We start from the raw sequence: 144,179 nt of genomic DNA, 5'->3' as shown, positions 1-144,179 counted from the left end.
AAGCGGTGTTTACAGCGCCATCAAGCGGGCGTACTGGGTAGTTTACGACGCCGCCACTACGCTTTTTCTGGCACTACAGGCAAAGCTAGACCTTTGCTTCTCTAAAATCCTCCCTGTTCTGTGTTTTTGCCCGCATTTAAACCTGGCTTGTTTTTGTTCTGGGAGAAAATATTCGTTCCCTGAAACAGTGCTCGCTCGACAAATGGGGTCACGTAAGACACCGTTGCTTGCGTCAATCGGCCAGTGTCGTCTGAGACAACCCCAAGCCCCGTAGTGCTGTGCAGCGAAACCAAGCATGCTGTGCGCAGTACGAACAGCAGAACGCATCAGTACTTCTATGTTTACATGTGCTTTCGTAACTTCCACTATTTGTCCCATCATTCTTATTGCTTTGTAAAGAATGTGCCCTAAATTTAAGCGCAAATCGCTCGTTCGTCTAGTTTGTAAGTTCTACCTAATTTGCGTCTGCTTCTGCCAGCCTCCGCCAATCGCAGAGCTTAGCTCATGTGACGACATAGGTTCTATTGCGGGAAATGAGCTGGTGGGTCGCATGACCATTCCCGTTTTTCCTAATTATGTAGCTTATTTGAGCGAAGTTTACGTTAAAAGTGGTGTCAGTATGATTCTAACGAGACAATCTTTTGAATGAACCAAACTTCTATTTTTTCTTCATGGCTCCTTTAAGTGCCTCGAGAAATTTTTTGTGGTACTCGCGGGGGCGACGGAAAGTTGTCTTCACCTCCCAGACAAAGTCTGTGACCTTATCCGACACTTTGTTCAACACCGGTCTTTTTCTATACGCATCAATGGTGCAAGCTTCGGCTCGTTCACACCAGTACACGGCGTACCACAAGGCTCTGTTCTGTCTCCACTACTTTTTAACATTGTCTTGTTACCGCTAGCTTGGCACCTTTCCACTATCCAAGACTTGTATTTCCTCATGCACGCGGATGACATTACTGTATGGTCAGTTCATCCAGACCTGTCCCGACAAGCAGGGTGCCAGAAATGGTGCGATTATGCGGGCCTTACCCTTTCTCAAGAGAAGACTGCTGCGCTTCCCGTCGCGAACGCTTGGGGCCGTCGCTCCCTTGCGTTATCTCCGATCGCACTGCAGCTGAATGGGTCCGCCATTCCCATTGTTGGACACCTTCGGGTTCTGGGATTGGAGATATCGGCTTCAGGTTCAGCGGCTCAGTGGCTCCGATCTGCTCGACAGAAAGCCGGATAAATGCTCCACCTTGTTCGCAGCATTTCCCAGAAGTCTGGCGGGGCCTGCGGTACGATTGCCCGTCTCCTAGTGCGCTCCGTTTTACAAACAAGGCTTGTGTACCAGGCACAGTTCCAGCACATGACGCGAGGGGACTGGGACCGGCTGGAGCCTAACAGGGTCGCCATGCGCACTATTACTGAACTCCCTCGCCTAATACCAATTCCACAGCTCCAAGCAGGAGCTCAGCTAAACACGTTTGATGACCTCATTCATCAGCGCCGTTCTGCACGCCTGCTGAAACGTGGACTGGTTCCAGAGGCAGCAGCTCTCGCCGCGTACATGGGCCAGCCGCCAAATACGATGCCAGCGTTTTCCGCCGCAGGCCGCCCTGGCTGTTCCATAAGGTGACGGACAACAAGACTCAGACAAGGGTACACGTCCGTACCGCGGGCCTTCACCAGCCTCCAGATTCCGTCCTTCATGTCCCTGACTGGGCGCCTGAGACGCAACCGCTAGTTGTCCAGACTTTTGTGGACGCCGGGGCATACGACTGTTTCGTCCCCACGGCCTTGACATGTCCCTCCTACCCTGCCCTAAATCAAAGCTGCACCTACGAATGACTCCGTGCACCCCCAAGCCTGCTCGCAGAACTTACTGCCATTAGGGATGGCCGGCAAGCGCTTGCATCGACTTTGACTACTGGGGACAAGCTGGAACTTTACACGGAATCAACGGCAGCAATTCGGGATTTGCGTCGCGTTGCGCGTTGCACAAGCCTCGCCGCACGCATTCACCAGATCATGGACATTTATCCATGCCCTGTCCACGTTTCGTAGATTCGCCGGGACATGCTTCCTGCCCACACAGCGGCGGATCGCGCCTGTCACAGGGACCTCCCACGGCCACTACCACTTCTTCCTGTATCTACGATAGAAGAACTGCTGGTGGAAAAGGAAACCCTGCGTCGCGCCACGCGTGCTTTACTTCCACCGCGTGGAACTAACCTACCCAGTGGGCTCGCTCGTTGGGAGGAGGTCGTGTCGCAGAGGATTCGGGTTGGGGTGGCGTTATCCCCAGCAGTTATACACGCTTGGCCTTCCCGCTATCACGCGCCGTTTGCGGACACTTACCCCTTCTGTGTGCTTCCTGCGTCAGAAGCTTAAGTTTAACATTTTCTCTGGACTTGCCCAGGCCTTCGAGACGCCCGAACGCAACACCTCCGAGGCACAGGGCTCCATCCTGGCAGACCCCCAGATCTAAACCGCTGGATATGGGGGGCCCAGCACCGGTCTCTTCTTGAATTTTTGCCCACTACGGGTGCAGTGTTGTACATCTGAAAATATTATCTTATGCCTTAGGGCAATCTTTCGCAAAAAAAAAAATATTAATCGGTCAGACAGCGTGTTCTCTGTTAGCACGCTTTGGTGTCTGGGGGCAAGAGATTGTAACGCGAACTCTGATTTCTGCTCACGCTGCCATGGCACGCAGATGTATGCCCGGTGCGAGCAGTGTGTAAATTGTTTATAAGCAATCTTCGGAGGTGCAGCGCCCAAAAAAAGATAAAAAATTTCCTGCTTTGTCCTCCTCCTTCCTCATTCAACGCGGGCACATGCACGAAATTTGGCGTTTAAATTTCGCCCCATGTTGTATAGGTGGCCAGCCAAGCAACCAACCTACATAGTCATAGGCCAGCTAAGCATACGGGAATTTTTATCTGATTTTCCCCATGGGAAGTTATCGGTGCTAAAACTCTACACCATGCACAACTAGAAACACAACGCTTACCCTGCAGAACATTACGGGAAGCGCCATTCAATATGTCACGGTGGTGGTGAAAAACGTTCTTTACTGAGCTCAAGGGGTAGGGAGAAAAATATCTCGCGCCCCTCCGGCTAACGACGAAGATGGTTGAACGCAAAGCTTTCTCGTGATGGGTTCTTTGGTTGGCCAATCCCACACTGCGAGTGTGGGCTACTCTGGAGGTACGCACCTCCAGAGCGAGCATTCCGTTGACCTAACAATTGGGTTTGCGGTGTACGGCGAGAATCGGTACCTGCTGCTTGGCGTTCGCATCGACCATGTCGAAATGGAGCAATCGGGTTGACGACGGCTTCATAACGCGAGGGATCCAGGTTCGATTCCGGCAAAGCGTTTTTTTCTTTCACTTCCCCCCCGATGATTCATCATCATCGTCAGAGAAAGATGGCGGCTTTCCTGGCGGGCGTATTGACGTACAACGGCATCAGTGAGGACACTAAAGCTTCGCTTTGAAACCCTATTATATAGGAGAGAGAGAGAGAGCATTTTAATGAGCTCGAAAGTGAGAGTGGAGCCCTAGTCCGGCGATCCATGAATTGCCCTAGCCGTTCTGGCCTGTGTCACCAGGAGAGTCTGGTCCTCCAGTTGACTGCTGGTCAACAGTGTCTCCCGCAGCTGGTCAAAACAGCTCAGGAAAGGAACGAGTGGAGAGGGGTGGGAGGGCTGGGTTGTGAGCGCCAGACGCGCACCTTACCACACCTTCCTCGCATCAGTGCTGCAGTTTATTTAGTTTGGTTTTCTGTCTCCTCCGACACAAACACACGCGAGGGATTGGCCAAGAATATGGGATTTCAGCGCTGTGAGATACACTCGTACAAACCATTAGAGGCTAATGTAATAATCAAACAACTGAACAAGAACACAACGGCGAATGGCAAAAAACTAATGAATGAGAAAGAAAGAAATAATATTACCGTGCCAACACTGCAGGACCAGTGAACGCTGATACGAGATACGATAGAACGTGGCTACCTGGACTAAGGAGGCCAAACAGCTGCTCTTAATCTGAAACTGATAAACGCGTTTATTCCCCCGCCTTCAATGCTAAACAGACTAGATATGTAACGACGATAAGAGCAGCTAATAGAACTGACGCATGGTTTCCTTAAAAATGGGCGCCTGTACAAACACGTTTATGTGGAAATAGTCCAGGATGATGACTCCGAAACAAGGGATGGGCAGGGATTGATGAACTAAAGCGAGGACGGCGAACCGAAATTGAAGGGTATCGTTGTGTTGAGGACGAAAAAACGCAGCAACATAAGAAAACATGTTCTGTTTCATTCTGTTTCATATTCGCAGCATCAAGCGTGAAGACCCAAGGGACCAGTGCATCTCAAAGTTTTTTTTTTGTCATTTTGATTATGAAGGTTTAACGCGCCGACGCTACACAGGCGATGAGGCGCGCCATAGCGGAAGGCTCCGGATTAATTTTGACCACCTGGGGATCTTTACACCTCAACGTTCCGTTTCATATTCTCACATCGAATACTTTAGAACTGGTGGGCTTCACAGAAATGAGAATTCCAAGCACAGGAGTTGGCGTAATGTGGTTGGTTGGTTCCTTGCTTCCATGATGCATGTCCTCCCAGGGGATTGGCCGAGAGGCTACACAGACGACACAAACACTTCGCACGGCATCGCAAATATGTACCTCATTTCTTTCTGCTTGTTCTCTACCCTATGAGAGACAACACGCATGCACATAAATGCTTACACGTTAACATTTGGACACAGCCCCTTCGCGTAGAGCTTTCGTAAGAGGGTACAAATTAACAATTTATATGTCATGTATGTTTTGAGTAAACAAAAACATGATAATTAGGTCTATACAGAAAAATTTTAATTAAACAAAATGAAAAATTTAAGACAGTAGCTAAACAAGCTGCCTTCAATTCCGTTCTTATGCGAGTACAGACGAGCCGCCAGAATTAACTGTAGCATAACGTAAACGACATCATAAAAAACGCCTCGCACATGAAGCACCTTCAATTGTGGTTTTGTATTTAGTGTGGCGTCCCAGCACCGATTTCAAAGCTGAGATACTCGGCAGTCAATGCATTTCTAAAGTTTACTGAGCCCCTGCTGGCCAGGCCGCAAGCAGTATTTAATCTGCTCGCGATGACATTTTTTGGATCGCACATGTCTCGTTTGCATCGACCACAGGCTATTTTTGGCTAATTTGTTACTCTTTTCTTTGAACCTGTGTTTTCTTTCATTCCCTGTTATGCAAGTTCGACAATATCCCCCCCCCCCCTCAAAAAAAAAACAAAAAAAAATATCATCCCTGCGAAAACGCTTTCTAAGATCAATACTGCGTCAAAAGTGCGTCAAAACGTTCGCTGACAGCGCGTCGAATCGATCTTCTAACCTCCAAAGACCCAAATCGCAAACGAAGAACGAACCCATGCAACAATGTTTTCGCGCTCTAAGTAAACGCATCTACGAACCATCTAAATGTATAGCGATGTGTAGCTTATGGGATAAAGGTATACAATTATATTTTTTCTCCGTGATCTGTGCGTTTACTGTCTTAACTAGAACCTCTCCTTTTTCGCGATTTTCAAGTAGCTGCTTTGACACAATGGAAGCCCGGATTCACGCACGCGCCTCGTGTCCAGAGATCTTATCAGAACTTTTCGGCCGACCAACCAGTCTATGGGGAAATATAGCTTTCGCTTTTAAAGCTAAGTTCCTCCCGCCTAAGATTACCAACAGCGTTCTCCAGTTCACCAGGCTGAATACTCATCCCACGTTGTTACTGCAACCGGTGCATCCCGAAATAATGAGAAAGTAGGGGTGGATATCTTTCAACTAGTATTTATTTGTTCTTTTTCGTTGCAAATACCGGACTGCATTACTATTTTCTATGCGGAATTTCTCGCTCTCCAAACCGCCGTCCTAAAACTGAACTTAGCCCAGCGATTGCTGATGCTTCTTACGGCCTCTCTCTCTCTCTCCGTGTGTAGGGCTCTTTTCTCCGGAACGTCTCCTGTGCTGAAAACTTTATGTTCTCGTGCCCCAGTCGACTGCGTGATATTCTCCTCGTCTGGTTGTCTGCACATTGTGATGTACCCCTCTTAAAGAATCTGCAGACAATCAGCGGGAATGACATTGGCCTTACCTGTCATTGAGACCCTTCCCTATTTTCCTTGTGTGTCGCTGGCCCGCTTTCGCTAATACCTGGTTGCCTAAGATACCTTAGATCACGTGGTAAATATGCCCCCTTGACATTGAACGTTCCACCCCATTTAACTACACAAAATTTTTTTTTTTGCCAGACTCGTTTACATGAAGTTTTTTTAATAAGTACCTACATCGAGCACGTCTGTAGTCGTCTCCTGAATACCACGTATGTCAAGAAATTGAATCGAATAAATATTTCTTCTTTTTGGCCACTGGTTTTCTAACAAGCAAAGTGGACTGCTAGAGACTTCCCTCAGACGTTTAATACCACTACTTACTTACACTACTTACACAGCTGTGCTACTGCCGTGTAAATGTGAGCCACGCCATCCACTTATTTATTTCGAAGACAGATCATGTGCCGTTCTAGACCTATTCCGGTCAGGTTTTAAGTGCAATGCACTTCTTAAGCGACCCTGAACCTGCGTCCACCGGCGATGTGCGCGCACGTGGAGATGGGCGTGCGCAGCCTGGCCGCTAACATGGCACATACCCACGTGGGGGATTGGCCAGGAATCTCCTCGTCTTCCTTGGCAACGGGGGGAGATGGGCGCGCGCTGCCTGGCCGCTGACATGGCACATACCCACGTGGGGGATTGGCCAAGAATCGGGCGTGAGAAGGGCTAATGCACCTGCTTAAAGGAGTACTGACACGAAATTTCAAAGCTGAGATCCGCTCTAGCAATCAAGTACAACGACAACACAAATAGGTGTCTGTGAATAAATGCATCTTTCTTTCTTTGTAGTTGTGTGTGTGTGTGTGATCTCTCTTTCGCGAACATTACCGAACCGCGCAAATTCAACTCGTGCATTCGCACTTTCACATTCTTCCCCTCGGGGAAATGCGGGGAATTTTTATCTCTCTCTCTCTCTCTCTCTCTCTCTCTCTCTCTCTCTCTCTCTCTCTCTCTCTCTCTCTCTCTCTCTCTCTCTCTCTCTCTCTCTCTCTCTCTCTCTCTCTCTCTCTCTCTCTCTCTCTCTCTCTATCTATCTCTCTCTCTCTCTCTCTCTCTCTCTCTCTCTCTCTCTCTCTCTCTCTCTCTCTCTCTGTTCCCACCTCCTTTGTAATTTACCCATTCAGTGTTTACCACACGTTGCGTTTTCCCGTTTTGGGGCTGCACTTGGATTTTCATATCCAATGATCCCAATACTTCTTAGCCAATCTTCCTGACTGGGTATGGGCCCTTTTTGTGTGTACCCGACAAGAACAACAACAACAACAATACAGATGTTTAACCCTGTCTTTCTCCCCCAGCATCACTATCATCACCACCGTGTTGTCGGCAAAGCGCCAGCATGGCTAACAACAAAACAATCAACTACTTTCCTACAAAACGTTCTTACGGATGTCACCCGAGAAGAGCTTTTCAATAATAAGTAGTCATCCAGTAACAAAACAGCCGCCGTATAGGAGCGCCGGTTAAAGGCAAAGAGAAAGGTGAAGTGAGCGTGTGGAGCAGGTGCTGGTCGCGTGCTGCCCGTGGCGCTTCGCTGGCAGGCGCAGAAGCCACGCGGCACGGGCTGGTGCGCACGCTCTCGGAACGCTCGAAGCCACCGGCCGACCTCTGGTTCCGATCGTCCCGCCTGGGTAAGACTCCTCGCAGACGTCCGCTCGTGAGTCGTAGGTGGGCGTCGCCTCGTCTCTGTGCGCGTAGGCGGCGTTCGTGCCTGCACCCGGAGGACGCTTCCCACGGTCGAGAAATCGATGTAGGCCTTCTCGACCTCGGTCAACGAGCATAGGGCACTTCTTTCAACATTGGAAATCCTGCCCCTTTCCAATTCGCAGGTATTACTCGAAGTATTGCGTCTTACGAGCATCGGCAACATCGCCCAAGCCCATTCGGGCATGTCATCGTGAATTTCTTAATTGCGCTCGCCGCATCGCTGCCCGCCATTGTGGCATTGCGAAATATTACACCTTGTAATCTTTATCCCACGTCGCAGGGGCTGCGGCGTGTGTTCCCGCCGAAATCAGTTCGCCCCTTCGAAGTGATCCAGCCGGGCAGCGCGAGCCATGCTGCGTACCTGCGCTCTCGTGCTGGCCGTAGCGGTCGTTGCGGCCAGTGCTAAAGGTGGCTTCCTTCAGGACCTCAAGCGGGTGGACGCACTTGGGGTCGACGACAAGGCAAAGCAAGGAAAGGAAGGTGAGCCATTTCGTGAAATAAATTTTAAAACGAATTCTCCTCTTTGGCGTCAACACGGAGGCGTTTTGCAAGAAATACTTCTGCGTGACACTCGGGCACAGAGTGCACTCGGCTGCCGTGTCCCATACCGCATTTTTTGCCCCACTCCAACGACGTTACCCGAGTCCGCGTCACCACGTAACACCTGAATGACGAACGGCTGGCGAATGGAGCAAATCCTTCGATGTACGAGGCACAAAATAAAAACTAATTGCAATGAGCGCAGTGGCATTAAGCCATAGAAAGACTTTTTCCAATGCCGCAATGGCCCAGCCCTGATAGCGTTCGTGCGTCAGGTCCGTTCGAGTAAGGTCACGACTCCAATTTGCTTCGTTCGTCGTTCAGGTGGAAGGAAACAGCAGAAAATTTTGTTATGCGGTATCTTTCTCGTTCATAGCCTAGGCAGTTTAAGTATCCAAAGTTTTTCTTTTTTCTCTTTGGTCTTATAGCCTCCAGCCATAAGGAAGTCAGAACTCTTTCAAACTTGCGCTGTCCGATAATCCCTTCGCAATTCTCATACTACCCGCTGCTCAAGCCTTTTAAGACTAACAGCCTGCTTTCGCAGTTTCGTATCTGAACAGCGTACAAGTTCGAGTTAGTGCGTCTTCACTTGAGACTGCCTTCAGTCTTCGTTTTTCTGGCATTCTTGCTCACAGCCCTTGTGTGTGTGTGCGCGCGTGTGTATTGAAGGTTTCGCCTAGGCTCACAGGCTGTCTGGACAACCGGCCTGCTGTCGCGTTCGGCTACCCAGGTTTATTTACCCAGTATGCGCGTATGATAACCTTGCATACGGCTGCAGCTAAGTCAGCTACATTCTGACGTCAGCGTAAGCATGTGTCGTTTCTGCACAGAAGCGACAGCTGTCAAATAAATCAGCCGCACCCCATGCGCCCAGTGTGTTTATACTGCGCGTTCGTATCAAGGTGAATTTAAATCCGTGGTATTTCTATATGTACTCAACGAGGAAACCCGCCTGTGAGTCTGTAACGCTTGATGTGTCAGTGTCGCCGCTCACGAAGGTGCTATTAATAAATGGTCCCAAGGGGCCTTCGTGTTTTCACACAAAGACCGCTTGTATTGCCCTATAAAATGTATTCCTGCCAGTGCATTAGTGTGCCGCGGCGAAGCCAACTTTAACGGGCTTATAGCGCGTTTTAGGGCAGATGGGGGTCTTATGGAGGTCATTTTTAAAATCCCTGGGGCCTTCTTATGCATACAAGACCGCCTTTATTGCCCCTGGATAATTGTTTCGAGCAATTCAATTTTGTATAGTAAAAGCCGAATTTAAGAGGGCTTGTTGTAAAGCGTTTTTAGGGATACACGACTTCTGTAGGTATTTATAGGCCCTAGGGCCTTTCCCAAAATATGTGCTTCGATAAATTTCCTTTTTCGTGTGCCCGTGCTTACAGGTGTAAAATTCAAACACTGATCAGAAGTTCAACTCCCACTTTCTTTAAAGTCTGGCGTTGGTTTTTTTCTCTCGAAACGTTCATCCTTCCTCGACCGCTTTTCAAAAAATAGATAATTCCGCGCTATGGCTTTAACGGCGAGCATAGACTGGTGAACGAGAGCACTTTGGGCAGTTTGCTTGATAAAATGAAAGCATTGCTGGGCCAGCGGCACTCCGATCACACGTACTGTCCCATATCAGCGCATCAGTATCCACTCATCATTGCGGACATTAGTTACCCGTTTCGAGATATGCGTGGGTTGGGTACACAACCACTTGAGCAATAAACGATTGATTGATTGATTGATTGATTGATTGATTGATTGATTGATTGATTGATTGATTGATTGATTGATTGATTGATTGATTGATTGATTGATTGATTGATTGATTGATTGATTGATTGATTGATTGATTGATTGATTGATTGATTGATTGATTGATTTTAGGGTTTAACGCGCCGACGCAGCGCATGCGATGAGGCGCGCCGTAGTAGAGGGCTCCAGATAATTTTTGGCCACCTGGGGATCTTTAACGTGCGCCGAAATATCGTACACACGGGCGTTTTTGCTCTTCGCCTCCATCAGAAAAGCGGCCGCCGCGGTCGGGAACCCAACCCGCATCCTCGAGCTCAGCAGCACAACGCCTTCGCCACTGAGCCACCATGGGCGGGTGTTGAACCAGAAACGAAACGCATATTCAATTTTTATTAAGAACCGAGCGGCTGCACGTTCGTAAACGTGTAGAGGCCCCGGAACAGTTTTCACGGAGGCTCAGTGGCCGTGGTGCTGTGCTACTAAGCGCAAGCAACGTCACGGTTTCGTTTCCCGAACGTCCACGTCGCTGTTTCTCTAACAGCAACCAAAACCGTCGAATGTGCGAGGTTTCGACGAACGTCGAAAATCCCGATGTGGTCTAATTAATTCAATAGCCCTTGAGGGCGCTAAGGTAATAGCGTGATTTCTGTTCACATGACAGGCAAGGCGGGCCATAGTGGAAAATACGAACCTTAGTATGCGGCCGGTCGTTTCGTTCAATGACACTTTGCTATGCTCGCGTAGCTTCTATTCGCTAAGAAATTATGTAATACGTTGGGTTTGTATATATTGAAATGCCCGTACGGGACGAAACTCCGCAGGTGTCTGCCGTGTCGCCGGCCAAGCACGCGCATCTTGCCAGCAGTTTCCAAGGCGGCAGACTGAATCAGCCGCGTCGGGTTGAAAATAGCGTTCAGTGAAGTCTTGGAGCGGGAATGAGACAGGCGGCCAAGCACCATAGCTTGGCACGTTAAACATTGAATGAAATCAATTCGCACCCCTAAGGTGGCGTATTATAACGTCGCGTCTAAGCGCACTGGACTTCCACAGAGCCGCTACTCAAAGTAGTAGTATTTTATACGAACTTTATTAATATCCAGATGGTGGTGAGATAGGAGACAAGTGAGAGTTCAAACTTTTATTGTTACACTTTTATTGCTTTTATCGATGCTCAATGGTCTCGCCAATCTGAAACAGCACTTCAAATACTTCAGCGCGCGATAGATTATTACATTGAACGGCCTGAAAATCGTTTGTTTCATCCCGAACGGCGCATATGACAGACTCCCTGCCTGACCTCACCGCTTTGTGCGGACGTCACCGGCGCCCGCTTGAGAGGGTGTTGCGCCCGCTCGCCGCTCGTGGGGCCGCGCGCGTGAAGTGACGTCACGAGTTTTTGACGAGCGCTGCCGCGTCACTTCTTTTTCCACTCCTGGAGTGATGTCACGCTGATGTCCATTTGCTGAGTGCCGCTCCGCGCGCTGCTCCGTCGGCGCGATAAATGAGATCCAAATTGAACTATGTTCTTCGCGTCGCAGGCCGCTCATATTTCAGCCAGGGTATTCTGTTGAGTGAAGGAAGCGAACTATGCAATAATATTAACGCCGAAAATTGGTGTCAGTCCTCCTTTAAGCCCTTGGGTCTCGGTAGCGTCCTTCGCCATCTGGACAGCACGGAGCTGGATGTCCTGGTCCATCGCCATTGCTCCTAGCCATTTTAGGTGCGGAGTACCTTAGGACCACACAGTGTCCGTCCGCGTCCGTCCGCGTCCGTGCGCATAGCATTTACAATCGCAAAAAAAAAAAAAAACACACAGGCAGCAGTAGGATTCGAGCCTGTGTCTGGTAGACCAGGCAGAGCTAGTGTCAGTCGTCTAACCCATTGGGCTACGACCATGAGTTATCACCCGAGAGTCCAACGGCTTACTCCCTCGCCTGTAACGGTGTGGAGTACCTTAGGACCTCCCAATGTCCGTCCGCGTCCATCCGTGCGCACACCACCATCAAGCGAAATTCAAGCGAAATTCGATTTGAGCCGTGAGTTGCAGTTTCATTCAGGGAATAAGGTGCAACTTCACGGCTCAAATCGAATGGGGCGCAAATGGGGCGCAAATCGGATACCATAAAATGCGATCCATATAAATACCATAAAATTCGATCTTCGTGCAACATTTCAGCGCAAACGAGAGTTGTTTTTACAAAATTTATATTCGAATTTGCTCAAAATCGTGCACATTAAAAGCGTGGTGTCGCCACACACGCGTCGTGTATAGAAACGATTGGTGTAAAGGCCGTCCTCGCGGGCGTGGAACCCTGACATCATCTATTAACGCAATGCGAACGATGCATAACCACAGGGGGAAAATCTGATATGCTTTTTTTCACAAGTATTTTTAATTGGTTACAGTGCGGCATTCACCAGTTCCTCTACTACAATCAGTACTACTATAACCGCGGCGCTGTTTGCCCTCTGTTGGCATTGCGTTAGTAAACAATAATAATCAACTGCTATAACCGAAGAGTTCCTAAAATATGACGCTCCATGAATTTACCTTCAGTACAAGGGTACACATTTGTAAATTTTGCCCGCTGCCAGCACCTGAATGGAGAAAAAGGAAGCTCGATTCGCCGCTCTCAGTCACTACCGTCCGCGTCACCTTTGCTTAAAACGACGCGCAGCTGCATAACGTAACACTACGCCTTACGGACTTGAATTAAAATGTACGTTATATGCACTGCGTAAATCTGTTTTTTGTTGTTGTTGTTTTTTGTTAGCCGCAGGTGACCACGCAGATAAACTGGGCTCCAATGACTGCGACAAAAACAAGTTTCGAGAAGGCATCGCAAACTGCGAAAATGGACTGAAGCCCTTAGAAAAATACCTTTCTGAAAAGAAGAATGACGACTCTTGCAAGTAAGCATCCTGTCTTTTGTGTTCATGCATCGTTGAAGAGATTTCGTCACTTACGTGTTACGGTTATTTGAGAAGGCCTAGAAACTGCTGGAGGCTTAAAACAAATAGTTGCAAGAAAGAATTCATATGAGCTTGGTTAGAATTTTATACCAAGACTATTTGTGAGCTAAGCCGATGGTCTTTGTGTGAGCATTTACTAAACCAACAATCAAGCCATCCGTTCTTGAAAAGTGGAAGGAGACGGTCTAGGGGGGGCAGGGGGGGGGGGGGGGCACTTTCAGTATTGGCCCATTGCTCAATTAGGTCCACTGAATTCTGTGTTCCTCCTCTCCATATAAAAAGGAAGAAAATAATATGGGTAACAATAACCCCTCCATCAAAGCTATGGCAGGTTTAAAGACAATAATATAAAACATAGGTGCTAAGAGTTTCTGAAAAAAAAAAAAAGCCTATTCGCAGGTGAAAAAAAAATATTATACTTCCGACATCTTCTGGCAGTAGGCGCATTGGAGCCGGCGTCGGGGATATGAATAAATAGACGACTTTATTGGCAGAAGGCTGGCACAGTGGCCTAGTGGGATGACAGGGACGTAAAAAATGGGACAAATTACGTCCAGCGGACGATGTAGACCTCGCGTGAAAAATCCCTGAAGGAATACAGGGTTAACAACGGTGTGCAGTGTTGGAATTATAGAATGTTCGTAAGATGAGACTTCACCGCAAGCATTCACCAAAAAACAGCAGTTTCAACCTGTAACAAAAAAAAAAACACGATTTGGTATGTCAGTTCACGAGACTACTTAAGACAGACGTCTTAAAAGTACACTATGTACACACTAAAAAGTTGGAAGCACCGATGAGCCACCCCAAAGTAAATTACCCCGACGGAGCACGAATCCAACTTCATTCAAATCCAACCTCACAATGTCTCATGTTACACACACACGCACAAAGAAAACGGGCACAGAAAGTGGTTGAAAAGTCCGTGAATTAGCGTGAACAAGGAATATCCAGGGAGAAGAGTACGTTTCAATGCTTACATTTGGCTTACACAAATTTAGCTTCGTTTCCGCACCCAGCGTGCTGTATTTGGCGCTCGATCCTACTAAACGACTCCCTCGTGCCATGAAACTCCACCATCATCACCAGGATCAGGAACTTCCATGTCTAGAATGTTGCAGGAGATCAGACGATATGCATTCTCCGGGAGCCTCCTAATTGTTTCGCGAGAAAAAAAATGGCTGCGTATCTGCTACTTTCATTGCAAATTGGACGAAAGACGATAGTTGACTGTCCCCCCTCCCAAGTAAATGCCTCCCTTCTCTTTCCACTCACCTCATGCTATTCCTCTCCCGTCTCTTTCCTCCCAAGATAACACGCTAGAGGTTTGCTCAAGTCCGTTTAAATTTACCTCGTTCCACTGCTCCAAATCGGGTGCCTCGATGCCAGCGCTGCCGTACGTACGCTGCCAGACGCGCGTGAATGGAGGCACGCTACTTCAACGTTATAGAACCACGTTGCCCTTCTTCAAGTGCGTTTCAAGCGGAACGTGGGACGTATCTAGTGGAACCTTTCGTTTCTGTTGGCGTTTGATTTCTTAAATGCCGCGAGGAGCTATAGTAGCAAGGGCAACAGCAGGTGACGGTTTTCTGTAGTTGATGTAGTATTTCATTTGCTATTGCAAAAACCAAGCATCCATAATTTTCTTAACAAAGGAACACTGCAAATATCACTTATGTATTGATTTTCTGCCGTATATTTGCGTAATGTCCTGTTCTTGTTCAACAATGTTGACAAGTATGAACATTGACACCGGTCTTGGACGTCTAGATTCGGCTGTGGGTATATAAGACTATTGCGCAGCTTCTGTCTCACTTTAGCCGGGTGGCTGAATCAAGTCACAGACACAGACAGACACATATACAGACACACCAAAATTTCCGCGTTTAAGTAGCCCAAGAAAGACTATCGTCTTTTAAAAAATGAAGGAAGCTCGCACAAACGCGTAAGACTTGAAGGTAGTGAAGCTGTACGCAACCTCACGACCATCACGAAGGTGTAAGTCCAGCAGTGCCGCCAATTAGCTGCTTCTTCACTCCCACAACGACCTTTACTCCATTGTTGCTATAAGTGTGAGCTTTTTTGTTTTTTTTATAATCATTGGACATTCCCTTGGAGGGGTGTTGCTATAACATGTCTTTCTCGTTCCGAACAAACGTTGCCACGATTACGGTGAACGCTGAAACCCTACAATCATGTTTTTTGCCAATCTTGGCCAATCTTCCTGAGTGGGTATGCGTGGCTTGACGAACGTGCGCACGTGACGCTGGGCGGTCGTCGCTAAACACGCACACACGAGCGCTAGGCATTTTCCTGGTTTTTTAAACTGCCTGGCGGTCGCAGCGAAGCCGGCGTTCACGTGCGCGCGCATTTTTTTGGTATTTTTAACTTCGGACTCGAAAAAACGAGGATTTGGTAAACAGCTTCGGTGTTAATAACATGGCGTACTTTCCAGGTTACTGAAAATATACTTATCCTGCATTGAGGACTTTCAACTCTTCCTGTCTTGCGAGAACGATCCCCAATCACACAAGGAAACAGCGAAAGCAGCCGACATCATCGTTAAAAACAAGCTCAACTGCACAGAATGTAGGTCAATGAGTTTCCACTGCAGTAGGAGCGCGAACTGAAGTAATGTGTTACTTTTCCAGTAAAATTTTTGACGGCAAACCTGACAACCAAGGTTCCCGCTGCTGCGCCCGTAAACGCAGCTGCTGTCACCAAAGGCACGCAACCAGGAAGTAAAGGTTGGTATCTTCGCGCGCTGCACGACGGCCTTGGAGTGCCAGATTGAGGGCGCTACAAACGAAATCGCAGCAACAGTGCGCTAATCGGGGGCCGGAAAGCTATAGGGTATTGCCCGGTTATTTTGCGCAGCCCCCTTGGTGAGCAAAAAGTGCAGCGAGCGAAAACTGATGCGCCGCATGGTTGATTGCCTCAAGACCATGAAGGGAAACCTGGAGCCCTTGCTGGAGAACAAGAAAACAAACCAGAAGCTAATTTGCGCGTAAGCTCATTACTGCTCACTCTCCGTGATCGCATTCGGGAGCAAGTCTTAAGCTGCTACGTGTCCTCTTAATTAAAGGCAAACGGAAAACTTCAAGTCGTGCGTAAACATTGCCCTCGCCCATACGGACTGCAACTCGGATGAGGAGGTGTTGGACCAGACCACGCACTTCATCGTACACGTGCTCTACGAGCATCGCTGGTCTTGCAAAAACATTCAGAGTGAGCTAAGTTCGCATTAGCACCGGCCCCCAGTGAGCAGATGCCTGAGACTGCCTCCTCCTCTTGCAGCGAGCGACAAGAAGTGCGAAGAACGCTCTCTCGTGCTCAAGCTCAACCAGTGCGTCCGCCTGCTCAACAAGACGGTCGAACCCGTCCTGGAGGACAAGGAAAACAACAAACTGAACATCTGCAGGTAAGAGCACCCACTTCCGTATGGAGTGCCACCGCCGCACCCTCTCGCTTTCCTTTCAGGGCTAGTGACACGTTCCTGCTTTGCGTCAACGAGGCTGTCTCGGAAACTGCCTGCCGCGAAGATTCGGAGGTCATGTTCCACGTGTCTCACTTTGCGGACAAGATTCTGCGCCACCACAAGTGGTCGTGCGATCAGAATTCTGCTGCGGCTCCTTCTCCTCGACCGAGGCTCGAGAGTGAGTTTTTTACCAGTTTCCCTTGCGCCGCCTGTGCGGGGATTGCCATGCGCACGGTAATGCATAATGCGTTGCGATGCGTGGCTGTTACAGACCTCCGTCAAAGAATGGACAGCGGTAGTGGACAAGGAAACATGTCTGGTAAGAATTTATCGAATGAATCGAACAAACTCTTTGAATAGAAGTAAGCACGCCTCTTTGAATTGCAGCAATCCGCGCCGTGGCTCCAAATGGACCGATGGACCTCGCTCCAACCGACGGCAGGTGCAACTTCGAAGTGGTCCGATCGGCTGTGGATACGTGCCAGCAATCTGCATACGATCAAATCAAAAGGAAGGGCATTTCTCAGCCGAAGCACCTCTGCGTGTAAGTACACGGCAACTCATTATGCGAGCTTAAAAGTTCGTAGACTACGAAGCGGCCCCCAAGGATGGACACCCAGCCCTGTGAGGAACAAAGTTTACTTGCGTCCGTTCGCCTGAGTACCGGCTAGCACACTGACTGCCCGGTATCACTACCCCCATCGCCGTTATGCCCAGCTCATGTCCCGCGCATCGTCTACGCTTCGTCTTCGTCCGGTGTGCGGTGGGGTAATTAGCCGCTGTGTAGGGGCGTCGGGGGTTGAATAGGGCCACGGCGCCATTCGGTTGCTACAGTGGTCAAATCGCACTACTTTGCAGGGTCGACGGTTCAATTCCAGGACGCTGTGTAGCTTGCGTGTAAGAGATTTCCATAAACGTTACAGTGCACAGGTAGTATAATTTAATGCCGGACCTCAGTGCCCACGCGTTGCTTCTGCGCGCAAACCGCAATTCGGAGGAGCAAACCCGTTTCAAGCTAAGGTTTCATTTGTTCACTAGTGTGAGCAAAACCAGCACTCTAACGTAACCAGCTATTCACTCAAATGCATACCCTAGTATCCCGGCCAAACGAAGGCATCCAAGCGTTATTTTTGCCGACAAGCTGTGTTCGAGATCTTATTGCTGAAATGCTAGCTACTGCAGGAACGGAAGAAGTGCGCGCAAAATGCTGCTCCTGAAAACGAGTAGTAGTAGTCTGTGTCGTACTTTGGGCTACTTTTCGAGGTAAAGCTAGTGCTAACTTAAAATTTATCTTTTTGACCACACAGACTTCATCGCGAAAAGCGAAAACGCCCGTGTGGTGATTTCGGCTCACGTTAAAGATCCCTAGGTGGTCAAAACTAGTCCACAGCCCTCCACTACGGTGCGCCTCATCGCCTGTGTAGCGTCGGCGCGTTAAACCCACAAAATCAGGCTTCAGCGCGCGTTTTTTTTTTTTATCACTTCGAAGCTACCTTTCGAAATAAACAGCTCGTTATCTAAAGCGTTAGCCGTATGGTGGAGTCATGAAAGACAATATCGCGGGCCTGGGCCGATTTCGTCGCTATCAATTCAAATGGTGAAGCTTGGCAACAAAAGCTGTAGATTCGACGAGTCACGAGGCCAAGCATGCTTGTCACTAAGCATGATCTGCACTGGGAATGGAGTCATGTTCGCGTTGCGTAAAGTCACAGCGCAGACCACGTGTTTAAGTAAGAACTATGGAGAGAGCCCGGCCATTCGCCGCATCCCTTCTAGCCAGTGATGCCTCGTATTGAGGCGCCGTAATGAAGCGATGCCTACAGCTCGAAGAACTCGTAGAAAAAGGAATTACATTTGTTAATCAGGCCCCTTGCACGCATATCGGTGATTTTGCGGCTAAGGAGTAGCAGATTCGGCAACGGCGGCTGTATGTCTGGTGAAGGCGAATTGCAGAAACGCCCGTGTGTTCGCGAGATTTCGGTTTAAAGGGGCCTTAAATAGGTCACGATTTCAAGCACGCTATCGCTAGATAAGCGTTCTTTTCTTTCCTTGTTTACATGTGAAGTCTTGCCACCATTTAATGAAGCTTTGACGTAGCTTTTTCGCCTTTGACGTCGTTTCTGTGACGCAGCTGGCGCTGAAGACTGCGGCACCGGTATTGGCGGGTTCCCTCAAATGCTGCAGCCAATCAGCGCTTCCGGCTTAGAGGGGATGCCGCAGGTGGTTTCGGCGGCTCGGGCATAGCTTCACACTAGTGTGAAACTCTATGGGCTCGGGCGGCGCTTAACGAGAACGACACCCCGGCACGACGCATCTTTGTAGGGACGAATGTCGATCGTCGCCATCCGTCACACGAGCTTAGCTGAGTTTGCTGATACAGCGCGTCGCGTACAAGATATGAATAACTCTGACAAGCATATACCATCTTCTGCAAGCAGAAACGCTACGCACGCGACCGCGGCAACAATGTGCTTTCACGGTGGACATGGACAGCGCACGAGTCGGCACACACCGCAGCAGCTAAGACTCGTCGCCGCCTGCCAGGATAGTGCGGTGAAAATCGTCGTCGGCGCGGCTTCATGAAGCGGTGACCGAATAACTGCGGCGATGCTAAGTCTTGTTTGCGCGACCAGGCCTCGGCGAGACCTGTTCGCCGCGACAGCGCCGCATGCAAGAAACGCAAGCGGGCAGCTAGTCGTAGGTAGAAATCTTCAATTACTGTCCTGAGCGAGAATCTTGTCTTTGAAGGCCTCCTATCTGGCCTTCAAACGCTAGTTTCGCTTAAACTGACGTGCCATCACTGGCACGGCCGACGCCAAAAGCAGTGCCACGCAGCCAGTAGTAGGCGGAGCATGCGCGCCGGCTGTTAAAAATAAAGCCGGACGAAGCGCTGAGCGGAGCCAATGACTGCGCGTACCTCTGAGCAGAAGCGCCCTGACGAGTGTCTCTATAGTGTGTTTTGCTCGAGGTTATCAGATCGCAGCATACACAGCGCTTTCAGGCGGGAGGAAAGAATGAAATCTCCAGGCCTTACAGCCTTCGCCACCCAATTTAGGGACCCTTCAAGAATCCCCAAGGTTGTCTGAATCACCGCTCCACCACGGTATGACTTACACCGCAAGGGAAGCTTCCCTGCCCGGAACCATTAGACTTTCTCACACACTGCTTCATAATTGCAAGAAAATAATCAAAATCATCTCGAAAACCATCCGTCAGGAGTAGGGGCCGAGAAAGGCAACTCACAAGACAGGAAGCGTTATTTCCTTTTGTAAACGAAAATACAAAAACACAGCTATGTTATGGCTACATACGAGTAACCGCTCCTAATTTTGTTCCCGACGGATATCGGTGTAAAGATTACTAATTATCGAGCCCTCACATAAACCCAGCCAATTTCGCTTTTGTCTCTGTGCTCATGCTAAAAGAACACATAAAACCCCTAAAAGCAATGCACTGCTGTTTCCTCGCAGGGAACTGAGGATCTTCAAGGACTGCTCCATTGAGGCCACGAAGAAGAATGGTTGCTCCAGCGACAAGAACACCGAGACGTACGTGTACGACCGCGTGAAGGACTCCTTCTACAAGTACCTGACCGACTGCCGCCCGCTGTGGTCTGGATCGCCCATGAGCTCTCCCGTCAACATCTGGGCGTACACGGTGACCGGGTATTTGCTCATCCGGCAAATGGCCCGCTGAGTTGGGCTTCGCTGCACCGCGCACCGTCGCTGCGGGGACGCACGTCGGACAAGCACCTAAAGTGAACTGTGCTCAAAAAATAAAAAGCTTGCCGACATAGTTGCGTGGTGGAAATGCTGGGCGCTTTATCGGCGCTGGTTTTTTTTATTTTTTTACTCCGCTAATGCTGACATGAGCGGGAGAGTATGGTTTTTATTTTCCCAATTACACCTTGAACAGAGTTTCAATGACGCCGCTATTGCGTCTGGTTCACGATACGCGGGGCATGGTTATTGAGGAGGATAGGCCGGCTTTACTCTAATTTCCTTAGGCGCACCTTCACAAGTTCCATTAAAGCTGCATAAGTCCTTTCGCGGTCATCAGGGCTCGCTGATGAGTACTTGAGAGGTCTAGAACATGCTCCAAGCCAAGCCAACATTTGCCTCTTCGCGGTCTCGTATGGTAGGTATGGTTTTGTTTTAGAATGCGCAGAATTTATGGTTGAGATTTATCGAGAGGAAATTAAGGTGTTTTCATTTTCGCATTTGTGACCGCATTCGCATATCTTTCTGCGGACTAACTAACCTACCTCCGCCCTAGGCATGCACTACCAAAGTATATTCCCACCCATTTCCGTGAAGCTGCAAGAGTGCGCAAAATGCTGGTAAGGCGAGTTACCTCGGGTCCTGAGGCGCCATTATAATTATGTACGAGACAAGCACTGTGAAATTTCGGGTGAGAAAGCAAACTAAGACGAAAAAAGTTCAGGGCTGGCGAAGCTCCAGCGCAGCGCTTGATTAAGGCATGACTGCAGTCTATAGTTCATACCATAAGCTAGCTGCAGCACTGTGGAGGCTGCGTTGCTGTCCCTCTCAGGGCGCCTAACTCGCCGCGAAGGAAGCGACAAAAGGCGCCGGGGCCTTGCGGTGCCACTTGCCGAGAGGGGAGAAGGGAGTGTCCTTTCAGGACCCCCCCTTCACGGCGAGTTAGGCGCCCTCAGTGGGCGCACTATTGATAACAATGTAGCCTCCACAGTGCTGCAGCTAGCTTGTGGCATGAACTTAGAAGGCCGTCCGATGGCGTTCGAAGTTTTATTGCTGGGATGGCATGGACACCGTTTGGCATATGCGTCGATGTTCCGTCTTTGCTCCGCTATAGAGCGGGCGGTAGTCTGAGTCCTGGGCTTGCCACTTCTTTTATATTTTAGTTGTGATAATTTCGGTAGTTTCAGTTTTCGGTGTGCATAGAGCTAAGCAGTGCCAGACGCTGCGCGTTCCGCAAGAAAACGCAGGCGGACGTCAGGTGCTTGCAGTAACGTCGAACAGCACTCAAGACAGCAGAAACAAAAACGCCTGCGTGTCGAGATTTAGGCGCACGGTATACGGAGTCCCCGGTGTTCAAAATTAACCCGTAACCCTACACTACGGTAAGCCTCACACTAGACGGCACACTAGACCCCCTCATTTTTTTTCATGGCCGTGTCTAGAGTGACGTCCCACGGTAATATAAGCACTCCACTATATCGACGTCCACCGGCGTTTTGTAACAAAATTACCGCGTTTGGCACTACGTCTCAGATTTACTCCCGAGTCCCGACGACGACCTACGCCGACGCAGCCCACTACAACGGTAAAAAAGTGGGAGATACTGCTGTCCAGCTCCCTCCCTCAAGATCAACTACTGCTGGTCGAGAGGGCCAGTCGAGCAGGGACAGCACATGGTTACCTGAAATGAGGAACCACCCCACCTTAGTTCAATAAAAAGTTTTGTCTCTCTCTCTCTCGCTTTAGACCTAACGCACACAAAGAAATCATTTAAAACACCAAAACTAACCTAAGCCACAAATATTATACAGTTAAACCTGAATGTAATGAACCTCTATGTAATGAATTCCTGGATTTAACGAGGTTTTTCAATTCCCCATTGCCAGCCCCACTGAAACCAATGTGTTTGCGACCTCTATGTAACGAAGGAGTTGCGACGGTTAACCTTGATGTAACAAATCTGCTACGCTGATGAGGCAGTTTGTTGCAGTTTTTCTGAAAAATCGGCCGGAGAAACACACTGATTTAGCGATCTTCACCCACACCGCAAACTACGGTGCGTTTCCAGTGTCAGTGCGGTGTCGGCTAGGAGCTAGCCCTGCCTGTCGACGTGCGGTCGTGAGTCTCCACTGCTATCTGTGTTGTCGCTTCGTCGGTGATGAGTTCTGCGGCCGGAAAAGAAAACTTTGTCTTTTTCAAGACAAGCTCGCAATTTTAAATACCGTCTCCGCCGACGAGAAAGAAGAACGCCGTCACCCGGCACAGTATCCCAGCTAGCACCCTCTCAACGGAAAAGAGCATCAAGTTCCCGCAAAGGCGCCCTTTCAGCACAAGTTTGGTAATTGAAACGGGTGGAGGCGCCGAAAATTGTCAAAAGTCATGAGTGATACTTAAGCTACGTTTGTGAATACGGGGGTAAGTGACCTTGCTTCTTCGGAGTGCCGCGTAGTGACTAACTTCGTGGGAAAGCAGCGGGTGCAAATCACGTGGTTTTTCACTGTGAAATAAATCCTTAAGAGTTAGTTCCCAATCACTGATGTCTAGCATTTCGGTTTCGTTTCTGCTTCATTCACGCGCGCCCTAACTCGAAACGTGCATGTAACGAATACTTGGATGTAACGAATAATTGCGAATTTTTGCCAACTTCGTTATATCCAGGTTTAACTGTAGTTCAGTTTAAAGATGAAAAAAAAATATCAACCGAGGCAAGAGCCGGCCTCTACCACCGACCTTGGGATCAACAAGCCAAGGCGAATCCTCTACACTACATTGACAGACGTTTTGGCCAGTGCTAGCCTAGTCTTAAATATTCGAATGTCGTCGGACGGCCCTCTAGCCATGCCTGCAGCGATCAGCTAGAATGCCGCCGGACGGCACTCTAGACACTGCGTTTTTTTTATTTGCCCACCAATTTGCCACAAATGATTTGTCCTTTCTAAACCATAACTAAAATCTCTAGTCGTGCTATCTCCCCCTGGGGTTCGTGGATGGACATAGGACGCAAAATAGACGATAATTTGCCGACGGGCACCCACTTCTCCTTCCTCCTCTCCCCCAGCTTTGGACAGAGTAACGTTATTATCATCATCACCAACCTACCTATCATCATCACAAGCGCTGCAAGAACTTTCGAGCCCTGGTCAATTTCCTTTTTCTGGTGCGCGCCATATCCTTGGAGACATAATCGTCGTCATTATCAGTTAGACCCGAGGAAGTGGAACAAGGAGCCCGAGGACCGGTGAGTGGTTCCTCCTGCGTTGATACATCCCACCAACTCTGCACTGGAACTCGCGCACCAGCTAAACGAGGACGGCTTTTTAACAATTGCATGCAAAGCACGATGTAATTGGCCTTCGATTGCTGTAGGCAGAACTGTTTACAGCTTGCCTTAGTAGCGTGCAAAGCCGACTGACCTGCAGACTTTGGCTAATTTGCGGTGCGGAGTGGAAAGGAAAATAGCACAAAGGGAGAAAAGGACGTTCATGATCGACGTGCTCCTCTCTCGTTTCCTTGCCCGCTATTACCGCAAGCCACGAACTGTTCCTTATCACTGGTCTATCACGCCTACGTTCCCGTTCTACTCCGCTCCCGTCTTGCAGGCAGCTATGGGACCTACTTAAGTTCCCTCGGGAACCCGGAATACATTTGAATGAAGTAACGTTCGTTGTGCCTTATAAAAAAGCTTTGCGACATAAAAAAGGAGAATACACTTGTGAATTAAGAGAACGTAGCTATACGGCTCTACTGTTCTTTTATTTATATGAGCATATTATTCACTCAATTTTTAGGTTATCAACAGTGATGGTATGCACTGTAGTTTCCTTTTTTTAATGCCCTCTCACTCGTTTGTCTCTCCTCCCTGTCAGTCTGTCATCCCCCCCCCATATACACACACACCAGCAGACTTTCCGGTGTCCACACCTATAGCGGTGACAAATTACGCCTGCTGGTAAACTTTCCTTTCAATTATACTGTCAATAAATTTATTCATTCCTCCAGTGATGCATTCCACCGAGCTTGTTTCCGCATGAATTCTAACACACACTTCTATACAAACGCTTTCTATGTGGCTCGGTCTCTACCACGCCCCTCAAACGGGTGCTAGAGATGGAATAAGGATAATGCGCAAGCAGAGGCGAGGTTGCAAAGGAATACGGTTTCGCACAAAATATACTAGTGGGAGTACCTGGCGTTTCATTCTTCCGCCAGCCTGGAAATGGTGGGAATACTGAAGCATTGTTTCGGCTTTGTTCCTACATTGTTCCAGCATTGCCCCGCACGTTTTTGTGGCTAGTTTATTTTCAGCCGTCTCCGCCAGCGAGGCAATCATGCGTAATAACGTTGGAGTTGAAATTACGTACGATTTAACCAATTGTTTACATCATGTTCCAAACAGCTGTTTAAATCATACACCTGAACGGGACTATTACAGGCATATATATCAGCTTATTACAGGTTCTAAATCAGGTACATACGGTCATAATTCTCGGTGTGGGCGTAACTAGTAGTCTGTGAGCTCTATTGGTTAACAAAGTTTCGTTTATAGGCTCAATCAACCGTTCTTCGCACTGAGAAGTGAGGCAAGGAAAGGTTCAAGGGTTTCTTTGAAATTTCTACGTCAAACACCAAAACTATCATTTGAGATTAGTTGCATTCTAGGTTGACCATTCCTTTACTTCCGTTTTTACGGTACAGAAAGAGAAACAATCCTCCACGACAGCACAAAGGAAGTGCATACATACAGGTTACACACATCTTTACGTAGTTAATTATGTCAATTGTGTTGTTTTGCGCATCTTCTAGTCATCGATACAATAGTTAAGGAACAAAATGGATGTGCAAATTCTTGCTTCAAAAATATTCATGAGAAAGTTCCCCTAAAAACAATACCCCGTTCTCCTACAAAATGACAAGTTTTGTGAAATTGTGGCAGGTGTGAAGGTGTCTGTCTCGATGCTTTCATTATTTGAGAACGACGTTGAGACTATTGTTAAAATCTGCACACTAAATCCTTAAAATCTACATGCAAAATTGACACTCAATCCAGACTTAGGGCTCTTAAGTGTTCGCTAAATTGTCAAGAGACAGTAATAAAAATACGTTCCTCATTTTAAAGAATTTCAAAGTGCTTGACACGAGGTTAGCATTGCGGCAACTGATGTCGATTTTGAACGTATCCCTCTGGTCGTCTGGAAAGCGAGTTAAGATTAAAGGGGATTAGTAATAAATGGTGCACTGAAGATAATTCTCTTCTGTGCCTCTAGAGTTTGACATCCCTAGCCTTTATTTCCCGCCCCGTCGGCTCCCTCCTGCCGGTGACAGCAGACATGTGCTTCGAAATTGTGCCCTAGCAGCATTTTAGTGAGATGCACAGCCAAAAAAACTCCGCCTGCGTCGTCGCCTCCGCCTTTTCGACTGCTTAATCGTTTCCCCTTCTCTCTGATATGTCCTGTGGCGGAGTGCTTATGAGCCTTTTCTACTCGTTACATCTTTTTTTAAGGGGGGTGCATTAAATTGATTGATTGATTGATTGATTGATTGATTGATTGATTGATTGATTGATTGATTGATTGATTGATTGATTGATTGATTGATTGATTGATTGATTGATTGATTGATTGATTGATTGATTGATTGATTGATTGATTGATTGCTATTGGTCTCCCCTTTGTAGCGGGGGGATGACATGTCATCTTATCAAAAAGGACTAATATACCTATGTTTTATACTCGAACTGCTGCTCACTATGTTTTATATTCGAACCGGGCGAATTGCTGCTTCACTGCATGGCATTACCCTCGTGCACTGGCGACAAGTAACCGAAAGGGCCATTACATTCTGACCTTTTCAAACCGGTGATATTGAGCTGGTCTTACGGTCATTGTATTGTCTCGATCAAAAGCAGGGCTTCACCTATAAACCCTAATCCCAAATAAAACATCTTCCCGCTCACAACCACGAGGGGGAAGGGGCGGTGTAAAATTGTTTCAGGGACACACTGGTTGGCACGACACACGAGATTCCTACACAAGTTGCTGTTCTTCTGTGCTCCAGTCGCAGCGGCCATCAACATCACTACGCCATGCGATGGCGCTGCGCGTTGCTTTCTGTGGCCTGGCTTCACGGCGTGGCGTGCATGAAGCTCTTGCGTGCCGTCGGTGACAAAAGTGGGGTGCCCACGGTGCCACCGCTGCACGGTGCCAACGATGATGACGAGTACTACCTCGAGGACACGGGCGAGAAAGAGTACTACTATTACGACCAGGACGAGTACTACGAATACTTCCAGGGTGAGCAACGCGCCAGTGCTATGCCCCGCCTCCTCAGTCGAACGAGTGCTCACTTTTAGGATGCTTGAGCATTTCTACTTGGATTCAACGAGTAATCTGTCCGTCTGTCGCGCTTCGCGTGAAACACTTTCTCCACATACGACAATGCTATTAATAAATAGCCCTTACGCCTTCAAAATTCGTTATACTTCTCCTCAAAGATTTCTTATTAGCAATGCATTTGTGTGCAGTAGTAAAGCCGACTTTAAAGAGGCTCCGTATAAAGGGTTCAGTGGGGATACACGGGGGTTTTATGAAGGTATTTAAGGGCCATCATACTTTGAAATCAGGCTTCCTATTTTGCCCCTAAAATGTCTTCTCAGCGAATAATTTGTAATGAAGCCGGCTTCAAAGAGTCTCGGTATACAGCGCTCTATATCGATACACGGAGTCTTGTGGAGGTGTGTAATAAAAGGCTCTTGGCACTTTTGATTTTGATGTCAGAATTCTTATATGACACCTGTAAAAGTGTTTTCCAGCAATAAATTTGTGTATGGCTCGTGAAGACAATTTTAGAGGAGCTCGTTGTATATAAAAGTGGCGTAAGCATTTATCGGACAAGTACCGCTTATGAGTTTCTGCAATTTTTTTGCTGACACGCTTTTGCTCAGCGGACTACTGACTGCACAAACCCATCGCTTTGGTTATAATCAAACTCACTAACCGCAGTAAGCGAGAGTCATTCAAATAAAGTTAACACCCAGAGCTTCATCTCCCTCGTACGGTTATGACTTGCCTTTGAAGAAAAATAAGCTGGGTCGTGGAAAGCGCGGTAGATTTTTGTAGCATCATATACTTTAATCCACGTCATCTTCTATTTCTACTATTTAGCCGACGTTTGAAGCCTCGTTTAGTTAAAGCACATATACTCTTTACGCCTACCCGCGACAGAAAGCCGCCTCCCCTTACAAAAATGCTTTTTTACATTCTGTAGACGTTCTGTTGACATCCTACCAACTTTATTGCTATCCTACATACTCTTACATTCTATTGACAGTCGTCTGTAAAAAGTCTACTGAATGTATGTTGACACCCGTCTGTTGACTGTTGTATGTAGAAAGTCTACTTAATTCACGTTGACATTTGTCTGTTGACGGTTGTATATAGAAAGTCTACCTCATTTTTGTTGACATTTGTCTGTTGACGAGCTTCTGTAGGATGACCACTAAAAGTGTTTTGACACGCTTTGTCTCAAGTTGAATTTAACGCAAACATCTTTTTCCTTCGTCCTGGAGTCCTATTTCAATTAATTCATATTGGTTTTTGCTAAATACCAGGACAGGTTCACAATATTTGGGGACCAACTATTTACTTGACTTTAACCAAATTACGTTACTTTGTTTGAATCAGGTTTTAAACACACACACACACACACACACACACACACACACACACACACACACACACACACACACACACACACACACACACACACACACACACACACACACACACACACACACACACACACACACACACACACACACACACACACACACACACACACACACACACACACACACACACACACACACACACACACACACACACACACACACACACACACACACACACACACACACACACACACACACACACACACACACACACACACACACACACACACACACACACACACACACACACACACACACACACACACACACACACACACACACACACACACACACACACACACACACACACACACACACACACACACACACACACACACACACACACACACACACACACACACACACACACACACACACACACACACACACACACACACACACACACACACACACACACACACACACACACACACACACACACACACACACACACACACACACACACACACACACACACACACACACACACACACACACACACACACACACACACACACACACACACACACACACACACACACACACACACACACACACACACACACACACACACACACACACACACACACACACACACACACACACACACACACACACACACACACACACACACACACACACACACACACACACACACACACACACACACACACACACACACACACACACACACACACACACACACACACACACACACACACACACACACACACACACACACACACACACACACACACACACACACACACACACACACACACACACACACACACACACACACACACACACACACACACACACACACACACACACACACACACACACACACACACACACACACACACACACACACACACACACACACACACACACACACACACACACACACACACACACACACACACACACACACACACACACACACACACACACACACACACACACACACACACACACACACACACACACACACACACACACACACACACACACACACACACACACACACACACACACACACACACACACACACACACACACACACACACACACACACACACACACACACACACACACACACACACACACACACACACACACACACACACACACACACACACACACACACACACACACACACACACACACACACACACACACACACACACACACACACACACACACACACACACACACACACACACACACACACACACACACACACACACACACACACACACACACACACACACACACACACACACACACACACACACACACACACACACACACACACACACACACACACACACACACACACACACACACACACACACACACACACACACACACACACACACACACACACACACACACACACACACACACACACACACACACACACACACACACACACACACACACACACACACACACACACACACACACACACACACACACACACACACACACACACACACACACACACACACACACACACACACACACACACACACACACACACACACACACACACACACACACACACACACACACACACACACACACACACACACACACACACACACACACACACACACACACACACACACACACACACACACACACACACACACACACACACACACACACACACACACACACACACACACACACACACACACACACACACACACACACACACACACACACACACACACACACACACACACACACACACACACACACACACACACACACACACACACACACACACACACACACACACACACACACACACACACACACACACACACACACACACACACACACACACACACACACACACACACACACACACACACACACACACACACACACACACACACACACACACACACACACACACACACACACACACACACACACACACACACACACACACACACACACACACACACACACACACACACACACACACACACACACACACACACACACACACACACACACACACACACACACACACACACACACACACACACACACACACACACACACACACACACACACACACACACTGTCTCTCTCTCTCTCTGTGAGCAGTGAGCAGTGACGGGGGTCCCGCACAACGCCACTCGCCGCGGTATGTAACGTACTCGAAGCTCACCCATGGAGTCTCCGGACATTGCGAGCCCCTAAACAGCTCCGCTGTTGAAAAATTTGCAGAAACGCCGAAGTGTGAATTGTCATAGCCGTTCTGGTAAAACCAACTCTAAAAGTCGACTGCGCTAACTAACTACAAATACATTGCTCAAAACACAGTTTTCCAGCCGCCACATCAGCTGTCTGATGTCAAAACGAGAAGACCGAAGCGCCTTTTCATAAATATCTTTGTTAGAGCGTATGATGCGTTTCTTTTTTTTTTAATGAGTCAGATCCACCTAAAGCGAATTTGAGAAATAAGCGGAAGTTTGTTATCGGACCTAAATGCAACGCTGTCGAAGTTATTATATATGTTTTACCCGTCAGCTCGGGGAAGTTTATGGACACAAGTATTTAAAACTTATGCGGTGAATTTCAGCAAAACAACACCCACGAAACAGTCCGAACAGTCAAGCCAAAAGCAAGCTCCCATTGTGCAGATGGATTTGGCTCATTTTGATCCGTTAAAAAACCGGATCTGACTCATTTTCGATACAAAATACGATCTGCGTACACGTATGCAGGGAAACTGTCTTACCTATTTTCTTGCCACCTCTTTTTTTAGGAGAAAGTTGGCGAGTTTTGCTTGACACTGCAGTTTTATCTGACCTAGTTTTGATTTGCGGATCTGGCTCATTTCGAAAAAAAAATAAAAAGCCTCGTATGCATCCTTATGAATTCACCGAGGCATTCACCGAACCTCTTTATAGTCGGCTTCATTCCTACACCAAGAAGCACTGCTAAGAAGGCACTTTTCTAGCAGCAATATAAGGAGTCTTAGAGCAAAGTGTGAAGGCCCTAGCGCCTTTTATTAAGCACCTCCAAAAAGCTCTCATGCCCCTATTCCTCCTCCTCATCATCATCATCTTTTTCTTCAGCCTACTCAGGTCCAATGCAGCACGAATGCCTCTCCCACTGACCTCCAATCGCTCCTGTCCTGTGCTGCTCGAGTCCACAGTTTACTCCCGAAGCTCTGTATTTCATCCCTCCATCGTGTTATTGCCCTTCCCCTTCTTCTAGACCCGCCTCTTGGCATCCACTCTGTTACCCTAATTGTCCACCGGTTGTCGGCTCGTCTCTCTACATGGGCAGCCCAAGCGCATTTCTTTTTCTTTATTTGAACAATGATATCTTCTGCTCTACTGTGTTCTCTGATCCAGGTAGCTCGTTTCCTGTCCCTGAGTTTTTTTCCTAACATTATTCGTTCCGTGACCCGTTGAACCGACCTGGGTTTGCTTTCTAGTTGTTTAGTAAAGCGCCATGTTTCAGCTCCGTACGTCGTAACCGGCAGTATGCACCGGCTATATATTTTTCTTTTGAGTGATATAGGTAGCTTACTTTTTATTATTTGGGAGTTCTTGTGAGTGCTTCCCAACCCATACATATTCTGCGCCGGATTTCTCTCTCGTGGTTGGGATCAGCACTAACCATCTGTACAAGGTAGTTATATTCTTTTACTTCTTCTAGCGTTTCGTTTCCCAAGCAGAAGAGGACGTTTTTGGCATGCCGATTCCTCATTACTTTCGATTTATTCATATTTATTTTTAGCCCCACAACCGTGCTTTCTGATTGTAGTTCCTCAAACATTGCTTGCATGCGTTCTGCAGTCTCACTCAGCACTGCTATGTCGTCTGCAAACCTCAAATGGCTCAAGTATTCCCCGTTTATCCTTAATCCCATGTTTTCCCAATGAAGCTTTCTAAGTATTCCCTCCATAAATGGTGTGAATAGTTTTGGCGATATGGCATCTCCCTGTCGTACTACCTTTCGGAACGGAAATTTATCGCTTTGCTTGTGGAGGGTTATCCTGCCCGTGCATTCCTTATATATGTCTGCTAGAAGTCTTATGTAGGTTTCCTCTATTCCCTGGTCTTTTAGTGCATCTAGCACGGCTGCGGTGAGTACGGAATCAAACGCTTTCTCATAATCTATAAATGCCATGTAAAGGGGTTTAGTGTACTCTTCGGATTTTTCTATCACTTGATTGACGACATGGATGTGATCCATGGTTGAGTACCCTTTCCTAAACCCAAATTATTTGCCACATTATTACGCGCCATTTATCGATGATGATTGCTATTGTTTTCCCCTTTGAAGCGGGGTGATGACATGTCATCTTACTAAAAAAGATTAATACACCTATGCTTTATACTCTTGGTTAATACTAGCGCTGCTTAGGGCTGGCACAAAAAGCTTATTAGGCACAAAATACTTTTTTTTTTCCTGTTACAGGTGGTAACTGGCCTAAGCAACACGCTTTAGGGTCGGCTTCACCTCTTTGCAGAAATGCATTGCTGCAAAGACACGTTTTGTAGGAGGAGGAGTCAAACGAGAATATGAAGACTTTGGGGCCTTTTTATTAGTACGACTTGCGTATGTGGCGAGTATGTGAGAGATACAGAGGTGCAGACGGACAGCCAGGTTTCCTCGTGTGTCCACAAAGAAATGATGCGCGTTTAAAAAGAGAGACTGGGTATTGTGCTTTTTTATAAACAGACTGAATGGTACAAAAGTCAAGCACCTGTGCAGGGGCTCAGTGCCTATTCGAGTGAAGAGCTTGAACTACAATGTTAGCGCTGCTGATTCCTCTTGGAATGTGGGGACATGTACAGCCCTTTCTAGTGGGGTAATTCAAGCGTTAAAAGCATTCAGTCAAGATGAATTGACAGATAGTATCGATGAATGAATGAATGAATTTATTGACAAGGAAAAGGAAAGGAAAGACCACCAGCAGGCGTAAATTGTCACACCTAGGGGTGGACACCGGAACGCCTGCTGGTGTGGGAGTTGGGGCAGGGGTGAGATATTCATAGAGAGGAGAGACAGAGGATAGCAGTGACATATTTACAGAAGACATGGGAGAGAGGGGAATATTTACAAGTTAACGCACACTCGCACACGCACACATAACATCTGGTCCACAAGAGGGAAGAAAAAAAAAGAAAAAAAAAGTCTAGACGCACAGTCACTGGGTCCACAGTCACAGGGAGTGTAGCGCCAGGCGGAGCCCAGAGGCGTCCAGGTATCCGCCCAGCGCCCCATGGACGCTGTCCCTCTCCCTGGTGTTGCCCGGTGGCCATAGGAGCTAAATTGTATAATCTTAAATAATAATGTTAAGAATGGAAGGTAGGTGGCAGAGGTGAATCCAGGGCTTCGGGGGCTTATGAGGCTTCAGATACACCCGCCCCCCCCCCCCCTCCCCCCACCCCCCTATCCCTAAAATGGGAACACTAAATTTCAAGCGGGGAGTTTATAAAAAACGGAACGTAAGCACTGTTATGGTTATCTGTTCCGAATACAGTTGTGGGACGGAGGGCTGATGTGAGAGCCGTAGTGACCGAAAATTAGGATAAACCGTATGTATGCGTACTTGGTATAGATCAGGGTGCATTTACCACTCACAAATAATAAGGAGAACGCTACCCGTGCTAGCATGGCATACGCTTCGAGCTTAGCGATTGCTGCGCCGCCCACCGCCGCTTTTCCGCGGCGCTTACAGGATAAGCGCTGTGTGGCTAATCGGTGTTCATGCAGTGTTTTGGTTCTCTTTTGCTTCCTTTTTCCATTCGGCGCCCTAAACAACTTGTTAAGGTGATGTCTGTAAGCAAATAGTACGTCAGGGCACTTCAAAAAACAGATGCGTCCTGATAGAGTGCTCGAACACCAACAAGAGCTATCTGGGGAGGCGTAGTGCGTGCTTCTTCGCCGCTCTTACGGGCGTCGGCGATGGCAGCAGCATATCCGGGAAGGCGTAGTGCGCGCTTCTTCGCCGCTCTTACGGGCGTCGGCGATGGCAGCAGCATATCACCCCTGTCACCTCTGCATACGTCAGGCACAAGTGAAATCTATTGTCGCCTCGTTTAAACCTGATACTGGCACAATGAGAGGTTGGTTTCTTTTGCAGCTTGGGCAACGAATGCGGCCTTGTTTCGAATATATGCTTCGTAGAAAAATATGTTTCGGGGATGTGATTACCCAATACCTGACAATAACTTGTGCCTCTTATGGGCATATAAACCCCGCGATAATGTTAGGAAGCCTGCGCGCCGTTAAATATTCGCCCGCTTACTCCTTATAGCAAGAACTAAGGAAAGATAATGAAACCCCAGGACGCGTGTTGGATTCCCGGCCACGGCGGCCGCTTTTCTCGTGGAAGCGAAAGCAAAAACGTCCGTGTGTTCGAGATTTCGACGCACGTTAAAGATCCCCAGGTGGTCAAAATTAATCCGGAGCACTCCACTATGGCGCGCCTCATCGCCTGTGTGGCGTCGGCGCGTTAAGCCCCACAATCAATCAATCAATTTAATGAAACCACGGAAAAATAAATGGTCTTAAAGGAGCACTGACACCAATTTTCGGCGTTAATATAATTGCACAGTTCGCTTCCTTCACTCAACAGAATACCCTGGCTGAAATATGAGCGGCCTGCGACGCGGAGAACACAGTTCAATTGGATCTCATTTATCGTGCCGACGGAGCAGCGCGCGGAGCGGCACTCAGCAAATGGACATCAGCGTGACATCACTCCAGGAGAGGAAAAAGAAGTGACGCGACAGCGCTCGTCAAAAACTCGTGACGTCACTTCACGCGCGCGGCCCCACGAGCGGCGAGCGAGCGCAACACCCTCTCAAGCGGGCGCCGGTGACGTCCGCACAAAGCGGTGAGGTCAAACCGGGAGGCTGTCATATGCGCCGTTCGGGATGAAAGCGCGGGAATTTGAAACAAACGATTTTCAGGCCGTTCAATGTAATTAACTATCGCGCGCTGCAGTATTTGAAGTGCTGTTTCAAAGTGCTGCTTCAGGTTCGCCAGACCATTAAGCATCGATAAAAGCAATAAAAGTGTAACATAAAATTTTCTTGTCAGTGCTCCTTTAAAGTCAGGAAGAAAAAGATAGCTCGTACGGGAATAAAAAAAAGCCCAGTGCAGCTTCGGAAATGCTAAAGATGTTCGACTAAACTTACTCCAGGTATGACTCTTCAGGCCAACTATATGAGAAATCCATTTCGATAGGAGGGAGGGGGGGGGGGGGGGGGAGGAGGAGGGGGCACAGTTACCTTTGCGTAAAAATGCGGAAGCGAAATCAAGGAATCGTCGTTTTAGTGTTCACGCACACAAGCTGCACGTTCACTTTCCTTGTCTTTCGACTTCAACGAAGAGCTGATCACTCGGCGGACGCGTATTTTGAAGTATGCAGGGTAGGCAGTTCATCAGCGATACAAGGTGTGGTTGGAAGAGTGTGGTATCTGATGAGGCCCTCTGATTCCAGTTTGTGCTAGGCTCTGCAGGCTCGCTTTGTCATATGACGATGTTTCTAAGAAGCGTTTAGTCGTGGGCGCGGATTACTCTGCAAGCCCATCTCCGCTCTTCTTGCGGAGTGTATATGAATGTTTGCGAGCGCTCACCTCGCGACAAGACAACCCAGCATAATTTTTTTGTCGTGTGCTGATTGCCGAGTGTAATTTTGCATTATCCATCGTACTTCTTTCGTAAAATGTTCGTGAAATTGAGCCCATATATTGACTCGTCCAGGGTAGTGATAAATATCTGAGGTATGATTTTGGCGAGTGTAACTGGCGTGCTGTCAGCTATGGGTGCTCCGCTAGATTTTGTAAACACACAAAACAGATTTACATCGTAGTGTATTACCGTAGCATAACCATCTGAGCAAACGCTGCTTAGGGGGCTGCTAAGCACCGTAAACTGCTGAGCAAACGCTGCTGAGCAAACACTGATAGTAAATTTCAGGGTAGCGGAATTGCAATCAGCTGTACATATATGCCGGTTTCGCAACTCCGGCCTGTGGCACACACCAGGCGCTTATACAGACCGAATGTGCCGCACTAAGATCACGCCAGAACCATTTACACTCTCGTAAATACACCACATTTGCGAACAGAGTGACTGATCCACACAAATACGTATTTCCAACGCATACGAACGGTATCTCATCGTGAACGTGCCCCAAAAGCAGCGGCGACATGTGGGGAGTTGGCCGGCCTCCAGCGGCTGCTTTCAAAACGGGCCACTTGGCGAATTTCAGTGGCGCCCCTAAAGGTATGCTGTAAACTACGTTTGTGGTACATGGGATCAACTGTCGTTGGTGCTTCTTCCTACAAACCTCAGAACTTGGGGTATCGCTGTTAACGTGTCTGCAAGTCTGGAAAGTTTATCTGGAGCTGAAAAAACAACTTACATCAGCACGCTTGGCAATTATTCTTAGATTATGCGACACCTTATGTATGTACGGCAATACTGCAACCTTGCAACCTTCCCTTTCTTTTTGTTATTGCGAACATTTTTTGCCTAGTCTTCATTTTCTTCAACAAACCTTCGGCAACAGACGTTAATAGATATGTAGGATAACCTGCATTAATTGGGCGATTAACCTGATCCATGAAACTAAAGCGCATCATATGAACGCATGACTTAACACGTGAATTTTTCAGCCACAGATTCGCAATTCCTCTTTTAGCCAGTTTCGAATGCGCCGTGGAAGAAAGCAAAAGTGGTCATCTAGGAGTACATTGTAGGGACTGTCCTGAGTGCGAGCCTATCTTCAGTAGCACCGCAATATTGTGTAAAAATAAGCATAAACTGACGAGGGAGATTATTGAGGCTCATAAAATGGCAAAAAAAAAAAAGAAAAGTGTGTAAGCGCCCCTTCTGTCGAGCTATCATAAAAAAAATCAACTACCTAGACGGTCTGTAAGCACATGGTGGCAGTGATGTCGTGGCGGAATTGTTATATTTTATTTTCACATGTTATGTGTCGATTTCTTTGTTGCCTTGATTTATATGCCAGACGTCACAGCAGTAAACTTCAGTTGTTAGTCAGCGCCTGTGTGTCGTGCTCTCCCTATTGTCCTCGTTTCTTGTTTGCGCTGTGAATGCAAGATTATAAACAACAATATGGCGGCGCCCATGAACCATCGAAATGTAAACAAGTGTCACGTGATGCAAACTGACCAATGATCACGGCGGTGGCACGGAAAAATAGGAGACAAGAGTGCGGATACTCTGTAACCTCATCTAGTGACACTAGGTAAACCTAACCTTCCACCCCTCGACCTAAATTGCGAGTTGCGCCACCACTAGGCATTCATGAGCACGAGCGACTTCTCTTCAGTGCGTCGGTTGACTCATTATTATTTTTTCATGCCCTCTTCACCCTATAGTACTGTGTAGCTACGCATAGTCCCGTTTAAGTATGTTGATTCGAAATGGTAACCCGCCGCTGTGCCAAGCTGGCTGAGGCGTTGTGTTGCTGAGCCCACGGTTCGATCACAGCAGCGGCGGCCGTTGCTCTTACAGATGCGAGAAACGAAAGTGCCCGTGTGTTGAGATTTTGACCCAAGGTGGCAAAAATAAATCCGGAGCACTCAACTACAGCACGCCTTATAATCTGTGTGTAGTTTGTAGCTTCGGCGCATTAAAACCTCTCGAAATTTGAATTTGAGTCGGGAAGTTTCACAAAAAATCAAAGTATGGCGTTATGGCTCACCATTAAGAATCTGCGACATAAGGACTTGCTCAATGTAGACCACTAGAGCACGTCAGAGGCAGACGAAAACTGATACATTAAACATGCCCATTCACATCGGTGATTCAAATTTTAATTTCTCTTCTCCTTTTCCTTTTCAGACCGAAAGCCCATTTCATCTTTGCGCAATCGTCGATGGAACAGGTTGGCCAGAAGAATCCGGCGCTTGGTTCAGACAGGTTAGTAAACAAGTTGAATTAAATATGCAAAATAATGCTTTGATACAAGTTGAAAAATTGTAAGCTTGCTTTGTGTAGAGTGAAAGCACACAGTTCAGCACTCGTGCAAACAGGTTCTCGTTCTTTGCATGCACTGTTGGCGTTCTGCAGCAGCCGTACAACAATGCAACGAGACACAACTTGTGAACGTAAAAAATCTATGCGAGAAAAAAATGACCCTGGCCAAGAAGCTGCACAGCGCGGGACCGCGAACCAACAAAACCCGGTCAATGCACTGGCGAAAAGTTTGCAGGTAATCCCACAAACATGCCTTAAGTTATGGTGGCCACACTATGGGAAGGGGGGGGGGTTACATCCGGGAAAGCGTTCCCGCCGGGCTCCGCCCCTCCGTCATGTGTGGTAGCGTGGTGGTCGAGCGGCCAGCAAAAGTTGCTGCCTTGGTGTTGACGACAAGAAGCCGAAGGCAAAATAACTGGCTTGTGCATGGCGAGAGATGAACAAGGATGATAGAGGAACAGCAGCTCTTCCGGGTGAGGTTACGGCAAGACTCGAACAGAGCGACAACAGGGTCTAATGCTGTCAAAAGAAAGTGTTCCGCGCTCGGAAGCACCGCGTATTGATCCCCGAAGCGCTAGCGGTCAAACAGTTGTCCTAGTGCTTTCGCACGCGGCCCGAACACAGTTCAGACACACTCGAGCACTCAAATTTCCCGAGTTCTTGAAGGCCGGAAGTAGCGGCGTACGTTGAGCCTGAGAGGGGGGAAGAAGAGATCTCGGCGAGCGGCATCCGCTGGCAGGTGCATGTCTCTGCATGAACAGTTTAGTTTGTATTTGTATTTTGCAACTGCCGCGGCTCGAGTCATTGCTGGCGGGGACTACCTCGACACGATGATGATGATGATTATTGCTATTGGTTTCCCCTTTGAAGCGGGGTGATGACATGTCATCTTACCAAAAAGGACTAATATAACCATGTTTTACACTCTTGGTTTAATACTAGCGCTGCTTCCGGCACTAAAGCTTATTAGGCCCGAAATACTTTTTTCCCTGTTACAGGTGGTAACTGTCCTAGGCAATATTCCCTTCTCTGCTTTTCGTCCACCAGCATTCTAATCTTCTTTTCGTCCCCTCGACAGCCTCGAAGTTAACTTCCTCTCTGATACCCTTAAATCCTAGGGCTTCTGGAAGCCCAATATTCCCTTCATGTAGATTTGGATGGATACCCTCACATTCTAACACTATGTGCCGCATAGTTTCTGTTTCTTTTCCGCAGACCACACATACCCCATCATTTTGTGAATACTTCCCCACAAAACTCTTAGTTCGCAGGCAACCTGCTCTAGCCTCAAAAAGCAAAGCACTGCCCTGGGAATTATCGTAGAAATTTTCCTTTCTGATGTTCAATTTCTCAGCCCTGTACATCTCTAACGACGTTTTAGCTTCCATTTTTCCCTCCATTTATTCGTTTCAATCTGCCTTGCCTCTTTTTTTATGATGATGATGATGATTTCTATTGGTTTCCCATTTGTATCGGGGTGATGACATGTCATCTTACCAAAAAAGACTAATATACCTATGTTTTACACTTTTGGTTCAATACTAGCGCTGCTTAGGGCAGGCACAGAAAGCTTATTAGGCACAGAATACTTTTTTTTTCCTGTTACAAGTGGTAACTGTCCTAGGCAATATTCCCCTCTCTGCTTTTCGTCCACCAGCATTCTAATCTTCTTTTCGTCCCCTCGACAGCCTTGAAGTTAACTTCCTCTGTGATACCTTTAAATCATAGGGCTTCTGACAGCCCAATATTCCCTTCCTGTAGATTTGGATGGATACCCTCACATTCTAGCACGATGTGCCGCATAGTTTCTGTTTCTTTTCCGCAGACCACGCATACCCCATCATTTTGTGAATACTTCCCCACAAAACTCTTAGTTCGCAGGCAACCTGCTCTAGCCTCAAAAAGCAAAGCACTGCCCTGGGAATTATCGCAGAAATTTTCCTTTCTGATGTTCATCTTCTCAGCCCTGTACATCTCTAACGACGTTTTGGCTTCCATTTTTTCCCTCCATTTATTCGTTTCAATCTGCCTTGCCTCTTTTTTGGTTACCTTGGCTGTTTTGGATTCCCCACTGTTCTTTCCGTATTTCATCGTTAGCCTTCTAGTCTTTCTTAACCACTGCGTGTCCACGCTTTGGTTTTCGAGGAAGGCGGGCTTTCCGCAAGGCACAGGTGCACTACACGAAACCTGGAGCACGCGCGAACAGGGAGCACGCGCGAAACCTGGAGCACGCGCGCTGAATCGTAACAGCGGATAAGACGGGAGAGGCAGTTGATGTGGCAGGATCGGTAGAATACTATCCTCTTCTACGTTTCAGTTTCCCGTTAAGGTCATTTCTATATTTCGCGGGTTCTCGTGGAGCGTGCAGACAGGGTGTTCTAAGTCAGTCCAAGACCCAAGAACCATGACCTATTTTTAAATAAAAATAATTTATTCTTACGATGCAGCCACTGGTTATTTTTTAGGACATTTTGATGCCATTTTGTTTCTGACGCTTACGTGGTTGAATTTTAAAAAAAAGAGTACCCAAAGAGGTTATTAAAAAATTGATAAATAATGTTTTGTACTGAAGCCATTTTATATTGTAATCGAAGTCATTACTTTTTTAACACCATTTGTTTTTTACTGTAGAAACCTCGTTTTTAAATTGCACAAGTTTTAAGCAGTACTGTGAAAACTAAAAATTTGCAGGTTTGAAATGTTAAAACAAATATTTCGTTTCTGGTCACTCTAAATTTTTTGTCAACGGGCCCCTAACTATAATGCATAAAATATTTTGAGGGTGCAAAAAAAAACCTCTGACACTAAGAAAAATTGTTGAGAGCACCTCGGCATCTTTTCAACCCCGAAATTCACCCAGTAGCAAACCAAGTAAAAATGTATGAGCTGGTGGACTTCGTACACTGAATTATTCAACATCAAACGAACAAACAAACAACAAACACCGCCCTCAAAAGTTTCAAAGTCGGAAAGACGCATTTCCTCAGGTGCCCGAAGGTCCACCAGTGCGCGCTGATTGCAGTTGGACATTCTAAGTGGTTTAACTATATATAACTATGGTTTAACTACAAATCCAATATAACGTCATCTTCACGACAACATGGACAGCCTACAGGGTACATTTCGACCCTCCGCGGTGTCTATGTGAGTGTGGCGTTAGTCTCCTGAGGACGAGGTCGTGGAATTCCATCCCGACCGCTACGACTTAAAAAGTATAGTTTTTCTCGGGCAACCTAAAGGCGAAAATGTTGGTCTGTTTGGCTGTCACTCCAATCAACTACTCGTCGCCCGGCCGCTGCCGAGGACGGACGCATTCAGTGAACCTCCGCAATATCACCCGCTTTAACAGCGGAGCTGTTGTCTCTGGGCATAATTCTGCCGTTGCAGAACAAATACCAAGAAAATGACGAGCGCTCGTGAGCGCTTGCCTCGCGGCGACCGCTGAGCGTCCCCGGCACGCGCAGTGGCCTTCTCGAGCGAGAAAATGGCGAGCGCCGGTGAGCGCGTGCCTCGCGGCGACCGCCGAGTACCCGGCTCATGCAGTGGCTTTAGCAAAAGAAAAACTCCTACTGCTAAAGATCGAAAGACACCCTGGGAGAGGTCATCACGGCCACAGCAATTTCTAGAAGCCATTATGGATAATTGGAGACATGACTGCAAGTGTGGCACTCCTTCTCGAGACCACCTGCAGAGCCCGCCGCCGCTGTCTCGAGTTGATGACGAAAAGCTGGTGGAAGTGGTGGAAGTCTACAATGCGGAGGATGACTTTGCATCCACCCCTCGCCGCCAAGACGACGAAGACCTCTTCGATGCACATTACGACAATTACTAGCACGGCAACTATGTAAATAAACAATGATACTGAAAGTTAACTGTGTCCGGCAATGCTAGCTTTCAACAGTTTCGCCATTGAAGTCTTGTGCTGAGTGCAAGTTTTCCTGAATGTTCTTTTTTTTTTCACATCTTTCCAACCCCATACCTTTGCCTCACTTTGTCGCATTTTTATGAAACAAGCGCAAGTCTATCCCTTCAGCCAAGCCAAGACACCGATACTCTGTATTTCTTTATTAAAGCGAAGCTTTAGTGTCTTCACTGATGCCGTTGTACGCCAATACGTTCAGCAGAAAAGCCAACTTTATCTGACGATAGTGATGAATGACCATGGGTCAAGTGAAAGAAAAAAAAAGCGCTCTATGACCTCCATTTTAACATAATTGTAGCCCCCTCCTCGCGATGTAGCAGTAAAGATGACAACTTAAACATCAAAGTCGGACCCTACCTTCCCAATTTTTTTCTTAAAATCAATCACTTTTGACGCTTGAACATCCTCACATCTAACCCAGGCGTAAACGCTCTCAACGCCATAACGTCGAACGAAACCAATTCACAGAAGTACCGCTCGCATAATCCCTACAATCAGGTGCGCCCAACCACACCATTTTCACCATAAAAAGCAGGCGTTTTTCAGCTGAAGAACACAATTTAATATCAGGCGGTCTGTTGAAGCCAGCTCCGCATTCAAAACCACTAGCTTATTGTAATACCTCAATTGTATTCCTCATGGAAGCAGCGAGATCAGAGAAGAGTGTGACGGATAGAACAGGAGAGGAGAGGGGGCTACGTGGCAGGGGCGGCAGAAACGCATTGTCTTTTCACGCAGCGAACCAAGCAAATACACTTGTGCGCATTATTTCGGAGCACATCAGCGATACCCGGGTGGTCTAAATCAATCCGCAGCCTTCCACCATGGGGCACCTCAGAGTCCAGGTGTAGGTGCTTACCTTTAGTATTGATGGACCTTAAACACCGTACGCGTCAAAACTGAAGTCGAATCCAGGCATTTTTCAAAGTCCCGATGTCGATTTTGGTTCGACGAGGAAATGCAGCATATAATTAAAAGCGTCTAGGTGCCAGAGGAGGTCTTCGCGTGTGCCGGCATGCTAGTTGCTTCTGCCTCACAGTTTGTGCCGGCTGGCGATGCGGTCAGAGAGAGTGCTCGGTGCGTAAGATGTCATGAATTATTTCCCAGTAGCTACCAGGTTGACAGTGTTATTTCCGATTAACAGGCTTGTGAACCAGTACGCCGACTGTATATCGGCCATCGTCCCCAGTGGTGAATGTCCAGACGTCGCTTTCAAACTGAAGACGGACGCTCAGCGCAGCGTCCACACCGAGGGGTTCCAAGTGTGCCGCTCCTCCAGTGTCAAGCCCATCGCCTTCCTCATTGTGGGAGCCGTCTGCTTCTATCTCCAAAGGCTTCATCCGGATTAAAGTGACATACTTTATGGCGCACTCACTGCCCGTCAGTGTTTAATTTTTGTGGATCAGGAGGGGAGGTGATTATTGTAGCCCTAATTGCAGCAGAGGTGAACAGCTACTGAGGCCCATTAACATCTATAAAGCAAACACAACACGTTCACATGTTAAAGGGCATGAATGACGGGTAAGTGAAGGTTTGTAGCGACATGTTTGATATATTATAAATATCATTTACATGTATATCTATACTTACCGCAAAAGACGCCCTACCCCCCCCCCCCCAACACGCACACACATTTGCACCAGATCTTCTGGGCACGTAATTAGCCTTCCTTCATTGGACATACCTTCAGCAGGTATATTTTAGTTGTTGGGTACACTCAATGCCGCAGCGTCTAGAGGATGTCATGCAATTTTTTTTTCGTTTATTTATTTATTTATTTATACAGACTAGTCCACTTATAATAATAATAATAATAATAATCAATCAATCAATCAATCAATCAATCAATCAACCTTTATTTTCGGTGCCCAGGAACAACCCTAGGGTCTTGGTACTGGTACACCATATACAAAACATACATAAAAACAAACTAAAATCAAGACAACACAACACCCAAAACCGTATGCATGAAAGAAACAATAAAGTAAAGATAGTTACAGTAATCTCAGAAAGCAAAACAGCAAAAAAAAAAAAAAAAAGAAACAGGAGACCTAGCGTTGCAAGCCATGACACTCGGACAGCGAAATGTTCAAGGCACGTGAAAAACAGGAAATACTCACTGAACATGACAGAGATAAGTTATACGCATAAAACGAAGGTTTCATAATAAAATGTTCGGAAGTTTCAACTTTGAAAGAAGCTCAGCATTACAAGCACTGGCACTCAAACCTACAGAAATTCAAGCAACGCAAAACCAGGAAATGTGAAAACCAAACAAACAAGAACATGATTTGCCTAAAATAAATACGGCACATAAATTTGCAATGACATAAAGGCACTTAAGCTACAACAGTTTTCAAGTCGTTTGAGAACAAAGAAAAAGAGCTCTGGAAAATATCAAGACGATCAGAATATTCATTATATGCACATTGTATTCTGCAGATGGACGAGCGTCTTCTACTTAAAGCATCTGTTCTAAAAGTTCGAAATGTTCGGAAAAGTTTGTTCGGCAAGTTGACATTGATAAGTGTAACCAAGTCGTCACACAAAATATCCCCATGAAGAAGTCTATAAAGAAAGATAATATCAGCTCGCATTCGTCGACACCGAAGGGAAGGAAGACTTTTCAGAAAAGGCACGCTGCCGTTAGCGTCGTCTTGTACATGACGGAAACGGTGCCTAAAGATAGAAAGGAACTTATTTTGAACTCTTTCGATACGGTCACTATTGGACCTGCAAGTTCCATTCCAAAATAATAATAATAATAATAATAATAATAATAATAATAATAATAATAATAATAATAATAATAATAATATTAATAATAATAACGTTTATTGCACATAAAGAATACAGATACACGAGACGGGCCTGTCAAAGCCTTTGGTGGCTTGAGGGACTTGGCCCGGCGAAGTCGGCGGGCAGATGTGCAATATCACAGAAAGTATCAGCATAAAGTCAACAGAAAATTTACATCAATGTTAACACAAAATAAATAATGACGAAGGTCAAACGGCATTAGTCCTACCCGAGTAGGCTGTGCAACCGCGTCGTCAGAGTTGTCACTGCCACCGCTGTCGGCAGCACGTATCCGCGCAACGCTCCTTTCCAGTGAGACACTCAGACGTTTTCACAACACCGTCCCTGTCGTCTGATCCGCGGAAAAACGGAGGTAGTTGAAGAGGCACCCAGTTAAATTCAAAGCAGCAGGCAGCGAAGCGGAGGTATCGGGAGGGGTGTTTGGAAGGAGAACCGTTCCCCTCCTCCTCTCGCTTCCTCGTAAGATGCGCAGTTGACTCGTTCTCTGAGGGGTGGATGGGATATGAGGCGCATCGGGGCGCTTAGTGTTGGCGTGGTTGGCGTGGAGAGCCGGCGGCACCTCGCATTTTTGGTGCTTGCTGTAACCCGATTCAATCGCTATATCCGATATCGCGGCATTGGCGCATTGTAATAAGCGGTTTATTTTACCATGGAAAGCATACAAAAGCGGACGGTGCCATAGCTGTTCATCGTTACGTCCGATATACTGTTATAAACGGTATCGTTATAAGTGGACTGGACTGTACAATACTGCAGGCCTTGGGCGGCCCAAGAAGGAGTGGATTGTTTCTACATCAATGAGGAAAACCAGTTGTAAACAAGAAAAAAAAGAGGGGAAAAAAGAAATATAAATTGTAAGGAAGAAGAATTAAGCAATGAACAATCGAAGAAAACACAAGAGAACAAGAGAGAGCTAATCAGCGCTTGTTTCAGATATATTGCACATAAGGTAAAAGTGCCGGCTTGGTGGGCGTATTCGTTGCCCTCCATGGAAGCGTGAGCGGGTGTCCTGATGAGCTGAATGGAACCATTTGGGGAGTGGTTAATGGTTTTTAGCACACGCAGTGCAGGTCGGGACACCAGACCCGACTGGTAATTCCGGTAGGCTTGGTGGGAATCGGTGACTACCTTACGAACCCCTGGTCGAGTGAGACAGCCAACGCGATGCCAACGCGATGGCAGCCATCGCGATGGCTGCCTCTTCTGCTGCCGTCATGTTTTCGGTCTTGAGTGAGGCACAAGCAAGGAGGCTGGTTCTGGAGGTAGCCACGATGATGGCATACTGCTGCCCGCGATATTGGGAGGCGTCTGCGTAGATAACTGCATCATCCCCACCGAGGTTGGTGTTGAGCTCGAGAGCCCGTGCTTGTCGGTGACCCTCGTTGTGTGAGGGGTCCATATTTCTAAGCAAAGGGAGCATCTTTAGTTCTTGTCGCCAAAAGTCCAGGAGTACATCTGGCGCAGTGACATTCTGTGCTGCCCAGCCAATCTGGTGAAGGATGCGGCGACCCGCCGCAGTTCTGCTCATTTGGAGCTTCTCGATAGAAATATGGCCCTCTATCAGCTCTTCCAGCGTGTATAAAGCCCCGTCTAAGCAGCCTCTCTGTGGACGCACTCAGGGGAACACCAATGGCCTGCTCAACCGCCTTTCTAATCATTATATAAAGCATCTTTATGTCCTCCTTGCCGAGAAGAAGACAGGGGGTTCACGTAAGCGATTCGCGAGAGAACAAAAGCTTGAATTAATCGAAAAGTATCGGATCCCTTGAGGCCTCGCGTCTTGGTGGCAACTCGCCTGATCACGTGTATGATTTGATTCATGCTGTCTTTGAGGCGCTCCAACAATACGTCATTCTTGGTGTTGGCCTGGAGATGTAGGCCCAGGATCTTGATGCTGGGGCTTGGAGTGATGGCCTGGCCATCAAGGAGTATTTGAATGTGTTCCTTGAGGTGTCGTTTGGCGTGAGGGCGTACGACAAGGAGCTGAGATTTCTTACGTGAACACTGGAAGCCACAGGCTTTAGCACATCAGCGTACTAGAAGTGATATGGCAGGGTGTGGCGTGAGCTTCCTTTAATCGCTATTACGTGGCCTTCAGCGAGATTGCAGGGGTTAAACCCGGAGATGTGATTGGTGAGTGCCCGACTTGTCTTCCCCGCACCCGCGTGGGCTCGTAGCTAAATCGCTAAGACAACGGGCTCTGGCTTTGTTACTCTGTTCCAGGTTCGATTCCTGGCGGTACCAGTAAATTATTTTATTTGTTCGCGGGAGTTTTCTGTTGACACCAACGGTCGCGAAAGAACCCTTGCGGGGTAGAGGTAGAAAGCTTTGCTTTAAAAGTCGACCAAATAGTTGGAAATAATATGCTCCATGAGTTTGCTGCATGAATTTAGAAGCGAAATAGGGCGATAGTTAGTAACCATGGCTCGATCGCCAGCTTTAAAGACAGGCACTGAACGTGCGCCACTTGGCGGGGACAACACCTTCAGAAAAGGATAGACGGAATATAACAACTAGAAATTTAGCTAAGGATTCGGCATACCGATAGAGAAACATGTTTGGAGTCTTATCAGGGCCTACAGAGGATTTCAACTTAACTAAGACTAAGTAACATTGCATTGATTCCTTCATAATTGATAAAGTCAGAGTTCAGTTCGGTTGCATTACGTATCTCTTCAATGTCATGACAAGGCACTGAATGAGAATAAACGGATTGAAAGAAACATTTGAATTCAGTCACAATCACCTGTTTATCGGTTATAGTTTGATTTCTAAGTTTTATGCTATTAATGTCGTCACGTCCTCTCGCACTTAGGTGACGCCAAAATTTTGAAGGATTAGTTTTAATAAAAGTAGGCAAGGTGGTGGTATAGAAAAATTGCTTACTCGCACGAATTTTATCCACTAGTGTTTGGCGGAGGGTTCTGGATAACGAATTGTTTACCTTCCGTTTTTTCAACCTTTTGATCTTGCGTACCAAATGAATGATATCGCGACTGATCCATTGGTTTGAGCGGCGCACCGTTTTCGTTTTCACGGGAATAAAGTTATCGATGCAGAAATGGCAAATTGCTTGAAATGGCAAATTGAAATGGCCTAGAAATGGCAAATTGTTTCGGTTCGTGTACTACGAACCGAGACAAAGGCATCTAAAGAACAACAAAGCGCAAGGCATTCCATAACACGCGCAGTAACTTTGCAGTAGCGAAAGAGGACGGATGAGGAGGTGCAACACATTTACTGGAAGGGAAGGTTCTGTGCTAGTATGGGAGAGGGGAAGCGGAGTGTAAGTGGATCGCTCTATGGTTTTATGAAGAAACATGCCGGCATACGTGTCTGCAAGGATGTAGCAGCGCTGGATTTAGGTGAGAGCTGCAACCCCCCCCCCCCCCCCCCCCTCCGCTCTAACTTTCAGGGGCCCCCATCTGACCATTAAAGAAAAATTTGCGCGAGCATGCTTGCTGCCCACGTTAGAAACGAAAATTAATGGGGCCTCAACCTCAACTGATGACTATCCCTTGGCAGCTGGGGACGAGCGGGCAGCCCCGCATCTTATGATTGACAGCCGTCGCGTAACAGAAAGTGAAGCGTTTAAGAGAAGATTAAAAAAAAAAAAGAGCGAGAAGAGAGTAGAGAGTTACAGCAGTGCGGAGAACTGCTCCCGGTAAAGTAGTACGCGACGCTCCACGGAGCGTGCACAGAAGGGAAGATGTGCCAACCGCGTACCAGGACCGGTTCTCTGCTTTGCTTTAACTCTCTAATGACAACAACAAAAATAATTACAGCCCTCGCATTACTGCGAAGATGGGAAGACCAACGAAGCTGTATGTACACCTGTATTAGGGATGATGACTTACTATACTGATCAAATTACGGCACTTACACATAACTCCCTAAGAATTATTTCATATTTAACTTTTTTCGGGGTATGTTCAATAAAACAAGAGTTAAATCTCTTTTCTGCGACCATACTCCCTCCATACCCACTGAACACAAAACGTCTTATAGATGTGTACCATGGTCTTGCAAGGTTTTAGACATCTTGCTCTATGCGAGTTAGATATAAGACGTCTATTTTTTTATGTCTCAAAGATGTCTTAAGAGAGCTATCTACAGGACACCTGTGCAAGATCGACGTCTTGAGCTCCGTGAGATGTTGATAAGTCATCTTTGCTAAGATGACTAGAAAACATACGAACCTCAACATGTACAAGACGTTCCCAAGCAGCAGAAATTGCTAAGCCCAAGCACGGCAAATCATCAGTGGCCAATGTGTCCGAGCTTGGCAATACCTCGGCCACCATTATTGGCTGGCGCTTGGGAAAGGTGGCAAGCCAACAATTGGCAAGCTCTGGAAGGCCAATATTGGACCACGCTTGGCAAAGTATGTTGCCATGATAATGCCTATGGGTGGACCCTGTGAATTCTCATGCACATTTTTGGCTTTGTGGCCAGTCTTCATGACCAATGCCTATTTTATGAGATGCCTCGCGGCCCGATTTCTGCTTTATACATGCTATTATACAGGAAATTATTTAACGTTACTTATTTATTTAATGCGCACTCGTTAAATAATTTCCTGTACAATGGCATCCATAAAACAGAAATCGGACCGCGAGGCACAATAAACAAACTGCATTAACTTTGCGAAGCAATTACGGGACTTGCAAAACAATTGAGAAATAACTCACCGGGTCCCTCTGTGTAGTTTTTTTTTTTATTACGCACATCAAATTTACAACGAGAAACCTGGCTTAACAGTGGTAAGAATACGAACACAAACACGAAAGCAAACAGAAACATAATAGTCGAGAAAAAATTAAAAAAAAAGCGCAGCTCATGAAGCGCGAACCGATTATGCTTCGTTTAACTGCTTGAGATGCCTACAAAACAGATGCATTCAACAAGACCCTCCTCCCTAATTCGACGACAGCTTGCCCATCTCTCTCTCAGCCCTACGGGTCGAACAGTCCTTGCACACTGTGGGGACCCTTGTGGGGACACTGTGGGGACACATTGTGGGGACACTGTGGGGACTGTGGGGACCCTACGCCTCGCCTGCACATGTTCTCGCGAGCTGGGAGCCGCGATTTTGGGCAGCCGGCGCGTCACGTCAGTCGTGACCTCTTCATGACCCCGTGCGCGCGCCGAACCGGCTCGCCGCGAACGTGTGCGCGAGGGCGCGGGGGAAGGAGGACCAGTTTGCCACCTTCCTTCGCGCCACCCTCTCCCCGACCTGGGGAAGATCTCCTCTCCCCTCCGAGCTGACCTGCGGGACGAACGAGCGCTCCGGCGAGGAGTCGACTGGGCGATTTGGTCGGAGTCGGTTGGCTCGGCAGAGCCTACGCCGAATGCCCCGATGACGGTGAACCCAGTTGGCTCCACGGACTCGGTTGAGAGATTCTGCCCTGATCGGTCGCACGGGATGCCTCCCCTGATCCCGCGGCCGTGATGACGGATATCGAGGTCTGAGTCCCGCGGCTTGAGCGAGCGACAGGAGCCACTGTCTCCCCGCGAGCGATAGTCGTGTTGTATGGTATATGCCCTGTATCTGCCAGGCAATAAAGCCTCACTTTGGATTGCCGGAGCCTGTCTACCGCATGTGAGTACCCGAACCCGTGCGTGAGTCTTCGGATTCCGCAGGGCTAGTGTACGGCGCGTAGCGTTCTCTAGCAAAGCTAGCCGGGGTCCTCTGCTATCCTGTACGTTAGCCCACAACACACAGCTAAGCCACCCCATTCCTACATCAACCAGCACCCCACAAACTCAGCTCACCCCATCTTCAGTCACAAATCTTTGCCTTTCCCCTTTCCGGACACATGCACCAGATGTTTCATGTAGGATGTTTAATGCGAGAAGTTTAATGCAGGATGTTGAATATGCCTCCTCTTGACCAAATACTCAAGTAATGCAGATACCCGGAGTACGGATGCCACAGCCCAACCAACCCTTGACTCCCATGAATCGCTCGAAACATCCGCCACACTCGCTCATGCCGCAACGACCACCGCTGGAGAAACTGCTACTGCTTCGCAGGAGATAAAGTCACTGTTATAACAGACTGTCAGCAAGCGTGCTATGGTTGAGGAGGGCATTCGGTAAGCCCATGTGCACCCAAACTATGAACAGTATGCTCCTTCTTTCACTGAAAAGAAAGGTATACAATCAATTTGCACTTTAAACCAGGTAATACTTGCTACTCATCTCCTGAATGTCAATCGAGTGTGACAAAAAACTGTGGTTGATTCTTCTGTCATGGGCATCAGTAAAACACGAAAGTGAAATGTGCAGCGAAATCTGCAGCTGAGCATGATTTGCGGGTCGGCAGCTATCCTGTGGGTGTGCTTGGCGAGCGGCGTCTTGCTGGCGGGTCGCTTCGGCAAAGGTGTACTGGCGTCGTTTCCGCGACCGACATGACATCAGTGAAATCTTGGTGTATCCCGGCATAAAACACTTTCATGTTACAATATAAAAAACGAAAACGAACAACCCTACGTGTAATGTACAGTGCGCGTCAGGCTTCTCTTGGGCAAGCGAGCGCGCGGCTTCGGAGCATGCTGGCGACATATGCTGATAGCTGCTGGGTTAGAGATAGCTTGCCATTGCGCGTGCGTGGATCTCGAACAGGCTCTGTCCGGTCGTCGTTCAGCTCGGGCCTCTCAAATTTGCAAACGCCACCATCCGCAACGGGCGCTTCTTTTCTGCGTGCCAGCCTTAAACGGTGGCACCAGAGATCAGCGCCTAATTTGACGCGGTGCATTTTCACCCCAACGTAATCGCACAACAGGTTCGATCGAAAGCTCTGCAGTGAATTGTGGCGTGCTTTCTGTTTGGTACGCGTGAGATTCAGAAGATTGGCGCTTGTCGTTTTCCGCTATTACGTAACTGCACGGGATGAAATTAATCCGCGTCAAACGAAGCGTCTATCTGGCCTGTCAGCGCTCACGGCTGGCACTAGAAAGACCAGCGCCCCTCGTGATTCGTGGCGTGTGCAAATTGGAGTGGCCGTGCGAAATGACAAGCCCGACCCTGTCCGCGATCGGCGCAGGCGCAATGGCAAGCTTTCTCTAACCCAGCAGCTATCAGCAGATGTCGCCAGTAAACGCCGGAGCCGTGCGCTCGCTTGCCCTAGACAAGCCTGACGCGCACTGTACTCTTTAGTACTAAAGGTTGCTTTTCCGCAAAAAGACCCTGAGTGCAGGGGTGCACCCTTTATAGGTCGCTTGCTTTGTTGTATTGGCGTCATTTCCGCGACGGATATGACGTCAGTGAAATCTTTGCGTATCCGGGAATAAATCACTTTCGTTTTAAAATTCATTCATCCAGCATTGCTGGCTTGCAGCAGCACTGCTAGTTTCTACTTTTCTGTCACATTTTGTAAATCGCATCCTGTGATATTAAAGGTGTCCTTAAAGAGGTTTTGCCGATACATGGGTGTTCACATTTTCAGGTAAGTCAATGTCCAAGTAATCACCTCCTTCAAGAATTTTGTTATTAAAGCAATGAGTATATTACAAACCAAAACATTTCATTTCTGCCCGCGCCGCCATTCTGCCTCATTTCGTCCACCTTTTCGCGCTGTGCGACTGTGACTGCCCATGATGCCTCACTTCTCGGTGATGTCTGCAAGACCATCCAGTTGCGGGCGTTGTCTGCTAGAGCGATATTCTGCGCCGCAGCATTGCTCTGGGATGGAGCTGTCTGACTGAAATCTGCGTTCCATTTGGGCCCATTTTGTATTATTTTCCTTATGAATCCTGCACTCCACTCACGGCTGGAAAAGTTCATGAAAGGAATGGCGCGTGGCACTTACGCTTCCACACCACTTCGAAAGATCACACAAAAAGACAACGTCCCCACGTGTTCACAGCGATATGTCTTGGTACATATGGGAGTCTAAAATATGTGAGCGAATGCCTCAAAATTGTTAAGAGTGAGCACATACATGCGTTCCGAACTGACGCGGGTTTCCTCAAAATTGTTAAGAGTGAGCACATACATGCGTTCCGAACTGACGCGGGTTTCCTCAAAATTGTTAAGAGTGAGCACATACATGCGTTCCGAACTGACGGCGGTTTATATACTGCTTAATTGGTCACGCGTTCACGTCAATGTCAAGTTTGGCCATGTTGTGGTGACCCCATGCGCGTGTACACAGGCAGCTGTAGTATACCATCCCTCCCCCTTTATTTTTCTGGAAACTTCTATATGACCCTCTGTTTATCAACTACTAGACAAGTCTCAGAAAAGTAGTGCAAGTTTAGGGGCTGCGCGCGCCTTCCACTTTGTTCGACTGTGCATATGATTGCACAAAACAATTTTTGCATCCTTGCTTTTTCCCCCTGATAGCCTGGAGCCCCTTTTCTCTCTATAAAGGCTGTCTGTTCATTTTTTAACGTGTTCAGTGCTGCCAAATGCGATATGTCGAGGGTTTGGCTGCCCCCCTACAAGCCTATCCTTGTCTTATTTAAGTGGATGGGAGGGAACTATGCTTACTCAAGGCATACCAATTTTGTGAAATATACACATCAGTATTTCGTCCTCTGAAAGTACAATGCCTTTTTATATAGTACACAAAGCACGAGTTTAAAACTGAACAAATCGTGCGTATGACTTTAACGATGCATTGGCGTTTGATATGGTAGTTTCACAGTTCAACCAGAAAGTTTTGTTTTGGATTCGCAAATAGAAATTCACAAACAATGCCACTTAGAATGCAGAAAAAGAAAACAAAAAATTAGTAGTGGCTTAGCTCTGCTATGCCACTTAGCTCTGCTATGCCATTTTCCATAAGCATCCGGGAAAGGAGGAAAATACTCTCAAACCAGTTCTCTCGGCGGCCGACCAGTGTTGCCTGTGCGCGCTGGGCTGCTAACATCGCTCGGCGCGGTGCGCTCCGCACCGTAGTTCAGGGGTATTTCGCACCGCGTGCTTAGTTTTTGCGGAACTTTCTACTGTTTTAGCCAATGTTGCGATGCCGTTCAAGGCGCAAACGTCGCTTGGTCAGCACTGCGCAGTGGTGGGTTATTGAACAACCAGAGAAAGCGAGAAACAGTCGCTGACAGCACGCATGTGCACGACACTGCCTGGAGAAAATGCAGTGCGGTTACGGGGTGTTTTTGCTGCATCGCTTCCCAACACACACCGAGTTGAGATATTGGTGGATGCCGTTGATAAATCGCAACGACTTTGTACCAACGACCAACTCCAGGGTTTGTTGGGTGCACTTGGACGGCAAACAGGCAGAGCAAAATGCATTTATCACACGCAAAGCTGCTACAGGGAACGGAACCCCCTGAAATGTTGCAAGCAACTTTATCCTTTACAATACAGCATGGATTGATTGGTTGATTGATTAATTGATTCATTATGGTGTTTAGCGCCCCGACGCTTCATGGGTGATGAGGCGCGCCGTAGTGGAGGGCTCCGGGTTAATTTTGACCACCTGGGGATCTTTCACGAGCGCGCCGATACAATACATTACAATAACTTCTGGTTCCTTGTAGTCAATTTAAAGAACCACATATTGTTTGGTCATTACAGCCGATTGGCATTATACAATCCCCTTTTCATCAATCTAACCTTTAAAATCCCGGCGTTTTGTTTACTTTTTTTCAAGCCAACGCATTACACTGCCAAACGATATGAAAGAACTTTCTTCATTGCACACTGCTGGTGGATAGCACGATAAGCAGGCAGCCCAATGTGGAAACGCAGCTCGAGATACGCGTGAACGCTGCATTTGTAAAATAGCTCAACGTGTTCACAACGCGGTCAAAGGAAAAGCTTCTAATCCTTTTGCGTTGTCACGGAATCTAATTACAATTACAAAACAGTTACTGCTGGTCGCGTAAAGCATTTGTAGTGCAAGCAGCGGTTTCACAAAGGTGGGCTCCGAGCGGCAGGCCACATGCGCTGCGCAAAGTTAGGTCAATCATAATCACGATAACCAATATTAACTCGCCCGAACGTCGACCCTTCTGCTCAACCTTCGAATAGTAATTTGACTGGTTGTGTGGTCGTGTTATTTTTCCGCCCAGGTAATTTCGTTTCGTTAGTAACCGTGAAAACAAAAGTTTGTTTCATTCGATAGGTGTTTCATAGTACCCCAAGCGCTTTCCCGGAAGCAAATGATGCTTTATTCACTGAGAAATAAGGCACAAATTTAAGCCAAATTTTTAAATCTCCCGCTAAAATTGCACATTTCGTCACGTGAACAATGGCGTCATACGAGCCGGTCCATGAAATAGATACTTAGTATGTCGACTACACGCGGGAGTCGACCGAGACGGCGGCCATTTTAAAAATACTAGTAACACCTAGTGCACCCGCAGCCCTAGTCATGGAATCGCCTGATCCGGAGAACAAAACTCTCGCCGAGGAGCTCGGGCTTGCATTTAACAACCTCACACCACTTGAACGCTCAATGCTTCTAAGTGCACGAGCGGCAAGAGTTGTGGGATACGCGGTGGACGGGAAAGCGACCATTCCGCGATAGCCACAACAGACGAACGCCCAGCCGTCGGCACCGCTGCCTCGTCAGCCCCGTCGCGACGGACGAATACAGACTGGTACGTATGTGCCGTATTTTCAATTTCAGTAGCAGTATCGCTTATGCCAGTTGGCCGGTATCGTGTATGGAAAGCCGTTCACTCGAGCTCTCTGCTCCGACCAGAAAGATTCGAGCGTCAATGCGCGGTGTGTACGGCAATTTTTACGGCGCAACACCCTCTCAAGCGGGCGCCGGTGACGTCCGCACAAAGTGGTGAGGTCAGGCAGGGAGTCTGTCATTTGCGCCGTTCGGGATGAAAGCGCGGGAATTTGAAACAAACGATTTTCAGGCCGTCGCTGGTTGCCCCCCAGGCAATAGGGAGCCAGCCGATCACCTTCACCCCCTTCACTGCGTACCGCCTACAGGGAGATACTGCTTGAACAGAGGCTCGGCAGGAGGAGATTTCCAGCCCCTCATCCCTCGCTCACAAGATCTTCACACAAACACACTTCCAATTCCCGCAACCCTACACAAATACTATCCAGACATCTACCCAACACCACAGTGCCCGCACTGCGACCAGACGGGAGATTTACTCCACACGATGTGGCACTGCACACAAAACCCCAACATGAAGAACATCACACCGAACAACAGATCCACAACACAATGGGAGGCCACCCTGCTCAACCCGCATCCAGCTTGCCAGAAATGGCTTGCGGACCGGGCTGAGAGAGCTACTCGTCGACCATTGGCAGCCCCGGATTAGCGGGCCCGAGTCCGACCATGGCTCTGAGGCTCTGAGCAAATAAAGTTTTTTCTCTCTCTCTCTCTCGATGTAATTAACTATCGCGCGCTGAAGTATTTGAAGTGCTGTTTCAGGTTCGCCAGGCCAGTAAGCATCGATAAAAGCAATAAAAGTGTAACATAAAATTTTCGTGTCAGTGCTCCTTTAACAGCCCAGCGCGGAGGTTTCGGCGGTCGCTTCATAGACGGCGCTAGCATCCGGTCAAAAAAAGCAAATGGCGGCGCCCACCTCTAGCAAGGAAAATGGTTAAAGTTCAGCAATCCAGTCCAATCCAGTCCAGTCCAATTCAATCTAATCCAGTCCAGTCCAGTTCTGTCCAGTAACTTCTCCTCGCGCATGCTCAGCACGGCTCTTCACGAGCCACGCGAAACGGCTATAAAGCAGCTCCGGTGCAGCGTCAGACTTGACCTGGGCACGCGCCGGCTCCAGTGAGCCTGCCGCGGCTGTGACGCAACACAATCCACTTCAATCCAATCCAAATCCAAGCCAATCCAATGTCCCACGCACTTGCGCAGAACAGACCTTCACTGCACACGCGAAACTGCTCAACCTCGGCCAGTGTAGCTTACGCTACCAAAAAAAAAAAAAAAAAAAAAACCACCATGCAAGGATTTTAACCCACGACTTAAAGTGGGCGCGAGGCTTTAGACCACTGTGCCACCAAAAAGATGGAGACTGTGCGGAAATAACCTATATACTACACTGAGACCTCCCCCTTTGTGTCTCATTAATGTTTCTTAAATGATTTCAAGGATTCCTGGCTAGTTAACTGGACATTTCTTGAATAACAGTTGCGCAGTAAGGTTCCATGAAGCCACCACCATAGCTATCTCCAACAACAGCACTGTTTTGGCTGCAACTACAATTTCACCCTGCAGGAATAGTGCTCGCCGTGCTGTTATTTTACGCTTTACGGTCGGCCTAGCCACCCATCTTGGCTAGGCCGACCGTGTTGGCTAGGCTAACGAGAAGCGTGGTAATAAAGCAAAAAAGATAAATCTGGATGAACACGATAGCGTTAAGCATACTGCAAAAAAGGCGCCGCCGCGACCCGTCGACGATCAGCAGAAGACGCTTCTCTTCGCCGGAAGTGAGAAAAAGCCGTCCCACTGCGAGATTTCTGCTTCATGATGCACATGGGAGAATCGATGACGTACATGCAGTAAGATGGCAGAACCCAAAAACACCCAGGGAAGTGTTGAAACCCGGCAACAAACTTTAGAACGAAACCGCGAGCTTTCTGCTGCACGTAAAAATGTTATACTTGGTACGGATGGCGTTGACCACCCAACGTAACGATTGCACTAGTTTATTTAGTGTTTTCAAGATGCCTTTCAAAACTTCTTTAATTTGGACTGGGTGTGCAATACGAATGAATAATGAGCAACGGGCAAACGACAGAGAAAACAGCGTGGCTATACCAGGGGATGACAAAGGATTTGCAGGCACACAAGACTCATAACACCGTTCTGTCGCACATGATTTTATTTAAATCTGCTTTGGAAGACAACTACAACCACCGATGCACCCAAATGTAGGAACATAAAAGCCTAAGTACAGGTGGCTGGACCAATCCCCAGCACTGAATGCTACACTTACACAAGAGAGACAGAGGGCAAATCACAAAAAGACAACAGCGGTCCACATTAGCAAGAGTTCACTCCTTCCAGACGGAGAAACAAAGTTAATAAAAAAGCATGCCTTCAGCTGTTGTCGTTCAGGTATAAAGTAAGAACACATGCTAAAGGGCGACAAAACACCCAATACACATCTTACAGCTACTCTTGAGTTCCACACTTTAAGTTTCACGTAGACCAAAAAAAGAACAAAACAACCGGTTATTTCAGCATCAGGAAAGCCTCGTTCCGCAAATTAAAAAAAAAAACAGCTCCTGCAAATGAGTCTCAATAACAAAGCACACAGTGCCCACATTAACACAAAAGTTCAAAAAATACAGACAGGAAACAATGTTCAGTGCCCAGTGAACACAAAAAAATCAATGCACAACACTAAAAAGAAAAGTTCAAAAAATACAGACAGGAAACAATGTTCAGTGCCCAGTGAACACAAAATAATCAATGCACAACACTAAAAAGATTTGGCAAATAGCTGGAACATCTGCAGCTGCCTTTTCTCTTCCCTGGAACCTCAACATGAGGCGTCTTGATCACACTTTCTTGTTCAGTCAGCAGTGGAATGGCGACGAGCCTGTGTGCCAAAGGTCGTTCAAGAAACTGTTACGTGAGAAACTAACAGATGGCGCCACGCACTCAAGCCAAAAGCGTAGACGGCGGGACCCAACCCTGTGCCCATGGTGTATGAAAGCTGCCGGCGGGAACAGCCCCCAACACGAGGCCCCACGAGTTTGATTCCTCAGTACATCCAAGCGGCGAAGCGCGGTGAACCTTGAGCAGACGACGGCATCGAGTTACACCCGCGCCCTGTCCGCTACGTCACTTTCTTTTCTGTGCTGCAGCCATGTAGTCGCTTGTATAAGCTTTCTCTTCCTACTTTATAATAAACCCGGTTAACCCCATATAACCGAAGTCCAGTGTTCTATACCAGAACCCACAACAACACAAAACAGGATTTTTTTTTTCAATCACCAATAGGACAAATGAATTTTGCATAACTAGAAACACAAATTGCCTGGGCTAATGAGGAGCATGCTACAGCTCAAACTGTATGAAATAGCCATTAAGTTTGATCAAAATATTGCTGAGGCTCGATTATTCAAGTCAAATCTGCCAAAAAGACATTTGCAATTCTACATCGACAAAATTAGTTTTATAAGACGTATACAAGGCAGTGGAAGCTTCGCCATGGAGGCCACAGTGTTGTCTAAGCTGAAAAACTGTCCCATTAAAATAGCACAAATGAGATGGTGCACGTCACAAGCCGCCTGCAGCACAGTGGATGCTACACAGCCCTCAAAAAAGCCACCCAAAGAGAACACCTAATTCACCACGACACTCTACAGAAGCCGGCCGAAAAAAAACGACAATAGGCATTGGAGCTTCAGAAGCATGTTTCCGCATTCCCCCTGCGGGGCAGGCAGAACCACCTCGGTAAGCCTCCCAGCTTCGGCCCTGCTGCATGCAGCTTGTGAAATGAACTATAGGTACAATGCAAACTGCACCTCATTAGGCCCAATAATTAGAAGAGATAGATAAAGGCTGATGCCCTGGGGAGTTTTCTGCACTAACCCCATGACGACGGTGCTGTAGCCCAAAAGTTAAAACCCGCAAATAGAATTGTGGGCTTCAAATTTGACTTATTTTGATTGAAGTCCAAAACAGGGCTACTGTTCAGAAACACCACAGCCAACAAATGACTATGGCACAAGCATTCGCGAGAAAAGTCAATCTCCAAAGGGCTCTTGTCACAACGCAAGAGCCTTAAGGAGCCATGAAGAGAAAATACAACTTCGTTTAATTTGAAAGAACTAAGATTCAGTGTCTCACTCAGCTCCATTACAACCACAAAAGATGTTTTTTTTAACAAAAAAAAGCAGAAGTATTTAAAAACTTTCGAATTTAAAAACTTTCGAATAACACAGTGACGTGTTATGAGCAAGAATGACGTAATACGGGCCAACAATAAAACATAATTTTCAGTGCGTTAACTGCACGTTAGCATTCAAGTGATGCGGTCAAATGGAACTAGAGGCCCCATTATATCCCAGCAAACCACGAAAGTCCATAGGATATCCACAAATGGTCACAATATCCAATGACATTTCAGGACATTCATGTGATGTCCATACAATGTTTCACCCAAGATCATCTGCTTGTGGACATCCATGCGATATCACTGCAGGTGTGTTATTATAACATCATTATGCGATATTGCTAGGATGTCCACAAATTTACCTTTTTCCTTACACCGAGAATTCACAATCATAGCATGGTGTACATATAGGGGCCCCAGCCACACAAAGTGTGTCTTAGTTCAAATCTCCCCTCATCCCCATCTTTCCAGCTTCAAAATATTTTCTGGTCTGTTTATAACTCATATTTTAAATGAAGAGCGGGTAGTTATTTGATTTGGAATATGAGCGAAATCTGGTTTGCCTTTCTGCTCGATTCGGGAATTGGATTCTATATTATTAGGCTGCTTGATTTATGTGGATGAAGAACAAGGGGGACTGTTGATTTTCTCATACAGTTGTAGGCGAGCACTGGTACGGAGCCTGCAGTACGGAGCCAGTTACGGAGCCTGCTGAGTAGGCAGGACTCTTGTAACCCAAATTTGATGCTTGGGATGCGAGCGGGTGCATTGCATGATGCAACCCACGCGTCTGGGTATTGCTTTGGTTAATTGCGCGATGGAGTGGCGGGCCTCGTCCAGTCTCGTAACGTCGGGGGAGATGAGGGTGACGGCTGAGTAATTTTGCAGCGTTTGACTGCATCGTGAATAGCCGGCCTCGTGGGGTAAGCAGTCAAAGCTAGGCTTTGCGAATGTTCAAAAGGACGACAAAGGCCACGGTTTTTGGTAGCCTTCGCGTTTTCTAGTGCAGAGACAAGGTCAGAAATTGAATCCATGGCACTGCGCTGGCGAGGAAAACCCGTCTGCTGCTCAGGGTTCAAGTTGCAGATTCGCGCATACTTGTAATTCGAGGCGTGCGAGCGCCATGGATTCGAGAATTTTGGAGGCAGCGCTCGCGAGTGAAATAGGACGAAAAGAGGAGAAAAGTTTGGGAGATTTGTTCTTTTTTAGGATGGGAGGGACAAGTTGGAGGCCAAATTGAGCAGGGAGGGTGCCGGAAGACCAATGGAAGTTGCAAAGTCAAGAAGGCACGAGCACTGCCTCTCGGCTACGGGTGCACTTTTCCTTTTTGCATTTTGGATGGCCCGCACGAGCTCGGCCGCCATGAAAGGAGCTTCAAAAGCCGTGCTCTCAGCAACGTTACTGGGTGCTCAGGGCGAAGGAGGGAGTCGGCGCGCGCGGGGCGTCAGATTCTTCGTTTTGGGCTGCGGCAGGGTTTGCGCGAGAAGAGAAAGCTCGGCCGCGTTTTTTCCACTTGCGATGGAGCGGGCGAGGAAGGGGGGATGAGGGGGGGTTTGTATGTCGGGGTCGCGGAGATGGCGCGAAGCAAGTGCCGTGCATTAAGTTTTGCACGGCTTCAAGTTGAATCACATTGTTTATTTGGCACTGCTTTTATTCAAAAGCCGAAATCTTTGCTGTGTTTTTTCTCGTCTCATTTTAGCTGCACAGTTAAGAAACGATATGCACGCCTGTTGATGGTGAGTTTGTATGTAAAGTATCTGACCCGCCCGGTTGATTGCAATTTTCTTTTAACCTGTCACTCTTTCAATAGGCAGAATGGTGTAAGCAGCTGTGTCAATAATAGCTATTTAACAAGTGTTTAACTGGTGCTGTTTTTATTTTTTTCCAGGTCTAGGACTTCCAGCAAGGTTCATCTGGTGGATATTGAAATGATTGTGAAATAAATACCATTTTTCTTTGCAATAAAAATTGGAGATGGTTTTATGTCACAATAATTATATATAAATAATTATATAATAATAGTATAAGGTCCTGAGAATGCCTCAACATGGCATCAAATGGACATTACATGATGTCGTCCGGATATCTGTGAAATGTCCACAGAAAGTTTCCATGAATTTTAAGGGCATCCTGTGTATATCCAGACGAAAGTATTTGTGGATGTCTATTCCGAGGCAATAGGGACATCGCCTGAATATCCCTTGGACATAACGTGGGCGTACACGAATATCCTCTGCACATTGAATATCAGGGAAGTTACATTGAATGGACATCCACAAGATGTTTTATGGTTTGCTGGCTATAGAGACGTCCAGCCATGTGTCGTCGCGACAGGTCAGTTAGGTGGCTGCCAATCGCACAAACAAGGTTCCGTGACGTCACAGAAAAGTTGCGGGAAATTGGCTAGGGGGTCGTGACTGTTTCACACGTTTTCTTTAATATCTCCGTTATTTGTTCGAAGATTGCAATGATATTGGTATCATTGTTATCGGGACTAAGCAGTCTTTCTAATAAACCCAACCTGTATTTTGTCTTCATGGCTCCTTTGAAAAGCCGCCACAGTAAGCAACTCTGGATAACCGCTTTCCCAGCGTTCACAGTACAGTGCAAGCCGTACAATTACAGCCAAATAATCGCCTAGTTTTGTTATTCTATGGAAGGAAACCCATGGCACCGCAGTTATACAGGTAAAGCGCCCAATGACGTTTTAGTAAGTTCAACTGGCAAAAGCTAAGCTGCTAATTCCCGCGGGACTTCACTATCTTGCACAAATCAAGCAGTGTAATGGTTCTTGACTGCTCCTCCCAAGTAAATCACATTATAGCATGCAGGAGGTGGATATTTTCATATTCCCCTTCTTAAATGCAACGTCCCTGACGGCAGAGTCTTTTTTTTTTTTAATTTTGGAGGCTTTACATGAAAAGCTACGTCTGGGGGCTACAAAGCATGCCGTAGTGGATGGCTTTGGATTAATTTAGACCACCAGTGGATCTTTAACCGAGCCAAGATCCAGGAACATTGACATTTCCCCTTTTTCAGATCCATCAGAAAAACAGAGGCTGCAGCCGGAATCGATACTCCAGCCTTGGGCTCGAGTAGTACAATGCCCTAGACACTGAGCCACCAACACGGGTCAAAAGGCAACACCCTCTCAAACCGAATAAGATTGCGGTGGACTATGAATGACCAATGTATAGGATAAAACAGTCTCATGCTGCCTGCATGGGCTTCTATATTACAATTAGGCTTCCGGTTTCCAGTGCTTGATTTCTAGAAAAAATTATTGCATCTCTCAACATTATTATACGTTTGAACATCTGTATATAAGGGCATGACCAGTAAAACCATCAGTGGCAATTTTTCCCACATATGTCAAAGTCCAATGCCAGTTTGACTAAGGGCTACACCAACACTTTTGCACAGATTTCCAGGCATCGCAATTAATTTGGCCCGCAAGTCGTTTTGTCTGAAGGGGCCATGGAGACACAATAAAACTTCAAGCAGTTTGAAAGAAGTAGCCTTCGGAACTCAGCAAGCTCTGTTCCAGCCCATAAACACATATTTTTAACAAAAAAAGAAGCGCAAGAAATATTGAAGAACTTCCTAATTTCCGCGCTACATACAGATGCAATATGCACAGGAGTGAGGTAATATGGGCTACAATTTTTAAAAACACAGATCATTCAAGCGATACAACCAAATATGAACATCCAGAAGCCTTTGCTCTGCACACACCACTCTTCACGCTGCAGTTGAGTCTTCCACCTCTGACAAATCCGATCGCGGTGGTGTGGATGAAACAGGAGAACCGGAGGCAAAGTTTGAGACTGATGCCTGACGCATCATCCGTTGCCGGAACTTGTCAGAGTCAAAGGGGGTGATGTGCTGAGACAAGCACAGAATAAGCCATGACAGAGACATGCCAAGCCTGTCTTTCTCTCAGAGAGACGACACTAGCAACTACATTCCCAATAACCAAGTGCGCCCATTGTACGAAAGGCCCAAGCAAGCCCAAAGTACGATTGATTTGTGCGAGCCAGTGGAACAACAAACTAAGGTGCAAAGAGTTTCCCTGCATGCTTGGGGGAATGCCCAATAAGTGCATCCTTTCGACAACCCGAATGCAGGCTCAAGGAAAGTGCAAGATGCAAAATTCAGACATCATGCAACACATACCAAATTAAACTTATGCCACCTTTGTTCTGAATAGAAAACGAACCTACCAGTGCCCTATATACAACCTAGTATCTTGCAAGCGTGCAAAAATGCTCTTCCACAAAACAAACAGCTGGCTACAATGCCACAACACCACTGGAAGAGCTACCATGCAACAACAAGTGCTGAACATACTGCAGTGCGGAGGAGCGAGAATACGTTCAAGCTATTGAGTGCTAGGAAGGTGCAGGAAGCCATGTTTGAGCGATGCGGGGAAAAGAAGAGTGCGGTTGAAGTGCAGGAAGCCCGATCTGTGCTGCGCAATGCTGAATCAAACAAACAGTGTCAAAACACACCAGCAGCCATACAAGACTCAATGTCCATGCATTAGGGTGATCACAACAGTGCTACCTAGCCTAAAGTTGATGTCCTTATACTCCGTCGTCCATGATGTCTTCTAAAATGCAGCATGACCCAAAGCACGTTAACATCAGCTATACTCGGGAACAAGTTAAGAACGGCACCAGCTCATGTACGGTATCACTCCGCCTAAAGCGGGATTCACACGAAGGAGAAACCCTCTCACGGAGGCGGACGGATATGTGACGTCAACAGCACGTGACCGGATTGTCCGGCCTGGCGGCGCATCCACACGTGCGGAGCTACGCGGAGTGACTAGCAGACGACAGCGCCGAGGAACAGGTTCCATTTCCCGCCGAGGGCCACCGCCGTCGAGCGGAAACATGCGGAGGCATTTTCTTTCACGGAGCCACCGCGGGCTATCCCCACCGAGGGGCGGAGCCTAAAACCGGTCACGTGGGCGGGTCCCGCGGGCCAAAAAGAGAGGGTTTCTCCGTCGTGTGAATCCCGCTTAAGCAACGGACCCGGATGTCAATGGGCGCACGCGTTTTGAAAGGAGACTGCCACGAATGCGTGATATCGTCTGCCTTTTCTAGTTTGTTTGCCGTCGCTGCAGTAGTTTATAAGCATATTAGGTCCAAAAAGATACAAAAACGTCTCGTGCCATGTTCAAAATATTCCCAGTAACACGTTACTTGTGCTACGCGGAGTGACATCCGGCTGCGGTGATGAGGCACAGCGGCAACTTCGGTGCCGTTCTTAAGTTGCAACCGAGTATAGGGGCACAAGCATCACTCTGGATATTTCCAAAAGTAGAAAATTCACAGGCTAAGAATTGAGGGTTCACTAGGTCCTGCTGAAATCCCAATTGCCTGCTCAAGTGCAAAAAAGAAACAAAACTGAATCGTGCACAAGGCTTCCCGTATACTACAGCAAAATCAAGCACCTACTCAAGCATAAATCAAACATGAGCTCTGCTGAAGTTAAGCAAGAGCTGAAGCATGAAAGTGCCCTGACAACAAGGTATTTGTGAAAGTGCAATCTGTGAAGCCGTCCCATACGCAAAAACACTTTATGTTATTTCAGATGCAGTCACTAAAGTTCAACTGTTAAGGGGACCCTGCAACATGTCCCATTGACTACTAGGAATGTATTTTGGGGTAAAGTCTATTGTCCCAGCAATCTCCTCTCACAAGAATTATGAAAATCCGTTCACTATCACCGAAACTACTCGCGATAAGAAATTGTGCATGATTGTTCCCTCTCAACTTGACTGCGGACAACGCGACGAAAGCTGCGCGCTGTCTCCCGGAGAGGGGGGCGGCTCGCGGCGTTCTTTTCCGTGGCCTTCAATATATCATAGGCCGGGGAGTTTTCTCGTTTTCTCTGCAACGTGGAGGGGTCTATTTCCGGTCTGGTGCCACAAAAAAGCAGGCATGGGTGCCAGCTCGCAAGCACGCGCTCCGGCTGGTAGGGCATTTTTGAAGCAATGAACGTTTGTTGTCGAGGGATCTGGTTGAAAGGGAAGTATTGAGCTCATCATTCAAACTCCGTGCACACTCAAAACACAAAAGAAACAGCAAAACTGTGCCTACAGGTTAAAGCATAGAAGAGGTTTGCACACAGCGCTGATGACGGCGTATCGTCACAGGAAATGCGGGAAATTAGCCGAAGTTGACCAGTGACAGCCGATCGGACAGCCATGGCCTCAATGACGTCGTTTAGGCCATGCCAGGGGTGCATAATGAGGAGAACTGAAGAGAGCGCAGCTGGTTTTTCCGCGTCTTTCACAGCGATTTGTGCGCTCGCCGCTTCACGTGCCCCTGTAATATTTGGCTCAGGTATTTCTGGTAGTGTAAGCTAAAGGGAAGCTGAAGCGCTTTCCAAAAAAATTGAGTTAGAGGCACATTCATATAGTTTCTTGCGCGCTGAACCCGAATATCACATTGAATTTTATCGCACATGAGTCCAACCACCATTTATTTTGCAAAACTCGCGGTCCCGTTTGAAAGACGCACGCTTTTCGTCTTTTGAGGCCCCTGATTGGTTGCGCCCTTCATGACGTCAAAGGAGGACACCCTTCGGCCGCGCGGGTTGTCGGAAGCACTGGGAACGATCGCACGGCAGCGGCGCTTGCCTTTTCGGCAATTTAGCTTGCAGTTTATTGTTCGCACACGACTGCAAGTTTATTTTATAACTTCCCGTGCTGTTGGTTCAAGTATCTTGGAGCTTAAATTTGCTTTACACGACCGCGAACCCCAAAGCAGTGACTGTGGCGTCGGCTAGAGGGTTCCGTAAAAATATTTATGAATTAGGCAACCCGCATAGGGGGTTTCTATTCCGTATGTTTATATTAGGTACTGCCTGAACTGTTTGGTACTATATACGAAACCATTTATGCCGAAGATTAAGCGGCGTTTTATAAACAATCTACCAGCGAAAAGCACGTACGTGCACTGCTCGAAAAATAGCGTACATGCGCTGTAAACGTATATGCGAGACATATGTTGCCGGTACACGCATAAACCAACAAGCGGACCCTGCTTCCGAATTTCCTTTGTTCGTCGTCGCCCACTCCAGCCTTGTTACTCATCCCCATACACAGACCCACATGCGCGCGCGCGCGCCTTTTGGGCAGCGGCGCTAAGGCCCCTCCGCGATCGCTGGCTGCACTTCGATGAGTGGCTTCTTACTGCTTGAGTTGCATTTATTCTGAAAACATTGTAGCATACTGGGGCCTCCGCAGCATTGTTGGCTTGGGTTTTTGAACACTGTTGTAAGCCCACAGGGAAAGAAAACCAACGCGTTTAACGAAGCAGGTATTTCCTAAACAAATGTGACTTTGGTTCTGGAACTGAACGAAACAGAAACATCCCGGGGCAAAGTACAGCAGTATTCACCATCTTTTCCTAAATCTAGCATCTAATTTGAACATTCACGTCAATTACATAAAAAAAGAAGAAAAAAAAAAAAGAAGAAAAACGCACTGGAGCGTTTTACAAAGTATCTAACGTAGTGTAGTTTATTCTCTGTCATCAAGCACGGCCATCTCGGTTGTCGCTTCCGTGTGTTATCAAACGTCCCGGCGTGGCATTATCCTGCTTAGGAATACGGCATGGTAACGTATGCCTCGTTTAGCGTTCGTACGTACTTTTTGACCACAAAGGTTGTACAAATAAGTGCTATCAACCACAACAACAAGTATCATTCACAAGGAAACACGGCGAAAAGAGCATGGCAGAGGCGGCCGATCGGGCCGGAAGTCCAGGTATGACGTTTTTCAGCCGGTTTTCGCCCGCGCTCTTCGGTCTTCCGGCATCGCGCGGCGAGATGGGGGCGGGGCATCGGGCCACTTTTGTTTGCGCATTGCGCCGCTTCTGTTGCATGTATTGCGAAAATGTTTCGTACACAGCCACTATTTAATGTGTACTTGCTGCTAGTAAACTTTTCTTTTAATTCTAAAACCGCTTCACCTTCCCTTTAAGGGTCAGCAGGTTTACTGGCACTGCTCAAAGAGTATTGCAGGGTCCTTTTAAGAAGAAATGTGCTTAAGATTACCACGTTCACAGCACTGACACGACTTGAAATGGCAGCAGTATAATTAATGGTTTGATCCTTTTGCTCTCTGCTAGCGTCCCCAGAACTGCCAATCAGGATGAAGATTACGGTCACCCTATCCACAGTCGTGCCAGGCAGTTCATTTCCCAGCGTTTTTCACAGCATTACAAAATCGTTACAGGGAAACCAGCATATTTAATACTAAAGAAGGATATGCCTTGGTGAATGTGTAAACAATCAAAATTCTTTTTGTACCATCAATTTCAGGCCTATAAGCTAAGGGGGCTCAACCACAGCGGCAAAACAGATTTTCAATGAGTACATCTGGAAGGTACACTACATGGTGCACGCTTTTCTATTTGTGAGCCCAATTTGTATCATCCCAATTCAATCAGTTTATCTGTCAACAAAATCCTCCATTGCATCATACATACCTGCTTCACCATCAAGTTTTCAATCTGTGGGTCCAGCGCCGGGAAGTCTGGTGGGAGTTGGAAAGAAATCGACAACTGCGAAACTCGCAGCAGGAAGCCCCGAGAATAGGTTCGAGCTGCTGGAGGGGCACCAGCCGGCGGATCAGATGCTTCGACGGAAGCTGAGGAAGGCACTTGAGGACGTTCAGCCTGACGAGAAGATGCCAAAAATAAAGAATTCAAACCTACTGTTTTCGGCACCGAAGCAAAACCACCAAACCTTCCAATGCTTCTGCGCACCATGAAAAAGGTTCAGAATTTATTTGAGCCCCCTGGTATTCCTTACAATGCACGAAATGTGGAGCACAGAGTATGAACACTTTTTTGTACTTCACCTAAATCGGAGCTATGCTTGTCATGGCAAGGAATCAGAAGCAAAAGATCACAGACAGCCCAGACTTGCCTTTGCTGAAAACTCTGGAGAGCTCCCACTTCTCTTGATTTGCTTGCTCTGCTCAGGTGCATCCACAGGGCCAGCTGTCTTGGCAGCTGTAAGCATGGTACGAGTCGGACATTCCACACTTTTATCCTTCACTGCATTGTTTGAATGAATTAAGGGCAATGTTCGAAGACTCTGTTGGGTTGGAACTAAGAACACTTTATCAAACTGCAGCTTTCCATTTCTCATCCCACTTCATCAGCAGTATAGAACAAAATACGTATGCAGTGAAAGCAACTTTATTTTACTTTACTGAAACCCTGCAGAAAACACACAACAAAAAAGGCAGAAGAAAACTGCATACTCAAGTTACGTCTGGTTCTGCGCCTTCAGAACATACCGATTAAGACCAACAATGTAAACACCAAGGCGGTTTTCCAAACTGGTGAAAATATACACAGAAAACCCATGTTCATAAAAAATCTGTCCCTTCGTAGAAGAAAATTTTGGCGCATTGCTTCCACCTCCTGCAAGCTGAACAGCCACCATACTTGAGCGAGAAACCTGTACAATATTCCCTCTTTGAGAAACTAGTACAATATTCACTCCTAGGTTATCTGTACTGAAACTTGCATTGAAAGCTCCTCGGAAGTGCAGAAAAAAGAGAGGCTAGGTTTTTCTAAAGCACTTCCCAACTTGCTTCCCCTTCTTATGTCAGGTGGGAACAGATAGCAGGCACTTACTGCTGCGTTTTCTTAGCTGCAGCACATATCAAGACCAGACAACTCTCCCCTATGTGCAAAGCGCATATCTTTAAACCAGGGTGTCGAACCGGAACCGAACCATACCGAAAACCGGAACTGAACCGGTATTTTTCCGGAACTCAACCCGAACCCGAAGCGTTATTTTTTGAGCACGCTGAACCCGAACCGGAACTGAACAGAAAAAAGAAATAACGGTTACCAGTTCATGCCGAAACGGTTCGACCCTCCGTTGTTGATATTGCACAGTCAATGCAATTCAGGCCTTTTTTTCTTTCACGTACCATCAACTTCGTACCCGCTCGCGCACTTTCCCCCTCCAGACAATTGAACAATATAAGGCTCTATGTAACAACAGGGGAAATGAATGAGCACCAATGTAGCAATAGTCTGTTGCTGCTGGAAGCGCGAGCATTGCGCGAGCTGACCAAATGAAATGTCATGCTCGGCAGCATGCAGGGGGTATAAAACGACTTTGCCCTTCCCTAGCTGTGACTTTATTGGAGCAATCAGGCTGCAGGAGTGCTCCACAGTGCAACAACGAAAGCCCCCACCCGATGTGTGCAAACTTTTTGCATTTCATAATTTGTTTAAAAGGTCCGACGCCTGCAAATTGGTAATACTTGACAAGTGTGACTGCAGGAGCTGCTCAGTGGCTAAGCCATTTGCTGCTCACCACAAGTGGCCTCGATCTCCTTTCCCCACGACCGTTTTTCTGAAGTAGATGGAAATTGAGAACGTCCGTGTATTGAGATTTTGATTCACGTTTAATATATATCACCAGCTGGTTAAAATAAGCCTGCCGGCCTGCAACATAAGCTGTGCCTCGGAGCAGAGATATAGCACGGGCATTAAATGCGCCAGTTTTTTTTTTTTTTATGTGTTTACACGGAAAAAAAAACAAAAAAGAAAAGGCGAATCACGTTATTTTAAAATATTACGCAAAAAGTAAGTAAAACCGAATAAGTAAAAAAAAAAGCACCAAAACATGGATATTGCTCTATACTTTTCTTTGCCCTGCCTTTCACAACCAAACATCAATGCAAAGGAAGTGAGTTCCGTGGTCAGTTTTTGATGACAGTACAGTGGACAAGTTGCCTTTTTTACAGATACAAATTAGAACAGATATGTCAGGGAAAACTGTTAAGGTGCGCACTTAATCCCTTGGCAAAAAACTGCAGCCCTCGACCTTGTCTTGGAAGCAGAAACAGTAATATAAAGCAGATAACACGTGCAGAAAGGCAGGCCGGTACCTCACACTGTCCCATTCGCTCAGCGATCATCTTTTCGGCTTGTTCTGCAGTTTTTTAGCTTTCAGATCTGCTTTTTTTTCAAAGGTGCACTTGTACTGACTGCCCAACTCGCTACATTACTTTTACTGCTACTCGTTCCGGAGGGGAGTACTGCTGTGGACGAATTAAAGAACGTCTACCCAAAAAAGTCCCATCTCATGCTCCGCGCGTCAAAGTTCCCTTTGATTTTGTAACAGCATAATCTGTTCCGCAATGTAGCACACGGATCAATGGCCGGGGGTCAGGCGGTACGATGACATACTACTTGTAATGCACACATCCGGTATAGCTATCGCAAAAGGAATTGCAGTGGTCAGAGCAATAATGCAGTGACTGAGCGTTAACTAAAGCTTACTTTTAACAAAAGTGTGGCTAACACATTCGACAAGGTCACAGCTAACAAATTATTCAGGGTGACCAAATAATCTAATTCATTGGTAGTATTTTATGCCTGTTGTAGGATTTTTCTGTTTTGTTACAAATGTAAAAAATGTGCCCCATTGGTATTAAGTGCTGGTATTTGAACGCTCCAGTACGCAGGCCTAAATTTAAGGCTTCAAGGTTAGCGTGATGGGCGATTCCATAGTGCCGATTGCGATTTCAACAAAAAAGGAAAGGGTAGAAAATATATCCCAACGTCATAACTCTTGGCGGTGGCTTTATGAATAGTCGCTAGGACAACATAAAGTCTGGGCGAGAAAGTAGGTGGTAAATCGTCGCCACTTCATCTGTTTTTCTGATATCTCGTAATTGTTTAAAGTTTGCTTTGCAAATGCGCCACTGCCCTTGGGGAAAAAAAGCACTGTGAATTTTTGTTTGCATTTTGATTTGACTGTCATTTTAAACTACTAAACATTTTTTCTAATTTCAGTGATAATTCAACTAATCGAACCGGTTCGGTACGTGATTTTGTCGAACCGGAACTGAACCGGAACAAAATGATTTCGCCTGAACCAGAACTGTAACCGAACCGGTATTTTTTTTTTTTCGGTTCAACACACTGCTTTAAACAGTTCATTACTCTTTTGTGAATGAAATGCTATGAGGTTAGTATCTTTACACTTTCAAGCATTTATTCTGTGAAGTTGGGAAGCAGATCTTCAATAATGTCAATATTTCCTGCAATAGAAATAGTTTATAACCCTACCTACATCATAAGCTTCAATAAATGATGCAGCACTTCAACAAAAAAACCATAAGCAACACATTATTAGGTCACATGACATAAGCAAAAAAACAGTGAGCAGCAATGGGGATGATCTAGCCTTACACATACATTTGTGAAGCAAGTAAAGAATTAGGGCAAATGATCAGAGATCTACTCTACAAGTCGGAATGCAGTTCAAGGTTTTTCCTCAAAATTTGAGTAAACACAACCCCTTGGTGTATTTACCGGTCACTGGCATAGTGTTATTCATCATCTGGCAACAGGGTAGTCCATCAACTCCATTTAAACCCCAAAGGCACCATCGCCACTGTCATCAATTGGGGAAGCCGCCATCTTTGTTTTGCAGATGCTCTCGCGGTCAGTAACCTAGTCTCTCTACTGTCAGCAAAAATGTGCATGCTATTTACTTCTTGCTCAAGATGGGTTCTGGAATTTAGCACCGGTTCAGCGCTGCATGGCGGTCGCTTTCTGATGATATGGTCTTGTGAGTGTTTCAGAAGTGCTGAATAAGTGGTTCCGTGGACTGCACTGTGGACGACAAGCTGTGGGAGATGGCCAGCCAGAAACAGTCCGGCGAGAGTTCACACAGCTCCAACGAGAAGTCGGTGGCGAAACAAGTGCCTAAAGCCTGTGTGCCCGATTTATTTCTCAGCCACAACTGAAAGGGCTCAACCTATATACTACATTACCAGGCTTCGTTTAAACACAATATGCATCATCAAACATACCGTTTCTAACATATCTCAGTCTTGAAATTGTAATTTTTGAGCAGACTTAAAAACCACGGTGTTTTCTAGTTCTCTTGGCTTTTGTTCGACAGCTTACAATGTCCCGTTTGCTGAGACCTGAATCATTTAAGCTGGCATTTAGCTCTCGTTTCCTTACCATTTTTTTCGTGGCGTTACAGTGCACGTCACAAAAGAGTCCTTGAGCCAGTCCTTTTCTCGATATTACTCTCAATTGCCGCAATCTTACTGAAAGCTTCCTCTGATTGGCTTTGTCTTTTACTAAAAATATTTAAAGCCAATCAGAAAGGCTCCCTTTGGCGCCAACATGGCACAGCGGAACCTCAGACCAAACGGTCATCAACGTTTATGAGGTACTACCACCTGGGAGCAGGAGTACAATATACATGTGCACAAGACAAATAAGTTGAAGGTTGTCTCATTTCAAAACAATTCTGCTAATCATCTGATTTTGCTACTTATATGCGCTAGTGGCAAGTAAATACGGTAGGCCATCACATTCACCTGCAGGCATCTTTCGACTGCGCTTGAACACAAAGTGAACCATTTCAACAAACACTAAACTGAAACAAAGCCTTCTATCAGTGCTCACGCATCACATTTTATGTTTTCTATCTGAAGCTTGTGTTTTTTAGAGAAACATGAACATCAAAAGTTCCACATACATTTATTGTACATTCACACATACTTGCATCTGTGTTTGTATCAGAAAGCCACGTAGGCATGCTTCCAAGTCAAGTACCGCCCTTCACCATCGTGATGTCCCAAATTGGAATGCAGGAAAGTGAATGGACCACCAATGCCTGTTTTCAGGCTTTCGGCATTTTCTATGTTAAAAAACAACTACCGCAACTGTGAATGGTCTACTTGCATTCAGGAAAGTTTAATCTGCTGACATTTGCCAACTTCTTTTACTCTAGTTTACCAGTAACAAAATGTCGGCGTTGACAGAGAGCAGACGATACAAAGATGAAGCTTGCACGTTACGGGAGAGGCCATAGGCCCCTCTTCTCTGCAGTCAGTAAACATGGCAACGATGCGTAATTGCAGCAAAAAATGGCTGCAGTTGGAAAAAAGTGAGGAAAAAAAAACGATGGCTAACTCAGCAGCGTAACCGAGAGCCTTCTGCTACTCAAAAAAAGTAATATCCAGTTCGTATGCCCCTGTGTATGCAACTTCACAATTACATGAGCATATGTGCCATATTCAAAACATGTTTCCTTATCCCTCTAATTAGTGCTAACAGATGCCTTTTTCACCATAGAGAAAGCCTGAAGACCGAAAGATATCTGTTGAAACGCCGATTGTGGAAACTTTCTCTGGTTTATTTGCTCTTGCCTCGCCCATCGTCACATGTGACGGGCCAGAAACAAGAATGGAAAACGCCTTCGCTCTTTCATTAAACATCCCTCAATAACACCTTCACCTAGTGTGTACATACCAACTTGGGCCGGCAGATTCTTGACAATGCTCGCCGACTTGGTGACATGTTTTGGCGATTGGGCTGCAACAGTCTTTTCCTGCAAAAAGAGAGAGAGAATAAAAGGTGCCACAATCAAAGTGCACGAGACTCCGGACAGGTGAAGAGTAAAAAAGCTATGTCATAACTGCTCAAAAAAGTCTCTTGAATAAAGCATGAAACTAAGGAGAAACTACACCACCATTTTTTCTGATCTATACAGAAGAGTTGGATGACACACAGGAGTGCAAAAAACAACAAAAAAAGGGAAAAAGAGGAAGGAGAGTGTTTGCAAAGCAAACATGAGACAGATAAAAAAGAACAGAACAAGGAGGAATGGACGTACAAATGTTGAGAGAATGAGAGAAAGAGATGGAAAGTGACACAGGAATAGAAGGAGGAGGTTTTGAGAAACGAGAATGTGTGCAGCAGCATAAGCTTGGATAGAAGCATGTACAGGGCTAGCAAGAAGGCAAGGAATGAGAGAAAAAAGGCAACAGGAGCACGTGTGAAACTCAAAAGGGGGAATGTTGAATACGTATTTGAACAGTATTTGAACAGTAAAGCATTCACAGCTCCCCCCAAAAAATTGTGACAGCAACCAGGATTAGAGGTAGCAAAGCGGCTGACAAAAAGATTTCCCTAACAACGCTACCCTAAAGAAGGTCTTACATGCAAGATAGGATCCCCACAATTACGAGAAATTAAAATGGGACCATAATAAATGGGTGCACGAAATTAAAAGGGAAAAACAGGAATTTACGCAATGGCACCCAGAACGGCAATGCCAATGGGAGCCCCTACAGCAGCATGAGCCTAGGGAGAAGCGTTTTCAGATACACCGAGAAAATGAGAAACAGGAAGGAAATGCAGTGAATGTATGCCAGACTGCTACAAGATTGCCTCACAGCCTAAATGCAGAGATACGAAATGAGCGCCACAGGAGAAGGATGTGTGAGGAAAAGAAGGAAGTTCACAGACAACAGCAAGTAAAATGTGCTAAAGGAGACTGCTGAAATGAGAGCCACGTGTTGGGCACAAGTCCACTTGTTGTTCAGCAACTGGGGGCGTCTTTTCTCTCTGCATAAAGAGCTGAAGCAGTCAGTAATAGAAACAGCTTGTAAAGGCGCAGTTGATGCGGAGGGTTTCAGCTGAAGAACAGAATTCAGCAGAAGACGACGTTTTAGCTGAAGAACGCAATTTCATCGCAATTTAATATCAGGCGGTCTGGTGAAGCCAGCTCTGCATTCAAAACCACTAGCTTATTGTAATACCTCAATTGTATTCCTCGGTGAAGCAGTGAGATGAAGAAGAGTGTGACGGATAGAACAGAAGAGGAGAGGGGGCTACCTGGCAGGGGCGGCAGAAACGTATTGTCTTTTGACTCAGTGAACCAAGCAGATACACAGCCATTTTTGCAATAATGAAGGTGTACAACAAGCATGCCCTTGTGCGCATTATTTTGGTGCCCATCAACGATGCCCAAGTGGTCTAATTCAATCCGTAGCCTTTCACCATGTGGCGCCTCAGGTGCTTACCTTTAGTGTTGATGGACCGCACAACGTACGCATCAAAACTGAAGTCGAATCCGGGCATTTTTCTGAGCCCCGATGTCGCTCTCGGTGATTTTGGTTCGACAAGGAAAGGCAGCGCTTATAGCACCTGGGTGCCAGAGGAGGTCTTCGCATGTGCCGGCACGCCAGTTGTTTCTGTCTCAGTTTGTGCCGGCTGGCGATGCGGTCAGGGAGGGTTCTCGGTGCGTAAGATGTCAGGAATTATTTCCCAGTACCTACCAGGTTGACAGTGTTATTTCTGATTAACAGGCTTGTGAACCAGTACGCCGACTGTATATCAGCCATCGTCCCCAGAGGTGAATGTCCAGACAATGCTTTCAAACTGAAGACGGACGCCCAGCACAGTGTCCACACTGAGGGGTTTCAAGTGTGCCGCTCCTCCAGTGTCAAGCCCATCGCCTGCCTCATGGTGGCAGCCGTCTACTTCTGTCTCCAAAGGTTTCATCCGAATTAAAGTGCCATACTTCATGCCACACTCACTATTTGTCAGTGTTTTATTTTAGAGGATGAGGAGGGGAGGTGATTACTGTAGCCCTGATAGCACCAGAGGTGAACATGGGGACTTGAGGCCCCTTAACATCTATAAAGTAAACAAGTAGCCCACTGACACTGTGAAACAATGGAGCTGCATCAGGCCAGGTTTCTGTACATTTGTCATGTCCTCGTATTAAATTTCCCAAGGCTACATGGGACTTTCTGGCACGAAGTTCTACACACTGCAAGGCGTTCCATAGCACTCGCATTAACTTTGCAGTAGCGAAAGAGAACGGATGAGGAGCTGGAACACGTTTACTGGAAGGGAAGGTTTTATGCTCAGTTGGAGAGGGGAAGCAGAGTGGAAGTGGAGCTCTGCGGTTTTATGAAGCAACATGCCGGCATGTGTCTGCAAGGATGTAGGCAGCGCTGGATTTAGGTGGGAGCTGCAACACCCCCCCCCCCCTTCTAACTTTCCGGGGCCCCCATCCGACCATTAAAGAAAAATTTGCGCGAGCAGGCTCGCTGCCCACGTTGGCACCGAAAACTGGCTGAGGAGGGGACCTCAACCTCAACTGGTTATTCCCTTGGCATGTGGGGACGAGCGGGCAGCCCCGCATCTTATGGTTGACAGCCGTCGCGTCACAGGTATCTAAAGACAAGATTAAAAAATGGTCGCCATCCCGCCCTACGAAAGCGGATGACCATCGAAGCTGTTGTAAACCACCACACATGCTGATGGGGGAGGGTATAAAATGTTCCTCGTTGTCTCGGTGGGCGTGTCGCATGCACTCTACTTTCTCTGGCCGCAAATGCTGGGTCACACCTAGCCTGATGCATGCGCTCGGCGTATTGGGCAAGAATTGCTCTATTTAGCAACACTAGTCCTGCCTAGCCTTCAAAGGTAACCTGCAAATGTAATCTTTACCAGGAAAACATGGTGGGGGGGGCATTACTCATAGGCGCCTTATCATCCATAATGCGATTCAGATGCTTGTTTTGTGTTTTTTGAATTAATATTGAGCCCTATTAGCCTGACGCATGCGCTCTGCGTCTTAGGCGAGAACTGCTGGGACCTGCCTGGGCTTTTTTGTTTACGACACGAAATTTTCCGACCAACTAAAGGCTAACAGCGTCGCTGTAAAAAAAAAAAAAAAAAGAGTGCGAAGAGAATGGAGTAATAGCAGTGCGGAGAACTGGTCCTGGTACCGTAGATGGTAGCTGACTGGCTCGACAGAGCGTGCACAGAATGGCAATGTGACTACCGTTTATCAGGACCGGTTCTCCGCCCTGCTTAACCTCTCTAATGGCAAAAAAAATTAGAGCCCTTCAATTACGGCAAAAATGAAAGACCAAAGAAGCTGTATGTATAACTATAACTATTGAGCTTTGATTGATGACTTACTATTCTAATCAAATAAAGACACTTTTCTATAATACACGAATACAATTTGCAAAGCATCCCACTTAGAACTTAGAAAGCAGACAAAGAAAACGAAAAAAAACCTGCGAAAACTTTAACCCACGACTGAGGGGGTGCAAGGCTCTAGACCACTGCTCCACCAAAAAGGTGAAGATTGCGCGGAAATAACATTGAGACCCACCCTTTGTGTCCAATCAATGTTTCCTAACTGATTTCAAGGATTCCTGGCTGGTTAACTGGACATTTCTTGAATAACAGTTGCGCAGTAACGTTCCATGAAGCCCCCACCATAGATCTCCAACAGCCCTGTTTCACCCTGCAGGAATTGTGGTCACCGTGGTTTTGTTTTATGGTTTACGCTAAAAGCGTTGGTCGATATTGATCCCTTATTCCCACTAAACCAACTCCTGTTGTGCTCTTAACTGAGCTTATATTTTCTACAAGCGTTACTGGTCGAACACGAATAAGTTAAGAGACTCCGAGAAATGAATGGACCGTTTGCCAGTACGGGTCCCCCTAACGGCCGCCACAGCGAACTAAAACTGGCAGTAAGGCACGCCTGAAAAAAAGTTTGGCTTTCGGAGAACTCTTGCAAAAAACATTCTCGTCCTGCAGTAACTCCAGCACCCACCCATCACCCGTACCTTTCACATGAATGTCACAGTAGCAGGTGCACATTCCTGTCCTTAATCTGATGTGGTAGAAGCACCCATTTTTCTTGACTTTATTTTCCTTTTCGTTACTCCCTCTCTGGCAGCCATGTGCTCGCACCGTGGTCAGCCTCAAACGTCTTTGTCCCAATCTTTTGAAATCCTTTTTTGTGTGCACGTGCTGTCGAAAAAGAGGAAATAAAAATGCGCAGTGATAGAAAGCATAGCTGCTCCCCAAGCAGCAAGCTGAGGGGGTGCCCTTTTGTTTATTTTGCCCAAAGCTACTGCCAAGAATGGCAGACAGGTAGCCCGTGCATGCGCAGATCGCTACCGGAAAAAGGTCCATTGTCCCCAAAGCCAACTACAGAAACATTGCAAGCCGTAACATGGATCATATTAGCTCGTCTCGAGTTGTATGACCTTTATGGACCTTACTGTGTTCATTACACTCTAGGAACTAACAGAACAGAGCCACATTCATTACGGCACGAATGTTGTTGGGGCACAGTTTTCGCTTCTCAATAGATTCCAGACGACTGTTCGGCCAATCGGTATAGCCGGCGACTTCAGTCAGCGAGCCAGTCACACCACGCGGACTTTCAATAGGTCGACGTGTTATCGTCATAACCGCATTTGCTAGGCTAACGAGAAATGTGGTAAGAGAGCAAAAAAAGATAAATATGGACGAACACAATAGCGGAAAGCACGGCGCATGGAGTTCTAATTAACCAAAGGCAGCACCGCGACCCATCGACGCTAAGCAGACAATGCTTCTCTTCACTGAAGTGAGAAAAAAACATCCAATTGCAAGATTTCTGCTTCGTGACGCAGATGGGAGAATCGATGACCCACATGTGGGAAGATAGAGGAGCCCAAAACATACAGGAAAGGGTGGAAAGACGGCAACAAACTTTAGAACGAAAGTGTCAGCTTTGCACTGCACGTAAAAATGTTATACATGGCATGGATGACATTGACCACCCAACAAAACGACTGTGCAAGTTTATTTAGTGTGCTAAATTTGCCTTTCAGGACTCCTTTAAATTGGACTGGGTGTGCAATACGAATGACAAACAACAGACGAATGACACAGGAAACACCGTGGTTAAACCAGGGGATATGTTAAGGGTTTGCGGGCACACAAGACTCATAACACCGTTCTGTCGCACATGATTTTATTTAAATCTGCTTTGGAAGACAACTACAGCCACCGGTGCACCCAAACGTAGGAACATAAAAGCCTAGTACAGGTGGCTGGACCAATCCCCAGCACTGAATGCCGCACTTACACAAGAGAGACAGAGGGCAAATCAGAGAAAAACAGCGGTCCACATAAGCAAGAGTTTGCGCCTTCCAGACGGAGAAACGTAAAGTAAACAAGCCTGCCTTCAGCTGCTGTCATTCAGGTATAAAGTAAGAACATACGCTAGAGGGCGACAAAACACCCAATATACAACTTACAGCTGCTCTTGAGTTCCACACTTCCGGTTACATACAAACCAAAAAAGAACAAGACAACCGATTAATTCAGCATTAGAAAAGCCTTGTTCCGCAACTTTTAAAAAGAAGCCTCCTGCAAATGAGTCAATAACAAAGCACACAGTGCCAACATTAACACAAAAGTTCAAAAAATACAGACAGGAACCAATACAGACAGGAGCCAATGTCCAGTGCCCAGTGAACACAAAATAATCAATGCACAACACTAAAAAGCTTTGGTAAATAGCTGGAGCATCTGAAGCTACTTTTTCTCTTTCCTGGAACCTCAACTTGAGGCGTCTTGATCACACTTTCTTGTTCAGTCAGCAGTGGACTGGCGACGAGCCTGTGTGCCAAAGGTTGTTCAAGAAACAGGATTTTTTTTTCAATTACCAATAGGACAAATGAATTTTGCATAACTAGAAACACAAATTGCATGGGCTAATGAGCAGCGTGCTACAGCTCAAACTGTATGAAACAGCCATTAAGTTTGATCAAAATATTGCTGAGGCTCGATTATTCAAGTCAAATCTGCCAAAAAGACATTTGCAATTCTACATCGACAAATTTAGTCTCATAAGACGTCTACAAGGCAGTGGAAGCTTCGCCATGGAGGCCACAGTGTTGTCTAAGCTGAAAAACTGTCCCATTAAAATAGCACAAATGAGATGGTGCACGTCACAAGCCGCCTGCAGCACAGTGGATGCTACACAGCCCTCAAAAAAGCCACCCAAAGAGCACACCTAATTCACCACGACAGTCTACAGAAGCCAGACGAAAAAAGGCGACAATAGGCATTGGAGCTTCAGAAGTATGTTTCCGTGTTTTCCCCGACGGGGCAGGTGGAACCACCTCGGTAAGCCTCCCAGCTTCGGCCCTGCTGCACGCAGCTTGTGAAATGAACTATAGGTACAATGCAAACTGCACCTCATTAGGCCCAATAATTAGAAGAGATGGATAAAGGCTGATGCCCTGGGGAGTTTCCTGCACTAACCCCATGACGACAGTGCTGTAGCCCAAAAGTTAAAACCTGCAAATAGAATTGTGGGCTTCAAATTTGACTTATTTCGATTGAAGTCCAAAACACGGCTACTGTTTAGCAACAATGCAGTTAGCAAATGAATATGGCACAAGCATTCGGGAGAAAACGATTTGATGGCAAGAACCACCCCAGCAGGGGTATAGTGGTCGATCTCCAAAGGGCCCTTGTCACAGCGCAAGAGGCGTAAAAAGCCGCCACAGTAAGCAACTCAGGACAACCGCTTCCCCAGCGTTCACAGTACAGTGCAAGCCGTACAATTACAGCCAAATAATCGCCTGGTTTTGTTATTCTATGGAAGGAAACCCGTGGCCCCGCAGTTATACAGGTAATACGCCCAATGACGTTTTAGTGAGTTCAACTGGCAACAGCTAAGCTGCTAATTCCTGCGGGACTACACTATCTTGCACGAATCAAGCAGTGTGGTGGTTCTTGACTACTCCTCCCAAGTAAATCACATTATAGTATGCAGGAGGTGGATGTTTTCATATTCCGTTCCTTAAAGGGACACCGAAGTGATTTGTCAGGATCCCATTTTTGCTTGCACAGCGCAGACTGGCTCAAATGAACACACTTTTCATTGTTTATCCGGGCGATAAGGCGGTATTTATTTTATAAAGCCTGAAATAAGAAAAACTGCCACGCATGGTTTGTGGCGAGTGCATCAACTAACCGCAGTGACGTCAGGTAAAGGTGCTACGTGATTAGACGATGTCGAAGGTCAGCACTCAGACAAGTTTCGGTTTCAGTTCTGGGAAACAACATGCTTGGCATCGGACGTTGGACGGGCATTCTTGATATTTTAGTAATCGCCACACGGCGCTTCTGCCATGTTGTAGGCTGTAAAATGCGTCAGATAAGCCTGCCAGGATGGCTTGCAATCGCAGCAATCACAAGCCAAGGCATACGCAGTGAATGAAAGATCGGCCGAAAACAAAAATATCAACTTACAAAAAAAAAAAAAAAAACCATGTACTCTCAGGGGTTCGAACTTCCAACTTGTAAAATAACATACCTAGTGCTCCAGACCACTCGGCCACGAGTCAGCTCTGCCGGCGGTGGAAATATAAAGTATATAATGTATAACCAGTTTACATTTTTAGTTTTAGCATTTTAGGCAGCTTAGACGGTTGATTGATTGTATGGTTTAATGGGCCGACGCAACGCAGGCGATGAGGCACACCGTAGAAAGGGCTCCGGAATAATTTTGACTATCTGGGGATCTTTAACGTGCGCCAAAATCTCGAACAAACGGGCGTTTTTGCTTTTCGCCTCCAAGGCAGCTAACATGACTATTTGTTGAATAGCGCTCGTACAGCAAGCATAGCTAAACTTTCCACAATACCTCACGTCTAGCAACTGCATTTCTTAGATGGAAAAGCGTTCGCAGATGTGTGGTCGTGCTGCTGACCACTGTGCCTGTTCACCCAGCGCAAAAAAGTGCTTCCTGCTCCCTAGTTTTACGCTGTACGGTAAAAGTTTCCGTTGATTTTATTTCCTGGGAACCTATATTAACTTCACTGACTCTTCTCCAGCTTCAGTTGGCCTTAGATTTTCCTACTAGCGTACCAGTCAGTGGAGCGCCGCATGTGCACTTGTGTGGAGCGACCTGGACTTGGAGCTTGATACAGTGTATAAACTAGCCAACTAAAGAAAGGCACATTCTTCCACTCACAAACGTGTCCTGGCTTAGTTTCAACTGAGCGAACGAATAGCGACGACACGTCGGCGGCCGGTGGACTAAACAGTGGGTCGACTGACTCTGTCGGAAAGTCGGCGAGCCGTGCAGTAGCGCAGTCCCACCAAGCCATTTTTTTCTGACGTCATACAAAACACCACCGAAAATGGGCAAGGATGTGGGAAGGAGGCCACCATTTTCGAATTGATTTTTCTGGTGAATAAAGTCGTGCAAACGCAGCCAGAGCGGTCGAAACATGGCCTACAGACTCCAGACTACAATTTGCGCTCGTAATCCCGCAATGTTTACAAATCACTTCAGTGTCCCTTTAAATGCAATGTCCCTGACGGCAGAGTCTTTTTTTTTTTTTTAATTTTGGAGGCTGTACATGAAAAGCTACGTCTGGGGGCTACAAAGCATGCCGTAGTGGATGGCTTTGGATTGATTTAGACCACCGGTGGATCTTTAACCGAGCCAAGATCCAGGAACATTGACATTTCCCCTTTTTCAGATCCATCAGAAAAACAGAGGCTGCAGCCGGAATCGATACTCCAGCCTTGGGCTCGAGTAGTACAATGCCCTAGACACTGAGCCACCAACACGGGTCAAAAGGCAACACCCTCTCAAACCGAATAAGATTGCGGTGGACTATGAATGACCAATGTATAGGATAAAACAGTCTCATGCTGCCTGCATGGGCTTCTATATTACAATTAGGCTTCCGGTTTCCAGTGCTTGATTTCTAGAAAAAATTATTGTATCTCTCAACATTATTATACGTTTGAACATCTGTATATAAGGGCATGACCAGTAAAACCATCAGTGGCAATTTTTCCCACATATGTCAAAGTCCGACGCCAGTTTGATTAAGGGCTACACCAACACTTTTGCACAGATTTCCTGGCATCGCAATTAATTTGGCCTGCAAGTCGTTTTGTCTGAAGGGGCTATGAAGACACAATACAACTTCAAGCAGTTTGACAGAAGTTGCCTTCGGAACTCAGCAAGCTCTGTTCCAGCCCATAAACACACATTTTTAACAAAAAAAGAAGCGCAAGAAATATTGAAGAACTTCCTAATTTCCCCGCTACATATAGATGCAATATGCACAGGAGTGAGGTAATATGGGCTAACATTTTGAAAAACACAGATCATTCAAGCGATACAACCAAATGGAACGGTAGGCCCCACTACAAGTCCAGTCATATTTCTTGGCGGTGGCTCAAATCCATGGCACAAACAAAATGCCGTGACATCATTGAGAAATCGACGAAGAGTGGCAGAGGGGGTGGCAAAATCACAGCGGCTTCACGTTTCCATTAATATAGATTTGTTTGCAGTTTGTGCCGATAGCAATGATAATAATTTTATCAAAAAGCAATGTTTTTAATGAAACGAACTTCTGCTTTGTGTTCATGGCCCCATTAAGAATTCTTTACCGGCCTGACGCTGGTGATGTTCGCCGCGCAGAAACTCTGCTATGCACAGGTTTGCCTCACAGAAATTTGTTAGCACTGCCAGTACTGCAGTCTCTTGCTGTCCGGAACAAAGCAATATACCACCGAGCTTTCGAAACTGGGGACATGAAAAACATTTACTGGGCAATCACCACACTGCTGCAGACGTCTAAATTTGGTGGCTACCCCAAGGCTGTTAATTTCCAATTAAGATCTTTAGTTTCACATCGACAACTAAGATGTTTGGCGACCTGTGTAATATTTGGACGGATACAATAGAAACAAATAATGGCAAGTTCACCACAACACTGCTCACAATGTGCACTGGATTTCACAAAATAATTGCTTCACTCGTTTTAGGTGCAACTTAATTTGGATATTTCAAATATTTGCTTGCTAGCTTCCAATCCATAAAAAATACATTTCCCGATCACCTGGATACACTTCCCAGTGGAGGAAGAGAGTACGCCTGAATGCCAATGCGCCGGTTTTGATGGTAATAGCAGCCGTACTTCTGAGGTTCGCTGCAACCCTGCCCAGTTTATTAAGGAACAGAAAACATACCTCTGCAATAATTTTTTGTTGTGCACTTAAAAAGCATTTGCATCTTGTCCGTAAAATTATGCTCACAAAATTAAAATGCAGTTAGGCCATCTTGCCAAAGAAACCACTACTAGCTCCTTGCAGCTGCCAGTCCTAGCAGTGCAGTGTTGCTTCCTCTGGAACGGGAAGAACACTCAATGCAAGCACACTATTCCTACTTCATGAAGCCCCCAGAACACAGTACATCCCCTTTTCAGTGCCTCCTTTTTCAGCACTTTTTACTCGTAAGTACCCAGAACCCTCTTGCTGCAGTTGGTGCATAGCCATGAAAACCTAGCACGTTCGAACATACCAGGACTTGCTTGTCCCCCAGATGGCCGAGAAACTAGTTCAGAGCAGCAAAAACTGTGAAACTTTCACCTTGGGGCACATTGGATCGCATTTGAACCTACAATACACTGGTTGTGCAACAAAACAACTCTGCAAGCCCCAGCGATTCCCAGACCTTTCGACCACACTGCTACCCACCTGAAACAAAGCACTTCGTATAACTCCTCTATGGCATATTTTACCACTAGTAGGTATCCTGCTGGGATGGTAAATCAATCGGGGCCCCCGTCCTCCTGATTAAACAGTACAGCGCATGCAGTCAGCTGCTCTTCAATGTAAAGAGATTCAAAATCATAACTAAGCACTTCCTTCAGACTAGCAAACACTACAGTATTTGAATAATTCAGGCATGTCTCCTTCATTGGCAAATGATCACGAATAAAAATCACAGGCAAAGGAGAGAATAACATGAACTTTAGTTAGGTCCATTAAAGTGAGTGTTATGAACCAGAGTGAATTAATTCTAAAAAATATAAACATCCGGATGCCTTTGCTTTGCACACAGCACTCTTCACGCTGCAGTTGAGTCTTCCACCTCTGACAAATCCGATCGCGGTGGTGTGGATGAAACAGGAGAACCGGAGACAAAGTCCGAGACTGACGCCTGACGCATCATCCGTTGCCGGAACCCGTCAGAGTCAAAGGGGGTGATGTGCTGAGACAAGAACAGAATAAGCCATGACGGAAACATGCCAAGCCTGTCTTTCTCTCACAGAGACGTCACTAACAACTACATCCACAATACGACACTGCGCCAATTGCACGAAAGGCCCATGCAAGCGCAAAGTACAACTGATTTGTGCGAGCTACTGGAAAAACAAACTAAAGCAAACTAAAGGACAAGGAGTTTCCCTGCATGCTTGGGGGAATGCCCAATAAGTGCATCCTTTCGACAACCCGAATGCAGGCTCCAGGAAAGTGCAAGATGCAAAATGCAGACATCATGCAACACATACGTAATTAAACTTATGCCACCTTTGTTCAGAATAGAAAACGAACCTGCCAGTGCCCTATATACAACCTAGTATCTCGCAAGCGTGCAAAAATGCTACAAAGCAAACAGCTGGCTACAATGCCACAACACCACTGGAAGAGCTACCATGCAACAACAAGTGCTGAACACACTGCAGTGCGAAGGAGCGAGAATGCGTTCGAGCGAATGAGTGCTGGGAAGGTGCAGGAAGCCATGTTTGAGCGATGCGGGGAAAAGAAGAGTGCGGTTGAAGTGCAGGAAGCCCGATCTGTGCTGTGCAATGCTGAATCAAACAAATAGTGTCAAAACACACCAGCAGCCATACAAGACTTAATGTCCATGCATTAGGGTGATCACAACAGTGCTACCTAGCCTAAAATTGGTGTCCTTATACTCCGTCGTCCATGATGTCTTCTAAAATGCAGCATGACCCAAAGCACGTTAACATCAGCTAGGGCAACAAGCATCACTCTGGATATTTCCAAAAGTAGAAAATTCACAGGCTAAGAATTGAGGGCTCACTAGGTCCTCGTGAATTGGTATTTCCAGTGGAAATCCTAAATCCCAGCTCAAGTGCAAAAAAGAAGCAAGACTGAAGCGTGCAAAAGGCTCACCCTATACTACAGCAAGTATCAAGCACCTACTCAGGCATAAATCAAGCATAAGCTCAGGCGCAGTCAAGCATGAGCTCAAGCATGGTGTCCTGACAACAAGGTATTTGTCAAAGTGCAATCTGTGAAGCAGTCCCATATACAAGAACACTTATTTCAGATGTTATTTCAGATGCAGTCCCTGAAGTTCAACAGTTATAAAGAATTGTGCTTAAAATTTACACATTTGCAACACCGACACTTCAAATGGCAGCAGTATAATTAACGGTTTTACCTTTTGTTCTCTGTTAGCGCCCCCACAACTGCCAATCAGGACGACGATTGTGGTCACCCTATCCACAGTCGTGCCATGAAGTTCACTTCTGAGAATTTCTCACAGCATTCCAAGATCATTACAGGGGGACCATCGTATTCAATACTAAAGAAGGACATGCCTTGGTGAATGTGTAAATAATCAAAATTCTTTTTGCACCATCAATTTCAGCCCCATAAGCTACGGGGGCTCCACCACCGTGACAGAACACATTTTCACTGAATAGGTCCGGAAGGTAGACTACACGGTGCCCCCTTTTCTATTCGTGGGCCCAATCCATATCATCACGGTTCAATCACTTCATCTGTCACCAAAACCCTGCATTGCATCATACATACCTGCTTTACCATCAAATTTGCAACCTCTGGGTCCAGCGCCGGGAAATCTAGCGGGAGTTGGACAGCAATCTCCGACTGCGAGCACTGCAGCAGGAAGTCCCGTGAATAGCTTCGAACCGCTGGAAAAGCACCAGCTGGGGGATCAGATGCTTCGACGGAAGCCGATGAAGGCACTTGAGAACGTTCAGCCTGACGAGAAGATGCCAAAAATAAAGGATTCAAACCTGCTGTTTTCGGTACCGAAGCAACACCACCAAACCTTCCAATGCTTCTGCGCACCATGAAAAAGGATCAGAATTTATTTGAGCCCCCTGGTATTCCTTACAATGCACCGAATGTGGAGCACAGAGTACGAACACCTTTTTGTACCTCACCTAAATCGTAACTATGCTCGTCATGGCAAGGAATCAGAAGCAAAAGGTCACAGACAGCCCAGACTTGCCTTTGCTGAAAACTCTGGAGAGCTCCCACTTCTCTTGATTTGCTTGCTCTGCTCAGGTGCATCCACAGGGCCAGCTGTCTTGGCAGCTGTAAGCATGGTACGAGTCGGACATTCCACACTTTTATCCTTCACTGCATTGTTTGAATGAATTAAGGGCAATGTTCGAAGACTCTGTTGGGTTGGAACTAAGAACACTTTATCAAACTGCAGCTTTCCATTTCTCATCCCACTTCATCAGCAGTATAGAACAAAATATGTATGCAGTGAAAGCAATTTTATTTTACTTTACTGAAACCCTGCAGAAAACACCAAAAGAAAACTGCATACTCAAGTTATGTCTTGTTCTGTGCCTTCAGTACGTACTGATTAAAGGCCAACTGAACTCAAATTTTTGTTTGTCCAAATGAGTAGTCTATGCTCTTAAAATCACCATTGCGAAATCCTTAGCTTCGGTATCACAGAGCACGCCAGGTACCTTCGTTCAAAGCACCCCCGAGCAGACGACGTATGCACCTGGCGGAGAGTCGCCGAAACCAGTTCTGAGCGGCCAGTTCCGAGCGGAACCTGTCCCGTGAAGCTCGCGCTTCTCCGGCGACTGGCATGGCGCTGCGCCGGCTGCAGGGATGCGTTCGGCCGGGATTTCTCTGCTGCACCAGCGCGCTGTACCGCCGTCATCATCACATGTTTAAAACTAACCGCATAGGTAGCAATATCCGCCTTTTTTTTTTAATGCAAAAAAGAGATTAGAAGCCTTGAAACTATTCACGCGCTTGCGAACGTCTCGGAGTTAGCAAAACTTTTTTTACTTGAAAATATTTTTACTCAAGGAAAAAAATAGCGCGAAACGAGCACTTACCCTACATTTGTCACTTCTATTGCACCTACCACAGAAAGATATTTTATAAATTCTTGACCACTTGCACTTCAGTGTCCAATATTGGCCATATTTGGGATGGCCCAACGCCACCTCTATCTTTTAGACATTTCCAAAAGTTTAACGACCAAACTAGAGTTGCTGTACACGCAGGTATAAACATTTGTGCGTCTTTTGGCTCACTCGCTAAGTGAACCAAAATCAGCCTTTCTCGTAGTAACAAATACATCCGCACAAATATCGGCCGTCGTGTTCGCGAAGTGCAAAAGCTAACGAAACTGCTCCTCTCCTAAACAATAAACTAGATTTTTTGTTCAATTCTCAAGTGAACTATTTACTAGTGGTAAAGCGGTAGATTTATTACTTGAAAGTAAAGTGTTTTCAACAGCACATGCCTCTGGTGAAAGTAGTAAACAGCGTTACATATAAGAAACTGTTTCGTGTTTTAGTGCATCATTTAGCTGTGGAAGCTGGCTTATAGTTTCAGACCACTTTTTTAATTCGATTCTCGATGTGCAGCAAGGTGAAAAATACTGGGCCGATATTCACGAAGCTGTTTGTGCCTTATGTATGTAGAAATAGTGATTGGTCTCCACCCGCTTGCATTTTGTTCCCTTCAAACTGAGCGATGTGAGTTCCGAGGCGCCGGCTACCGAAAGCTACTTTTCGATATCGTAGGAGCAAGTAGCTTTGTAAATCAGGGTCCGCTTTTTTCCTCGCAATGCCAAGAATCGTCACTCCAGCAGTTATTCTGATGGAAAAAAATTACTGTCGGACGGTCTACTTCATCTCGATTGATAGCAATGCGACGACGGAATTGGGCATAACTCCATTATCATGGGCAAACGTTGGTGGAAGCTCTTCTGTGGAAATAACAGTGCCAAACACGACGCTACCACGCGCATTTGAAGGCGGCTCTGAGCGGCCGCCGGTGCTAGCGCGGCCGCTTTCGTTCCCTCACGTACGTCACGTCCGGCCGCCGGTAATGGCCGCCTTTTCTATTCAGTTTCGGTTCCAAAAACGCCAATTTCGCGAGCCGTTTGCGTAGCACGCGTTGACATTTGAAACGCAGTATTTTGCATTTCGCACCCTTTTTATGTGTACTATTGGGTGACATTATTTTTACGTTGTCGAAAATTTGAGTTCAGTTGGCCTTTAAGACCAAAAATGCAATCTGTGTTTGTATCAGAAAGCCGTGTAGGCATGCTTCCCAAGTATCGCCCTTCACCATCGTGATGTCCCAAATTGGAATGCAGGAAAGTGAATGGTGCACCAATGCCTGTTTTCAGGCTTTCGGCATTTTCTATGGTAAAAAAACAACTACCGCAACTGGGAATGGTCTATTTGCATTCAGGAAAGCTTAATCTGCTGACATTTGCCAACTTCTTTTACTCTAGTTTACCAGTAACACAATGTCGGCATTGACAGAGAGCAGACGATAGATACAAAGATGAAGCTTGCGCGTTACGGGAGAGGCCATAGGCCCCTCTTCTCTGCAGTCAGTAAACATGGCAACGATGCGTAATTGCAGCAAAAAAACGCTGCAGTTGGAAAAAAGTGAGGAAAAAAAAAAAAACGGTGGCTAACTCAACAGCGTAACCGTGAGCCTTCTGCTACTCAAAAAAAGTGATATCCAGTTCGTATGCCCCTGTGTACGCAACTTCACAATTACATGAGCATATGTGCCATATTCAAAACATGTTTCCCTATCCCTCTAATTAGTGCTAACAGATGCCTTCACCATAGAGAAAGCCTGAAGACCGAAAGATATCTGTTGAAACGCCGATTGTGGAAACTTTCTCTGGTTTATTTGCTCTTGCCTCGCCCATCGCCACATGTGACAGGCCAGAAACAACAATTGAAAACCCCACTGCTCTTTCATTAAACATCCCTCAATAACACCTTCACCTAGTGTGTACATACCAACTTGGGCCGGCAGATTCTTGACAATGCTCGCTGACTTGGTGACATGCTTTGGTGATTGGGCTGCAACAGTCTTTTCCTGCAAAAAGAGAAAAGAGAGCGAATAAAAGGTTCCACCATCAAAGTGCACGAGACACCAGACAGGTGAAGAGTAAAAAAAAAGCTATGCCATAACTGCTCAAAAAAGTCTCTTGAATAAAGCATGAAACTAAGGAGAAACTACACCACCATTTTTTCTGATCTATACAGAAGGAAGAGTTGGATGACACACAGGAGTGCAAAAAACAACAAAAAAAGGGAAAAAGAGGAAGGAGAGTGTTGGCAAAGCAAACATGAGACAGATAAAGAACAGACCAAGGAGGAATGGAAGGACAAATGTTGAGAGAATGAGAGAAAGAGATGGAAAGAGACACAGGAATAGAAGGAGGAAGTTTTGAGAAACGAGAATGTGTGCAGCAGCATAAGCTTGGATAGAAGCATGTACAGGGCTAGCAAGAAGGCAAGGAATGAGAAAAAAGGCAACAGGAGCACGTGTGAAACTCAAAAGGGGGAATGTCGAATACATATTTGAACAGTAAAGCATTCACAGCTCCCCCCAAAAATTGAGAGCAACCAGGATTAGAGGTAGCAAAGCGGCTGACAAAAAGAGTTCACTAACAACGCTATCCTAAAGAAGGTCTTACATGCAAGACAGGATCCCCACAATTACGAGGAATTAAAATGGGACTTGAAATGGGTGCAAGAAATTAAAAGGGAAAAACAGGAATTTACGCAACAGCACCCACAACTGCAATGCCAATGGGAGCACCTACAGGAGCATGAGCCTAGGGGGAAGTGTTTTCAGATACACCGAGAAAACAATAAACTGGAACGAAATGCGGTAAAAGTATGGCAGACAGCTCTGAGATACCCTCACAGCCTAAATGCAAAGAGACAAGATGAGCGCCACAAGAGAAGGATGTGTGAGGAAAAGAAGGAAGTTCACAGACAAGAACAGCAAGTAAAATGTGCCAAAGGAGACTGCTGAAATGAGAGCCACGTGTTGGGCGCAAGTCCACTTGCCATTCAGCAACTGGGGGCATCCTTGCCCTCTGCATAGAGAGCTGAAGCAGTCAGTAATAGAAACAGCTTGCAAAGCCCAAGTAAAGCGCAAGTGGTAATAGTCACAAGGAATGTAACAACATATGAAACCTTCGCGTAGCCCTCCCTGTGAGTGCTGATGAGCCTTTGCATGAGGCAGCAGACAAGTGCACAATAACCAAAAAGTATCAGAACTTGAGTGCGCGGAGAAAAGCGAGGCAAACGACGACGGCAGCACACAAGTGAAGCTGATCACTGATCAAGACAGCTTAGGAACCAGTTGGGGAGAATGACATGAACGAACACAACGAGGTAATTTTGCATGGCAGGATAAACAGTTTCGGAGGGAAGATGAGAAGATGCCATGTGATGTTGCAGGTTTTTGTCATGGCCGTGAGATCAAGTGCAAGGAGAGGATGAGTGATCCTGGTGAGAGTAACCCTCACCAAGGATGAGAACAAAGTCGAAAGCATTTGTGAAAACTAGCTAAGTTTGCCCATTCAGAAGGAGAAAAAATGGAGATGAGGGGTACGACGAAGATTTGCTTGATGTTGACTGCGGCCATAACCCGTGCAGAGCTGGGCAATTCAAAACCAGCCGAGCAGAGGTGAAAGCATGGACACAGAGGACAAAGTTCCAATTCCCAGAAATCATGTGTGTAGCGAGAAAAGGGCAGGCCACGTCAAAACAGATGGGTTTATCCAAAGAGAAGGAAAATCAGGTGGCAGGCCGGCAACTACAAGCTGGGAAGAAGCCACTAGACTTGTCACTTTGTTTCATGAAATAAAGCAACCGCAACTTTTTTCCAGCTAACTTGACAACGCGGGGGGAACAAATGAGGGAAGATTTCTTGCCTACACCAGCCCCCTCTCCTTTTTCCTTCATGAAAGGACTGCGGGGTGGCTGCGAGCAATGGAACAGCATAGCTTGCTTAACGGAGAGATGGAGTGAAATGCCAGTGAACGAAAAAGCAGTGCAGTGAAGCACCCAGAAACCACTCCCTTCTCTCTCTCAAGCTGTACACTCCAGGGGCCGAATTCTCTAAAAAACGGGCGTCGCTTTGAAACGACGAGGTAGCGCCATGCAAATGCATGTGTTCCGGGCTTGGGGCCATCACTCTAGGGTGTTTTGCGATGGGAATGAGCCGCAGAAAAGCAGTGTGGCAAGGGCGCGAAGCTACAAGCGAAACGACAGGGGGCAGTGGGTGTCACTTCGCGCCCTTGCCACACTGCTTCTCTGCGGCTCATTCCCATCGCAAAACACCCCAAAGTGACGGCCCCAAGCCCAGAACACATGCATTTGCATGGCGCTACCCCTTCGTTTCAAATTCGGCCCCAGGTGTTATTACCACTGCAATGCAGCTAGAGAATCAGACACACTGCTCCCTTGTTCATGCACTTATATAATGTAAATATACATGGTACATAAAAGTTATTCTGTTTCTCTGCTCCGAAGTTTATCATCCTCCTTCCTGACTGGCACTTCTGAAGCTACTTGTGGCACTGACCCTGAACTTGTCAAAGCCCAATTCGAACTGTAGCACAAAAAAGCTTACCTCGGGTTTTGGACAACCATCCTCCCTGAATGTCTCCTCTTCACTCGAACTGCTTGTCTGGCTACTTTGCAGATCATTTATTCCAGATAGATCAGTAGGTCCAGACAGATCATTGGGTCCAGAAGATAGATTGCTGCCAAATAAAAGCATCGCGGGTAAGCAAGCCCAGCTTAGAGAGCTCAAGAACACACAAGAAATGCAAAAGATTAAGGGACCCCCGAGCGCTTTTCTTTCAGGTACTTTTCGGTGATTAAATCTGTTCTTGTGTAATGCAGATACAGATGCTAAAAGAATGATCAAGGTTGGTGCAATGAGAAGTTGCCCAATTTCTAGGCCTAAAAATTTAAGCAAATGTGGGATTGGGTACATTGCACCCGAGGCCTCCGAATGTGTCAACAAATAGCGAAGTACCCATGATAGGCCGAGACTGGCATATTTTGTATGTGCCACTTTACCAATCAAACGAGCCTAAATCCTGTGTTGCTAATATTCCCTTTGAAGTAAGCATAACTTTACACAGTCTCAAAAAATAAAATGAGTAGAGATAGAAATAAAGGGTCGACACAACTGCGCCACTTCGAATGCTGGTGTGCCTTTTCACACAGCGTGTCACAATACATGGCTGTGAGCATCGCCTACAGTCAGCCCGTGTCGCCAAAATGTGTGCAAGCTCGGACGTTTGCCAGCAATACACCAATGGCTATGTTTGGGAGATATTAGCGGGCAATGCCGAAAATAGTGTGGTCGGCAGACGTCAGAAAGCAGAGTCTGTCTCGAGGTTTAGGGACATGCTTTAGCATTTGGAAATGCCATTTCACGCCCAAAAAACAATCTTTTTTTTCTCTGCGGCAATTGGCTGCCTGGCAAAAACAATCCCAACTGGCCCACAAACATGTCAAATATGTTTTTGTGGCAAAGCTAGGGTCGTGATAACTACAGTTAAACAACAAAAAATAACTTTATAAACTATTTAAGATAACTTCGAAAGAGGTGTTCAGACAAAAGTCTAGAGACACGTTGACCAGTGGCCGGCACGTGACTTTACCAAGCTTGCTTGATTACTTGCCCTCTCTTCCTTGTCGGCACGGTTAGAGTGGCTAGAAAAGTACACGATTGCCATGCTGCCAATTGACGCTGACACTCGCCGAATGAGCGATTTCGCCTCAATGTGGTTGGGAGTCTTGCTAGCGCACCCATGGTTAACGCCCCCAGCAAGAAGTGTGAAAAGAGACTTCATGGGTCAGGCCACTGTGGGCGAATAAAACTTCCACAACATCACATCTTTCGTTGGTCCCACTCCTCTTCCCGCCGTACAACATTATTGGGGCAAGTAAAGTGAACAGCGGCTCTCCCAATTTTCGAGAGGAGAGCAGCATGCCACTTTGCTTCTATTTTTAAATTTAAAAATCTGATACGGTATTTATGCACTGTCTTTACCATTCATTTTGCATCTTTTTCTGCCCGACACAACATAGCATTGCAAGGGTACCTTAAAAAGCAATACCAATGATCTGCCCTATGTATTAACTTAACAATGTGTGCAATCCTCACAAAGCACATTTGCATATTAGGTCACAGTGTTCTTATAATATTAAGTTCAACAGCGCAGGGACGGGACTAAGAGAAGAGGCTACAAACACGGGCGCTGACTAATTTTTGCTAATTTTTGTACCCGTGCTAAGTTTTGCTAAGTTTTGTAAACCATGATAATTTTTGTACCCGTATAAATGTTCTTTCCTTCCAAGAATAAACAGTTGTTAGTCAGCGCCCATGTTTGTCGCCTCTGCTCTTAGTCCCGTCCCTGCGCTGTTGAACTTCATGCAATGAACCAACTAGCCCAGTTACAAACCCTCTTACAGTTTCTTATAATAGTCTCAAACGACTTAGTGGGCAGCAAGATACTTTGACCTGGATAGAAGCTAATTTATTTTATAGGGCCCATCAATTAAGCCAGTAAAACTTAAGACTCGCGCAACATGAATCAAAATAATGCAACGAAGTCCCACAGTACTGCCATCCCGCAGCCTTGGTGCTGATGGCTGCAGTTTCAAAAGCAGCAGCGGTAGCTCAGCAACTGTTACTCATTTGCTCACCCCTCCATTATGGCGCAAATTTTAAAAAGTCGCAGCAGTGAAGACTAAGTCAACTCCATGGAAGACCCTCAAAAAGTCCCGAATTAAAACATGCACCTGAAGTTGTTTCACAAAACTATGAAACTTGATAGAATGTGCCCATTCAGTTTTGTTGTCCATAAAACTCTGTTATACACAAAATTCTAGAAGTGCATACAGACACAGCAGCATAGCTAAACCAGCCATAAAAGAGCCTGTTGGGTTAGGGGCTTCTGTCCAAATAGCATTCTTAACTGCACTGCAGCTTGAGCAGGTACGCTTAAAGCTTGCTGTGTTCTCATCGTGCAGTTGGCACAGCGGTATTTTCACTGCCATATAATAAATAAAAAGTACCCCTTCTCCGAGTGCATTAAACAGGGATGCATGTGAGAGCAAAGGCAATTTTGCTACTGCACACCATGTGTCCAAAGTAGTCCCACCTAACTAGTGCAGAAAAATACAATGCACAGGGCTGGGAAAAGAGAGTGCCCATCTCTTTTACCAGCATGACCGTGCACATCCAGCTGTCTGTCTTATTGCATTCAGACACGTCTTTTTGTTGTTGTTTTCGCATCACACGCACGTACCCCACAAACGTGTTGCTCACTGCTCAGCTATGAAACCTTGGCCTGACCACACAAGTAACAGTAGAACACATTCTCCATTTACAACATGGCACCAAAGCGAACTCAATCCACCTGGGGATTTTTAACGTGCGCCGAAATCTCGTGTGTACGAGATTTCGGCGCACGTTAAAGATCCCCCGGTGGTCAAAATTAATCCAGAGCCCTCCAATACGGCGCGCGTCATCGCCTGCGTTTTGTCGGCGCGTTAAACCCTACAATCAATCAATCAAGCATGAAATGCAGTCTAACAGTATTTATAAATTGCTATAGCCACAATATGCTTCAGAACAACCTAGAGTTTACCCATTAATTTACACATTAATCCCAGTGCTTTGTAATTTCACTTTGTAACGTCTCAATAAAAAAGTATATTTCCACAAGAAAATATCAAGAAAAGTTCACAGAAACAGTTCCCTAGAAAATGCCACTTGGTACAAGTTTCTTTAAAACATAATGATGACAGAGCACAAGAAAAGGACACACATGACAGCACTGATAAAGCAGAACTGGCAGCACAGAAGGAACAAGGACACAGCGAGAAACCAACCACCGGACGTGTACAACACGACACGCGCACAGTAACCGCGGTACCACACATTGTACCTCCTCACATGGAGCTCCCGTGGGCTGCAACCGGCCACTCCCTATCTGTCAGTGCAGTTGGAGGCCCATTTGGCAGTGCTCCATTGTGCTGTCTGCTACAACCAGTTAGTAATGCCTGTGCAAAGTTGCAAGTATTAAAAGGATGCTTAGAGATGTAGGGTGGGTCACTAAAAAAAACTGCGAGAAAAAAAACAAAAAGCCAGGCCCCAGAAAGTTAGAGAGATAAACTTTTCCTAGTAGGCATTCCTATTGAACGCAACGGCAAAAACAAAAAACCATAAAATAAAAGCCAGTGAGGAATGCAGGCGGGAGCATTTATGCGTCTGCAAGGTGGAGTTTCTTAAATCACAACATTTACCCTGGTATTCTGAATCCTTCCTCCACTCGAGCCTCCAGTGGAGGAGATCCAGTGGAGGAGATCCAGTGGAGGAGATCCAGTGGAGGAGATTCTTGCTCTAACCAAAACTTTCCCAATAACGCTAATGAGAATGAGAAAACTAACGAAAACTAATGCTGGCTTCCATTTACTTAGTTAACAGTCAAATTGTAAACATTACGGAATGCCCATCTGCTGTCACTACAAAGGCTTTTATGGGAGGGAAACATAGTTCCATATCTGTCAGACAGCATAAATCTCTGATCCTTCTCCAGTTTCAATACATAGTCACAAAGCCACGGTCACTACTATTACCAAATGATGAGAAAGATAAACATGCGTGCACTCTTTAGCTATGTACAAGTATTACGACTAGTCTGACAAGTACGAGTAGTCTGACAAGTATTTTAACTCGTTATCCACCTTCACAAAGTGGAATGGTTCCTAATATTTTTATGCAATCTCATTTCTGGTGATGCAACATCAACAGAAGTGTAAATCAGCGTGCTATCATAAACCTGCCTGTGATTATTCTTCATTAAACAAGAGCAGAAAATTGGCAGTACTACCTCTGCTCAGGCCAGAAGACAAACAGCATCGGTGCATTCATAAAAGCTCTTGTGGGGATCGTGGAGAACTGCGATTCCTATGCGGTGTTTGCTACGTAGAACAGGGAAATGGTCTTGTTCAGATGAGCAGGCCAGCAGGCATTGCTGCACATTGCCTTTTTGCAATGAGGTTCAGACAGGCTCACCATACGACCCCACCCACAACTCCATCAGTGCACGTGCAGACGTGTGAGAGCTAGCCAGACTGCCTAGCTCTGGTTTCTTTAACATCAAAAGCTGAACCTTCATTGCAACCAGACAATATAAAGCCTACACACAAATGTGCCTCAATCGGCAGATGGCCAGGCACGGTTTGCAGATGCTTGTGTTTAGTGACCACAGTGCCTTGATAAATGGGGAGATGAAGAAGCTAGGAAAGGCCCATGTCATCACCACTGGACAATTTTCATTCTACAACTTCTAACATCCAGGAACATGAAAGAGGATGCGCGGACTGTGTAAGTAGGTTACTCCTAAGTAACCATGCCCTATATGCACTTGAAAGTTTCCCAGAACTGTGTCTGGCAACTAAGTAAGCAGGTAATGCCCTTACTCCCAATTTGCGACGCCGAAACAGACAATGGAAAGTGCGACAGAAACGAGAGCGAAGTCCGGCTTTACAAATTTTGGTTGCTAAGCAAGGACAGCGCCATTCACAGCCGAACAACCATTAGAGAAGCTGACGGGCCCAGAGCTTTGGGACTGCAGCATTGTCTGTTACTGCCTCTTCATAGTTGTCTTTTGATATGTTTGTTTGATATGTTTTATTTCTCTCAAACAAAGTACACAAAGTACACAATGAGAGAGGACGGAAGGGAAGAAGCTGCCATATGCAGCTTGAAGACCCCTTACGCCCCACTTAGCAGTTATGTGGTTAGAGCACAAACGCAACGCGACAATTTGAAAAATATACACAACTACAGAAATTCAAATCGGTAAAAACATTGTTATACAATTCTAAATATATACAAGTACACAATTCCACACAAGTACCATTACACAATTCTAATGTCAAAGGCAAGAAAAATACAGCGAAAATAATACATCGTGACATTTCATTGTAAAACTGCTACTTAGATGAGCCTATTCGGTCGAACGCTCAAGAAGATGCATCAATTCTGAAAGTTGTTGTAGAAAACATTCGAACATTAAAGTTATTACCATCGAGAATATTTAAGGATTTGGGTAGATTCTAAGATAAAGACTGTGTGCAGTATTTGGTGCGGCTTAGTGGTACGATCCATGGATTAGAGCGACGTATATTATAAGTAGGTTCATGACGCACTAGCTTAAAGATTGTTATCATGAAGGCATTGTTCATTGCTACAGCAGTTTTGTAAATGCAACACCGAAGAAAAAATTGGAGCTATGCGAGGCAGCCCTAGCCCACTCGAGCCTGCAAGACCAGAGCCACCTGGTCCATCTGGCACAGGAGAAGGCCAGACTCTGTTGTGGAGTCCTGGACTAGGAACGAGAAGTCCCCTTTGCTTATTCGTTCTTTCATTCAGCGTGTACGGGGATACCGAGAGGCTCTACTAATAAGGTGCTCCGACATTCTCGCAACTGCTTTTGTCGGCCCCTACAAAACTTGTTACATCATCTCTCCATACAAATACTTTTAAGACCTGTCAAACGAAAGGCCTCCGGGAGCAAAGCACTATGAGCGTCGGCATCACCACTGTCGGCATCAAATGCAAGCACTCACTCAGGTTGGACCTGATAATTGCCTGTGATGAAAGTTCATTTAGCTTTGCAACATGTATCGGCTCCAGTTGTAATGTTCGCAGCATAACATAAGCATGGCCAAAAAATGTCATGGCAGGGATCAGGTGACTTATTAGCTGGCAGCTGCCTGTGCTTTTTCTATGAATGTGAGCCACCCTAACTGTTTAGGCAACAGAGCAAGGCTCTGCACCGTTAAATATGGGAAATTAAGCTCCATAAATCAGACATATGCGTTTGAAAAAAAAAAAGAAAAAAAAAACCCGTGCAGTCTCAGAAATGACCATGCACTTTCAACTCAACTCGCGCTAGGCAGGACTCATCGACCCCAATATACTCAAATTCCACTAATTTCAGAGCACAGCCAGAAAGCTTAACTACCGCTGCTTCCAAAACGTGGAAAAAAAACTGCGTCCTCCATTGGATCACCACTTTGTGTGGCACACTACGTGCCTGCTGCACAGATTTGGTTCGGTTTCTGCTACAGATTAAGCTCATGCCAATGCACTACTACTCAAGTTCACTTTTCAGCCATATGTGGGCATTAAGTGGAACCCCTATAAGCAGGTGCTACATGACAAGACAAACAGCAAAAGTCGGAAACCGGCATCCCAGCAACAAAAAACCAGTACCAGCCAGACCAGTGGTTTCACCTTTTTCATTAAGCACCAATCCTTGCTGCGCTGCCAGTTCTGCTTCATACTGAGTCAGCCAGCATAAGCTAAACTCCAAGCATATCACCAAACAGAAAGGAAGAAGGGTATTACTACATCAATAAGGCCTCAACTTACATTCCTCGCCAACCACTCTCATGGATGATAGGCTCAGAAGAAGCATAAGCTGCATAGTTCTGCTGAGCCAGCAACTCAGCTGCGACCTGCAACATGAAAAATACCCTCTTAATAAAACTGCTGGACCCTTCCCGACTAAGGCAAAATACAAAACATGAACAATTCTGAATTTTGACGTAATGATGTTTCAGAGTAGTTTGAAATTAATGATTATAATCCTAAACTTCTAAACAAGCACAAAATTTGTATACAAAAAGCAATTCTTCCATTTCAGCCAAGTAAGCAAAGCCAAAGCAGACAAGGCTGAAACCCACAATTTTATTTTTAGCAGAAGAACACTCTAGCCACTGTGCTACGGCAGATATCGCAAGCAAAGTGACGCCTTGTACATGTAGCACATGCATTCATCTACACATGAATTTTCAAAGCAACATAAAGTGAAGCAACATTCAGTCAGGAACAGCAACAATATAAGTTAAAAATTAAGCAGTTAAAAATCCAAAAGATGACTCACTTTGTCAGAGAACTCCATCTCTCCCGCAAAATACTTCTCCACCACCAACTTAACCGTCTGCAAGCAACAAGACAATTTTTTTTTTTTGTTATAAATTATTACGCAGGCCCGACCACAAAAAAATTTTCAGTATGCTCGTACATTCATTGGCAAATACATAACATATTCAATCAACACCACCATCAAAATCATGCTAGTAAGACCATCCCAGGCTAATCTTCCTTACAAAACAACTTTTGAGGAGGACAATTTCCCCAGCCTCACCAACACACCAAATGAACCCACACACCACAGAGGCTGAATTGCTAAGGTGTGCTGCAGAGCCCAAGAATGCGGAGTCACTCCCAGCCATGGGGCCATTTTTCTGATGGAGGCGAAAAACCAAAACACCCATGTGTTGAGATTTCAGCCCAAGTTAAAGATCCCCAGGTGTGAAAATGAACCTGTAGCCCCTCCACTATGACATGTCTCATAGCTCACGCCGTTGATTTTTTTTTTTTTTTTTTTTCAACACCTCAACTAAACTTTATAGTCTGAAGTGTAAAAGCTATAAACAGGCTCAGGGTTTGGTGGAGAAGCCAGCAAAATGCTCCTTAGCAGTACAGAGCAAGGTGTGGAGGGGAAGGGGGTCAGAAGAATAGCTGTTCACAGCCAATAGGTGTGAGGGCTTCATTCAAAGTGCATAGACAAGCTTACACAAGTAAACATACATGGTGATTGCCCATTTGCATGGGTACGAATACAGATATCCTCCACAAGAAAAGAAAAAGAACGAACCTCAACCTTTTTCTTTCGTGATGCATGAACCCTAGGGGCACAAAAGGTGCTTTCCCCATTAAGTGCTTGCTTCTTCATGACAAGGCGTCCATGTCAGTTATACCAATCAAAGCAAAAACAGCAATGTAAGCTTCCCACAGTATGGGCAGCCAGCCAGTCCAAGCAGCATCGCCATCAGCCCCTTTATGCCCACTGCAGGACGAAGGCCTCCCCCACAGACTTCAACAACAGCCACCTTAAAGGCGTACTGGCACCAAATATTTTTTTTATTTCTTTTAACGATGCTTAATGGCCTGGCAAACCCGAAACAGACCTTTAAATACTTTAGTGTGTGATTATTAACCCTTTCGCTGTCACTGACGTACCGGTACACTTTTGCACTTTCCCTTCGCAGTGTCACTGATGTTCCAATACGTTCTCCATTGTGCATTCAAAAATTTGCGCCTCAGCACAAAGCTGGCATGCCTGGACTGTTTGCGCCATCTGTTGAATCTTTCTAGTAGCTCGTATTTTTACTCGCAAGCTCTCTTATGACGGTATATTGAAGAGCACGGGGCGACCGCGCCCACCCTTCGTTGCTAGGGGGCATGGTTGCTCCGCGTGCTGTACTGTCGGGATGAGTGGCCATGCGGCACACGTGCGATCCCGTAAGGGTGCAAGGGTTGTTGTCCCAACCGCAACGAGTTTCTAGTTTTTTTGTTTTTTTTTTTAACATTATTCTGTTCCAACGTCTGCTACAGCTCGCCAGGTTAGCCCAGTGGGCCATTGCCTCTCCAGTAGAGCAAAACATGACTCAATCGCGGCTTTCACTCGCTCGCCGCGCCCTCACTTGCTGCTGTCAGCAGCAAACGAGGTTGTTGTATCAATGTTGTATCCTCTTTTTATCTCAATCTGCCCTCATGATTTGGCAACACGTTATTTCTGTGCGTGTGCAGGCTGCTGAAAGTGCTCCCTCCATGCCCGCAATTACTTTCGGATGGCTGACCACACGGGGCCTTCAACTGCGGACAGGAGCGATGATTCTTCCGATTCAGATCCAAATACGAGCTGAGCTCGGAATCGCATTTTGAGAGTTTCCATCCGAGGAAGGGGTGTGAGTTCCACAGCATCAGGTTCTGATGTTGAAACGGTGGGGTCGTCGTCCTGAACCATGCACGGCAAACAAAATATTTGGACGAAAGGAGAGATTTCTCACCCACGCTCTTTTCTTTCAACAAGTTACATTCCGGATGCTATCATAGCCAAATAAATCACTATGCTCCTTCCCTGATATTTTCTCACCCACGCTCTTTTCTTTCAACAAGTTACATTCCGGATGCTATCATAGCCAAATAAATCACTATGCTCCTTCCCTGATATTCTGGAAACCAAGCCGACACTGGGGATGCGTCACGGCCAGAAACCCCCGACAGTGAAAAGGTTATCTGGCAGCATGTCCGGCACAGTCTTTAACAACAACAAAAAAAAACCTGGAAAAATAAATAAAATGTAGATGAGACTAACATTCGCACAAGGCAAGTCATGTTGCTGCCTGTGTCCTGTTAGTCTTTAAATAACACATTTCTTTTTCTGATAATACAGAGGAGGGCACCCCTGTGCATTTTTGATGCAACGCATCTCTTGCTCTCGGGTATGTCCCTCCGTTGTCGCTGTCGCGGCGTTGTCCGCATGCTCACTGCACATGCACAACTCTCCTCCGTCCTTCTCTTCGACAGCTGTGCGCAACACTCTCACTCCGTCTCATTATCATAACAACAGTTGCGCGTGTGCGCTTCGCTGCTCTGGGTGCGTGCATGTGTGCGCATGCGCGCGACTCTCCCCCCCGGCTCCTCTCCTTTCAAAAGCGGGAATATAAGCGGGGGAGCGCACGGCGCCAGATCAGTCCAGCGCTCGCTCTCGCACTTGACTTGACTTTGCTTGACGATACCTCCGTGCAAGATCTTCCGATGAAGACGTGATGGAAGCGACAGTCCCTTCAGCGAGTGGACTGACGCAATCCAATACCAGCATGCAGGTGCACACGAATGTTTAAGAGCAAGCCTTGTTAGCGCTGTCAGCATAGGAGCGTCACGTAAAGCCCACCCTGGTCAAGAAATGCCAAGCACTGCTTACGGACTTCACTACGGCTCGAACATCGAGTGCTGGTGGCAATAAATTGCTCTCTTTGAACGTGGTCATCTTTGTTTCACCCGTGCTCATTAGACAGCTGCGATGCAGAGAAATCGGTTTCTTTAGGGCTCAGTGGGCATAAAAGTAATTGCTTAATCGAATTTGACGAGAAGATATTTAATATAAGCTTCCACTTTAGCGGGAGCATATAAGCACTCTTCCACACAGTGAAGCGGTCCACATGTTCTCCGCTCAACTCACAATCATGGCTTTATTTTGAGTGTCGTGGTTGCATCACGCGCCCATACTGCAGAGCCTTTCTACATTAAAAAAGTCTGGAAAGTTTCATAACACCCTTCTGCTGTTGGCACGCCGCAACCCTCAACGCGCCGAGCCTAAGCCTACAACTGAACGGACGAAAAGAGGCGTAACTTCAACCAGCACCTCGCCGGGGTGAAGTTCACGGGGCATGGACGTGGGTTCAATTGACTAACAGTGGCGTTTAGTAGTGACCAAAATGAAAAAAAGAAAAAGTGGAAACCTAGCCTGCTATCATATCTAAATAGGCGTTGCGGAAAAAGCACCGGTTTTACGACGACACATGAACTACCGTCGGCTATCCGAATTCCATTGCCTAAGTGTTGAAACTCTTAATTCACACAACTTTCACGGCCAGTTTTAGTACAAATTTCGCTTTAAGTGGAGAGGTAACTACATAGCAGTTGTTTCTGGGCGATGGGCAAGGTTTTGAAACCTCCATAACTGGTTAAATGAACTGTAAAATCGAAACCTCGATTTTACGAAATTCTCGATTTAACGAAATCTCCGCCCCCAAGTACCACTTCGTTATATCGAGGTTTAACTGTATACCGTTTGTAGAGAGTTTGCAAGTGAAAATAATAGCTACTAGAAAGATTCGACAGATGGCGCGAACAGTCCAGGCGCACCAGCTTAGCGCTATGGCGCGAATTTTTGAACACACAATGAAGAACGTACCAGTACATCAGTGACACTGCGAAGGGGGAAATGCGAAAACGTACCGGTACGTCAGTGACAATGAAAGGGTTAAGTAAAGGTCATCTAAAGTCCAGTGCTCATCTTGCGTTTATCCTGCTGTTCATTCTTGGTTTTGCACTGCCAACAAGTTTCACAAATTCAATAGTGTGCCCCCAAACAAGTAGAGGTTAAATAAAAAAAAAAAGCAGGTAAAATAAATAGCCACAGGTACCACACTGAGGCCAAAAATCATTGCTCATAGTTTTGGCATATTTGCAATTAGGCGAGGTCAGTACACCTATGGGGGGGCATCGTTACAACCCGCTTAACTCTTTGTGTACCGCACGCGCGATTTAGATCATGAGCGATCGAAATCGATCGGAATTTTCAAACGCTGATTTGAAAGTCGCGCCGGGCGCTTTGAAACGTTTGGCGCCATCTGCCGTGTAGCACAACAAATAAGCTTTCATTTGCTGTGTAGTTCGAATTTTTTGAGCCAGGTGGCGGTGTTTAAAGCCCGCCGAGAGAAGCGTATACGCGGCGTAGTTGCCGCGGAAGATGGCTGCGCCCCCGCAAGCTCGACACGTGCTCCCAAACACCGCAAATCGCGAAATTCTACTCAATCTTCGGTGGATTTTCGGGACTTTACTAGCAGCAGTGACTCTTCCGATGATTTCGATCTGTCAGACTTGAGTTCTGACAGTGATGATGACGACAACCAGCCCGGAACATCAGCAGCCGCCAACAGGTAAGCGAGCGGCTTGTTTCTCTATGTGTAGCCGGTTTTCTTTGAGTGCTCCGCTTACGGTTCGCGAGGTTTATCAGTGTCACGCATGGTTCTATATTATCTGCAGGGTTTCCACATCCTTTGGCCAAGACTCGCTGCTGCCTCGACAACGGAGTTTTTGCAATAAAAATCTTTACCTAAAACAATCGAAAAAAGCTTTTTTTCTCCATGGTTTTGAAGCCCTGTAAACAAATTTTTGCAGCTCAGAAACCGCTCAAGTTAGGGCTTTGATATTTTTAGAGAACATTGTTAAGAAATGCAGAAAACATTTGTATATTTCAGAATTTTTTCTAAAAATTTTTCTTTGAAGTTATAAAGAGCGTTTTTGCGATTTTGTGCTAAAATTGCCCAAAATGTCTAATTTGACAATTTTTATTTTGCTTTTTATCTCTATACAATTTCATAAAAGTTATATCATTAAAAAGAGAATCTATTTAGGTTCATTTTCGTGTGCTTTATACATTTTTTCACTCAACAAGTTTTTCATAAAAAAAAAAAAAACATTACCGGAACCCACAAAAAACGGCAATTTTCGGCCAGTACGCAAATAGTTAAATTCCATTTCTATCGGTTTGACCCCAACTCACAAAACATGAAAGCACCGGGACAGTTTTAACGCAAGCCATAACTTGGTGCCTGAATCTTCTGCCTACATGTATGAACTGTTGTGAATGTCCACCGTGACGCTACCACTTATACTATCTATTGAAATCTATACTAATTATCTATCGAAATCTATACTAATTATTGGTGAATAATTACCACCTCCTTCCCACCCACGAAAACTTAACAGAAAGAAACAAACCAATTGAGACTGCTCCACTGTCCTGTAAAGAACTCAAGATAGGAAGGACGACTTACCTTCAGAAGAACAGGGTTGGTTCCACTAAGGCGTACGCTATCTCTGGCCACGTTGACAACACTGCTGAATTCTCCCACGCTGGCATCACCCATGCTGTAACTGTGCATCAGAGATGGCTTTTGGTTAGTCTCTTTAGCACCTGCATAGCTGGTTGCCGTCTCATCTCCCACTTCCTGCACGAGTAGAGCAAAATAAGTGTAGTGACTGCTGCCCCCTAGCAACACAACCATAGCAATAAACGCTCGTTACTTACTCGAACTGGAGATGCATTGCGCCGAATTGTATCTTCAATTAGTTCTTTGGCTCTCCTATTAATGAGAAAGAGACAACATTTAAATTAAACAAAATACAACGTGTAATGCAGTCATGAACACATCAAGAAAGCAGATGCCAAAGGCACAAAAGTGAATCAGCCCCTTCGGAAGCAATGCCTAGCAAGCGTGAAGCTCACCTTCAAGATATGCATGAACCCCACGCTTGAATGCTGCGGATCTTAAATTGTTGTCCTGTAGTACAGCTTATCAATGGTCCTCGTCACTGATGTACCGTACTGACAAGAAAAATTCCCATTTCTAGGTTTGGAAATTCCCAACTTTTAGCACTTTTCCTCGCAGGTTTCTCAGGAATTCCCTGCAAGTTTCCCTCCAGTCTTTCTTTCCAGCTGATCGATCTTTACGTGGATTCTTGTTTGGTTTTGGACATTAGCCAGCGCCCCCTAAGTCTACATAGTCTGGCGCCGTTCGAAGAATCAGAGTTTCCGCGTGAACTATATTGTAAGTCTTATCTGTCGTCAGGTTATGCAAAATTCGTTTAATTTATTTGCCAGCATACAGGACTTTACAAATTAATTTGCCTTTTTTACACTTTAGCTCGGCGCCTGGACTGCTGGCGCTATCTCTTGTTGACAGCACGCGGACTAAAGTGCACCTGAAATACTTTTTTGTATATTGCGCAGGAGTACATGCGAACAGGCCACAGCCCTTCAGCCGCCACCTTTTCATGCTTTACTAGCTCTTCCCCGTGAAGTATTCTTTCCTCTGTGCTCACTCCTGTCTTGGATGCTTGTGGCTAGCAGGAAGACAACTGCAGATATCTGAACATAAATCCAATGAAGTCGTAAGGGAATTTAAAAAAAAAGTAATAAATGATGCAAGGTCCGGTTTACTGATATCATTTTTATTTTTTACTCCACAACTTCTAAAATTCCCTGCAGCTCTTAAAGATTCCCCTTTCCCCTGTGGCCAAAATTACAACCAAAAATTCCTCGGAAAAGGCAAAACCCCGCATAGAACACCACTGGTCCTCATAATCATAATGCAATTCTATGGCCCATGGTCAGAATCAAACCTGGGTCCCTCCCGTTATGAAATCGGTGTCCGTCCGACTGCGCTATCATCGCATTCGGGAAGGGGCGCTCAGCATTTCCTTTGGGTTCGTAGCACTGCCATTGGCTTCGGACTTTGGCTTTGGACTTCGGCAGTTTGGATTTCAGACTTTACGAGAGTGGATTGTGGACTTTGATTTGACTCAGTTTGCATGGAGAAAGCTACGCTTTTCACCAATCTTTCTTTAGTAACCCTTTCACTGTCGGGTGTTTCTGGTCGTGACGCACCTTCAGAGCCGGCTTGTTTCTGGAATACGAGGGAAAGAGAATAGTGATTTATTTGACTATGATGGTGTCCCGAACATAAGAGTGTGGGTAAGAAATCGCCTTTCTTCCAGATATTTTCAGTTTGCCGTGCACACTTCCGGGACGACGACCCCACCGTTTCAACATCAGAACCTGACGCTGTGGAACTCCCACCCCTTCCTCAGATGAGAAACTCTCAGAATGCAAATCCGAGCTCTGCTCGTATTTGGATCAGAATCTGAAGCACCACCGCTCCTGTCCGCAGTCGAAGGCCCCGCACGATCAGCCATCCTAAAGTAATCGCGCCCATGGAGGGAGCACTTTCAGCAGCCCGAACAGCGCACAGAAATGACGCGTTGCGAAATCATGATGGCAGATAGAGATAAAAAGGGGATACAACATTGATATGACAACCTCGTTTGCTGCTGACAGCGGCAAGTGAGGACGCAGCAAGCAAGCGAAAGCCGCGATTGAGTCATGTTTCGATCTATTGCAGAGGCAACGGTGTGCTGGGCTAACCTGCGCGCCATAGCAGATGTGGAAACAGAGAAATAATAAAAAATTGCGCCCACCTCCCCGCGAGGGGAACCCTGTGTAGATGCGACGCATCGTGGGGTTCACTTGGTGTTTCCGTTTGATTGATTCTGAAATCGCGTGAAACGTGTCGGGAACGCGTATGATTATTGATGTTTTATGATTATTATTATGTTTTATTGGCCAATCTTGGTCAATCTCTCTAAGTGGTATGCTTGGGGCTTCGCTGTCGCAACGACCTTTACTCCATCATTGTTGCTGTAAGTGGGAGCTTCTTTTCTTTTATTGCAAGTGTTAATCATTGCCCCATCATGCGTTGTATCAGTAGCTTCTTCACGTAGTTTGAATGAGTCAAGGATATAAGGCGCGTTCGTAGCATTTCATTCTGTCTCGGTTTTGTGGCGCAGTGGGAAGAGCACCATGTACCTCGCGTTCCGCCCACAGGGTCGTGGGATCGAAACCGGGCGCCGCTAACTATTATTTTTTTTATAGTGTAGGGGGAGGGGTGTGGACGGACAACGCCGTATGGAGGGACAAGGCGAGTGAATGAGATGCAGTCGCATCTAAAAAAAACCAGAAACCCGTTGCGGATGGCACAACACCCCTTGCACCCATTATCGCACACGTGCCGCATGGTCAATCATCCCGACAGAGTACAGCACGCGGAGCAACCATGCCCCCCAGCAACGAAGGATGGGCGGCATTCTTCCCTCTATTTGGTGCGTGGTCACTCCGAACTCTTCATTATACAGTCGTAAGAGAGCTTGCAAGTGAAAATATGAGCTACTAGAAGGATGAGACCGATGGTACGAAAACCTGTACCGAAAACACAGTACAAATCGGACAGCCTCATTATTTCAACCTTCAATATGCATTTTCACTTATGCCATACAGTCACTCAGTTACTTAAAAAAGTTCAGAGCAAATTGTTTGCCCTTAGCTTCACATGTCAGACAAACGTGTCAGACAAATAAAAAACATTACAAAGCGAATTCTGCAAATCCATTACAAATACAGCAGAAACATGAAACAGTGCTATATATGCTTTCGATAGGGCCCTCCTAATAAAAAAAAAAAAAACTCTTGATGTGAACCAATTTTTTTAAATGTGTCTTGGCAAGGATAGTTATAGAATATAGTCCAACATGCTCATAACACCAGTTGGAATAATTCATCGGTCAGTAAAACAATGAACAGCTGTGGCACCATGAGTCATATGGTAAAACAATCTGCTTATTACAATGCTTATATGCTTATTACAGCCTATGCTTATTATATAGCTACCGTATTTACTCGCGTAATGGTCACACCTTTTCCAAAAAATTTGATGCAAATTTAGGGGTGTGTTCATTACGCGGGGTAAATTTTTAGCGAAAAACTTTTGAGCACAGAAAAAGCAAGCAAGCTGCAGGTCAAAAGTTTTACGATAGGTTTCATGAACATAATAAAAATAATAAATAAAAACATAATAAAAACTCCGCACACCACCGCCAGCCGCTTTGCAAAAGTGACGCAAAACGCACTGTTTTCATGAATTACGGAACACGCAGGAACGAGTTTGCTGCAAGGTGACAACAGGGGGACCAATAAGTGGCTGCGCAGTCACAGTGCGGAACATCAAAACAGACATGTGGGCCGACGCAGCAAGCTGAGCGCAGTTTTTTCTTTGTCTTGTGAGTACACTATGTGCATTTAGTGAGAGTTTCTTCCTCATCAATATTGAACTCATGCTTGCCGATATCACTAATATCTGCAAGTCTGCGGCAATAACGTAGCCATGTCCCCTTAGAAAGGGAAGGAAACAGAGGTAAGCACGATCATCATCATCAGCTAGACTTCGCACACATACGACATACTGCTGCAGCAAGTTCAGGGTGCGTTCACTGCGCGGGAAATTAATAAATCGAATTTTGACGACAAACTTCAGGGGTGCGATCATTATGCGAGTAAATACGGTACGTATTACACAACAAGGCATTGACAGGAAAATGCGTTCTTGGGCCTTGCTCTCTGCTCCCCGCGTCAATGACAGCATGTGCAGCAAAATTTGGCAATATTTTCTAGAACTTCAGCCTCGATCCATTCACAAAATAAGATATTTGGAAAAGACCTAGTTCCCCTATGTGCGCATGTGTACTAGCACGTATTCATTTTTTACGTTGTGCAACAGCACCAGTTGTAGGCCAGTACTCAGGTGTCTCTATCAAACCTGCCCAGCTCTTTACGCTACGCTACTAATTTTCCAGGTTGCCAAAAACACTCAGGCAAGCAGACACTGTGGTGTGCTTCCGTTCAGAAAATTGCCGCAGTAACTCGAATTCCCCTCACAGCCACAGCAGCTGTGCCCTACGGCCTAGGCAAATAAATATTCGCAAGGGTGCGCTCACATAATTGTCTCTTCATTGGGGCCCGTGATCTGCACCAGCCGGTCGCGCACTCCGGGATTCACTGGAACCACAACAAGAAGCTGTCAGCCAGCAATCAAGCAGGTGCACTGTCCCAATGAGGCAAAAGGTGTTGCACAAGGCAGCGGCGGTGTTGCAGCAATTATAGACACAGTACCCAACACCACTTAGAGATGAGAAAATTCAAGCACACTAGGGCCACACCTAGCATGCAATAAAAGGAACACTTGATAACTTGACTACACACAAAGTTGCTCATGCAAGCATGTGCAAGAAATAGGATTTTGAAGGCTCATTAACAAAAAAAAAAATAACAATGCACTTGCAGCAGCAAAAACGAGTTCGTAAACACACACACAATACAAAACCATAAAAGCAGCAGCTGTACAAAGGAGGCAAAAAAGCAGTAAGCATGTTTATTGATCTTTCATTCGGCAGTTAGAATCATTTTACTACTTCCGCCTCCCACAAAAAAATGCAAGGACACTACCAAGGCCTACAATGCTGGTTTAGAGGCATCAACTGCTCGTCTCCCTTTCTAACCACGCCTGCTGAAGCCTACAAGTTGAAAGGGGGCAGTGACAGACTAGATTTCTGAAAATACAGACATACTAATTGTCATAGGAAAACATCTAAGCTGTCATTAATCACGCCTTCCTGCACTAGCCCCTGTAACCTCTCATTAAGACTAAGGAACTGAAAAAACCTTTGCATCTCACTAGAAGTCATACTTAAGCGGGAAAAAACGTGCACGTCAATTTCTGATCAAATGAATGCAGAGCAAAGCTTTGGGGGCACTGTGACTGACGCATTGGGGGAATTTTTTTGCCCCCTATCACACTGGTCATATATGTTGGTCCGCCAACGCCCAATGAATTGGGTCATTTTTATTTTCTAATCCCGCTGGTTGCACATTGTTTCCTATGGTGAATACATTGGACATTAGACATGGAGAATGCTTTTGCTTTTGACAACGGTCACGAAAGGGTAAAGATGGCACCAACAGCTATGCAGTAAAAGGTATTCGTTCAGTACATTTGAGAATTTGCCTCAACAAAGAAGCTTTAGCTGGTCACTTATTGCCCTTGCAGTTTCCTATAATACAGCCCTCACTCAGTGTCTGGTCAGACACATTAAGCTGGCAACCCAAATACCCACAGTGCATATGTGGAGGTTCAATGCAGCATTTGACTGCTGTTCTTATAGTGTTCTCAAAGGCTGTGGTACAAGAAACCCCTTCCATAGCCTGACTACTCCACCCACATCGACAGGTGCGCTCCTTTAAGCACATTTGCTGGCCTTGGATTGGCTGCGAGTACAGTAACTTTGGTACCATTAAACAAAGAATATGAATAATGCAATACAAAAAAATTTAAAGCAATCTGACCAAGATTGTGCCAGCGGCGTGATCCATAATTCAAAAATATGAAGAATGACCACCCGCTTTCACAACAGACATATGGTACACATCACCATTTCTCCACCCCTAACACTTGCCTGAACACTAACATGTGCCTTCTTGTAACCCTGTAGGTAGCACAGCATTGCACCGCCCATCCACCTCTGTCCACAGCACGATAAGGGCCTGTCCCACAGACTTGCTATCATTTCCATCATCTGTCACCCAAATCCATTATTTCCCCCTATCAAGCCTCCTAAACAAGCCTTCTAAAAGGCTGTCAATAATTTCATAGAGACTGTCTCCTTGTCAAAAAAGCCTCCCCAACGAAACTATTTTCCTTCTTGTCATGCTCGTAAATTTATCGCAATGTCCTATAAGAGCCCAATGCAAGCCTCCTCAGCTTCCTGGCCTTGCAATGCTTTCATGACTGTGGCAGTTTCCACTGAATCAAATGCTTTCTTATAATCAATAAAGGCCATGTACAGAAGTTTGTTATACTATAACGCACATCTCAATAACCTGACAGATGGCAAGAGAGTGATCCATTGTCGAGCATCTTTTCCTAAACCTAGCCTGTTCCTAGGTTGATGGAAATTGATGTAAACAATTTATACAGCAATTTATAGAAATTTATATAGGGAGTAGCCTGATAGGCCTGCAATTATTAAAGCTCATCTGCAGCACTATTTTACTCTAACCAAATTTATTGTGATTGTGGAGTAGGTACCCCAACAGCACCTGGGATAAAACTAGTAGCCCTACGAAATGCATACTGCTGGAACGACCATGCAGTGGAAGTGACATTGTAGCCGACCCGGTCCTCCGGTAGGTCAGGTGGCCGGAGAACCAGTCGAGCCCCGCTCTGTGCAGTTCTATTGGGACTGCAAGTGCTTAGATTGCACAATGACTGAGTAATCTGAATTTATGATAGAAATTCCGATTTTCCTGGTCATTTGTGGAACGCCTGTGCATGTTTCGTGTTTTTCCGTCTTTGCCGCCAGACTATACGAATACAGGTCTAAACTTTCACTGCATTTCGCCATCATTCCATGGCCAACGGTACTTCCCTCCTCAGTGCTGACCAACCATGATGCTACTGAGCCTTCGCATATAACACCCACGCAAGCAGCACATTGCTAAGGACAAGGGTTAAGCCACAATTTACCAAGCCATCACTAAAATTGGAAGCTCCCTAAAATTGGAAGCTCCGTTGGTTCAGCACCATATGCTGAACCAGCGACCGCAAGAGAACTGGAAAGTTTGGCAAGTTTGCGCATACGTATCTTTGTCCACCAAGAAAGAAACGGCCATTAAAAAAAGTGGCTGATCTACAATTCCTCCCCCTTGTGCTCATGTTTTCCTAAGGTGTAAAAATGAGTAGTAAACATATTCTGCAGCAGAAAAAGAAAATTGAAAGGCTAGATCGTAACTGCTCTGCTTGCTGACCCCACAAGACCTGACCAGACATACAACACAGCACTTTGATGGTTATGTTTCTGCCTCAAGAATTTTTTGCGCATTGTTTGAAAATAAATAGCTACCAGCTTGTTCCGATCTCTTCCTTTTTGAAATTCATGTCTTAAAGGGAAATTCCCTGTCAGGAGACGTGTAAAATTTAGTATCGAATACATAACTCTGGAGAGCTATCGCATATAATACTTGTTCCGAGAGCTGCAACTTTGCTTTTTTCAAGGTGCAGCTCCAGTATGAATAAATGGGATGGTGATATGCTGATCCTGCTACTAAAGGAGGAAACTTCTTTCAAACAGAATTAACGAAGCTACTGCACAGCGCTATGCCAGAAAAGGCAGACCCAAGAAAAAAAAAAGGGTGCAAAGTGCCTTCACAACTCGCACTACCAAGCCTACAATGTGTGCCATCCTATCTCTTTCATGGCCACACTCCAAGATACCCCCTCCCCCCTGCCTGCTCCTCCACCCACCTTGTGGGTGGAAGATGAGAGGAGGGGAGAAGGTGGGAGCTTGTTATCTACAAAAGTGAAGTCGCCCGAAGGTCACAAATTTGATTGATTGATTGCAGGTTTTAACGCGCCAACGCAATGCAGGCAATGAGGCCCGCCGTAGTGGAGGGCTCCGGATTAATTTTGACCACCTGGGGATCTTTAACGTGCGCCGAAATCTCGTACACACAGGCGTTTTTACTTTTCGCCTCCATCAAAAAAGCAACCCCCGCGGCCGGGAATCAAACCCGCGACCTCGTGCTCAGCAGCACAACGCCTTAGACAGGTCACAAACTTGGTTAACTCCGTAAGGACTTCGGTGAATTCGTTGTGCAATTCACAAATCAGAGAAGTTTTGAAGCAACCCTTTGTACCCAAAAAAAGGTAAAGAACAGTTAAAGTGCTCCGAAGTACACCTCCTTCTGGCAGGTAAAAGAAATGATGTTCTACAAAAATTCTTTGCTGACACTTTCACTTCCTTTTTCTTTTTTTGGCACCAAAGTTGTGAAGTGCAGGGCTTGCATAAGTGTATATACTATTGAGCTGAAAAAATATACGTTCAGCCTCAAGTGTCCTACTTATCCTTACACACTTGTTGCAACATGATGCCTTCAAAGGTTATAGAGCAAAGCCTACTTGAATTGTATACACTCAAAAGTACAAAAATCCTAGATTAGCCAACAACACGGTTTATGCTCCGCCCTCTTTCACGAACTGCACATAGCACTGGAAATGCCAAAGCTGACATCAGCCAATGAGGGGAGAGGATGCACCCACACTGGCCAATGAGATTTGTGTAACAGTACACAATGTCCCCTCTATGGTGTCTATGCCTGCATCTGCTGTCCTTATCTCTACGGAAAAAAAAACACACTTTGGGACTATTTTCTTCCACGCATTGTTGTCCGGGCTGCATGTACTTGGCTATTTTTGCAATGCTGCACAGGGTTGATGAAACAGAGTACAGGCATAGCTCACTACAGCCCTGCTTTATATTTTCTTCACTGGTTTCACAAGAACCTATACATAAGAAACAAGGGGAAGAAACAAAATTTTGCCTATACCCTTAGCACAATGGAAGAAACATTTACGTCAAGCTTAAAACAAAAGTGAGTGGGCCAGAGCACGGCCAAAAACAGTTTCCACAAAAATGCACAAACCTCTAATGCTAGTTAAGGCACCTTTTGGGTATCTTGCTTGGCCCCTAGTTACACCCCTGGCACAACAGCTACACCCCATTTTTCGCAGCCCCATAACTGAAGACCGGCGCCGCGAAGGCCACTAGTGGCAGTGTAGCACATGCTAGAGGAGGGGGCTTGATCAAAGCAGAGCATGACAACGTATCAGCGGGGGCTAGTGTGCAGGCTTGGGCGGCATTCCTGCGTGAGCTCAAGCACGGGTGGTGGTGGGGAGGGTGAGTGGGGAGTCAATGGGCAAACTGCCACGCCGTGCGGTACGTCACCTCGCTGGAAGGAGATCACCGTGTCACTCAGCTCTTCAATCATATGAACACGACGCCCTTTGATGCCCATCACTTTTTTTCCAATGAGGACAAGCAGTGTATTGGAGGCAAAGAAACAAAAGCACAACCTACATCAGACAGCCTAGAAAGAGGACACTGACATGTCTTACGACACACGTCTCGTGTATCGTTTATTTGCACTACTTATGTTCTTAGACTGCAACCAACACGCCCAGCAACAAATTCTTCTTGTTATCAGACAGTCCCGAGGTGCAAGGAAAAAGTACCACCCGGCTGCCATCCCTTCCGACCAGCCAGTCCGCTGCATCAAACTAGTTCTACGACCAAGCAAAACGCTAACAGATTCCATACCGAAAGGTGTAGATGATGCAAAGGCAAATAAAGGAGCTCTTGAAAAAAAAAAACATCATAACCGAATACGCCCCAGAAGGCCAAAAACCACACAAAAACAGACCACGTACAGTCGGCAAAAGGCTTGTCTATAACGCTCGAGTGGCGTGCTTCGGACTGCTCGGGAGACACCTAGTGATAACGTCTGGTTTGAGATGGGTAGAATGTGAGCATGCGTGGCCCGTATCCGCGCGATGGCTGTGTCCCTCCCCGCTGTGCCCATCACCTTGGCTTCCACACCTTCGTCGACCGTGATAAGCACTGCATGCCTGCGCTGCCGTGCCGGGAAACAAAAGCAGAGGTTACCCGCCTCAGCGCAGGCTGTGCGTGTTTTTTGTCTGCATTAGCTTTGGCGCACAGCGGCTCATTACGTCATCATTCTGCCAATACGCTGCACGAGTACCGCGTGCACCACTATCCGGTTTCTTCTCTCGGCTTTGCACGTCCCTGCTGACGGGCTAACGCCACAGTACTTAATGCACTGTGCAGTCGATCAGGGGCCGATATCTATTCCCTCTAGAACACCGGTGCATGCATTTTTGGCGATTACTATTGTCTTTGGCGATTCCGCAACAGAAAAAAAAAACTCTAGCTTAAATTGCGTAGGGCGCCGCGAAAATTAAGCGTTGCACATAGCTAAGCACAGCCAACGCTGTACTAAGAATCACTAATCTCCACTTTTGTTTCCCGCCCCGGCAGCGCAGGCAGTGCTTCTCACGGCGAAAGAAGGTACGCAAGCCAAGGTGACAGGCAAAGCGACATGGGAAGCAGCAATCACGTTGATGCGGGTCGCGCATGCTCACATTCTACCGGTCTCAAACCAGGCGTTATCGCCAGATGTCTCCCGCACAGTTCGGAGCACGCCGCTCGAGCGTTATAGACAAGCCTTTTGCCGACTGTACATATAACTTTACTTTCTACGCTTGGATTCGCGCTAACGCCCATAGACTTTAATGCAGCGATCCCATCATGTCAGATTTGCAAGACAGTGCCCTTTAACATTATCGTATGCAGTTACCTGCATTACCATTGTCTGAGTATACTGCTGCATGTGACAGCCCATTGAATGCTTAAAGGAGCACTGACACCAATTTTCGGCGTTAATATTATTGCAGAGTTCGCTTCCTTCACTCAACAGAATACCCTGGCTGAAATATGAGTGGCCTCCGACGCGAAGAACAGTTTAATTGGATCTCATTTATCGCGCCGACGGAGCAGCACGCGGAGCGGCACTCAGCAAATGGACATCAGCGTGACATCACCCCGTGAAGCCAAAAGAAGTGACGCGACAGTGCTCGTCAAAAACTCGTGACGTCACTTCACGCACGCAGCCCCACAAGCGGCGAGCGGGCGCAACACCCTCTCAAGCGGGTGCCGGTGACGTCCGCACAAAGCGGTGAGGTCAGACCGGGATTCTGTCATATGCGCCTTTCAGGATAAAAGCGCGGGAATTTGAAACAAACGATTTTCAGGCCGTTCAATGTAATTAACTATCGTGCACTGAAGTATTTGAAGTGCTGTTTCAGGTTCGCCAGACCATTAAGCATCGATAAAAGCAATAAAAGTGTAACATAAAATTTTCGTGTCAGTACTCCTTTAATAAAAATGCAACAACAAGCCTACAATTCTTTTAACAGTGGTTAACCTTTCACTCCTTGAAAGGCATTACAGCAAATGGAAGGGCGTATCAAAACCAGCAACCACCTCAACAACATCGAACACGTAAACTAAGGCGCCAACACCAGACAGTCCAATCACAAAAGAGTGGAACAAAAATAAACTGAAGTCAAACATCAAAACGAATGCTATAAATTCCCAACAGTTAGAAAATTTACAATCAACCACAGGTGCCTTTTTCAACCCGTTTACCAATCCCGCATGATGAAACAGCTACACAGCAATTGCACAATAAGGTTCACTGCTTCTAAGAACCCACACATTCCAGAATTTTCTGTAATAATTATGACCCCCTTGAACCTGGTCCCTGGCAAAAAATTTTTGAGCAATGGTTACGAAAATTGCCAGGCATGTGCAGCATGCTGACCATAAACATGAAATTCTTTTTTAAACAGAACAATGAGAACACACTTTGTTCGTAATTTTTAGAAAAATCTACTAAGTAAGTCCTTTTAAATTTTATGCAACCATAATCTGGAGGAATCAAGGAGTGCAATATAGGTTATTTCACACCTTTAGCTTTGTTGCCTGCAAAGTCATGCCTCTAAATAGTTCACAACTAAAGAAATGAAAACTGAACACGTCTCTAACCACAAACTGTGAAAGTACACAAATTCCAAAGTATCAAAGGTATAAGCATACAACAACCCTTGGTGCACTCTGCAAGCCATTTAGATTATGGCTTGATAGCAATAAAAATTCAAACCAAACATTTTTATCTTTGGAATGGATGTGGGGATTCGGAACAATTGAAGTAGCAGAGCTAGCAGCATAGAATGACCTTACTGCACTCCTTAAGACCTCCAGATTATGGGTGCATAAAAATCGTAATGCATTTGGCAGGTTTTTAAACTTGACAAACAATTGTGAAAACGCTTGAATCAAGGCGGAAATTTGGGCGAGTCGGAATACGTTCATCTTGCACAGCGTAAAAAACACACGGGACATGAGTAAGAAATAGACAGCGTTTGTGGTGTCTATTTCTTACTTGTGTCCCGTATGTTTTTTATTTTTTACGCTGTGCAAGATGAAATTGTGAAAACAATTTGCAGATATCTGAACTAACTATCCTATGAAGAAATTGATTTTATATTTGTGACCAGCATGCTGCAAAATCAAGTTTTATGACAACACTTCAAACATTAGAACTTTTTCTCAAAGGCCCAAGGATCATGAAGACAACATACAACTTTGGTTCGCTCAACAGATTACATCTTTCATACCTGATTACATTACTGTTTGGTGGGACACGATACTGCCATTGCTGAGGAATTTCCAATTAAAGGTGTGAATGGCTTGCCTGAGTAGCCAAAACTTATTACGCACCGTTGAGAATATGAGCCATTAACAGGCAATCAGCACACCAATTCACGCTGAAGGGTACAGACCCAAAGGAACAATTAATGGCCCCACCGTGACAAGCTTAGTAAGGAACTAACACAGCCTACTGTGTGCATAAAGGCCTGGTTATTGTTTCAGAAAACCGAACTCTCCTGCCTAAGACTATTTAATTACTTCAGCACAACCAAGAACTTCTGCTGGCATGAGTGGCCAGAGTTGCTATGTTCTGCGATAACATTTAGGCAAAGTGAGTTGTTACAACAGCAAATCAGAGAGGGTGCCACAAACCCAGTTGCTCGGCTTTACGCCACTAAAAATTGTCACTGAATTCGTACTATCACCCCTTCACTGCTGCAGAGCCAAGAAATAAGGCCTAGCCGTCCTATAACGTCCTCTAAGTGTGGCAAAGCTGCTTAGGTGTCACCACCGTTCCTTCCGTTTACCAAGTTACTCGGTGTTAATTAAATGCAGTCTGCATAAAAATTGGCACATATATTAGTCTAAGGAGCGGGTGATCTTTTTAAACCTGTATGTCGTTTCCAGGCATGGCCAATATTTAACCAGTAAAGGCAAAACAAAAAATGCCCGTGTAGGTTTACCATTTGCCAAATCTTGGCGCGTGCTAGCAAAGCCTGGGTGGCCAAAATTAACCCACAAGACTCCATTGAGACAGACCTCACAATGTATTCATAGCTTTGGCCGGCAGAACACCCCCTTGAATTCAGACATTGTATATTGTCTTCATTGTTCCGTTCATGTCAACGAAATGACATGAAATCTGTAAGACATTACATTTAAATATAGCAGCTCAATTGTGCAAAAGGTACAGGACGGTGTGAAGGCCAGAGGGAATGCATCCCTCAAAGAATGTGGGGAATGCACCTCTACATACCTTTTCCAGAGTCCGAGTTTCGAATGACTATTTCGTCTTTCAGAAAATTCCGGCCCGGTATCCTGCACCCAAAGGATAAATATGAAAAACACATTCCCCCTACCCTTCCACTCCACGCAAAGTGCAGCATCAGCCAAACATTTTCTGAACCGGCAGCAATCAGATGCACACGAAGGATTGCTACTCACTTTGCCGGCTTGCCAAACTTTCCCGAGCTTTTCAGGACTTCTGTGGGTTGCAGCGAAAGTGGCGGAGAGCTTGCCGGCGCCATAGCCGACAGCAAGTGCGCACTCTGCTGCTGCTGCAGCTGCTGCTGTTGCTGTTGCTGCGGCTGCTGAGGCGGCGCTGCCCCGTACGAGATCTGGGGCGGCGAGGAGTTGCACGAAGAGGAGTTACACGGCGACGACGAGCTGCAGGGCGAGGAGTTGCACGACGCGATGCAATTGGTGCTGCAAGTCGTGCTGTACGACGAACTCAGCTCCGACTCCTGGCCCTTGAAAGAAGCACGCAACGGAAAAGCTGAGTTCGAGTAGAACTGGCAACTGGGCTAGCCAGTTTACTCACGGCATCTTCACGAGTGGTGTGAGAAAAGGCAACAAGGTGGCAGGACAAGCGTTGCACTGGCTTGCAAGGTTTACTGAAAACGTCATACAGCACATACTAGGCACAAGCGCAGTTCTTTGCATGCCGAAACCGTGCGCAGATGTGCATTGGTTAGTTAATTTACCATAAGGCATAGAAAAAAAAAACAGTACAGCACTGGGGTTACGCTAGTACCAAGTAAGGTCTCGGAGCTCCCTGCCAGGTAGACGAACAGGGAGCCCATCAGCCAGAGCTTGACGAAGGCTCTGATGGCCCCCAATGTGCAGTTTCTATCCCTTCCCCTTTCAACTCCTTGTTACGACAGGTTACAACATGTGTGTGGGGACTCGAGGTCCGCGGCGTTACCACTCAGAGTCAGCATGAATACCCAAGCCGCCCCATGCACGGTACCCTTGAGGTGTACATGTACCAAGCTGGCCGAACTTTTTTCTGAAAAATTTGTCAAATGCACAAGTAAAACAAAGAACTAACCGAGCGAGCTATAAAGTTAACAAGCATGATACCCAAATGGGCGATCCAGTGGAGTCGGCCAGCGGGACACAAGCAAGCTGCTACTAAGCCACTCTAGGGGCAAGCAAGTGTGGCTCGATTGTGTGTTGCCATGGAAAAGAAAAGAATGTGAGAGGTGAGAAGAGTCCCAGTTGATAGAGCACAGCCAACCTCAATGTGACACGTAGCCAAGGTCATACCCATTGTTACGGCAACATGGCTGCTACACAAGCTATAAGCAAGCCAAATATCTTCCATTCTGATACAAAAAGTTCCGCTTTCAAGTGAAACAACCAATAAACCAGGATGATTTAACCTCCTGCCTCCAAGACTTTTTCAAAAGCATACAGTACCAAACCTAGCAGTCATGCTGTGAAATAGGTGATATCTGCCGTCTTGTTTCCTGAATCATGTAAGCACACTGATCAGTGTTAACAGCCTGCGTCATGCGTCAGATGATTGCAGCAAAAAACTTTGAAATTTTGGTCCCAATGCATGGTTCTGCTGCCCACTGCCGCCCGTGCAAGAGGAACAAAATTTAGAGCTATTCAACAAGCAGATGCACCTGCTATATTCTGACTCGTGAGCTCTAGTTTAAATTTCTGGTTAGCCTAAAGCAAACATATTTTCAGTATTCACTAGATTCTAAAGTGCACCTTTTTCCCCAGGAAATATGTCCTGAAGTCTCATGCGCCTTAGAACTGAGCACCAGCTAAAGCAGCCCCAGCAGTTCCTTATTGTTAACATTAGAAGGGCAACCGTAATTACACGTTCGGGCGACATCAAAATAAAAAAAATCTTAAGAGGCTTATCTCTTTGTGTAGAAGGAAGGAACTTACTGCCTACAATGTATAGCACACACGCACTCAAAAGAAAAAGACCTGCAAAGCTCAAAGGTCGCGTGCAGCTGGTGTGAAGGGCTCTGCATAGCGTTGTCAATAAAAATTAAAAGCAACTGTTGCTGATAGCAAGTGACCCTTTTTAGATAGCAATCCCACGCTTTTCCATACTTCGTCCTGGTGAAGGACAAGGAGCAGCTAAGGCCCGTAGTAAGGTGCAGGGCACGCCCTTCTATTAAGGACAGCCACTCCGTGACAGCCACTCACTGAACATTTTCAAAGCAAAGCTTTAAACGGTTAGGCAAAAGGAAAACCTGGTGGTTCCCTGTACACATAAAACTCCTCCGGAGCAACCTGATACGCATGCATGAGAAAACTAGGTTGGAGAGGAGTTCAAAGTAAAGGGAAGAGAGATTGGCTGAGTTTACAGACGACACACCAGCATTCTCGCATCTACTGGCACTGGTACGTGGGAACAAAGGAGCGAATCACGCGGGTAAATGCCAGCCGCACGTTACAGCTTTGCTGGTTAACTATCTGTACGGAGTGCACGGGAATATTTTTTAAATATTTTTGTGCGTTTTCACGACTTCAGTTAGGAAGAGCAATCATCACGGGTGGTTTGACATGCTGCAACAACAGAATGACAAGAGCCAATATAGCATGATAATAAATGAAATTCTTGCACCTATTATCAGCTTGTCCTGTGAAGAAAACTTTTGCATGTTTTCTTTTTTCAGATCTCAAAAATCAGGTGCATGCTAAAATTGAGGGTACGTTAGATTTGAGTACATACGCTACCAACCAATCGATCCGTACTAAAAAAAGGCCTGAAACCCAACATGTCTCACGTGACGTTTGGCCCATTTAACTAGTGGCAGACTGAACGACACCAATACCTTAAGTCAAAATGACAGCATTTTGATATGCAAGCTTTTTTTCTTTGAGGAAGAGGGGGGGGGGGGCACTGTGGCAGCACCAGCTAGAACGCTCAGTTCAAAGAATGGAATGACCAAACAAAGCGCTTTGTGTGCTACTGTACACTGAGTTGCAGCTTTTTCACTGCAGTCTCAATATGGTTCAAGCATAAGCCAGCAGGATTTGCCATGACGCTACTGAAAAAGATTGCGTCGGATAAGTACTGAACATTTCAAATTATTTGAAAATTCACACACCCTCAACATTGTGCACGGTGATGGATTTGAGGCTTTCTCACTGCCCCATATTTGTGCCCACCCCCAGTAATTGACCGTGTAGCATGAGGCAGTGAAGAAGAACACTGGGACATCAAGCTTTAAAACACAAAAAAAGCATGTTTCCTCATTTGCAGTTGTGCAAGCTTCTTTTCTCAGGTGCACTCATCAGTTGCGAATGACCCCAATCGAGCGCTTTTCTACAAGCTAGCACCTGAATGGTACACTACAAATTCTGCCCTATGTGCTAATGGCAAGCAGCATAATAACAGGCTTACACACCTCTGCCAATTGCAGAATCATTTTCCGGTAGAAGTCTCGTATGTTTTCGTTCCATTTCCATCCCATGCCTCGTAGTTCGATCATCTGTAGAAGCTTCATGCGGCTGCACGCGTCAAGCCTCTCGTCACGAGCCGCATTCCTCAACGTAACAAAGTAACAGTCCAGCACCTCTAGAAAAAGAAAGGCCACGGAAAAAGGAAGGAATGGGGGGGAAGGGGGCAGTTACTAATGGTAGCCAGCACAGGTCCCAAAATGTCAGAATGGGTGTGAACAGGCCACAGTGCAATTCATGCAAACCGTAAGGTACCACCCGCAGCACCTACTGGCACACTTTTATGGTGAGGAAATGCAACAGCTACGACACAGGGCATGAAAGAAACTGCCACTGCCTTCGCATCTTAGCAACTTACAAATGAACCAATTTCAAATTGACAGCCCTAGTGCCAGCTAAAGGCCTCTTTGAGGCACAAGTCTCCCGGGAAAAGCTTGTTTTAAGCCAATACTGCTACCAGCTGCTTCTTATGGCTACCATCTGGGTTGTTTTAGTTTTCATACGAGATCAACAGCATGCACGCCTATAAACTAACCCATAGCACGCGTGGCATAATGCAGTGTAGCTCAGTGACAAGACCTTTGACATACCAGCAAAAAAGAAAAGCAAGTGTACCTTTGTTGGAGCTATCAATGGCAGCCCCTTTCACCATGAGCATGGCACAAACCGTGCCAATTTGGGCAGAAACAGTTTCGTCAAAATTGCCATTGTTCACGGAGACATGAAGGATCTCCAGCTCATTTATTACCTCCTCTTCTGTGAAGGCACATGGTGCTGAAAATAAAGCATGCATTCATAAGCCATGTATATGAATGAGAAACACTGGCAACAACAAAGAGCAGGCCTCCTTTGAGGTGCAAGCATAGATAGCCCTGGCCTGCTAGATCTAACAACAGCCCTACAAAGACGGACAGTAGAAAGACCGACATACAAGACAGTCGTAAACACTAATTACCATACGAGACAAACGTCTACAATGCACAGGCCTTGTTCAGAGTTTTCCACATCAACTTATATTGTTAGGTGCAAAAGGGGTTTATTTACAGAAGGAGATAAGAACTAGTGAATTGAAGGAGGTGGGCCACTGTACCTTCAGAAGGTACGAGCAAGCCCCAACTTCTGTCTTGTTGACCGGTTATGCCGCGCCACTTGACGCATACCCCATCAAGGGGATTGATTCGCATAACTGTGGAACAGCCTCTGCCCATGCTTTCCACCAGTTTCTCCACCATCGATGTACAGACCAGTTTCCTCATCATTAATGTACAGTTTGATGTGTGACAATACAATTTTAGAGTGGAGCTGTAACAGGCTGACCCACCGTTTCTTTTAGCACGCATAAACCGATAAAAGCGGCTCCCCTCCTCCTCCCTTCGGCCCCTTGTTTGCCTCGAAGATCGATTGTAGTGTTTAACGCGCCGAGGGCTCCGGATTAATTTCAACCACCTGGGGATCTTTAACGTGCGCCGAAATCTCGCACACACAGGCGTTTTAGGTTTTCGCCTCAATCAGAAAAGCGGCCGCCGCAGCCGGGAATCGAACCCGCGACCTTATGCTCAGCAGCGCAACGCCTTAGCCACTGAGCCACTGCGGCGGGTCCCTTGTTTGCCTCCGGCGTTTCATATTTTTATATAAGATGGCATGTAGTCTGTGTAAAAATGTCTTCCCAGCCATGTATTTTTGTTTACATTTAAAGCCGATGTTAAGGAGGTTGCTGTAAGCTTGGTCTTTGTAAGCTGACTTTTCCACATGATGTGTTGCACACTGAAGCCTACTCAAAGAAAGAATAGGCTGCAACGGGTGCAAACATGGTGGAAGGAAACCACCCAACGATTAAGCCACAATAGCCAAGCGCAAGCATAACGCCCATCAGGACCCCGAGTACCGCAAGGTGGAAAATGCAAGACATTGGTGTGGCTACAATCCCACTGAACACTTCCCTGGCGCGATGGCATGGTTTGAGCGGTAGTTTGTGGCCAACCAATAACTCACAAACCCCTCCGCGGGTCATCCACCTTCACAGAGTGGAGTGGCACATAGTTATCCACACCAACTTATTGACATCGGCTCTGATGACACAATGGTCAGCCCTCGGGGTTAAATTTTAGCACACTGATAGCACGTTGAACCAGTGTAACCTGTGCATGTACAAACAAAAAGTCTATATTAACCGTGAAGTGTGGGAACATAAAAATCTTTGAAGGCCGAGATGGCAGAAAAACAGGCTGCAAACTAATGTGACGTGACTGAGGTAGTTGCGGCAGCTGCGAATGGGGAGTGTATGGCATTTTCAGGGGTGAGACAGCTGAATCAGATTTGGGAGCAGTTTTTGGAGCAGCGAAATATCGATTTTGGAGCAGAAGAACCTTGCTTTGGAGCAGAAGAACGACATTTATTATATCACCTAAGGAGCCAAAAAAAAATCAAATTTTTGGCAACTCACGGGTGAAAAGTGCACTTTTTAATTGATTTTGAACGTACATAACACTGAAACAGCCTTTCAATAATGTTTTTTCTACCAGAGTCTCACAAGTTACGAACTGCACTACCTTTTTACTAGCCATTTTTGAATTCTTAGGCTCTATGCATAGATAGCGTGGAGTTCCATTGATAATATCGAATTGAAAAACTAAGCATCGTAAGGCATTTTTATTATCATGTGAATGCCAAAATTGTTACTTTTGTAATCCTATGCAGACTCGTCTTTATGCACAAGTGTAGAGCCACGGCCAAAGTGAGGTCACAGTCGTCGCACCTTACCAGCCCTCCCATTTCAATCCCCAAGGTGCATGTTCACTACGATCGTAATCGGAGTAACGTTGGTATGTTTATCCACCTCCCTTCTTTTGGCAATAAATTTAACTTCAGATAAATGAACCATTATTACTAGCGTGCAATAATAGCCCATCCCGCTATTGAAGACCGCTTGAACATTTCGCGGCGATGTAGCCTGTGCCGCCACTTCTGCAGCGTCGATCGTCCCATTCCCGTCGCTCGCAAGTCCGCTGGGAAAGGCATCAATAACTCAGTGTTTTATAACACCGCAATGAGTCCGAAATTTCACTTCAAGCACGCACCGGCCTCACACTCAAGGCCGAAACATGGCGAATTCGCGGGCGCTATGTTGTTTTTGATGAGCTCCTGTCTTTTGAGTCGCGCCCCTTCCAGCAACCGATCAAACGACTATATGTAAACCCAGCCACCCCCATAACTAAAACCAAGGTAGAAATTGGCGAAGAGCGCTCTGCCTGAACCACAAGGAACTGCTTCGCCCGGCGGCCATGTTTTCATATCTTCATCACACCAAGGTGACGGTGCCCAGTAATGCCGTTCCGGAGATACGGCGTTCCAAAAATTGCCGTTTTTTCATCAACTTGCACAAGCGGTTTGACGCCTACGTACACCTAAGCATTTTTTCTACAGGACTTTGCAATGGTTTTCAATGGGAAAATTTTAAAAACGCACAGAATATAACATGTTCAACCCGACATTGTGACTTTCGAAAAAATCTACCTCGGGGACAATTTTAAGCAGGTTTTTCATGGAATGATCAATCAATTAAACCTTTACAAACAGCATCACCTTGGGGGTGCTGGAAAATTATGCCGTCAGTAAGCATTTTTCCGCACTGGAACTGACGGGAGCGTTAAAATCCTTGCCTCTCAGACTGTTTTGGAGCAGTTTGGCGCAATTTTTGCGATTTTCAAGCTTTTGGAGCAGCCTGGCGCAGGAAAACAAATTTGTATCAAATCTGCGCAATATGCGCAGCTGTCTCACCCCTGCATTTTCTCTTTTGCCAAAAATTGCAGATGAACTGAACTTCTAGACTTCCACTGAACATTTATATTGAGAACTGCATGGGTTACTCTGCAATAAGCAGCCACAAATAAGATTTCGACACACATACTTCAGCATCCCTTAAACGAGCCCTGTTATGCTCCCAGTAGCCATATTGACACATTTCACTGCAATGTTGCTTGAAAATATCACTTTTCTACGGCTGTCATGGAATGTTCACCCGTACCACGGAGCAAGAACAAGCCAGGAGGGAAAATAGCACTTCCTAGGGCGGCCAGATAATGTCACAAGCATTGGGCCTAGGTTAAGCTTTCAGCATCTGTCGTGGCCACTGCGATCGGCATTTCACTGCACAGCCCCGGAATGAATTCTGGCCGCTATCATTTCGGCCATCAGGTGCTGCTACCCTCTCCTTCACCGTCACAGCTACGAAGCTTCGTAGTCCAGGTTGGTTTTCATTGTGACATTATCCGGGCGGTCACCCGCACCCACCGCTATGGGCCGTTTCACCTCCTGTGTATATTCTTGCTCCCTGACCTGCACTGTTGCTTCAGTTTTGGAATCCTTGTAACCCAAAAGATTTTGACGTTAGCAGTGCCTAACAGCAACACAAAATAACTTGGTGGAAGGATAAATAACTATTTGGGAGCGGGCTCAAGAAGACATAAGGGTTATTCTTTTCAAGTGGAAAGGCCTAGCATGCAATTTCCTGACTTTCCCACTAATTATGCCTTAAATATTCGCTAAAACTGTTTCATTGCCTTAATTTCTTACACTGAGAAAAATGTACATACTCATGGCAACTAATATTTGCGGGTCTTTGATTAATAAATTTTTCTGGTGAACTACTGCACGCAGCCACTTGAAAGCACAGTCCCCTTTGCCTTCTTGCACCAGCTGTAACAGCTCTGTGGCTTTGACCCCCGGTTGCAGCCACACATTTCTATGGGGCAAGGCACATTAAAGAGCCCTAGGTGGTCAAAGTTGATCTGCAACCACCCAACTATGGCACGCTGCATGCCAAGCTGTGGTGTGTAAATATATTTCATATATTTCAGGAGGAGCCCTTTAACGTAGTTCCTTGGGTTAGGGGCCATGGGGTTTGCAGTTGGTCGGTTTCTTCCCACACATTCAGGCACAAAGCCTTACACACAAAGTTAAGGAAAGAAAGTGGTTAATTCTACAATCACCACCTCCCCTTTGCGTTACACCACTGTAGTCTAATTTAAGATTTAAGGCAATACTCTCGCTTGACAGGATTTTGTCAATCTTGCAGAAGGTGCACCCATGTGTTTTCTGCTAGTTATGTTGCAATCAGTATATATTTTGATAGGATCATTTTTAGAATTTCCATTGCCTCCTGTATTTTTTTTAATGCCAAATGCATTGCCCGCTTTACAATGGGAATGATGGGGATGCCTGTTTCGGCCCCGTCGTAAAGTGGAGCCCTGAGCTTAACCGGGATCCCCGACCGTATCTGAATTCGAGAACGGCTTGTGCCTGGTTGCCAAGGCAACCAATGCTTGAGATCGCCAAAGTAGTGGTGCTCTGGCCAGAGATAGAAATCTCAGTGCCACAGCTGAGCATGTCTCGCCTACGTTGCCTCTGTCCACCGTGCGTTGCCCAAAGAGTAACCAGTCACATGAATAGAGAATTGGGAAGGCTCGCAATTGGGAGAGAGTGGCAGGAGTAGAAAGAAAGGGCTTGTTTGGCTACTCAGGGCTGATACGTTCGGCATTGAAAAAATACAGGAGGCGACGTTTAGAACTTTTCCTTTTGTTTGCTGAGTAGATAGAAATTGAAAAGGAAACGGGAGGAATTTTTATGACTTACTTGAAGCAAAACCACTTCAGCAATGGATGCAGAAAAAGTTTGTAAAAGTACGCACCCAGCAAGGTCAGGCCAGATAAGTTAGAGGGGACGGTGGTAAGAACATCAAGTTTATACCTCGAACAACTCAGATCCATGACCTTGCGACAGCACTTTTCAGTAGAGCGTAAACGAAAAACTCGGAAACATTAGCGCGAGTTAATGTGACCGTGGATCACTGTAAATGGTGGCCACTATATCGATCAGGTTGCATTTACAGAATAAGTGCAATGACTTCATACTGGTAGCTCATTAGAGGCTATAAAATATTGACTGAAAGATATACAACCATGGGTATTAAAATGTCTATACAAACATTCCGTGACAACCCTAAGGGAGTGACAATGTAAAATGCTGATGCAGTGATATGTCCATGGTGTTAAAGACTGCGCCATGCACAGGACAACAAAAAGACATCCTATTTGTTGTCCTGTAAGGATTAACAACAGCAAACTAGACCAAGCTCATGCTTTTTCAAATGAAATGTCCTAGACCCTAAAACAGCAACAGTGGCAAAGAGGTAACCGCACGGAGTGATTTTAGCGAGCAACATGACAAGTGTAACTAAATGGGTTCAGCAAACAGGTAGTGCAGGCAACAAGCTAATACACTGCCGCCAGGTCCCTCTGTCGTTGTCACGGTCGCTTCCAGCTGGCCAGAAGCAAGCGACAGTGAAAGCATCAAAATGGCCTGGCAGCAACGTATCATCTTGTCGCTTGTTGCCCCCAGTACCTGTTTGCTGTACCCATCGAGTTACACTCGTCGCGTCACTCGCTGAAATCACTCCATGTGGTTATCCCTTAATCCTGTACTTGGGGCATAACTTCTGGCATATTCAGGCCACGTCCACATTGCTAAAAGTAAGACCACTATTGCAAAATTTACCTGCTCAATGCTACACAGAAGTGCCTAGAGCACAGAACAGCAGGTTCGACAAATTCAATAAAGTGCGATTGCATAGAGCGAAAATATTGCTATCACACATCTGTGCGGCATATAAAGCCAAAAAGCTAATATTTGAGCTGAATATGTTCAACAATGGAACAACAAGCTACTAAATCAAGAACATAACTAGTCTAAATTCTCTTCTTCCAATTCTATAAAATATTTTCTACGTAACAGGACGCATTGTAGTAACAATATGAGGGGGTAAAACCTGATTTTAAAGCAAATTCTGATGTGTCGTTTGTTACCGATAGGCTTTATTGCATTTCTGAACACCAACAAATTTGGCCAACCAACCCGATTTTATGAAAATGGGTGGAGAGTGAATGCAACTTGTTCCACAACACCGTTTAAATCACCATTAACATCGCCGTGCAAAGAAAAAGTGCAAATAAGCAACGACAGCAATGACGAACCTAACTGTCCCCCGCAGCTTTAAACTGCAAGATGAATCGTGACGTAGGAAGCAAAAGTGAGAAGTCTCAATGTGCCCCTCTCTTAGCTGCTGCACGTCTCGCTTGAACAGGAGCAGTTATGTCTTTGTACGGGCGAGACTCCCTGAACATCATACAGCAGTGTTGAGTAACAAGTTTTTAGTTCTGAACTTCACCCAGAAGGCATTCTAAAATAAGTAGGAAGAAAATGCCTGCTCCCCATAAGGCTTCATTTTACAACCTGGAAAAAACTTCCAGCATGCCTGAATTTTTCAAAATACCAGTGCTTGAGGAAATGAGTGTGCCCTACATTCACATTTGCTCACTATACTCGGGTACAAGTTAAGAATGGCAATAGCTCATGTGGTGTATCACTTATCAAATATCGGTTAATTAAGTGGAAAATTTCTCTCGCCGTGCATTTAGCTCCCATAGGTGCTACGCGTTTGCCCCCCTTTATCTCGAAATGTTTTTTCGGGAACCACGGATATCTCAAAACATTGACAGAGAGGACACAAGGCAAAATCTGCTACAGCCAGCTGATAAGGCCTCCATGTGGACTCATAGCTCCCACTACGCGACAAACGCGGTTGTGAACAGCAAATTCAAAATTCCCACCGCCACGGCAGTCTCCTATCCAACGTGTCAAGTAACTGCGTGAACGAGTACAGCGGGTGTGTGGCGCACTGCGAGACCGCGGCCGGGCGGCTCCGCGAACGGCCAACACAAGACGATATGCTGTTGTCCCGACAGGAACGGGTATGGAAACCGTGCGGCGCACTGCAAGCTCACGGCCCGGCGTCTCTACGAGTGCGCGATACGCAAGAACGTCCGACATGATACAATATGCTGTTGTCACGGGTGGTCAGGGCACGAACGGGTACGGCCAGCTGTGCGGCGCACTGCACGATCACAGCCAGCGCAACAGTTCGGGCCGCGACCAAGTACAGCACACGGCACACTGCACGGAATCGATTCAGCTCAGACAACTTACTCACAAAATAAACAAAAATTAGCCACTGTTGGAAACATTTCGCTCACCGGTTAGAAAAAAATAGAAAAGGGAGGCACATTTTGCAGCAGTGAGTCTCGACAAAGGTCACTGTTTCACGACGCCAGCAAAGACACTACAGTGCTTTTGTCGCAGCATGGCATCGTTATCTAAAGATCTGACGTGGCCACACTGCTAACAGGAACAAAACTGCCCGTGTAAACAAAAATAATAAAATTCTGGGTTTGAACTCTGAACTCTGCGCTGAAACTGAATTCTTACACGCTAGCCGGCATGTTTCGGCACTTTCCACCGTGGGTAGCTTTTTTTTTTTCTCAAACACAGGATGGTTCGATTGGCACAAGGCCTATTCGGCGTGCCAACGCCCATCTAGTGCTCAACACTGCCTTTTGTGTACCTATTTCCTAGCTCCCAGCTTTGCCCCGACGGCTCGCAATACCTGTGTTTACCTTTTACCGGCCAATTATAGGCACGTCTCTGCCGCTCACAGCGAAGCAATGATGATTGCACAAACTTTACAACCCCTTTTCACCCATGTTTTACGTTCTTGAAGGAACAAACGACCCGAAACCCATTGAATGCGCACCGTCGTCTCGCACGCAGCCGTGGGAGAAATCGCCGGCTGCACCCACTCAATTCCTGACTGATGCATCACTTCCAGCCGGCGGCAATGGCTGCCCTTCTTTTTCCAGTTTCAGTTTGAAAAGAGAATTTTTTATCTTTGTTTACGATGCAGCGACACAAATTTGGGCCTCCAAATTTGGCATGTGGCGCCTTTTGAAGTAATACTACCGGAAAATAGTGCGTTTAAGGGGTCGAAAATTTCGTTGCAGTTGGCCTTTAAGTTGTACCCGAGTATAACAGAGCCATACAACCTTACACTAAGCACTGTGATTTGCCTGCCTCTTTCTATCATAGCCAATAACTTGCCTGCGCTGTTTTCCTTTCACTGAATGACTATAGCCAGAAACACCCCATTTCCTTTTAAATGCTCTCTGGCCACCTTCACACCTCATGCTGCATTCCAAGAGAGCTTCCAGAAAACAAAAATGTGTTGGTAACCAGTCTTTGCAGTCTATTATCAAGTTTAGTCATCAACTCGTTATTTGAGAAAGAGTTAATGAACTAGCAAGCTTAAATTTGCATTGCAGATCGTACTATTATCAGATACGCTATTCAATGCACCCGTTTTGAATTTCAAGGCTCAATGGCTAACAACAAAGTGGGGCACACACAATGGCTAACGTCTTGAGGAGCTCTGCCCCGTAACATCAAGTTCTCAAAGGTGGCTTCCCATGCTCTTACCAGATGAATCACTCAGTGTGCTCACACTCTCGGCTGGGCTGACTACTGTCGACGAACAGCGCTCCGAGTCAGAGTTTAGACGAAGCGGACGGGGTCGTTCAAGTTTGCGCACACCTTTTGTGCTCTTGGTGGCCATTTCGCAAGGGCTATGCACCTGCAAATAGCCACACACACAAAATGAGGCTGGGCTACAAAGCAACACTTAAAGGGCTCATCCCTAATGGGTACCCACAAAGGGATGCATGCTAGCTGCTGTTTTTAGCGAAATTTTTTGGAACAGCTTTGGAGTGAACACTGTGTTGAATGCAACAGTGGAGTGAGTGCCCCAGTAAGGTGAATACAAGACAGTAGTTTCAGAAGCCGTACAGGCTGTTCTAACACAATGCCCAAGTGCAACAGCACGAGGCCATAATAGATGATTGGCCGACAAGCAAAAACACCTAAAAATAACTTCACTTTTTTGTATCCTCTTGAGATGAAGAGCCACAACACCTCGAGTAAGAATGCTGTGCTACTCGCCACTCACTAACGGGAGGAGGAGCGACTTGTACTGCAGCTAATAAGAGGTTTAGGATTCGTTTTACTGCTGCAGACAAGGGAAGCTTCACACCACTGTACAGGGGGATTAAAAGAAATACGAACAACCAAGTACACTGCCTCCAACGTATGCTGCACTGTCTGGTTGCGAAGTCAGTAAACTGCACGCATGCATAGTTTTACAGCGTTTGAGAGTGCGGCATATTTTGGGGGGAAATGCTTGACAAAGAAGCAACGCTGGTAATTTATTTTGTGGAGCCTTTTTACACTCTGTTGCCCCTGAGCAGGATGGGAGTGCCTGTTATTTACTATGTTAGGGAGCCACGCACGCAGCAGGCAGATTGTAGCTATAGCACGATGCTCTTTAACCATCATCCTGCTCAGTGGCGATGCAGTGTGCAAAGGAACCTCAAAAAAAAAAAAAAAAAAACAAGAAGAAGAAGAAAGACCGGTATCGCTTCTTGATGAAGCATTTCCCATAAATGTAAGCCGCACTCTCAAAGAAGTGCACATGCATGCAGTTTACTGATTTCACAGCCAGATGATTCAGCACGCATCGGAGGATATGCGCTACGTTGTTCGCATTACTTTTAATCCCCCCTGTACAGTTGAAAGCTTTACGACTTAACACGGGAGCGCGTGCCGCTCAGTACATTCAGAGCACTCTGGTGACAGGATGGTGAACTTTCGTAGCTCATACACTATTTTAGCAGATCCCCCCCCCCCCCAGACAACGGTTGATTGTGTTGTTGTTTGCTGCTATAGCTACGTCAGATATCTGGACACGATTCCAGAGAATACATGTGCAGAAGAAGGGCTTTTTATCAAGCACAAAACTCAGTGAACACATAAACATTTGCTTTTTGCTCTCTGGCAGGGTGATAAAAATGTGTTATCGTCACATCTTCATATTTTCAGACGCCATGACGTAACTAATGCAGCAAGAAGCCACGCGATAAAGCGTTTTCAGGGAGCGCGCCAGCCTCTCACAAGAGCACTCTGTATGTATTGAGCGGCATGCACTCGTGTTTACTGTCATGAAGCTTTTGACTGTACATTCTGTGCTTAACTTGCCACACTGGCCCATGTCGTTTGCACATGCACACAAAGGCTGTCATTCCGGTCCTCACTGATGTCATTCCTACTCTCTTCTTCAAATGAGGAACCACACTTCTCCAGTACAGAGCTACAATAATGGGTTACCCGTTCCTAACAAACATGTGGAGAGCAGACGCTAATATCTCCAACGGGCTATATAATGCTTTTGTATTAAAAGTCGCACTATCTCTCGGCAATGTTCTGTGGAAACGAACACAAATAACAATGCACGAAAGAAATAAAGCTGAACTAGAAAGCAGTATTTCAAGGGTTCTGCATTGAAAGGCGACAAGTGAACTTCTTTTTTTTTTTTAATCAAGAGCCGATACAGCCATACTATACGGACAGCCAGTGCTGGAAGAAATCCTGGTATAGCTTTCATAAGCTTTACCATTTGAGTAACTGATCACACGCGCAATATCTAACCACACATGATTCGGCTAGCGGCCAAGCTGAATGTGTGCGTCCCATTACTATTAAGGGATGCGCGAAACCGGGTGAACAAGAACGGCATACACGTTACGCCTGCTTTTCCTGCATATGAGGAAGCTGCATGCGGGTGAAACGTCAAAGCAGCCACGGACATAAGCGGTACGTGCGGATTATTCAGGACACGGCTGCGAAAGCTTAGGCCTAGGCTTAGCGACGACTACTGTAAACAAACGCACCTACAGCACCGCAAATTCCAGGCTTTTCGACAACAAACCATACCAATTTCGCAAGAATGACGTTGTGAAATTCCTAGCCGCACACGCACGAACTGTAGGCAGCGTGACTGCCGACAGCGTGCGTACGTCAAGCAATCAAAGCATGCCCAACAGAAAAGAGCTCATGACCAGCGGGATTACTTTTATTGCCTGATTCTGTAGCTGAACAACACATGACAATGGCTATGCAGCTCACGACGACCAACCCGCATCGTTGCTTCCCCATTTATCGGACGCTGACCCAACTGCATATCGTGACACATTCGAGATTGCCAAACTACTGAAGCTGCAAGATATCCGCTTAGATTTCAAAAAATAGACCGCAGTGCGACAACGCTAACCGACAACAGACAAAATGCTGGTTTTATACATTCCCACAATTAAAATGAATGCAGAAAATTGCCTGAAACAGGGCCCCACGGCGATGGAATTGAGCTCACGCTACTCCGAGCGTCCTGGGATGGCTGCTTGTAGGCGTGTTGTTTTTTTCGTGCGTTGATTTGCTTCTGCCACAAGGGTTTTGACAACAGGCGGCGTTGGTGTTGCAGTCGGTGCGTTCGAGGCTAAAGGCCGTTAAAACGCTAAAAAGCGGTGGTAATTTTAAATGCAGAAGTTTCGTCGGACGTAATTTTTGGGTTACGTAGGACGTAACTCTAGAGATTGGGAATTTCAAATCTTCGGCTTGAGTAACAGGGGTTGCCGTCTATGTTTGGGAGCTTTCGGAGGTTTTGTGGGTTTAGATTGGAGCGACTACAAGTAGGAAAAAAGCCCTTTAGACACGTGATTGAAACTTGGGTTGTTTTTTTGCACCTTGGTACGAGGGCGCAGTTTCCTGTTTACCTGTGGACAGTAGTATTAATGCCTGTGGACGGATCGTTACTAAGGCCCTAGCCACTCTAACTAGGCAGTTTGTGTTGATTTTCAGAAATTTGGGCTGTAAATGCGTTTCTGTAAATTTTTTCATCCGCGGACAGAGTCGTGGAGACAAAGAATTTTGAATCTTGCGAGACAGCAGACTTTCTGGTGAAAAATCATACTTAAATTGACCGCTAGGGCAACTCTATTATTACTTACCATGATCACTTACTTCACAGTGAAGTTGTAAAAGCTACAGAATTACCATATTTTGTTATACATGGCCATCGACGGAGTGCGTATGTTTGCAAAAAACGGCTGTAATTTTTCTTTAATCGATACTATCCCAAAACGAATTGTACGAGATTTCACAAGGTCGCGGGTTCGATTCCCGGCCGCGGCGGCCGCTTTTCTGATGGAGGCGAAAAGCAAAAACGCCCGTGTGTACGATATTTCGGCGCACGTTAAAGATCCCCAGGTGGTCAAAATTAATCCGGAGCCCTCCACTACGGCGCGCCTAATCGCCTGCGTTGCGTCGGCGTGTTAAACCCTACAATCAATCAATCAATTGTACGAGAATTAGCCGCCAAAAAGGTGCACCGTTACGCCGAGTTTCATTTATTGTGATGAGTTAGTTCACAGTGAAGTTATAAACGTTACAGAATTAGCATCTGCTGTCAATACATGGGCTTCTACGGGAAGAAATCAGACAGCCTCGTGTTTGTCCCGAATTAAATTGTCGTGTAACTATGTTCAATCGCAGATTACAAACAAGCATGTTTTGTTTAGGGCATACTTCGTCCAGCTTCGCTGGTCATCCTTCTCCACGCAGTGAAAGAGCACTGAATTGTTTCGTTTTTTGTTTTGTTTTGTTTTGTTTTGTTTTTACCTGCGGACTGCGTACTTGAAGCTACGGGAATTCGTTTCGTTTTCGTGGCCTCCTGTTATTTTCCCGACCATAGGAGACTCTCTCTGACGGTCGACACACTGCGGTCGCGATTTCAAACAGTTCGTTTCTCCTTTTGTGTATGAGCCCATAACGTACATCGCTCAAGGCTGATTGAACCGGTGTCCTGTATGCGTGTGTCTGCGGTGCCTCGAACGCTAGTTTACGTGTATTTTTAACGTTAGCTCACGAATATATCGTGTGCACGCTATATCTCCGTGCAATTAGGCTGCATTGCGGCATGCATGCGAGATGAATGGGAGACGCTTCTGTAAAGCGAGCATTGTTGGTAAAAGCCGATTCTACGCGTGAAAGGCAAACTGCATAGGAAAGTGGCCCTATAAAACCGTCTATAAAATTAAAATTGGCTGGCGATTACGGTAATCCCTAATGCGAAATTTGGGCGCAGCAGCTGTTTTGACAGTGCAAAATATGTTGAGGCAAATAATTTCAAACAGGCATATACCGTATTTTCGCGATTCTAAGCACCCTCCCCTACTTTCGGGGAAAAAAATTGGAAGAAACGTTTACATTCGAATCTAAGCACCCCCTTTTCTAAGCAACCATCGCAAGGTGAATTCCAGACGCGTGCGAACGGGTCCGAGTTGAGGTTGTAGCAAAAGCCAAACCACTTAACGGAACATCAGAAAACCCGCTGGGGGATACTGAAAGCTGCGGCCCAAGCCAACGTTACTAGAACAAACTCAGTTTGAAAGCTCCACCGGAGAGGCGGGCCGCGTGGCGGGCGCGAGAACTAGTGGCGCTGTAGTCGAGTCTTGCGCTACTCTCGGCGCGTCGTCTGCTACTGCGGCGGGCGCCGCAGCAGCCGTCCGCGGCGGGCCGCCGCCCCGACGTACCGCGGCGGCTTTCTAGTACTGCTGTTGCTAAACTTAAACATATATCATCTTCCAGGTCGACATGCTTAAACATCTTCATCCTTCCAGTCGACGTTACCGCATCCCATTTGTGCACTGTTTGAGTGCACTGATCGTCTGTATGCGCATTGACTTGCATGCGTTGCTCATTGGCTGGCTAAGAATCGACGGTGGGCCTATATTTGAGCTGTGTAGATTGCGTTTAACTTCCATATACGGGAGTTTCTTAGCGAGTGAGCATTTTCAGCGTGGCTTCAATAAGTACTGAGCTGTCTTATCTCGACGAAAAATGACCCAACACGTTTGTAAAAGCCGCGCCTTTATGCCTGTGCAGCAACACGACAGTTTTTGTGAATCTGGTCAGTGCGAGGTTCCGTTAACCAGCTTCCTATGTAGAGTTCTTATTCTCAACTTTTATATGCGCCGGGCTCGTCTCACCTCCTCCGGCCTCAGCGCTGTTTGTGGTGCATAGGAGACATTAGATCACCGAAGATGAAAGTTCGCCCACAGTTCTGACGCTAAGTTCATCTCTCGCGGATGCACTCGACTTTTGCGAAATCACGTGAAAGCTTTAATCCACAATTTAAAGGTGCGGATTCTACGCCTAAGTTCATAAGGATCTTTGACCGCCTTTTTGGTGTTTTTAACTCACTCAAGAAATCCCTCCACCTGATCGTACAAGGCACCTCTGCGAAAGGCGAATGAGGATTCAATGAGGACTTTTTTAAAGGCTGAATTGTAGATAACAGAACTCCAGAATGCATAAAGAAAATCAGCAATTGAGGGCCTCAAGAAAACCGCATTTTTAGGGCTCCCCATACGTATGAAAAGTGTCATGGCAACTTTTGACAGGCTTGTGGAAACACGGAAGCAGCAGAATTTGCTCACGCACAAGATGTCTCATAACCACCTGAAAGCATTTTTTGGTTGCGTAAAAGGCAAGGGGTGTCAAAATATAACAACCCTAATACCTTCCAAAGGAGCTGCATCAGGCAGTTGTTTAAGCAATTTCATATTAGCCGTACGCGATTAAATATGATCCAATATGCATTCAGCCGTTCGCGGGCGTAATGCGTATTCGCTTGAAACATTCCAAAAGTCATGTACTTGGTGGAAGCAACAAAGGGGTGTATGATTTTTATTCACCCGAAATTAATTCGAAAGGCCGTAGAAGGTGAGACCTGCCCGGCGCACATAAAAATTCAGCACAGGAACTATAAACCGGAAGCTGGTTAACGGGACCTCCCACTGATGAGCTTCACAAAAACTGTCGTACTGCCATGCGGGCCGGAACGACCACCCTCACGTGTTTTGCCTGAAGCCAAGCAAAACACGTGTTGTTTTGCCTGGCGAGCATCGGCGTCAATAGCGGGCGCCTCCTTCACTCCAGAAGGTTTTCATTAAGATCGTCGGTGCAAGTGCACGCGTGCTTTGCAGCGACCAACATTACTAGTAACGTTGGCAGCGAGTGTGTACGCTTTGCTCGTCGGTCATTTTTGGAACTGTTTTCGGCCATGCGAAGGAGCTTGCACGAAGACACGTACGTCATGTACAAAGCGTAGTGAGGAGCAAGAGATTCATCAACGGTTCGGCATGCCGACTTGCTTTGCGCCGGGGTGCAAGAGCGGCTACCGCAATGGCTACTCCACTTCACGCCACTTCTTCGGGCCACCAAAGGACCCTACGGAATTCAAAAGGTGGGAGCAAGCTTTACATCGCAAAGATAAAAGGCTAACTGCGAAATGCAAAGTCTGTGACATTCATTTTGAAGATGACGGCATTGTAAAGCACTACCATGATGTTGTTGCCGGACAAGAAATTTTGATAGCACGCGGAAAGTGGGAGCTCGCGCCCGGTGCATTCCGCGTTTGTTCCCAGCACTTCCACCACATATATCGAAGCCGAAACTTTCGGGATCAAGGCGCAAATCAGCCCAAAAACGCATGGTGTCCCGCAAAAGTCCAGTGCCTAGTTCTTCGGCGGAGGAGCCGCCGGAAGTAGAACAGCAAGACGAAAGGCAAGCGGTTATTAGCAACGCTGCCGTGACTCAGAGTTGCCCTGGCGTCACACTAACAATTGATAAATTGTCAACTGTCACGCTGCCTTCAAAGCAGTGGATTTTCGAGAGTTTTTACGACGAGGCAACAAACAAAAGGTGTGTGAAATAAATTATAAAATATAAAATATAATATAAAGTAAAATAAATATAAAATCACTATCTTACAAACGTGTTGGGTCGTTTTTGGTCGAGATAAGACAGCTCAGTAGTTATCGGAACTACGCTAAAAATGCTCACTCGCTAAGAAACTCCCGTATATGGAAGTTACACGCAATCTACACAGCTCAAATATAGGCCCACCGTCGAATCAGCCAACCAATGAGCAACGCGCGCAAGTCAATGCATACAGACGACCGTATGCATATCTACGTAAACAGTGCGCAAATGTGATGCGGGGTGTCAGCTGGAAGGATGACTAATTTTGAAGTTTGTCGACTGCAAGGATGATAAATGTTTAAGTTTGGCGATAGCACTACTAGAAAGCCGCCGCGAGCAACTTCGCGGCGGCCCACCGCGGCACGCCGCCGCCGCTGCAGTAGCAGACGACGCCCCGAGAGTAGCGCAAGACTTGACTGGAGCGCCGCTAGTTCTCGCGACCGCCGTTTGGCCCACCCTCCTCCGCTGGCGGAGATGCGGAGCTCCGAAACTGAGTTTATTCTAGTAACGTTGGCCCAAGCGGCACAACGTGTGACTGACTGTATACGTAAGCGGTGGGTTCGCAAACTGTACCTATTTTTTTCTTTTGAGTGTTCGCCGAATGAAACATTCTTTGCGCCACTCTCGTCAAGAAACGGCCGAAAAAAAAGAGGGGGGGGGGGGATAATTTAGGTTTTTCAGGTCTAAGCACCCCCCCTAACTTTGGGAATCGCGATGGTGGAAAAAAGGGGGTGATTAGAATCGAGTAAATACGGTAAGTATGGTTACAGAAAACATTTTTTACATTTTGCTCCTTCTTTAAGAAACCCCCTTTCTAGTCATTGGTTGTCATGGAGGCCTTGTGGTCAGAGAAATGGACGGACGGTGGCATCCAGGGTGGCACCAAGGGGATATGGGGAGGGGGATCCCTACAGTTGCGTGGCAGAGAACGGGAAGACGCGGAGAGCGAGACGAACTTCATTTGTCCATTTGCACACGCGGGGCAGTTCTGTTCTGCTCCGGGCAGGCAAATAAGAGACCAAAGGTGTTGCACGTATTTCGGGCCCTTACTTTTTGCTCACTCTGTCGTCTGCAGCGGCGCCGCTGAGCCGTGCTCCCTTGTTCATAGCGTAAGCGGCTGCTTTGGGGCAGCGCTTGGCAGCCAAAACAGCAGGAAGGGGAACCATTGAACGAGCCGCCGGGGTTGGAGGGGGGGTGGGGGGGGTGAAATGTGAGACGGTGCGAAGTCGACATGCGCCCATTATGAGCCCGAAGCCATGCACAGAACATTACGTTGTTGGCAAATGCAACGGATGGGTGGAGATGGGTATAGAAGGGGAAAGCAGGTGGGGGGGGGGGGGGGGGGGGGGAGAGCAGGTGTCTTGGGTCTTGGGGGTGGGGCGTCAGGGCCCCACGACTTTAGGGGCCCCACTCCAGCATATATGGCAACTCCAGCATATGCTGGAGCATGCTGCACCAGTGGCTGGTTCTGAAAGACGAGGTGTACGCAAAGGCCAGTGCAAACGGAGGGAACGGGCGCAGACCCACAACTACCTTTATTGAAAAAAACGAACATGAATATGTACCATATATTGGGAATGCGCACAAAGCAGCCGGTTTTTCCCTTCTCTTTTCTTTTTTTCCTTTATCAGTGCACCATCCTGTACAAAAATTCAAACTCATGTACAACGTAACAGAAGGCTCGCTCACACAATTTTCATGTTTTTTTTACGAATAAAAAATACCCGCCGCGGTGGCTCAGTGGCTAAGGCGTTGCGCTGCTGAGCACGAGGTCGCGGGTTCGATTCCCGGCCACGGCGGCCGCTTTTCTGATGGAGGCGAAAAGCAAAAACGCCCGTGTGTACGAGATTTCGGCGCACGTTAAAGATCCCCAGGTGGTCAAAATTAATCCGGAGCCCTCCACTACGGCGCGCCCCATCGCCTGCGTTGCGTCGGCGCGTTAAACCCTACAATCAATCAATCAACGAATAAAAAATGTTTCTATTAGCTCGCGGGCGACTCGTTCGCGGCTTGGGCTCAGCACTTGTTTCATGCAACAGTGGCTGACATGGCTTGTCTTCGCAGGCGAAACAATGGTGTGGAAGATGCGACCCTTTTTGTAGCGAAAGCTGCACTACGCTACCTCGGGCGCTCTTCGCGGGGTGACCAGTTTTGACCTTGAGAGCTAGAGGTCAAACCACACCCCCTTCCTCAAGCGCCCGGCACGGAGCAGCGTCCCGATGGCGGGGAGAGATATGCGGCAGGAGGAGAGGTTGGCTTATTCTTGGATGAAACCAGCGCGAATTTCAACAGACAAAGGAAGTGGAACGGAAGGAAAGCCGCTGGTCTAAAAACTGTTTAATATCAAGAAGGGTGAGTATAAACACTTAACACAAAACAATAAAAAAACACTGCACATGAGCGAAACAAGTTTACAAAAGCGCCACGGTGATAAGTAACTTAAATAGACACCAGATAGGCATGGCCCACGCAGATGTGCAATCTCTTTGGGATGAAGACACACGCCTGCTTGGATGACACACTTGTCAACCCTTTCTGCTGTGTGAAACGCTTCCATAATTTCGCGGGGCGTTTGTTCACGGTGCCTAAATAAAGTGTCAGTGGCAGGAAAATTAGGTTTACATCCGCGGCACTATATACAATGTGACGAAAGATGGGTTGATGGGTAGGGGAATTTAACGATCGACAATTCATGCTCACTCAAACGCACGCATTGGCGGATCCAGAGGGGTGGTCCGGATGTCCTGACCCCTCCCTTAATTTTTGAACTTATACCCCCAAAACGATGACCCCTCAGGTAGTAGAAAAAGTCTAGTTAACGATTTTTTATATTTCTTAATTTTTTTGCTTTTCCGCAATATTTGCAAATAAAAAAGACTCCTCCCGCTACTCCTCCTCCTCATGATCATCATCATCATCACTTATTGAAGCTTACCCCCCTCTCAGAAACAACCTGGATCCGCCCCTGAACGCACGTTGATTCAACTTGTGTTTCACTTCTTTTGTCTTTAAGTTCGCACTAGTTTCATCCAAGAATATGTCTTTCGAACTAGCCCAGCTTGCAACCCTTCTGGCGAGATATAGGCGAAGAGGGAATAGAGACATGCGCAGAACCCGTGTGGCCACCTGGCGGAGGAAGGCGAGGAGGCCACCTCCGCAGCGATAAGCGTGCGCCACAAAGGAAGGTCAGGAGGCCACTTGCGGTGCAGAGCCGTGTGCGATGGAGGAAGACGAACATCCAGCTGTGGTCACTCGTACAGCGGCGAGGCTTAAAAACGCCGTGAGGCGAAAGAAGATGACGAACAAGCAGTGTATTCATTGCAAACGTGTCTGTATATAATTGCGAAAACACAATGCGACAATGGGCCTAGCCAGGGCAGTGAAGCTTTCGCTGTCAACCAGGGTTAACAAAAGCTAAACCACAGCAATTTTTTTCAGTAAAGCTAGTTGTGAGTCTGCGCCCATCCTGTCCCCTTTTTTGCACTGGTCTTGTCTTTGGTGCGCAGTCTTTTTTCTTTTCTTGAAATGCAGTACCAGCTAGCCCAACAACATGCTGTACTGAGGGCTATGCAAATCCGCTCTTTCCAGCCCCTACAGGTAGCGCTGCGGAAAAGGGCAATGGCGGACAAGACGGTGATCGGGCCCCCGTAGCAGCGTGCGCGCCAGCATCAGTAGCGGCCTGAAAGCCCATAGTTCCGCTTGAAACAACTACTTTTGTAAAACATAAACACAGGTATACGGTGCTGATTGCGAAACAATATTCGATTCGTTTCAGGGTGTCTGCTGCGCTTTAAAAAGCGCTGCGGGCGAGGCAATCCGCTGTGCATGACACAGGCCCCACGGAAGTGGTTTGAAAACAATCCCGCCTCATTAAGCAAACAACCTGCTACAGAATGGACAACGGTAAGTTTTGAGACATCATTGCAGTGTAAGTCATCGCATTGTATGTTTTACTTTAGGCGTGTTAATTTCCCTGCGTACTTACATACTAAGCAGGAGCCCATGCGCGGGCGATATGTGCGTATTGCAGTATTTTGCTTGGGTGTAGTAAAACCTACTTGTGACTCTGGGCAGTAAAACTGGGAAGACTGGGCTCTCATTGCGTCGTATCAAGTGGCATACAAACGAACGTGTTATCATTATATGAAAAAAATATTATACGCCTACGTCGTATTTACGCGTGCATGTAGCATACACTGGCGTGTGGTATCGAAGCGTTTATGAAAATACAGGCAGTACTTTACAAGTGCGCTTTTTTTCTTGTGATAATTAATTTAAGAGAAATCTCCTGGCTGAAATTACGTTATGTTGATTTGACGGCAGGTAAGATTTTTAAGTGCGTCGATGCTTATTACCAAAGAAAAACGGGAGTTACCAAATGCATTCAAGAGCTCGCATTTAAACTACCAGACGCAGCTACAATATTGTCATTGCTAAAACATCTTGCTTCGACAATCATTTATATATTCAGTCATTAATCGATAAACCCATCCCCACATATCGCCCTCGCATGGAAAAAGTTTGCGTTTGCTTCTTTATTGAAAATAAAAGCAAGCGGATTCTACAGCCAGATCTGCTGCTTATACGTTTGAATGCAGTGGAATTGAGCCAATTTAACAACACATAAGCAAAGGTCGGTCGACACATTATGCGGCAGTGAATGTAAACAGTATCCGAAAAAGACGATCACAAGGTTACACAAAAAGCCTACAAAATCGGCGCCCTCACAGCAAAGAACTATT

General features: G+C 46.3%; 3 protein-coding genes across 8 annotated transcripts; 2 read left to right on the top strand and 1 right to left on the bottom strand.

The window, feature by feature from the left end:
• The first annotated feature begins 7,218 nt into the window (after window positions 1–7,218).
• On the top strand, window positions 7,219–20,402 carry LOC144172430 (uncharacterized). 2 transcript variants are annotated; one of them, XM_077701140.1, is made up of 12 exons: window positions 7,219–7,805; window positions 8,162–8,361; window positions 12,942–13,080; window positions 15,596–15,729; window positions 15,792–15,887; window positions 16,018–16,147; window positions 16,226–16,368; window positions 16,438–16,561; window positions 16,621–16,796; window positions 16,890–16,937; window positions 17,006–17,162; window positions 20,089–20,402. In XM_077701140.1, the coding sequence occupies exons 2-12, from the start codon at window positions 8,232–8,234 to the stop codon at window positions 20,312–20,314; spliced, it is 1,503 nt and encodes a 500-aa protein (XP_077557266.1). In that variant the 5' UTR covers window positions 7,219–7,805; window positions 8,162–8,231; the 3' UTR covers window positions 20,315–20,402. The 2 variants fall into 2 exon arrangements, with proteins under 2 accessions (XP_077557266.1, XP_077557271.1); XM_077701145.1 differs by lacking the exons at window positions 16,018–16,147; window positions 16,226–16,368 and having other exon boundaries at window positions 7,219–8,361.
• Window positions 20,403–26,419: 6,017 nt separating this feature from the next.
• On the top strand, window positions 26,420–43,353 carry LOC144172414 (uncharacterized). The gene is made up of 4 exons (XM_077701139.1): window positions 26,420–26,627; window positions 37,934–38,011; window positions 38,162–38,303; window positions 43,135–43,353. The coding sequence occupies exons 1-4, from the start codon at window positions 26,420–26,422 to the stop codon at window positions 43,337–43,339; spliced, it is 633 nt and encodes a 210-aa protein (XP_077557265.1). The 3' UTR covers window positions 43,340–43,353.
• Window positions 43,354–57,577: 14,224 nt separating this feature from the next.
• Window positions 57,578–135,107, bottom strand: LOC144155462 (eukaryotic translation initiation factor 4E-binding protein Mextli-like). Of its 5 annotated transcripts, none has more exons than XM_077686917.1 (20): window positions 134,950–135,107; window positions 132,205–132,358; window positions 123,457–123,615; window positions 122,790–122,959; window positions 119,572–119,876; window positions 119,384–119,445; window positions 115,063–115,134; window positions 110,221–110,281; window positions 105,923–105,977; window positions 105,669–105,842; window positions 100,139–100,195; window positions 99,625–99,710; window positions 92,788–92,920; window positions 90,153–90,231; window positions 87,356–87,441; window positions 86,914–87,102; window positions 73,954–74,032; window positions 68,570–68,655; window positions 68,128–68,316; window positions 57,578–63,505 (listed from the first exon to the last, which is right to left on the bottom strand). In XM_077686917.1, the coding sequence occupies exons 2-20, from the start codon at window positions 132,338–132,340 to the stop codon at window positions 63,362–63,364; spliced, it is 2,322 nt and encodes a 773-aa protein (XP_077543043.1). In that variant the 5' UTR covers window positions 132,341–132,358; window positions 134,950–135,107; the 3' UTR covers window positions 57,578–63,361. The 5 variants fall into 5 exon arrangements, with proteins under 5 accessions (XP_077543043.1, XP_077543045.1, XP_077543044.1 ...); XM_077686919.1 differs by having other exon boundaries at window positions 57,578–58,318; XM_077686918.1 differs by lacking the exon at window positions 115,063–115,134.
• Window positions 135,108–144,179: the final 9,072 nt, after the last annotated feature.

Source organism: Haemaphysalis longicornis, unplaced genomic scaffold, assembly GCF_048455015.1.
Source record: "Haemaphysalis longicornis isolate Haplotype H1 unplaced genomic scaffold, Haemaphysalis longicornis Haplotype H1 scaffold_1, whole genome shotgun sequence".
NCBI classification, from domain to species: domain Eukaryota; kingdom Metazoa; phylum Arthropoda; class Arachnida; order Ixodida; family Ixodidae; genus Haemaphysalis; species Haemaphysalis longicornis.
The sequence above is the reverse complement of the archived record's forward strand: the minus strand, read 5'-3'. Positions and strand labels throughout refer to the sequence as shown.

What these genes read in the sequence shown, in the direction of transcription:
- LOC144172430 (XM_077701140.1), top strand. Translation starts at nt 8,232, where the DNA reads ATGCTGCGTACCTGCGCTCTCGTGCTGGCCGTAGCGGTCGTTGCGGCC. An exon ending in AACCAGAAGCTAATTTGCGC is followed by an intron (nt 16,148 to 16,225) that starts GTAAGCTCATTA and finishes TCTTAATTAAAG; the next exon opens with GCAAACGGAAAACTTCAAGT. An exon ending in TGGACAAGGAAACATGTCTG is followed by an intron (nt 16,938 to 17,005) that starts GTAAGAATTTAT and finishes TTTGAATTGCAG; the next exon opens with CAATCCGCGCCGTGGCTCCA.
- LOC144172414 (XM_077701139.1), top strand. Translation starts at nt 26,420, where the DNA reads ATGCGATGGCGCTGCGCGTTGCTTTCTGTGGCCTGGCTTCACGGCGTG. An exon ending in GTACTACGAATACTTCCAGG is followed by an intron (nt 26,628 to 37,933) that starts GTGAGCAACGCG and finishes TTTCCTTTTCAG; the next exon opens with ACCGAAAGCCCATTTCATCT. An exon ending in CACTGGCGAAAAGTTTGCAG is followed by an intron (nt 38,304 to 43,134) that starts GTAATCCCACAA and finishes TCCGATTAACAG; the next exon opens with GCTTGTGAACCAGTACGCCG.
- LOC144155462 (XM_077686917.1), bottom strand. Translation starts at nt 132,340, where the DNA reads ATGGCCACCAAGAGCACAAAAGGTGTGCGCAAACTTGAACGACCCCGT. An exon ending in AAGTTTGGCAAGCCGGCAAA is followed by an intron (nt 119,446 to 119,571) that starts GTGAGTAGCAAT and finishes CTTTGGGTGCAG; the next exon opens with GATACCGGGCCGGAATTTTC. An exon ending in ATGGTTGTCCAAAACCCGAG is followed by an intron (nt 90,232 to 92,787) that starts GTAAGCTTTTTT and finishes CTCTTTTTGCAG; the next exon opens with GAAAAGACTGTTGCAGCCCA.